Source organism: Bombina bombina, chromosome 2 (assembly GCF_027579735.1).
Source record: "Bombina bombina isolate aBomBom1 chromosome 2, aBomBom1.pri, whole genome shotgun sequence".
Taxonomy (NCBI): Eukaryota; Metazoa; Chordata; class Amphibia; order Anura; family Bombinatoridae; genus Bombina; species Bombina bombina.
The window spans coordinates 860,610,612-860,754,790 of NC_069500.1; the positions used below are offsets into that span (position 1 = coordinate 860,610,612).

The following is a 144,179-nucleotide window of genomic DNA, read 5'->3' on the forward strand; positions in this document are numbered from 1 at the left end:
TGTATAGATACAATCAAATAGTGAGTGAGTGCAAATGGATATAAAAATGCTAGCTACTTAATCCAGTGAGGTTAAGATATAATTAAATAAAATACACAATATGCAATAACATAAAAAATAAAATACACAATATGCAATAACATAAAAAATAAAATATAAAATATAATCCAAAAAAGTATTCAAAAAGTTGATCAACAAATGTTAGTGAAGAACAAAAATAAGTCAATCAAAACAAAAAAATGGAAAAAATGGGTGATGAAAAGCAAGGTGAAAGTGAGGAAATTGATTCCTTCCAATGTTAGTTACTTTAACAGATCCAAATTCCTGAGTGTGGTTGCTGAAGTAGCTGATTGGATCCTAGCACCTGTCAGCTGCTCCTATGGTATCCTAAAAAGTGTCCCTGTAAAAAAAGAAATTCACAACATAGTGTATCCAATATGAGAATGAAGTAAAGATTAAAGTAATGCTTACCAATATGTCAACGCGTTTCTGCCCTCAAAAAAGGGCCTTTCTCAAGACTAGAATATTGGTAATGGCAGCTGGCCTTATATACAGTTTAGAAGTAGCCTATATGGTAGTTTAATTGATTAATTGTATTGTTTGGGCGCCAAATCCCTCCACTTCCTGTGTAACATCTAAAAGATTCCCCCATAAAGTGTAGTATCACTTCCTGTGTAACATCTAAAAGATTCCCCTCCACTTCCTGTGTAACATCTAAAAGATTCCCCCATAAAGTGTAGCATCACTTCCTGTGTAACATCTAAAATATTCCCCTCCACTTCCTGTGTAACATCTAAAAGATTCCCCCATAAAGTGTAGTATCACTTCCTGTGTAACATCTAAAAGATTCCCCTCCACTTCCTGTGTAACATCTAAAAGATTCCCCCATAAAGTGTAGCATCACTTCCTGTGTAACATCTAAAAGATTCCCCCATATGGCAAACCGGAAGTATATAAATTTTCCCGGATTAATTTTATACATATCTAAATATATAGGTCATTCAAAAGGCATGTATATGGCCTTAGATTTATCCAGTTGTTTCTTTCTCGATTGCCGGTATCTTTGTTTTGGCTTACCAGTTTCAAGCCCAATATCGGAGCTACCCGGTAGTGACGTAACCGTTGACGTCACTTCCGGTCCGGCGATATTACATAGACAAGCCGCTAGCAACATTAGCATGCTGTACAATGCTAATATATGCGGCTGTCAGTTACGCCTCCCATCTAGTATATTAAATCCTTAGAGAGCCCTGGGGATAAAGATGTCAGAACAATGCCCACCAATGTGTCAATAAAGGGGATAAGTGTCAAGGCACTATTGGCCCCCAAACGTTATAACGATAGATAAAGGCTATGTAATCACAAACATTGAGATTTACAAAAAACTAACACATATTTTATGTCAGTGGGACAAAGGAAACAATAAAAACAATAAAAACAATAACGGCAAGTATTTTTGGAAATTAAATAACGGTTTTGTTATCTATTTCTCTTAAGTCCAAAGGGGTCAGATAATATTTTCTTTCTATAGCCATATTTTATATATCCATCATTATACTAGTAGATGGATTGAATGATCTCAAATATTATAATATGTGTTAACATATTGTCAAAGTGTGTTTAAGATACACTGGTAGTGGATTAAGTGATCTTAAATATTATAATATGTGTTAACATATTGTTAAAATATTTTGAGATATGTTTGACATTTCATAAAGAGAAGAGAAGTTGTATATACTTTTATGGATCCTTCAATGTCATTGAGCCATGCTCAGATGGTAAGATCTCGCCTATTTATAAGAAATAAAGTTATTTTAATTTATTTTATAAAAGATCAGAATCATAGTGAGAGGAGGAAGAAATTAACCTGTGATGAATTATTTACAGAGGGCAAACTGCTTAGTTATTAAAAAAGTCCTAGAATGTATGGTAACATGGTTCATTAAATAATCTTCTTTTATCTCTCTGTGAGTATATTTATCCCTTGGCCTCTTGTTGGCGCTGTATTCACTTCTTACTACGACCGCTAGGAGTGACCCTAGAACCTTCGTAAAGATCCTTGGTGCCGTGGCTAACCCAAAAGGAAGAGCCACAAACTGGTAATACCTGTCTAGGAAGACGAACCTGAGAAACCGATGATGATCTCTGTGTATCGGAATGTGAAGATAAGCATCCTTTAAGTCCACGGTAGTCATATATTGATCCTCCTGGATCATAGGTAGGATGGTTCGAATAGTCTCCATCTTGAAGGATGGGACCCTGAGAAATTTGTTTAAGATCTTGAGATCTAAGATTGGTCTGAAGGTTCCCTCTTTCTTGGGAACTACAAACAGATTTGAATAGAAGCCTTGCCCCTGTTCCTCCTTTGGAACTGGGTGGATCACTCCCATAACTAGGAGGTCTTGAACACAATGTAAGAATGCCTCTCTATCTGGTTTGCAGATAATTGTGAGAGATGAAATCTCCCCTTTGGAGATGAAGCTTTGAAATCCAGAAGATATCCCTGGGAAACAAACTCCAGAGCCCAGGGATCCTGGACGTCTCTTGCCCAAGCCTGGGCGAAGAGAGAAAGTCTGCCCCCTACTAGATCCGTTTCCGGATCGGGGGCTGATCCTTCATGCTGTCTTAGAGGCAGCAGCAGGTTTTTTGGCCTGCTTTCCCTTGTTCCAAGCCTGGTTAGGTCTCCAAACCGGCTTGGACTGGGCAAAATTTCCCTCTTGTTTTGTATTAGAGGAAGTTGAAGCTGCGCCACTCTTGAAGTTTCGAAAGGAACGAAAATTAGTCTGTCTGGTCCTTAATTTGTTGGACCTATCCTGAGGAAGGGCGTGACCTTTTCCTCCAGTAATATCAGAAATGATCTCCTTCAGTCCGGGCCCGAAAAGGGTCTGCCCCTTGAAGGGAATGTTGAGAAGCTTAGACTTTGAAGTAACGTCAGCTGACCAGGATTTAAGCCATATCGCCCTACGCGACTGAATAGCAAAACCTGAATTTTTAGCCGTTAGCTTGGTTAAATGAACAACGGCGTCAGAAACAAATGAATTGGCTAGCTTAAGAGCTTTAAGCTTGTCAAGGATATCATCCAACGGGGTTTCTACCTGTAGAGCCTCTTCTAGAGACTCAAACCAGAAGGCCGCAGCAGCAGTGACTGGGGCAATGCATGCAAGAGGCTGGAGAATAAAACCTTGTTGAATAAAAATTTTCTTAAGTTAACCCTCTAATTTTTTGTCCATTGGATCTAGAAAAGCACAACTGTCCTCGACAGGGATAGTTGTACGCTTCGCTAGGGTAGAGACTGCTCCCTCCACCTTAGGGACCGTCTGCCACAAGTCCCATGTAGCGACATTTATAGGAAACATCTTTTTAAAAACAGGAGGGGGAGAGAACGGTACACCTAGTCTATCCCATTCCTTAGTAATAATTTCTGAAAACCTCTTAGGGATTGGAAAAACATCAGTGTAAACAGGCACTGCATAGTATTTATCCAACTTACACAATTTCTCTGGGACTACAATGGCGTCACAGTCATCCAGAGTTGCTAAAACCTCCCTAAGCAACACGCGGAGGTGTTCAAGTTTAAATTTAAATGTAGACATATCAGAATCAGGTTGAAGTGTCTTCCCTGAATCAGAAAAATCACCCACAGATAGAAGCTCTCCTGCTTCGGCTTCTGCACATTGTGAGGGTATATCAGACATAGCTACTAAAGCGTCAGACAGCTCTGTATTTGTTCTAGCCCCAGAGCTGTCTCGCTTTTCTTGTAACCCTGGCAGTTTGGACAATACCTCTGTAAGGGTATGATTCATAACTGCCGCCATGTCTTGTAAGGTATACGCAATGGGCGCGCTAGATGTACTTGGCGTCCCTTGAGCGGGAGTTATAGGTTCTGACACGTGGGGAGAGTTAGTCGGCATAACTTCCCCCTTGTCAATTTCCTCTGGTGATAAATTTTTTTAAGCCAGAATATGGTCTTTAAAATTTATAGTAAGATCAGTGCATTTGGTACACATTCTAAGAGGGGGTTCCACAATAATGAACAAGGAGTTTCCTCTATGTCAGACATGTTTAACAGACTAGTAATGAGACCAGCAAGCTTGGAAAACACTTTAATAAATGCGAACAAGCAGAATATAAAAAACAGTACTGGTGAAAAAACATAATTTATGCTTACCTGATAAATTCCTTTCTTCTGTTGTGTGATCAGTCCACGGGTCATCATTACTTCTGGGATATAACTCCTCCCCAACAGGAAATGCAAGAGGATTCACCCAGCAGAGCTGCATATAGCTCCTCCCCTCTACGTCAGTCCCAGTCATTCGACCAAGAATCAACGAGAAAGGAGTAACCAAGGGTGAAGTGGTGACTGGAGTATAATTTAAAAGATATTTACCTGCCTTAAAACAGGGCGGGCCGTGGACTTATCACACAACAGAAGAAAGGAATTTATCAGGTAAGCATAAATTATGTTTTCTTCTGTTATGTGTGATCAGTCCACGGGTCATCATTACTTCTGGGATACCAATACCAAAGCAAAAGTACACGGATGACGGGAGGGATAGGCAGGCTCATTATACAGAAGGAACCACTGCCTGAAGAACCTTTCTCCCAAAAATAGCCTCCGAAGAAGCAAAAGTGTCAAATTTGTAAAATTTGGAAAAAGTATGAAGCGAAGACCAAGTTGCAGCCTTGCAAATCTGTTCAACAGAGGCCTCATTCTTAAAGGCCCAAGTGGAAGCCACAGCTCTAGTGGAGTGAGCTGTAATTCTTTCAGGAGGCTGCTGTCCAGCAGTCTCATAGGCTAAACGTATTATGCTACGAAGCCAAAAAGAGAGAGAGGTAGCAGAAGCTTTTTGACCTCTCCTCTGTCCAGAATAAACGACAAACAGGGAAGAAGTTTGGCGAAAATCCTTAGTTGCCTGCAAGTAGAACTTGAGGGCACGAACTACATCCAGATTGTGTAGAAGACGTTCCTTCTTTGAAGAAGGATTTGGACACAAGGATGGAACAACAATCTCTTGATTGATATTCCTGTTAGTGACTACCTTAGGTAAGAACCCAGGTTTAGTACGCAGAACTACCTTGTCTGAGTGAAAAATCAGATAAGGAGAATCACAATGTAAGGCTGATAACTCAGAGACTCTTCGAGCCGAGGAAATAGCCATTAAAAACAGAACTTTCCAAGATAACAATTTTATATCAATGGAATGAAGGGGTTCAAACGGAACACCCTGTAAAACGTTAAGAACTAAGTTTAAACTCCATGGCGGAGCAACAGCTTTAAACACAGGCTTGATCCTAGCTAAAGCCTGACAAAAAGCCTGGACGTCTGGATTTTCTGACAGACGCCTGTGTAACAAGATGGACAGAGCTGAAATCTGTCCCTTTAATGAACTAGCTGATAAACCCTTTTCTAAACCTTCTTGTAGAAAGGACAATATCCTAGGGATCCTAACCTTACTCCAGGAGTAACGTTTGGATTCGCACCAGTATAGGTATTTACGCCATATTTTATGGTAAATCTTTCTGGTAACAGGCTTCCTAGCCTGTATCAGGGTATCAATAACCGACTCAGAAAAACCACGTTTTGATAAAATCAAGCGTTCAATTTCCAAGCAGTCAGCTTCAGAGAAGTTAGATTTTGATGTCTGAATGGACCCTGTATCAGAAGGTCCTGTCTTAGAGGTAGAGACCAAGGCGGACAGGATGACATGTCCACTAGATCTGAATACCAAGTCCTGCGTGGCCATGCAGGCGCTATTAGAATCACTGATGCTCTCTCCTGTTTGATTTTGGCAATCAATCGAGGAAGCAGCGGGAAGGGTGGAAACACATAAGCCATCCCGAAGTTCCAAGGTGCTGTCAAAGCATCTATCAGAACCGCTCCCGGATCCCTGGATCTGGACCCGTAGCGAGGAAGTTTGGCGTTCTGGCGAGACGCCATGAGATCTATCTCTGGTTTGCCCCAACGTTGAAGTATTTGGGCAAAGACCTCCGGATGAAGTTCCCACTCCCCCGGATGAAAAGTCTGGCGACTCAAGAAATCCGCCTCCCAGTTCTCCACTCCCGGGATGTGGATTGCTGACAGGTGGCAAGAGTGAGACTCTGCCCAGCGAATTATCCTTGATACTTCCATCATTGCTAGGGAGCTTCTTGTCCCTCCCTGATGGTTGATGTAAGCTACAGTCGTGATGTTGTCCGACTGAAACCTGATGAACCCCCGAGTTGTTAATTGGGGCCAAGCCAGAAGGGCATTGAGAACTGCTCTCAATTCCAGAATGTTTATTGGAAGGAGACTCTCCTCCTGATTCCATAGTCCCTGAGCCTTCAGAGAATTCCAGACAGCGCCCCAACCTAGTAGGCTGGCGTCTGTTGTTACAATTGTCCAGTCTGGCCTGCTGAATGGCATCCCCCTGGACAGGTGTGGCCGATAAAGCCACCATAGAAGAGAATTTCTGGTCTCTTGATTCAGATTCAGAGTAGGGGACAAATCTGAGTAATCCCCATTCCACTGACTTAGCATGCACAATTGCAGCGGTCTGAGGTGTAGGCGTGCAAAAGGTACTATGTCCATTGCCGCTACCATTAAGCCGATCACCTCCATGCATTGAGCTACTGACGGGTGTTGAATGGAATGAAGGACACGGCATGCATTTTGAAGCTTTGTTAGCCTGTCTTCTGTCAGGTAAATCTTCATTTCTACAGAATCTATAAGAGTCCCCAAGAATGGAACTCTTGTGAGAGGAAAAAGAGAACTCTTCTTTTCGTTCACTTTCCATCCATGCGACCTTAGAAATGCCAGAACTAGCTCTGTATGAGACTTGGCAGTTTGAAAGTTTGAAGCTTGTATTAGAATGTCGTCTAGGTACGGAGCTACCGAAATCCCTCGCGGTCTTAGTACCGCCAGAAGGGCACCCAGAACCTTTGTGAAGATTCTTGGAGCCGTAGCCAATCCGAATGGAAGAGCTACAAACTGGTAGTGCCTGTCTAAGAAGGCAAACCTTAGATACCGGTGGTGATCTTTGTGGATCGGTATGTGAAGGTAAGCATCTTTTAAATCCACTGTGGTCATGTACTGACCCTTTTGGATCATGGGTAAGATTGTCCGAATAGTTTCCATTTTGAACGATGGAACTCTTAGGAATTTGTTTAGAATCTTTAAATCTAAGATTGGCCTGAAAGTTCCCTCTTTTTTGGGAACCACAAACAGGTTTGAGTAGAACCCTTGTCCTTGTTCCGACCGCGGAACCGGATGGATCACACCCATTAATAACAGATCTTGTACACAGCGTAGAAACGCTTCTTTCTTTATCTGGTTTGTTGACAACCTTGACAGATGAAATCTCCCTCTTGGGGGAGATAATTTGAAGTCTAGAAGGTATCCCTGAGATATGATCTCTAGTGCCCAGGGATCCTGAACATCTCTTGCCCAGGCCTGGGCGAAGAGAGAAAGTCTGCCCCCCACTAGATCCGGTCCCGGATCGGGGGCTTTCGGTTCATGCTGTCTTTGGGGCAGCAGCAGGTTTCCTGGCCTGCTTGCTCTTGTTCCAGGACTGGTTAGGCTTCCAGCCTTGTCTGTAACGAGCAACAGCTCCTTCCTGTTTTGGTGCAGTGGAGGTTGATGCTGCTCCTGTTTTGAAATTCCGAAAGGGACGAAAATTAGACTGTCTAGCCTTAGCTTTGGCTTTGTCTTGAGGTAGGGCGTGGCCCTTACCTCCTGTAATGTCAGCGATAATTTCTTTCAAACCGGGCCCAAATAAAGACTGCCCCTTGAAAGGTATATTAAGTAATTTGGACTTAGAAGTAACATCAGCTGACCAGGATTTTAGCCACAGCGCCCTACGTGCCTGTATGGCGAATCCTGAGTTCTTAGCCGTAAGCTTGGTTAAATGTACTACGGCCTCCGAAATGAATGAATTAGCTAGTTTAAGGACTCTAAGCCTGTCCGTAATGTCGTCTAGCGTAGATGAACTAAGGTTCTCTTCCAGAGACTCAATCCAAAATGCTGCCGCAGCCGTAATCGGCGCGATACATGCAAGGGGTTGCAATATAAAACCTTGTTGAACAAACATTTTCTTAAGGTAACCCTCTAATTTTTTATCCATTGGATCTGAAAAAGCACAGCTATCCTCCACTGGGATAGTGGTACGCTTAGCTAAAGTAGAAACTGCTCCCTCCACCTTAGGGACCGTTTGCCATAAGTCCCGAGTGGTGGCGTCTATTGGAAACATCTTTCTAAATATTGGAGGGGGTGAGAACGGCACACCGGGTCTATCCCACTCCTTAGTAACAATTTCAGTTAGTCTCTTAGGTATAGGAAAAACGTCAGTACTCGCCGGTACCGCAAAGTATTTATCCAACCTACACAGTTTCTCTGGTATTGCAACGGTGTTACAATCATTGAGAGCTGCTAAGACCTCCCCTAGTAATACACGGAGGTTCTCCAATTTAAATTTAAAATTTGAAATATCTGAATCCAATCTGTTTGGATCAGAACCGTCACCCACAGAATGAAGCTCTCCGTCCTCATGCTCTGCAAGCTGTGACGCAGTATCAGACATGGCCCTAGTATTGTCAGCGCACTCTGTTCTCACCCCAGAGTGATCACGCTTGCCTCTTAGTTCTGGTAATTTAGACAAAACTTCAGTCATAACAGTAGCCATATCTTGTAATGTTATCTGTAATGGCCGCCCAGATGTACTAGGCGCCATAATATCACGCACCTCCCGGGCGGGAGATGCAGGTACTGCCGCGTGAGGCGAGTTAGTCGGCATAACTCTCCCCTCGCTGTTTGGTGAAATTTGTTCACATTGTACAGATTGACTTTTATTTAAAGTAGCATCAATACAGTTAGTACATAAATTTCTATTGGGCTCCACCTTGGCATTGGAACAAATGACACAGATATCTTCCTCTGAGTCAGACATGTTTAACACACTAGCAATAAACTTGCAACTTGGTTATAATCTTTTTTAGCAAAAACGTACTGTGCCTCAAAGAGGTACTAAACGATTAAATGACAGTTGAAATAATGAACTGAAAAACAGTTATAGCATCAAACTTTAAAACAACACAACTTTTAGCAAAGGTTTGTTCCCATTAGTAAAATAACAATAATTAAATTTGACATAAAAATTACAGAGCAACGTTTTTATTCACAGTCAATATAAAATTCTCACAGCTCTGCTGAGAGAATCTACCTCCCTCCAAAGAAGTTTGAAGACCCCTGAGATCTGTCAGAGATGAACCGGATCATGCAGGAAATATAAGAGTAACTGACTGGAATTTTTTGATGCGTAGCAAAGAGCGCCAAAAACGGCCCCTCCCCCTCACACACAGCAGTGAAGAGAAACGAAACTGTCACAATTAAAAGCAAACAACTGCCAAGTGGAAAATAATGCCCAATATTTATTCACTCAGTACCTCAGCAATGTAAACGATTCTACATTCCAGCAAAAACGTTTAACATGATAAATACTTATTAAAAGGATTAGTGACTTTTAACAGAGTAGTTCCGGTGAAATACCATCCCCAGAATACTGAAGTGTATACATACATGTCATTATAACGGTATAGCAGGATTTTCTCATCAATTCCATTCAGAAAATAAAAACTGCTACATACCTCAATGCAGATTCATCTGCCCGCTGTCCCCTGATCTGAAGCTTTTACCTCCCTCAGATGGCCGAGAACAGCAATATGATCTTAACTACTCCGGTTAAAATCATAGTAAAAAACTCTGGCAGATTCTTCCTCAAACTCTGCCAGAGAAGTAATAACACGCTCCGGTGCTATTGTAAAATAACAAACTTTTGATTGAAGTCATAAAAACTAAGTATAATCACCATAGTCCTCTCACACATCCTATCTAGTCGTTGGGTGCAAGAGAATGACTGGGACTGACGTAGAGGGGAGGAGCTATATGCAGCTCTGCTGGGTGAATCCTCTTGCATTTCCTGTTGGGGAGGAGTTATATCCCAGAAGTAATGATGACCCGTGGACTGATCACACATAACAGAAGAAAAAGCAGTAAACTCTACGAAATGTTTACAGTGTGTATAATAGACTAAAATAGCATTGCACCCACTTGCAAATGGATGATTAACCCCTCAGGCTCAAAAACGGATCAGAAAAACGATAAAACCGTTATAAACAGTCACAAGCAAACTGCCACAGCTCTTCTGTGGCTCCTACCTGCCCTTAAAACGACTTTTGTAGGAACAAAAACCCTTTACAGAGGTCCTATATGTCAGGGGACTCCTTCAGGGAAGCTGGATGTCTCAGACTGCGAAAAACTACTGCGCAATTAGAGCGTGAAAATAGGCCCCTCCCACCATGCCCTCAAAGTGAAAAGGCCATAAATAACTACTCCTAGGAGAAATCTAATCAGCCATGTGGAAAACTAGGCCCCCAATAAAGATTTATCACCTTCAGTAAAAAACGGTTTTTATATAACATGCAAACGTTTTACATACTAAGTAATAAGAGCAATTAACATGAATATTACCCTTTACTGCAAGCATGATCCCAGTCGTTTGTTAAATCACTGTAATCAGGCTTACCTTAAATATATCAGGCACTGTCAGCATTTTCTAGACCTTATCTCTCTAGAAAAAAATATACTGAACATACCTCAGAGCAGGTAATTCTAGGACAGATCAGTATAAAACTGATATTAATGTACATCTGTTTAGCACTCACATTCCTGTGATTTTATTTTAACGGATGATGACTAATATGAGACTCCTTGGTGGAGTTCTAAGCTAAGATATAAAATTTAACCTTTATTAGGAACAATTAAAATAATTACATACACAAAAGGACAAAACTATTAAAATTAACGTCTGTGGTTGAACTTGGTTTCTTTATAGTGTAAATTCACAATAGGACTAGGAGGGTAACAAGTGATGGGTAAATTCCAGTGATTGAATTGCCTATAGCTGGATAATTCCAAAATGAAACATTTGGTAATATTAGGTTAAAGGTAACTTTTTCTAGAGATATTAGATGATAGTGTAATTTCAAGTGAGTTCTCTAGTTACTCAGATTATAATTCCCTAATATCATGCTTGGGTTAGAATAATATATATAATGTTACGTTCTAGCCCAGTAATTCCAATGTTGGTTAGATATTTCACCTGTGTAAATAGCAACACTTATACTGTGATCTTGCGTTTCCTTAGCTTAGGATGTAAGTACAGTTTGTCAGGTTGACAATAATTTGAATTTTGGCTCTTAAAATAGCTTGGATAAATAAATATTATCTTAATAGCCTTATATGGCAATAAGTTTTGTTAAGGTGTCTAAATCGATAGAACTATCTCTATTTTATACAGAGATTACTGCATTAATAATAGTGATTATTCAGCACTTGGTTGTTTTGGCTCTTAATTTGTGTATGAGTTGGGTATATTATTATTCCCCACTAGATGGCAGTATTGCGATTTGCATGGTTCTATAGTTAAAGGGACAGTCAACCATAGAATTCTTATTGTTTTAAAAGATAGATAATCCCTTTATTACTCATTCCCCAGTTTTGCATAACCAACAGTTATATTAATGTACTTTTTACCTTTGTGATTACCTTGTATCTAGGAACCTTCTTCCAGCCCCCTGATCACATGACTGTGACTGTTTATTATCTATTGTCTTAAATTTAGCATTGTGTTGTGCTAGATCTTAAATAACTTTCTGTGCCTGAACACAGTGTTATCTATATAGCCCACGTGTACTTTCTGTCTCTTTGTGTTGAAAAGAGATTTAAAAAGAATGTGATAAGAGGCAGCCCTCAAAGGCTTAGAAATTAGCATATGAGCTTACCTATGTTTAGTTTAAACTAAGAATACCAAGAGAAAAAAGCAAATTTGATGATTAAAGTAAATTGGAAAGTCAATTAAAATGAAAAGTCCTATCTCAATAATGAAAGTTTAATTTATACTTGACTGTCCCTTTAATGCTTGAAATAACGTTTTGTATTTAATTTTCCAGTCAACGGATCAAAGGTAACAAATATATGTAAATCACTGGGGAAAGTGGCATAAATATCTTTGTGAACTCAAGTTTGTATATAACCAACTTTCTAGCTTTATTAGCATTAACAGTATTGTTAAAATATATTGCCACACTTTTGTATTTTACTGCCGATATTAAGTTGATGTTTTAGAGAGCAAGTCTATACTTGGTTTTTATTGCAAAGGATCACAAGTAATAAAGGATAATATCCATTTGTATCAAACTGTGTTGCAAAATATTTTTGTTATATAATGTTTGGTCAGATTTCTAGGTGGTGTTCTAAGGAATAAGTAGTATGTATCAATTCTTCCTACAATTTAGAGCTTTTGCGCTGTAAGCTCTTCAGTTGTATATTAGATATTATCTTATACTTTTACATGTATTTAGCTGATATCTAATTATACTTAGGTGGATATCTAAATAGAGTACCAGGTGAGACCTAAATATATTTAATGATTTTTTCCCTCAATTAGGGCATATCTTTTTCAATTGCCGGTTACCGCTTTGCATCTTTATCCTCAGTCTGATAGTTTTGTTACCAGCCTATACCTTTAGTAAATAGGTCGCTACTAGTTGACCTCTATAATTATATACCGGCCTATACCTTTAAGAACAGATCGAGTACTCTTACAAGTGGTTAAGTTGTATTTCGTATGGTATTGCTAAGTCTCTAAAGTCATGTACCGGCCTATACCTTTAGTCAATAGGTCACCAGTAGTAGACCTCTATAATTGTATACCGGTCTATACCTTTAAGAACTGACCGGGTACTTATACAAGTTAGTTTGGTTGTATTTCAAAAGGTATTGCTGAGTCTCTAAGGTTGTATACCGGCCTATACCTAAGGTAACTGCTATAAAATAAAGCTGTCACTCCAAACCTTTGTTTAGGTATACCATATGAATCTAAACAGAGGAAGTACCGGCCTATACCAAAACTAGAGGATACTAATTTATATTCAAAAATAACAGTTAGTGGAAACTTGTTCTCACAGATGATTACCGGCCTATACCTTGTGGGCAATATAGACTGTTGGCAATAATATTATATGGGTTATTGAGTTAGCGTAGTGCTATGTTTCATCTTATATTCATATTAACCTGTCTATACCTTGCAAAAGTTACAGCTATAGAACATTACTTGTTACCACTAGTAGAGTGATTGTAAATATTGCAGTTGTGGGGATGGCTTCATGCCTTAATAGTTTTTAAAGTTATATAATGTCCCCCACAGCTCCTATACTCCAAACAACAGACAAGCTAAAATTTACAAAACACCACAATCCCCTAACATGTTTCGCCAGTAACCTGGCTTTGTCAAAGGGTGCGGGCGCGCCTTTGTTTCAAATATTTATTGGCTCATTTCTCCACCTCCTTGCCGGTTTTGAACCAATAAAAGAAGATGAGACCGAACCTCAGTCATTGTGTTACTCACTTAAATTGTAATCTAAACGTTGATTCGTTCTCTTGATGGTATTCATTTTGTTATAAGTGGAATATTTGATTTCATATAGTATATAAAAATAAAAAGTTTTAAATCGAAGTTAGTATAATCATATGTTCATTATATTCCAATTTATTTTAGTTTGCCATACATGGAAATTGGCTTTGAAATTATTTAATTTTTGCCTGCAATAATATATACTGATAAGTCCAGATTTTGATCGATATTATTAGATGTCATGTAAGTTAAGTCTTAGTTTATGCTTTATTGTTATTTAATTCTAAATATTTTCATTCTTAGGACAACTTTAACCTTAAATTATTGTTTTCAAATGGTGATCCAATCTCTTAGATCTAATAGTGGTTATAGAAGGGGTTTTTGATGTAAATTAAATAGGACACCTTGAATTCCACCTCTGCCTTATTTTGCAAAGAGGATTTAACATAGTTAGTATAGATTTTATGTATTGCTTCAGACCGTTTTCTCTTTCTAACAGTTCTCACTGTGTACTCATATCTCATCTGTATAAGGAATTCTTATTTGTGAATGGCTGTGATATGTTGTGATAAAAATTAATTGTGATATCTTATCCTTGTAAGTCATGTTTAGTTATGTATTGACAAATTAATAAAAGGTGAGTTTAAATGAATAAGCTAAGTGTCTTGGTTAAAATTAGTGATTAAAAAATGATATAGATTTCTATCTACATCATGATCTTGTAACATTCAAAACATTAATTAATTTAAAGGTGAAGGTGATGTGAAGGAAGTTTAAGTGTGTCTTTATGACACATAGTGTTTATCGTTGTATCCCAATATTAATTATTGAGTAATAGTGATGCTAATAGTATATTATTATAGCTGAGATGTCCTAAAAGGATAAAGATTAGTTAACTTATTGATGTAAAACTCTTGCACATTACATTTCTTTTATTGAGAAACATATATTGGAATGCAATAAAACCCCTTAAAAAGAAAATTGATCAGTTGAGGATCTAAAGATTTTTGAAGAATTTTATCATGGTTCTATTCTTTGGCTTATACTGTAAGAAAAATTCGGTTATCATTTTATTGGCATTAATCATATTTTTCCACTTCCAAAATTTATATGGAATCTTATTGGCTTGAGTTTTAGATTCAAAAGTGACCACTTAAAGAATTTCATGTGGTTTTTTACTTTGATTGTACTGATTTGCATGAGTATGAACCTTACAGATATGAAAAGTAATTGTTATGTTCATTTAGGCCATGCGGTTGAACTGAAATCAAAAGATAAATCCATCTACTCTCTTTTTGGAGTAGAACAGTCTCCATGTCTCCGCCTCTTATACCTAGGCTTATTTTTTGTATTCCACAACAGATTAGACTTTCAGGTTTGGATTGATGGTACCTGTAGAAATGGTACGCTACTGATGTTATTGATTTCATTTTTGCTAGATCTTTCCCCGCGTTCTTAATATTATGAAGATGTTCTTGTAATCTTGTGCGTAGCTTTCTAGTTGTCATGCCCACATAGATTTTTGGGCAATTGCATTTTAGAGTATAAATGACACCGGTGGTGTTACAATTTATGAAAGATCTAATTGAATGTATTTTTCCAAACCTGTCTGTTATTGTGGTCGTTTTCTTTACATGCTTGCAACTGATGCAAGTACTGCAGGCATAGCATCCTTTGGTTATATTAGTTTTTTTCTTTTTTTTGTCTGGAGAAGTGACTGGAACTTACCATCTCTTGTAAGTTTTGTGTTCTTCTGTAGCTTACTTCTACCTTTTGTCCTATTAGTTCTTTAAGTGTTGGATCTGATTGCAGAATCGGCCAATGTTTTTGAATAATGTTGATTATATCTTTGCTTTGGGAATTGTAGGTTAACACCAGTCGTGTTTTATTATCCGTGTCTCATACTTTAGGCTTCAGTAGTTTCGACCTATTTGTATTTAGTGCTCTTTTTTTAGCTGCTTTGACTGATCTCTTGCTGTATCCTCTTTGATACAGCCTTGTTTCCAATTCTCTGGCTTGTCTTTTGAATAAATCTTCCTCTGAACAGTTTTAGTCCTTAAAAATTCTCCTACTGGGAGGGACTTTATAGTGTTAGGAGAATGGGCACTGGTACTAAATAGAATGGTGTTAGTTGCCGTTTGTTTTCTGAACAAGTCAGTTCCTATTCTTCCAGTTTGAAGATTCTTAGATCAAGAAATGTGATTTCCCTCTGGCTGAGTTCATAGGTAAGCTTGATGTTAAATTGATTCTGATTGAGTTTGGCTAGGAAGGATTCAAGTTCCAATTTGGAACCTTCCCAAATGAACAGAATATCATCTATGTATCTCAGCCAGAGGGGGATTTGTTTCAGATATTTGTCATTGTCACTGGAGAAGACTGATGTTTGATCCCACCATCCTAAAAACAAATTCGCGTAAGTGGGGGCACACGCAGTGCCCATCGCCGTCCCTCTATTTTGTAGGTAAAATTTGTCATCAAATACGAAGAAATTCTTCTTTAGTACAAATTCTAAAAGGTCTAATATAAATTTATTGTGATCTTCGTCCTCCTCCGTTGAAATATCCAGATAGTGTTTAGCAGCTTTGAGGCCTAACTCATGTTTAATGCTAGTATATAATGCCTCTACATCAGCTGTTCCTAGCCAAGTGTTCTTATTTAGTTGGATGTCTTGCAGATGTTGTAACACTTCCATGGTGTCTTTCGTGTAAGATGGCATCTGAGTTAAGAATTCCCTTAGTCTTAGGTCTATATGTATTGGCTCGCTTTCTCAGTCAGATTTTCATTACCTGAAACGATAGGACGTCCCGGTGGGTGTTTACTGTTCTTATGTATTTTTGGTATAAGGTAGAATGTTGCCACTTTAGGATTTTTTACCGTTAAAAATTTCTTTTCTTTTTCAGAGATGGTATTGTGTATTTTTGCCAATGAGATCAGATCATTATATTCTCGATGGAATTGTTGCATGGGATTGCTCCATAATTTTTTGTAACAAGTATTTTTTTAGTTGGTTACTTACTTCTTTGACATACATCTCTATGGGCCATAGGACGATGTTTCCACCATTGTCAGCCTTACGGATGATTGTGTCAGGTAATTCTGCAGGCCATTCCCCCAGCTGAAGTTTTCCCATACTCTTCAGTTATGTGTGAGAACGGCAGGGGACCTTAGTTACAAACCGCTAAGATCATCAAAAACCTCAGGCAGAACTCTTCTTCTAATTTCTGCCTGAGGCAAAAACAGTACAACGCCGGTACCGTTTAACTTTTAATTGAAGATAAACTACACTAAGTCGCCACATACCTCTTGATACTTCCTTTCTTGTCGAGAGCTGCAAGAGAATGACTGGGAGTGGCAGTGAGGGGAGGAGCTATATAGACAGCTCTGCTGTGGGTGTCCTCTTGCAGCTTCCTGTTGGGAAGGAGAATATCCCACAAGTAATGGATGAATCCGTGGACTGGATACACCTTACAAGAGAAATAAAAACAGCCATATTCCGCAGAAAAAAATAATCCACAACCCAAAAAAAAAGGTTTATTTTCACTTTTGAAAGAAAAAAACTTAAATCAAAAGCAGAAGAATCAAACTGAAACAGCTGCCTGAAGAACTTTTCTACCAAAAACTGCTTCCGAAGAAGCAAATACATCAAAATGGTAGAATTTAGTAAATGTATGCAAAGAGGACCAAGTTGCCGCTTTGCAAATCTGATCAACTGAAGCTTCATTCTTAAAAACCCACGAAGTGGAGACTGATCTAGTAGAATGAGCGGTAATTCTCTGAGGTGGGGTTTGACCCGACTCCAAATAAGCTTGATGAATCAAAAGTTTCAACCAAGAAAATAGCAGAAGCTTTCTGACCTTTCCTAGGACCAGAAAATAAAACAAATAGACTGGAAGTCTTCCTGAAATCTTTAGTAGCTTCCACATAATATTTCAAAGCTCTTACCACATCCAAAGAATGTAAGGATCTCTCCAAAGAATTCTTAGGATTAGGACATAAAGAAGGGACAACAATTTCTCTACTAATGTTGTTAGAATTCACAACCTTAGGTAAAAATTGAAAAGAAGTCTGCAAAACTGCCTTATCCTGATGAAAAATCAGAAAAGGAGACTCACAAGAAAGAGCAGATAGCTCAGAAACTCTTCTAGCAGAAGAGATAGCCAAAAGGAACAACACTTTCCAAGAAAGTAGTTTAATGTCCAAAGAATGCATTGGTTCAAATGGAGGAGCCTGTAAAGCCTTCAGAACCAAATTAAGACTCCAAGGAGGAGAAATTGACTTAAAGACAGGCTTAATACGAACTAAAGCCTGTACAAAACAGTGTATATCAGGAAGTATAACAATCTTTCTGTGAAATAAAACAGAAAGAGCAGAGATTTGTCCTTTCAAGGAACTTGCAGACAAAACCTTATCCAAACCATCCTGAATAAACTGCTAAATTCTAGGAATTCTAAAAGAATGCCAGGAGAATTTATTAGAAGAACACCATGAAATGTAAATCTTCCAAACTCTATATTAAATCTTTCTAGAAACAGATTTATGAGCTTGTAACATAGTATTAATCACTGAGTCAGAGAACCCTCTATGACTTAAAACTAAGCGTTCAATTTCCATACCTTCAAATTTAATAATTTGAGATCCTGATGGAAAAACGGACCTTGAGATAGTAGGTCCGGCTGTAACGGAAGTGACCAAGGCGGGCAACTGGACATCCAAACCAGATCCGCATACCAAAACCTGTGTGGCCATGCTGGAGCCACCAGCAACACAAAAGACTGCTCCATGATGATTTTGGAGATCACTCTTGGAAGGAGAACTAGAGGCGGGAAGATGTAAGCAGGTTGATAACACCAAGGAAGTGTCAGCGCATCCACTGCTTCCGCCTGAACATCCCTGGACCTGGACAGGTATCTGGGAAGTTTCTTGTTTAGATGAGAGGCCATGAGATCTATCTCTGGAAGACCCCACATCTGAACAATCTGAGAAAACACATCTGGATGGAGAGACCACTCCCCTGGATGTAAAGTCTGATGGCTGAGATAATCCGCCTCCCAATTGTCTACACCTGGGATATGCACCGCAGAGATTAGACAGGAGCTGGATTCCGCCCAAGCAAGTATCCGAGATACTTCCTTCATAGCTTGGGGACTGTGAGTCTGACCCTGATGATTGACATAAGCCACAGTTGTTATATTGTCTGTCTGAAAACAAATGAACGGTTCTCTCTTTAGCACAGGCCAGAACTGAAGAGCCCTGAAAATTGCACGGAGTTCTAAAATATTTATTGGTAATCTCGCCTCTTGAGATTTCCAAACCCCTTGTGCTATCAGAGATCCCAAAACAGCACCCCAACCTGAAAGACTCGCATCTGTTGAGATCACAGTCTAGGTTGGGTGAACAAAAGAAGCCCATTGAACCAAATGATGGTGATCTATCCACCATGTCAGAGAGTGTCGTACATTGGGATTCAAGGATATTAATTGTGATATCTTTGTATAATCCCTGCACCATTGATTCAGCATACAAAGCTGTAGAGGTCTCATGTGAAAACGAGCAAAGGGGACCGCGTCCGATTCTGCAGTCATGAGACCTAAAACTTCCATGCACATAGCCACTGAAGGGAATGACAGACTGAAGGTGCCGGCATGCTGCAACCAATTTTAAACGTCTCTTGTCTGTTAGAGACGGAGTCATGGACACTGAATCTATCTGGAAGCCTAAAAAGGTGACCCTTGTCTGAGGAATCAAGAAACTTTTTGGTAAATTGATCCTCCAACCATGTTTCCGAAGAAACAACACTAGTTGATTTGTGTGAGATTCTGCAGTATGTAAAGACTGAGCTAGTACCAAGATATCGTCCAAATAAGAAAACACCGCAATACCCTGTTCTCTGATTTACAGATAGTAGGGCACCCAGAACCTTTGAAAAGATTCTTGGAGCTGTTGCTAGGCCAAATGGAAGAGCAACAAATTGATAATGCTTGTCTAGAAAAGAGAATCTCAGAAACTGAAAGTGTTCTGGATGAATCGGAATATGAAGGTATGCATCCTGCAAGTCTATTGTGGACATATAATGTCCTTGCTGAACAAAAGGCAGAATAGTCCTTATAGTCACCATCTTGAAAGTTGGTACTCTTACATAACGATTCAAAATTTTTAGATCCAGAACTGGTCTGAATAAATTTTTTTTTGGGTACAATGAATAGGTTTGAATAAAACCCCAAACCTTGTTCCTGAGGAGGAACTGGCATGATTACCCCTGAAGACTCCAGGTCTGAAACACACTTCAGAAAAGCCTGAGCTTTTACTGGATTTACAGGGATGTGTGAGAGAAAAAATCTTCTCACAGGAGGTCTTATTTTGAATCCTATTCGATACCCTTGAGAGACAATGCTCTGAATCCAATGATTTTGGACAGATTTTATCCAAAAATCCTTGAAAAACCTTAATCTGCCCCCTAACCAGCTGAGCTGGCATGAGGGCCGCACCTTCATGCGGATTTAGGGGCTGACTTTGGTTTCCTAAATGGCTTTGATTTATTCCAATTTGAGGAAGGCTTCCAATTGGAAGCAGATTCCTTGGGGGGAAGGATTGAGTTTTTGTTCCTTATTCTGACGAAAGGAACGAAAACGATTAGAAGCCTTAGATTTACCCTTAGGTTTTTTTATCCTGAGGCAAAAAAAATCCTTTTCCCCAAGTGATAGTTGAAATAATAGAATCCAACTGAGAACCAAATAAATTATTACCTTGGAAAGAAAGAGATAGTAATCTAAATTTAGATGTCATATCAGCATTCCAAGATTTAAGCCACAAAGCTCTTCTAGCTAATAAAGCTAAAGACATTGATCTAACATCAATTTTGATAATATCAAAAATGGCATCACAAATAAAATGATTAGCATATTGCAGTAAGCGAATAATGCTAGATGTCAGAATCCAATTCATGTTGCGCTAAATTTTCCAACCAGAAAGTTGATGCAGCCGCAACATCACCCAAAGAAATAGCAGGTCTGAGAAGATGACCTGAATATAAATAGGCCTTCCTTAGATAAGATTCAAGCTTCCTATCTAAAGGATCCTTAAAGGAAGTGCTATCTTGGATAGGAATAGTGGTACGTTTAGCAAGAGTAGAAATAGCCCCATCAACTTTGGGGATTTTTCCCCCAAAACTCTATAGATTTTGCTGGTAAAGGATACAATCTCTTAAACCTTTAAGAAGGAATAAAGGAAGTACCTGGCTTATTCCATTCCCTAGAAATCATATCAGAAATAGCCTCAGGAATGGGAAAAACACCTGGGGAAACCACAGGAGGTTTAAAAACAGCATTTAAAAGTTTATTAGACTGAACGTCAATAGGACTGGTTACCTCAATATCAAAAGTAATTAACACTTCTTTTAATAAAGAACGCATATACTCTATTTTAAATAAATAAGTAGATTTGTCAGTGTCCATATCTGAGGAAGGATCTATGTTGTTGGTCATTTGAAATTTCATCAGCTAAATGAGAAGTTTTAAAAGACCTTTTACGTGTATTAGAAGGTGGAAATGCAGACAAAGCCTTCATAATAGAATCAGAAACAAATTCTTTAAAATTTACAGGTATATCATGCACATTAGAAGTTGAAGGAACTGCAACTGGCAATGTACTATTACTGATAGAAACACTATCTGCATGTAAAAGTTTATCATGACAACTATTACAAATGACATTCGGTGGAATAATTTCTACAATTTTACAACAAATGCACTTAGCTTTGGTAGAACCGATGTCAGGCAGTAATGTTCCAGCAGAAACTTCAGAGACAGGATCAGATTGGGACATCTTGCTCAATGTAAGAGAAAAAATAACATATAAAGCAAAATTATCTATTTCCTTAAATGACAGCTTCAGGAATGGGAAAAAATGCAAAAGCATAGGCCTCTTGGTAGAGAAGAAAGCAGGAGGCAAACATCAATGGGGTATTGAAATAATGAAAAAAATTTGGCGCCAAGTATGACTCACAACGTAACGTAAACTTTTTGGCGCCAAAAATGACCGGAAATGACACACTTGCGTCACTAATGACGCCGCCGTGTGAAAGGTCTCGGCGTCACGTATGACGCCGGAAATGACGAAGTTGCGTCATAAACGTACTTTTTCGCACCAAAAAAAGTTTGCGCCAAAAAGGACGCAATAAAGTCTAGCATTTGACGCACCCGCGGGCCGAACGCCCGCAATTGCAAAAGTAGTCAAATTGAAAAAAGACTAAACCCCAGGTAAGAAATACATTTCTTAAAGTGTTTATCTTCCCAAATATGAAACTGACAGTCTGCAGAAGGAAATACATGAACCTGACTCATGGCAAATATAAGTACAATACATATATTTAGAACTTTATATAATTTCATAAAGTGCCAAACCATAGCTGAGAGTGTCTTAAGTAATGAAAACATACTTACCAAAAGACACCCATCCACATATAGCATATAGCCAAACCAGTACTAAAACAGTTATTAGTAGAGGTAATGGTAAATTGAGAGTATATCGTCGATCTGAAAAGGGAGGTAGGAGATGAATCTCTACGACCGATAACAGAGAACCTATGAAATCGACCCCCATTAGGGAAATCATCGTATTCAAATAAGTGATACTCCCTTCACGTCCCTCTGACATTCGCTGTACTCTGAGAGGAATCGGGCTTCAACAATGCTGAGAAGCGCATATCAACGTAGAAATCTTAGCACAAACTTACTTCACCACCTCCATAGGAGGCAAAGATTGTAAAAACTGAATTGTGGGTGTGGTGAGGGGTGTATTTATAGGCATTTTGAGGTTTGGGAAACTTTGCCCCTCCTCAGGCAGAGTACATCTAATTAACCAAACAATTAGTGGAACAACACCCAACACGCTGTAGTATGATGTGTCCACAAAGAAAGAGGTGCGCCTCTGTTATGCTACTCTCTAAAATGTGAATTAAAAAATAAATAAAAAATTAGGGGTAATAAATATAAATAAGGGGAACTCAGTGTCCCCAAAACTCCAAAAACAAAAATATGGGTTAATAAAATATATAATATATATATAATATATAGAATCCTATTACAAGATACTAGTTATATAAGGATTATAAGAGATTATATCATATATATATTCACCAAAAATGGAACTTGCTGTGATTCTTATGATTCTTAAGTAATAATCTTTCTCAAATAAAAGTCCAACCAAAGTCCATAGATGTATAAACAAATCAGTGTGGTAATCTTGATATAACAACAAACATCAGATGATCCCCATCGAGTGGCTGCTCTCTCCGTATGATATACACAGATATAACAAGTCCTATAAGACAAAAAAGGCAGAGGCGCTCTTGGTGCAGACAACCCTAAAACAGTGTTATGTAGCACTTGTGTTGATGATAGGAGCGATACTCACAAGTGTAGATGCACAAGCAGTGCAATATCTGATGAGCCGAAGCTTCAGAGCCGCTCGGCTGACTCAAATCTCTCCGGTCCAATATATGGATGCAATGTGGATTCACGGAACTTCCGAAATGGCGATACCTAAAATGCAAGGAAAGAAAGATACGCCCTTGGTGCAGAACAAACTAATACTGTGAGATACAGAAGATAGGAGTAATGGAGTTCTACTCACAAAGGAGATTGCACAACCAGTGCAATATCGGGCAAGCCGAAGCTTCAGAGCCGTTCGGCTGACTCTCAAGGCAGGACAGCTTTCCAAAGATGATCCGTCAACAAAAGATATCAGGCAGGCAGCTGCTAATGACCCCATAAAAGCCGCTATTGTGATATACGGACTTTCTTAGTCAAATTGTGGAGCGGTTCATATACGGACGGTCCCAGTAAGGTATATAGATATATTCAATATGATAATAGGTAAGGTAGATGAAATAAAATCACATTTATTTAAAAACTTTAAAAGATAACTTTGCAACGCGTTTCTCGGCTTAGGTGCCATTTCATCAGGCTACAAGATGAATTAATAAACTGATAACACAATTTATCTGGAGAAAGAAAAAGCCTAGGATAGCCCTTAAACGTATGTTTGCAAGAAAAAAGGGTGTAGGTCTGGCGATACCAGATATTAAATCATATAACATAGCAGCTAATATGAAATATGTTTTGGATTGGTTCTTTGAGAAAGGTCATTTTTCTATTTATAATATTGAAGGAGCCCTGGTTGCTCCCTTTTCGCTTAAAGCCCTCGTACACATACCCCCGAACTTGATTCCAAGAGCAACTAAAAGTCTCTTAGTTATAGACCAACCTATACTGGCTTGGCCCAAATTTCGCACCAAAAACAGAATTTATGTTTACCTGATAAATTTCTTTCTCCAACGGTGTGTCCGGTCCACGGCGTCATCCTTACTTGTGGGATATTCTCTTCCCCAACAGGAAATGGCAAAGAGCCCAGCAAAGCTGGTCACATGATCCCTCCTAGGCTCCGCCTACCCCAGTCATTCGACCGACGTTAAGGAGGAATAATAGCATAGGAGAAACCATATGGTACCGTGGTGACTGTAGTTAAAGAAAATAAATTATCAGACCTGATTAAAAAACCAGGGCGGGCCGTGGACCGGACACACCGTTGGAGAAAGAAATTTATCAGGTAAACATAAATTCTGTTTTCTCCAACATAGGTGTGTCCGGTCCACGGCGTCATCCTTACTTGTGGGAACCAATACCAAAGCTTTAGGACACGGATGAAGGGAGGGAGCAAATCAGGTCACCTAAATGGAAGGCACCACGGCTTGCAAAACCTTTCTCCCAAAAATAGCCTCAGAAGAAGCAAAAGTATCAAACTTGTAAAATTTGGTAAAAGTGTGCAGTGAAGACCAAGTCGCTGCCCTACATATCTGATCAACAGAAGCCTCGTTCTTGAAGGCTCATGTGGAAGCCACAGCCCTAGTGGAATGAGCTGTGATTCTTTCGGGAGGCTGCCGTCCGGCAGTCTCGTAAGCCAATCTGATGATGCTTTTAATCCAAAAAGAGAGAGAGGTAGAAGTTGCTTTTTGACCTCTCCTTTTACCTGAATAAACAACAAACAAGGAAGATGTTTGTCTAAAATCCTTTGTAGCATCTAAATAGAATTTTAGAGCGCGAACAACATCCAAATTGTGCAACAAGCGTTCCTTCTTTGAAACTGGTTTCGGACACAGAGAAGGTACGATAATCTCCTGGTTAATGTTTTTGTTAGAAACAACTTTTGGAAGAAAACCAGGTTTAGTACGTAAAACCACCTTATCTGCATGGAACACCAGATAAGGAGGAGAACACTGCAGAGCAGATAATTCTGAAACTCTTCTAGCAGAAGAAATTGCAACTAAAAACAAAACTTTCCAAGATAATAACTTAATATCAACGGAATGTAAGGGTTCAAACGGAACCCCCTGAAGAACTGAAAGAACTAAATTGAGACTCCAAGGAGGAGTCAAAGGTTTGTAAACAGGCTTGATTCTAACCAGAGCCTGAACAAAGGCTTGAACATCTGGCACAGCTGCCAGTTTTTTGTGAAGTAACACCGACAAGGCAGAAATCTGTCCCTTCAGGGAACTTGCCGATAATCCTTTTTCCAATCCTTCTTGAAGGAAGGATAGAATCCTAGGAATCTTAACCTTGTCCCAAGGGAATCCTTTAGATTCACACCAACAGATATATTTTTTCCAAATTTTGTGGTAAATCTTTCTAGTTACAGGCTTTCTGGCCTGAACAAGAGTATCGATAACAGAATCTGAGAAACCTCGCTTCGATAAAATCAAGCGTTCAATCTCCAAGCAGTCAGCTGGAGTGAAACCAGATTCGGATGTTCGAACGGACCCTGAACAAGAAGGTCTCGTCTCAAAGGTAGCTTCCAAGGTGGAGCCGATGACATATTCACCAGATCTGCATACCAAGTCCTGCGTGGCCACGCAGGAGCTATCAAGATCACCGACGCCCTCTCCTGAATGATCCTGGCTACCAGCCTGGGGATGAGAGGAAACGGCGGGAACACATAAGCTAGTTTGAAGGTCCAAGGTGCTACTAGTGCATCCACTAGAGCCGCCTTGGGATCCCTGGATCTGGACCCGTAGCAAGGAACTTTGAAGTTCTGACGAGAGGCCATCAGATCCATGTCTGGAATGCCCCATAGTTGAGTGACTTGGGCAAAGATTTCCGGATGGAGTTCCCACTCCCCCGGATGCAATGTCTGACGACTCAGAAAATCCGCTTCCCAATTTTCCACTCCCGGGATGTGGATAGCAGACAGGTGGCAGGAGTGAGACTCCGCCCATAGAATAATCTTGGTCACTTCTTCCATCGCTAGGGAACTCCTTGGTCCCCCCTGATGGTTGATGTACGCAACAGTCGTCATGTTGTCTGATTGAAACCGTATGAACTTGGTCCTCGCTAGCTGAGGCCAAGCCTTGAGAGCATTGAATATCGCTCTCAGTTCCAGAATATTTATCGGTAGAAGAGATTCTTCCCGAGACCAAAGACCCTGAGCTTTCAGGGATCCCCAGACCGCGCCCCAGCCCATCAGACTGGCGTCGGTCGTGACAATGACCCACTCTGGTCTGCGGAATGTCATCCCTCGTGACAGGTTGTCCAGGGACAGCCACCAACGGAGTGAGTCTCTGGTCCTCTGATTTACTTGTATCTTTGGAGACAAGTCTGTATAGTCCCCATTCCACTGACTGAGCATGCACAGTTGTAATGGTCTTAGATGAATGCGCGCAAAAGGAACTATGTCCATTGCCGCTACCATCAACCCGATCACTTCCATGCACTGAGCTACGGAAGGAAGAGGAACGGAATGAAGTATTCGACAAGAGTCCAGAAGTTTTGTCTTTCTGGCCTCTGTTAGAAAAATCCTCATTTCTGAGGAGTCTATAATTGTTCCCAAGAAGGGAACCCTTGTTGACGGGGATAGAGAACTCTTTTCCACGTTCACTTTCCAGCCGTGAGATCTGAGAAAGGCCAGGACGATGTCCGTGTGAGCCTTTGCTCGAGGGAGGGACGACGCTTGAATCAGAATGTCGTCCAGGTAAGGTACTACTGCAATGCCCCTTGGTCTTAGCACCGCTAGAAGGGACCCTAGTACCTTTGTGAAAATCCTTGGAGCAGTGGCTAATCCGAAAGGAAGCGCCACGAACTGGTAATGTTTGTCCAGGAATGCAAACCTTAGGAACCGATGATGTTCCTTGTGGATAGGAATATGTAGATACGCATCCTTTAAATCCACCGTGGTCATGAATTGACCTTCCTGGATGGAAGGAAGGATAGTTCGAATGGTTTCCATCTTGAACGATGGGACCTTGAGAAATTTGTTTAAGATCTTGAAATCTAGGATTGGTCTGAACGTTCCCTCTTTTTTGGGAACTATGAACAGATTGGAGTAGAACCCCATCCCTTGTTCTCTCAATGGAACAGGATGAATCACTCCCATTTTTAACAGGTCTTCTACACAATGTAAGAACGCCTGTCTTTTTATGTGGTCTGAAGACAACTGAGACCTGTGGAACCTCCCCCTTGGGGGAAGTCCCTTGAATTCCAGAAGATAACCCTGGGAGACTATTTCTAGCGCCCAAGGATCCAGAACATCTCTTGCCCAAGCCTGAGCGAAGAGAGAGAGTCTGCCCCCCACCAGATCCGGTCCCGGATCGGGGGCCAATATTTCATGCTGTCTTGGTAGCAGTGGCAGGTTTCTTGGCCTGCTTTCCCTTGTTCCAGCCTTGCATTGGTCTCCAAGCTGGCTTGGCCTGAGAAGTATTACCCTCTTGCTTAGAGGACGTAGCACCTTGGGCTGGTCCGTTTTTACGAAAGGGACGAAAATTAGGTCTATTTTTTGCCTTGAAAGGCCGATCCTGAGGAAGGGCATGGCCCTTACCCCCAGTGATATCAGAGATAATCTCTTTCAAGTCAGGACCAAACAGCTTTTTCCCCTTGAAAGGAATGTTTAGTAGCTTGTTCTTGGAAGACGCATCAGCCGACCAAGATTTCAACCAAAGCGCTCTGCGCGCCACAATAGCAAACCCAGAATTCTTAGCCGCTAACTTAGCCAATTGCAAAGAGGCGTCTAGAGTGAAAGAATTAGCCAATTTGAGAGCATTGACTCTGTCCATAATCTCCTCATAAGGAGGAGAGTCACTATCGAGCACCTTAATCAGTTCATCAAACCAGAAATATGCGGCTGTAGTGACAGGGACAATGCATGAAATGGGTTGTAGAAGGTAACCCTGCTGAACAAACATCTTTTTAAGCAAACCTTCTAATTTTTTATCCATAGGATCTTTGAAAGCACAACTATCCTCTATGGGAATAGTGGTGCGTTTGTTTAAAGTAGAAACCGCTCCCTCGACCTTGGGGACTGACTGCCATAAGTCCTTTCTGGGGTCGACCATAGGAAACAATTTTTTAAATATGGGGGGAGGGACGAAAGGAATACCGGGCCTTTCCCATTCTTTATTAACAATGTCCGCCACCCGCTTGGGTATAGGAAAAGCTTCTGGGAGCCCCGGCACCTCTAGGAACTTGTCCATTTTACATAGTTTCTCTGGGATGACCAAATTTTCACAATCATCCAGAGTGGATAATACCTCCTTAAGCAAAATGCGGAGATGTTCCAATTTAAATTTAAAAGTAATCACATCAGATTCAGCCTGCTGAGAAATGTTCCCTAAATCAGTAATTTCTCCCTCAGACAAAACCTCCCTGGCCCCCTCAGATTGGGTTAGGGGCCCTTCAGAGATATTAATATCAGCGTCGTCATGCTCTTCAGTAACTAAAACAGAGCATCCACGCTTACGCTGACAAGGGTTCATTTTGGCTAAAATGTTTTTGACAGAATTATCCATTACAGCCGTTAATTGTTGCATAGTAAGGAGTATTGGCGCGCTAGATGTACTAGGGGCCTCCTGAGTGGGCAAGACTCGTGTAGACGAAGGAGGGAATGATGCGGTACCATGCTTACTCCCCTCACTTGAGGAATCATCTTGGGCATCATTGTCATTATCACATAAATCACATTTATTTAAATGAATAGGAATTCTGGCTTCCCCACATTCAGAACACAGTCTATCTGGTAGTTCAGACATGTTAAACAGGCATAAACTTGATAAGAAAGTACAAAAAACGTTTTGAAATAAAACCGTTACTGTCACTTTAAATTTTAAACTGAACACACTTTATTACTGCAATTGCGAAAAAACATGAAGGAATTGTTCAAAATTCACCAAACTTTCACCACAGTGTCTTAAAGCCTTGAAAATATTGCACACCAATTTTGGAAGCTTTAACCCTTAAAATAACGGAACCGGAGCCGTTTTAAGCTTTAACCCCTTTACAGTCCCTGGTATCTGCTTTGCTGAGACCCAACCAAACCCAAAGGGGAATACGATACCAAATGACGCCTTCAGAAGTCTTTTATAAGTATCAGAGCTCCTCTCACATGCGACTGCATGCCATGCCTCTCAAAAACAAGTGCGCAACACCGGCGCGAAAATGAGACTCTGCCTATGCTTTGGGAAAGCCCCTAAAGAATAAGGTGTCTAAAACAATGCCTGCCGATATTATTATATCAAAATACCCAGAATAAATGATTCCTCAAGGCTAAATAAGTGTTAATATCAATCGATTTAGCCCAAAAAAGGTCTACAGTCTAAATAAGCCCTTGTGAAGCCCTTATTTACAATCGTAATAAACATGGCTTACCGGATCCCATAGGGAAAATGACAGCTTCCAGCATTACATCGTCTTGTTAGAATGTGTCATACCTCAAGCAGCAAAGGACTGCAAACTGTTCCCCCAACTGAAGTTAATTGCTCTCAACAGTCCTGTGTGGAACAGCCATGGATTTTAGTTACGGTTGCTAAAATCATTTTCCTCATACAAACAGAATTCTTCATCTCTTTTCTGTTTCTGAGTAAATAGTACGTACCAGCACTATTTGAAAATAACAAACTCTTGATTGAATAATGAAAAACTACAGTTAAACACTAAAAAACTCTAAGCCATCTCCGTGGAGATGTTGCCTGTACAACGGCAAAGAGAATGACTGGGGTAGGCGGAGCCTAGGAGGGATCATGTGACCAGCTTTGCTGGGCTCTTTGCCATTTCCTGTTGGGGAAGAGAATATCCCACAAGTAAGGATGACGCCGTGGACCGGACACACCTATGTTGGAGAAATAGGGGTCAGCTATAGAGTTTTGTCCTTTTTGACGATCAGAGGAAACCCTGAATTTGAAGAAGGTTATGAATCTGCAAGGTTTGGGGCATGGTCTAATTTAGGGATCAGATACTTTGCTCAACTTATTAATAAGGAAGATAATACAATTAAAACTTGATGAATGTAAATTTAAATTTGGGATTACAAACCATCTTTTTTTTTCCTACTTACAACTTCGGCATTATGCTGAACAATGTTTGAAAAGGATATAGGGTGGGACAATGTGTTACTTAAACAGATATGCGTTTTATTTCAGGCAGGGAAATTTTCTCTCTCACCCACATATCAATCAGTATTAGTGGCACAAGAACAAAGTAATACTAGATACCTGGAATTAAAATGGAGTCAGCTTTGCAAAAGTCAGTTGGAAGTGGAATTAATGAGGAGTTCAGGGGTTAGGGTGGCTAAGGCTATGCAAGGGGAATGTTATAGGGAGCAGCAAGTAAAGATACTGTTTCAAAGTTATATTACACCCCAATCTATTTCACGCTGGGTTAAAGCAGGTACTAAACCTTTATGTAATAAGTGTAAATTTAATGCGGCAGACATGGTCCATCTTTTTTGGGCATGCCCAATAATTCAAAGATTCTGGGGCAAAATTTAATTTTGGGCCACCAAAACTCTGAATCAATATATTCATTTGAATAGTTGGAATGTGTTTTTCCTAATGACCCATGATGAATTAGGTAGCAATTTCCTATTACTTAATACGGCTGTTTTGATTGGTAGGAAATTAATTTTAAGGAATTGGCAGTCCAATAAAGAACCTACATTTTCAGAGTTTAAGAACGGTATGGTGTATCAAATGTTTCTGGAACAAGTTACAATACAGGTAGAAACTGAAAATAATATCAAGTCCTTTTTTACGAAATGGGGGAAATGTATTAAGGCATTCAAGCCCAGCACCCAGAAATGAGCAATTTTACCCTTTAAAAACTCAATTTTTATATTGGAAGCAAATCTAAGGGGAGACTAGCAGGAAGGGGGGAGCAGCGGGGCGGGGGGGAAATTTAATACTTTTTTTTTTGTTTTGTTTGGTTGCTATGTTTTGTTTTATTCTAATTTGCCGTGTCTTGTTTTTGTTTTATATATTAAAAACCCCAACACTGAATACATAATTTTTAAGGGATAGACAGCTAATCTAAAGCAGAAATTGTTAAATACGGTACTAGCAGAGTTTATTTAGTGTCATCTTTTTTCTTTTAAAATGTGTTTATCTGCCTCATTCTTATATTCATTGTACGTTGTGTCATTCTGCCCTGTGTGGCACATTCACATGTATTGCATATAATTATATTGCATATAATTGTACTCACTGTTGGTTATAAAAAAAACCAAAAAAACCCACTTAAAATTTCCAGTCTCTTGTCACAGTCCAAGTGCCTGCACACTACCTAATAACTCCTGAACTCAGGATTGATCGTCTCCATATATGTGTAGTTCAAACAGTTACTTCAGTGCCAACAACTCTTCCCAGAAGATAAAAGATAGCACTTACCTGCTTCTCTAGCTGTCCGGCAGGACGACAGCCCACCCGGCATGAAAGGAAGCCACTCCTCAGAGAGACCTGTGGAGAAAAGAAAGGACAAAGTAAACCTACTCTGGCTTTCTATACAGGGGCAGCAACTTGTCAGAAAAATGCAGTGAGGCCCACCCCACAAGTTCCTAACTGCTTGAAAGCCACCACTGCCCTACTGAAGAGACTAACGTGGAGTATGGATATACCCAATCATGAGAGTAAAGATCAGAGTAAAACCACCCTGGCTTTCAAAATAATAAAATCTTGATTGAAGTGAAAAAATTAAATCTTCTTCAGACACTAAAACTTCACCTTCTCCTTGCACCGAAGGCAAAGAGAATGACTGGGGTTTGAGGGAAGGGGAGTGATACTTAACAGCTTGGCTGTGGTGCTTTTTGCCGCCTCCTGCTGGCCAGGAGTGATATTCCCAACAGTAATTAAGGACACCATGGACTCACCATATTTTAGGAAAGAAACCTCTTAACAATACACAAAGGTGTTTAATCTTAAATCTGATGGAAACTACTTCAGCATCAGATGAAGGATACTGTCCGAATCTGAGATTTCGCCCTCAGAGGCTACCAACGTATTCTCCTCATCAGACTTATGAGGAAGGGCAACCTGAGTAGCAGACAACGGAACAGAAACCTTACTATGTGACACCTCCAGGAGGCTTAGAGGAACTGCAGGGCACTATATGTGACGCCATAGAGGCTTGGGACGTAACAGGAGAAAGCTGTGGTATTACCTGAACAGCATCATCCTGAGAGACATTAGGCTCAGCGAAAAGAACTTTATCTTTACATTGTAATGTCCTAACACAAGAGGAACAAAATTGCAAAGGGGTAACAATTTGGGCCTCTAAACACAATAGACATGAATTCATAATAGCAGATTCCTGCTCTGTGTCAGACATGGCCTCAAACACACAGATAAAATTAAATAATAAATCTGTCACTTTAAGAAAGATGTTTTACTTTAAGACTAATATAAATATCCTCTGATAAGGATCACCTCTACACCTCAAGCTAGCTGAGGTGCTCCTATCTGACCGTCTATGAGAAAATCATAGCTCCAAATACCAAGTTGTTCCACAGCTTGAAGAAAATATCAGGAGACTCTGCAATCGGCTCCGACATGAAGCGCCGCTCCGATCTCTATAGTATAGAGCGGAAGCGCAGATGAGTCACATGACCAGCCGAAAGAAAACTGCGCTATATTCAAAAGCGTGCGTTTCTAAAATAAAAATGCTAGGAAGCATTCTCACTAAGGGAGATTGGCCAGAAAAAACTGTTAGAACCACTAACAATTTACACACCGACGCCAATAAACTGAGCCATCCAAACAATAGATTAATCTTTCTTTTATCCAAGAAAAATTAACCCCTTAGTCTCGGTCACATTAGTGCCTGCGTCCTGCCAAATATAATCCTTAAAGGAAAAATATGTCCCCAAAATTAATTGCAGTTATAATGTTGCTAAGTGCAAGCCTCTATTACCCTAGAAGACAAGATGCACTTACCTGCAATTAGGCTGTCCGGCAGGGAGACAGCTCACAAGGTATGAGAGGACACATACTCCTCACAGAGACCTATAGAAAAAAAGAGAGAACAGAGTAAACCTATTCTGACTTTGTATACTAGGGCAGCAATATGTTAGGAAAACACAGCAAGGCCCACCTTACAAGTTCCTAACTGCTTTAAAGCCACCACTACTCTACTGAAAAACATAATTTATGTAAGAACTTACCTGATAAATTAATTTCTTTCATATTAGCAAGAGTCCATGAGCTAGTGACGTATGGGATATACATTCCTACCAGGAGGGGCAAAGTTTCCCAAACCTCAAAATGCCTACAAATACACCCTTCACCACACCCACAAATCAGTTTAACGAATAGCCAAGAAGTGGGGTGATAAGAAAAAAGTGCGAAAGCATAAAAAATAAGGAATTGGAATAATTGTGCTTTATATAAAAAAATCATAACCACCACAAAAAAGGGCGGGCCTCATGGACTCTTGCTAATATGAAAGAAATGAATTTATCAGGTAAGTTCTTACATAAATTATGTTTTCTTTCATGTAATTAGCAAGAGTCCATGAGATAGTGATGTATGGGATAATGACTACCCAAGATGTGGATCTTTCCACGCAAGAGTCACTAGAGAGGGAGGGATAAAATAAAGACAGCCAATTCCTGCTGAAAATAATCCACACCCAAAATAAAGTTTAATGAAAAACATAAACAGAAGATTCAAACTGAAACCGCTGCCTGAAGTACTTTTCTACCAAAAACTGCTTCAGAAGAAGAAAATACATCAAAATGGTAGAATTTAGTAAAAGTATGCAAAGAGGACCAAGTTGCTGATTTGCAAATCTGATCAACCGAAGCTTCATTCTTAAATGCCCAGGAAGTAGAAACTGACCTAGTAGAATGAGCTGTAATCCTTTGAGGCGGAGTTTTACCCGACTCGACATAGGCATGATGAATTAAAGATTTCAACCAAGATGCCAAAGAAACGGCAGAAGCTTTCTGGCCTTTTCTAGAACCGGAAAATATAACAAATAGACTAGAAGTCTTTCGGAAAGACTTAGTAGCTTCAACATAATATTTCAAAGCTCTAACAACATCCAAAGAATGCAACGATTTCTCCTTAGAATTCTTAGGATTAGGACATAATGAGGGAACCACAATTTCTCTACTAATGTTGTTGGAATTCACAACCTTAGGAAAAAATTCAAAAGAAGTTCGCAACACCGCCTTATCCTGATGAAAAATCAGAAAAGGAGACTCACAAGAAAGAGCAGATAATTCAGAGACTCTTCTGGCAGAAGAGATCGCCAAAAGGAACAAAACTTTCCAAGAAAGTAATTTAATGTCCAATGAATGCATGGGTTCAAAAGGAGGAGCTTGAAGAGCCCCCAGAACCAAATTCAAACTCCAAGGAGGAGAAATTGACTTAATGACAGGTTTTATACGAACCAAAGCTTGTACAAAACAATGAATATCAGGAAGATTAGCAATCTTTCTGTGAAAAAGAACAGAAAGAGCAGAGATTTGTCCTTTCAAAGAACTTGCGGATAAACCTTTATCTAAACCATCCTGAAGAAACTGTAAAATTCTCGGAATTCTAAAAGAATGCCAAGAAAAATGATGAGAAAGACACCAAGAAATATAAGTCTTCCAGACTCTATAATATATCTCTCTAGATACAGATTTACGAGCCTGTAACATAGTATTAATCACAGAGTCAGAGAAACCTCTTTGACCAAGAATCAAGCGTTCAATCTCCATACCTTTAAATTTAAGGATTTGAGATCCTGATGGAAAAAAGGACCTTGCGACAGAAGGTCTGGTCTTAGCGGAAGAGTCCACGGATGGCAAGAGGCCATCCGGACAAGATCCGCATACCAAAACCTGTGAGGCCATGCCGGAGCTACCAGCAGAACAAACGAGCATTCCTTCAGAATCTTGGAGATTACTCTTGGAAGAAGAACTAGAGGCGGAAAGATATAGGCAGGATGATACTTCCAAGGAAGTGATAATGCATCCACTGCTTCCGCCTGAGGATCCCGGGATCTGGACAGATACCTGGGAAGTTTCTTGTTTAGATGAGACGCCATCAGATCTATTTCTGGAAGCTCCCACATTTGAACAATCTGAAGAAATACCTCTGGGTGAAGAGACCATTCGCCCGGATGCAACGTTTGGCGACTGAGATAATCCGCTTCCCAATTGTCTATACCTGGGATATGAACCGCAGAGATTAGACAGGAGCTGGATTCCGCCCAAACCAGAATTCGAGATACTTCTTTCATAGCCAGAGGACTGTGAGTCCCTCCTTGATGATTGATGTATGCCACAGTTGTGACATTGTCTGTCTGAAAACAAATGAACGATTCTCTCTTCAGAAGAGGCCAAGACTGAAGAGCTCTGAAAATTGCACGGAGTTCCAAAATATTGATCGGTAATCTCACCTCCTGAGATTCCCAAACTCCTTGTGCCGTCAGAGATCCCCACACAGCTCCCCAACCTGTAAGACTTGCATCTGTTGAAATTACAGTCCAGGTCGGAAGAACAAAAGAAGCCCCCTGAATTAAACGATGGTGATCTGTCCACCACGTTAGAGAGTGTCGTACAATCGGTTTTAAAGATATTAATTGAGATATCTTTGTGTAATCCCTGCACCATTGATTCAGCATACAGAGCTGAAGAGGTCGCATGTGAAAACGAGCAAAGGGGATCGCGTCCGATGCAGCAGTCATAAGACCTAGAATTTCCATGCATAAGGCTACCGAAGGGAATGATTGTGACTGAAGGTTTCGACAAGCTGAAATCAATTTTAGACGTCTCTTGTCTGTCAAAGACAGAGTCATGGACACTGAATCTATCTGGAAACCCAGAAAGGTTACCCTTGTCTGAGGAGTCAATGAACTTTTTAGTGAATTGATCCTCCAACCATGATCTTGAAGAAACAACACAAGTCGATTCGTATGAGATTCTGCTAAATGTAAAGACTGAGCAAGTACCAAGATATCGTCCAAATAAGGAAATACCACAATACCCTGTTCTCTGATTACAGACAGAAGGGCACCGAGAACCTTTGTAAAAATTCTTGGAGCTGTAGCTAGGCCAAATGGCAGAGCCACAAACTGGTAATGCTTGTCCAGAAAAGAGAATCTCAGGAACTGATAATGATCTGGATGAATCGGAATATGCAGATATGCATCCTGTAAATCTATTGTGGACATATAATGCCCTTGTTGAACAAAAGGCAAGATAGTCCTTACAGTTACCATTTTGAACGTTGGTATCCTTACATAACGATTCAATATTTTTAGATCCAGAACTGGTCTGAAGGAATTCTCCTTCTTTGGTACAATGAAGAGATTCGAATAAAACCCCAGCCCCTGTTCCAGAACTGGAACTGGCATAATTACTCCAGCCAACTCTAGATCTGAAACACATTTCAGAAATGCTTGAGCTTTCACTGCGTTTACTGGGACACGGGAAACAAAAAATCTCTTTGCAGGAGGTCTTATCTTGAAACCAATTCTGTACCCTTCTGAAACAATGTTCTGAATCCAAAGATTGTGAACATATTTGATCCAAATTTTTTTGAAAAAAACGTAACCTGCCCCCTACCAGCTGAGCTGGAATGAGGGCCGCACCTTCATGTGGACTTAGAAGCTGGCTTTGCTTTTCTAGAAGGCTTGGATTTATTCCAGACTGGAGATGGTTTCCAAACTGAAACTGCTCCTGGGGATGAAGGATCAGGCTTTTGTTCTTTGTTGAAACGAAAGGAACGAAAACGATTATTAGCCCTGTTTTTACCCTTAGATTTTTTATCCTGTGGTAAAAAAGTTCCTTTCCCACCAGTAACAGTTGAGATAATAGAATCCAACTGAGAACCAAATAATTTGTTCCCCTGGAAAGAAATGGAAAGTAGAGTCGATTTAGAAGACATATCAGCATTCCAAGTTTTAAGCCATAAAGCTCTTCTAGCTAAAATAGCTAGAGACATAAACCTGACATCAACTCTGATATCAAAAATGGCATCACAGATAAAATTATTAGCATGTTGAAGAAGAATAATAATATTATGAGAATCATGATATGTTACTTGTTGCGCTAAAATTTCCAACCAAAAAGTTGAAGCTGCAGCAACATCAGCCAATGATATAGCAGGTCTAAGAAGATTACCTGAACACAGATAAGCTTTTCTTAGAAAGGATTAAATTTTCCTATCTAAAGGATCCTTAAAGGAAGTACCATCTGACGTAGGAATAGTAGTACGTTTAGCAAGGGTAGAAATAGCCCCATCAACTTTAGGGATTTTGTCCCAAAATTCTAATCTGTCAGACGGCACAGGATATAATTGCTTAAAACGTTTAGAAGGAGTAAATGAATTACCCTAATTATTCCATTCTCTGGAAATTACTTCAGAAATAGCACCAGAAACAGGAAAAACTTCTGGAATAACCACAGGAGATTTAAAGACCTTATCTAAACGTTTACAGTTAGTATCAAGAGGACCAGAATCCTCAATTTCTAAAGCAATTAGTACTTCTTTAAGTAAAGAACGAATAAATTCCATTTTAAATAAATATGAAGATTTATCAGCATCAACCTCTGAGACAGAATCCTCTGAACCAGAAGAGTCATTAGAATCAGAATGATGATGTTCATTTAAAAATTCATCTGTATAAAGAGAAGTTTTAAAAGATTTTTTATGTTTACTAGAAGGAGGAATAACAGACATAGCCTTCTTGATGGATTCAGAAACAAAATCTCTTATGTTATCAGGAACATTCTGAACATTAGATGTTGATGGAACTGCAACAGGTAATGGTACATTACTAAAGGAAATATTATCTGCATTAACAAGTTTGTCATGACAATTAATACAAACAACAGCTGGAGGAATAGCTACCAAAAGTTTACAGCAGATACACTTAGCTTTGGTAGTTCCAGCACCAGACAGCGATTTTCCTGAAGTATCTTCTGACTCAGATGCAACGTGAGACATCTTGCAATATGTAAGAGAAAAAACAACATATAAAGCAAAATTGATCAAATTCCTTAAATGACAGTTTCAGGAATGGGAAAAAATGCCAAGGAACAAGCTTCTAGCAACCAGAAGCAAAGAAAAATGAGACTTAAATAATGTGAGACAAAAGTGACGCCCATATTTTTTTAGCGCCAAATAAGACGCCCACATTATTTGGCGCCTAAATGCTTTTGGCGCCAAAAATGACGCCACATCCGGAACGCCGACATCTTTGGCGCAAAAGAACGTCAAAAATGACGCAACTTCCGGCGACACGTATGACGCCGGAAACAGAAAAGATTTTTTGCGCCAAAAAAGTCCGCGCCAAGAATGACGCAATAAAATGAAGCATTTTCAGCCCCGCGAGCCTAACAGCCCACAGGGAAAAAAGTCAAATTTTTAAGGTAAGAAAAATAATTGATTCAAGTGCATTATCCCAAATATGAAACTGTCTGAAAATAAGGAATGTTGAATATCCTGAGTCAAGGTAAATAAATGTTTGAATACATATATTTAGAACTTTATAAACAAAGTGCCCAACCATAGCTTAGAGTGTCACAGAAAATAAGACTTACTTACCCCAGGACACTCATCTACATGTTTGTAGAAAGCCAAACCAGTACTGAAACGAAAATCAGCAGAGGTAATGGTATTATATATAAGAGTATATCGTCGATCTGAAAAGGGAGGTAAGAGATGAATCTCTACGACCGATAACAGAGAACCTATAAAATAGACCCCGTAGAAGGAGATCACTGCATTCAAATAGGCAATACTCTCCTCACATCCCTCTGACATTCACTGCACGCTGAGAGGAAAACCGGGCTCCAACCTGCTGCGGAGCGCATATCAACGTAGAATCTAGCACAAACTTACTTTCACCACCTCCATAGGAGGCAAAGTTTTGTAAAACTGATTTGTGGGTGTGGTGAGGGGTGTATTTGTAGGCATTTTGAGGTTTGGGAAACTTTGCCCCTCCTGGTAGGAATGTATATCCATACGTCACTAGCTCATGGACTCTTGCTAATTACATGAAAGAAAGATTGACATGGACTACAGCTATACCCAAAATCTTGCTTGTAGCGAAAATAATTCAATTTTCTTCAGACACCAAAACTTCACCTCCTCCATTTAACAGAGGCAAAGAAAATGACTGGGGATTATGGGTAGGGGAGTGACACTTAACAGCTTTGCTGTGGTGCTCTTTGCCTCCTTCTGCTGGCCAGGAGTGATATTCCCACTAGTAATTGATGACGTTGTGGACTCTCCCATATCTTAGGAAAGAAATATACTTACCCATAGACACTCGTCCACTTAGTAGCAGTCAGCCAAACCAGTACTGAAACATATCAGCAGAGGTATTGGGGGTAGAAGGTGATCTGTAAAGGGAGGCAGGAGACGAGTCCCTGCAACTGAATTTACAGAGAGCCCATGAAGGATTTCCCATGAGGCAAAACATAGTATTATGGGGCAGTACTCCATTCACATCCCTCTCAGTGTACTCTGAGTGGAGCTGGGCTTCAATATGCTCTGCAGTGCCTTTCACTGAAGAAATCAAGCACATCATCTTACTTTAACTACCTCCAACGATGGAAAAGTAAATACTAAATGTATGAGTGAGGTGGGAGGGTTTTATAGGATTTTGAGGTTTGGGAAACTTTACTTCACTAAAGATTTAAATTGCACAGCCTTCAATGTTATACTCTCTCTTCTGGAAACTATCCACTGAGGGTAAAAAAAAAAAAAAAAATCTGTGTACACTTATCTCCTTGCCCTCTCCTTGACAAGGCAAAGAACTACTGGGAAGGAAGTGCAAAGGATATTTACAGCTCTTGTAGGGTGTCTTTGCCTCCTCCTGGTGGACAGGCAATGTAATCCCAAGAGTAAGTACTTGTGGACTCTCACTATCATTAGAAAGTTTTAATGTTCATAAATCAATGTGCCTAGCAGTCTAGGGGTTAATACCTGTAGAAACATTCAACAGCAACTACATTTCATCCCTTTTAAATAGGGTTTAGTTTAAGTTTGGACTATTACAGAATCAACATACACATAATCAATGGGCAACTGTATTCAATTTATGTATTTATTTTGCATTAAATATATTTTTTTGTATTATTGTTATAAAAAAAATAAAAAAAGAACTGCTGTTCCTAAGCTTTCCATACAAGTTGTCCCTTTCAGTCAGTATACTTTAATACAGCAGTATCAGTTGTTCCCAAACAGACTTTTCCAGCAAGCTTCAATGTAAATATTCAATACTCCACTCTGAGTGAATGATTAGGGTGGCAGATATTACACTTTATTACATTAGAGAGTTAGACCCTCCAACTGTGTCTATTTGACAGGGGCAGTCCCTAATTTCTGAGCTCTGTCCCCTCTAAGACAGCAATATGTACTGATTTGCAGAATTTCCCTTAGCCCCAGTCCATAATCCACCCTTACATGCTCATGATCCTGTTCACTATCTGCCCGTGACCAAGCTCACCCACAAAATGGAGATGGCCTCACTTAACCAATACTATGGGATTGCCATGGGTTGGTAGGTCTGCCTGCAGCTATAAATTGTCCTGGGTGTTAAGAAACTTTGATAGCCTACTGGCCAGACATGCCCACAACCCATCCACGGACCCCCTGTGACTCCACCCACTTCAATTCCTGCTCACAAAATGATGAGGGGTCCTTTTTATCCTCCAGAATATCAGAAGATACTGTATGTAATATTACTGGTAAAAAAAAAAATCTACCAACATGAGTGAAGAAAGAATTTACCATAACAATTAAATCTTTTATTGACATAAATTAAGTACATAAATGGGATGGACACCAGGCCACTCAATGTTGGCTTCAAAGAGATATGCATTGTCTCAATAAGCAGATGCCTATAAGACAATTATACTCGCACTAAACAGACACACTGACAAACTCAGTAACAAGCCATGGATTACGGTATTTCTAAATGTGTTCAAGGTAACACTTCAGATTCGATTTACTCAAATTTATACACATGCTGAAAAGGAGGGTACCAGAGGAACTGGAAATTCCACCACCTACCTCTTATAGGATAAAGCTCTCCATTCAAAAATCTAGTCCTTTGATTAATAAACTGCAAAATAGTATGTTAGCATACTGATATTTCTATTAAATTTCACTGGAAATAAAAGCAAATTTGCCTTTTGCTTTATTTTTTAAAACACAGTATGTTTATGACAGAAATGGGGATGGTACTATTGAAATTCAAACATGTTCTATGCTCAGAGAGAAATTGCATTAACACAGACATATTTTTGGTTACTTGCAATTTAAAAACTACAGTTTGTAAACATCCAAATTATATAAAATATATATATATACATACACACACACACATACATATATATATATATATATATATATATATATATATATATATATAAATATATAGCAGCATTGAATAAAAAAATCAATATTCAATATAAATGTAAAATAAACAAGGGACTTCCATGTAGATATTTGATTACAAAAATTATAGAAAAGCATCTTGTTATTGCATACATTTTTTTTATACAAAGGTCCTTATGTATAACCTGAGAAAAACAGTCCAAATAGCATATATTTAGAGAAACTTAAAGTGACAGTCTAGTCAAAATTAAACTTTCATGATTCAGATAGGGCATGCAATTTAAACAACTTTCCAATTAACTTATATCATCAAATTTGCTTTGTTCTCTTGCTATTCTTTATTGAACGCTAAACCTAGGTAGGCTCACATGCTAATTTCTAAGCCCTTGAAGGCTGCCTCTTATCTCAGTGCATTTTGACAGTTTTTCACAGCTAGACAACGCTAGTTCATGTCTGCCATATAGATAACATTGTGCTCACTCTAGTGGAGTTATTTACTCCACTGATTTGCTAAAATTCAAGTATGTCAAAATAACCGCAATAAGGGGGCAGTCTACAGAGGCTTAGATACAATGTATTGGCAAGTCAAAAACTGGGGAAGGGAATAGATAATAAAGGGATTACCGTATCTATCTTTATAAGAAAACAAAAAATTCTGGAGCAGACTGTCCTTTTAAGTAATGAATAAAAGAATAGACCATTTATTTTTAAAAAGTAATTTACAAGGAGGGTAAGATCACAAAACCATACACTCCCAGTTAACCTGCTTTAGCATTAGACTAAGGAGCACCTTGGGTGTAAGAACAATAGGATTGACAGTGCAATGTTTTAAAGATTTCTAATTTAATTTTTTACTTTAGTGTCCTTTAACACACTCTCAAAGATTTCATTGCTCGCAATGATGAATATGGCTTCATGTGCAGAATATAGTTGATTTAGTAAAAGTTATCTTTGTGATGGTCCAACATCCACAGTTATTTTTGTGTAGAGAGGAAATTTCTCATTCTTTATCACGTTGTATATGAGTGAGTTTAATCCATCTGAGTTCATGGTTTGCCTTGTGTGCGAAATTAAGTCAAATCTAAAAAAGTTAAAAGAAAACAGATATTTAACTTTTTTTTGCTTTTAATATTTTAAATAACTTTATATACTATTGGATATATATATATATATATATATATATATCAGAAGTTATAAGTTCAAATATTTCATTATTCAGTGTCAAACGTTAATGCTTCATACAGTAATCATTACACATCAGGAAATAACAGACTAGGATGCTCATTTAATAGAAATGTTATTTAAAAAGGTACCTTAAAGTCAAAATTAAACATTAATGATTTTGATAACGCCTGCAATTTATTCTTTTTGAGTGCTAACGACGGCTCTGAGCCGTCGCAAATTCTCCCAGTCAGGTGCTGAAGACGGCTCAGAGCCGTCCCTAGCACTCACCCACCTTGAGGGCAATTTGGGGGCTCCCACCCGATCTAGCCTGTAAAGTGACAGGCATCGGCAGGGCTTCACGTTTGGCGCGGTGATGTCATGTGCAATGACGTGATGATGTCACCGCGCAACTTTATTTAAAGTTGACAATGGACATGTATAGGGAGATGGGGGCATGCTGCTTAGAAGCCTGTATCTCAGGTATCTAAGCAGCTACAGACCTCCAAGACGCACCGTTGGAAAGGTAATCGCCTTTCCAACGGTCCACGGCTTCATTCCTTACTGTTGGGAAATAATGAACCTGGGCACCAGGAGGAGCCAGAAACCCCAGCCAAAGGCTTAAATACTTCTCCCACTTCCCCCAGTCATCCTGCCAAGGGAACAAGGAACAGTAGGAGAACTATCAGGGTATAAAAGGTGCCAGAAGAAAAAACTAAATTTATGCTTACCTGATAAATTTCTTTCTTTTGCGATGTACCGAGTCCAATGATTCATCCTTACTTGTGGATATTATCCTTCCTAACAGGAAGTGGCAAAGAGAGCACCACAGCAGAGCTGTCTATATAGCTCCCCCCTTAACTCCACCCCCCAGTCATTCGACAGAAGGCCAAGGAAGAAAAGAAGAAACTATAAGGTGCAGAGGTGACTGACGTTTTTAATAAAAAATACCATCATTCTTGAATAGACAGGGCGGGCCGTGGACTCGGTACATCGCAAAAGAAAGAAATTTATCAGGTAAGCATAAATTTCGTTTTCTTTTGCATGATGTACCGAGTCCACGGATTCATCCTTACTTGTGGGATACCAATACCGAAGCTTTAGGACACGGATGAAGGGAGGGACAAGACAGAAACCTAAACGGAAGGCACCACTGCTTGCAAAACCTTTCTCCCAAAAAACAATTTATGTAAGAACTTACCTGATAAATTCATTTCTTTCATATTAGCAAGAGTCCATGAGCTAGTGACGTATGGGATATACATTCCTACCAGGAGGGGCAAAGTTTCCCAAACCTCAAAATGCCTATAAATACACCCCTCACCACACCCACAAATCAGTTTAACGAATAGCCAAGAAGTGGGGTGATAAGAAAAAAGTGTGAAAGCATAAAAAATAAGGAATTGGAATAATTGTGCTTTATACAAAAAAATTATAACCACCACAAAAAAGGGTGGGCCTCATGGACTCTGGCTAATATGAAAGAAATGAATTTATCAGGTAAGTTCTTACATAAATTATGTTTTCTTTCATGTAATTAGCAAGAGTCCATGAGCTAGTGACGTATGGGATAATGACTACCCAAGATGTGGATCTTCCACGCAAGAGTCACTAGAGAGGGAGGGATAAAATAAAGACAGCCAATTCCGCTGAAAATAATCCACACCCAAAATAAAGTTTAAATCTTATAATGAAAAAAACTGAAATTATAGGCAGAAGAATCAAACTGAAACAGCTGCCTGAAGTACTTTTCTACCAAAAACTGCTTCAGAAGAAGAAAATACATCAAAATGGTAGAATGGTAAAAGTATGCAAAGAAGACCAAGTTGCTGCTTTGCAAATCTGATCAACAGAAGCTTCATTCCTAAAAGCCCAGGAAGTAGAAACTGACCTAGTAGAATGAGCTGTAATCCTTTGAGGCGGAGTTTTACCCGACTCGACATAAGCATGATGAATTAAAGATTTCAACCAAGATGCCAAAGAAATGGCAGAGGCCTTCTGACCTTTCCTAGAACCGGAAAAGATAACAAAAAGACTAGAAGTCTTTCGGAAATTCTTAGTAGCTGCAACATAATATTTCAAAGCTCTAACTACATCCAAAGAATGCAATGATTTCTCCTTAGAATTCTTAGGATTAGGACATAATGAAGGAACCACAATTTCTCTACTAATGTTGTTAGAATTCACAACCTTAGGTAAAAATTGAAAAGAAGTTCGCAACACCGCCTTATCCTGATGAAAAATCAGAAAAGGAGACTCACAAGAAAGAGCAGATAATTCAGAAACTCTTCTAGCAGAAGAGATGGCCAAAAGAAACAAAACTTTCCAAGAAAGTAATTTAATGTCCAAAGAATGCATAGGTTCAAAAGGAGGAGCTTGAAGAGCCCCCAGAACCAAATTCAAACTCCAAGGAGGAGAAATTTACTTAATGACAGGTTTTATACGAACCAAAGCTTGTACAAAACAACGAATATCAGGAAGATTAGCAATCTTTCTGTGAAAAAGAACAGAAAGAGCAGAGATTTGTCCTTTCAAGGAACTTGCAGACAAACCTTTATCCAAACCATCCTGAAGAAACTGTAAAATTCTCGGAATTCTAAAAGAATGCCAGGAAAAATGATGAGAAAGACACTAAGAAATGTAAGTCTTCCAGACTCTATAATATATCTTCCTAGATACAGATTTACGAGCCTGTAACATAGTATTAATCACAGAGTCAGAGAAACCTCTTTGACTAAGAATCAAGCGTTCAATCTCCATACCTTTAAATTTAAGGATTTGAGATCCTGATGGAAAAAAGGACCTTGCGACAGAAGGTCTGGTCTTAACAGAAGAGTCCACGGTTGGCAAGAGGCCATCCGGACAAGATCCGCATACCAAAACCTGTGCGGCCATGCTGGAGCCACCAGCAGAACAAACGAGCATCCCTTCAGAATCTTGGAGATTACTCTTGGAAGAAGAACTAGAGGCGGAAAGATATAGGCAGGATGATACTTCCAAGGAAGTGACAATGCATCCACTGCTTCCGCTTGAGGATCCCTGGATCTGGACAGATACCTGGGAAGTTTCTTGTTTAGATGAGAAGCCATCAGATCTATTTCTGGAAGTCCCCACATTTGAACAATCTGAAGAAATACCTCTGGGTGAAGAGAACATTCGCCTGGATGTAACGTTTGGCGGCTGAGATAATCCGCTTCCCAATTGTCTATACCTGGGATATGAACCGCAGAAATTAGACAGGAGCTGGATTCCGCCCAAACCAAAATTCGAGATACTTCTTTCATAGCCAGAGGACTGTGAGTCCCTCCTTGATGATTGATATATGCCACAGTTGTGACATTGTCTGTCTGAAAACAAATGAACGATTCTCTCTTTAGAAGAGGCCAAGACTGAAGAGCTCTGAAAATTGCACGGAGTTCCAAAATATTGATTGGTAATCTCACCTCCTGAGATTCCCAAACTCCTTGTGCTGTCAGAGACCCCCAAAGTGCTCCCCAACCTGTCAGACTTGGAAGAACAAAAGAAGCCCCCTGAACTAAACGTTGGTGATCTGTCCACCACGTCAGAGAGTGTCGTACAAATGGTTTTAAAGATATTAATTGATGTATCTTTGTGATATCCCTGCACCACTGGTTCAGCATACAGAGCTGAAGAGGTCGCATGTGAAAACAAGCAAAGGGGATCGCGTCCGATGCAGCAGTCATAAGACCTAGAATTTCCATGCATAAGGCTACCGAAGGGAATGATTGAGACTGAAGGTTTCGACAGGCTGAAACCAATTTTAGACGTCTCTTGTCTGTCAGAGACAGAGTCATGGACACTGAATCTATCTGGAAACCTAAAAAGGTTACCCTTGTCTGAGGAATCAATGAACTTTTTGGCAAATTGATCCTCCAACCATGATCTCGAAGAAACAATACGAGTCGATTCGTATGAGATTCTGCTAAATGTGAAGACTGAGCAAGTACCAAGATATCGTCCAAATAAGGAAATACCACAATACCCTGTTCTCTGATTACAGACAGAAGGGCACCGAGAACCTTTGTAAAAATCCTTGGAGCTGTTGCTAGGTCAAACGGCAGAGCCACAAATTGGTAATGCTTGTCTAGGAAAGAGAATCTCAGAAACTGATAGTGATCTGGATGAATCGGAATATGCAGATATGCATCCTGTAAATCTATTGTGGACATATAATGCCCTTGCTGAACAAAAGGCAGGATAGTCCTTATAGTTACCATTTTGAATGTTGGTATCCTTACATAACGATTCAATATTTTTAGATCCAGAACTGGTCTGAAGGAATTCTCCTCTTTGGTACAATGAAGAGATTTGAATAAAACCCCAGTCCCTGTTCCAGAACTGGAACTGGCATAATTACTCCAGCCAACTCTAGATCTGAAACACATTTCAGAAATGCTTGAGCCTTCGCTGGATTTACTGGGACACGGGAAAGAAAAAATCTCTTTGCAGGAGGCCTTATTTTGAAGCCAATTCTGTACCCTTCTGAAACAATGTTCTGAATCCAAAGATTGTGAATTGAATTGATCCAAATTTCTTTGAAAAAATCGTAATCTGCCCCCTACCAGCTGAGCTGGAATGAGGGCCGCACCTTCATGTGGACTTGGGAGCTGGCTTTGGTTTTCTAAAAGGCTTGGATTTATTCCAGACTGGAGATGGTTTCCAAACTGATACCGCTCCTGTGGATGAAGGATCAGGCTTTTGTTCCTTATTGTGACGAAAGGAACGAAAACGATTATTAGACCTAAATTTACCTTTAGATTTTTTATCCTGTGGTAAAAAAGTTCCTTTCCCTCCAGTAACAGTTGAGATAATAGAATCCAACTGAGAACCAAATAATTTATTACCCTGGAAGGAAAGGGAAAGCAAAGTTGACTTAGAAGACATATCAGCATTCCAAGTTTTAAGCCATAAAGCTCTTCTAGCTAATATAGCTAGAGACATATACCTGACATCAACTCTAATGATATCAAAGATGGCATCACAAATAAAGTTATTAGCATGTTGAAGAAGATTAACAATGCTATGAGAATTATGATCTGTTATTTGTTGCGCTAAAGCCTCTAACCAAAAAGTTGAAGCTGCAGCAACATCCGCTAAAGATATAGCAGGTCTAAGAAGATTACCTGAACATAAGTAAGCTTTTCTTAGAAAGGATTAAATTTTCCTATCTAAAGGATCCTTAAAGGAAGTACTATCTGCCGTAGGAATAGTAGTATGTTTAGCAAGAGTAGAGATAGCCCCATCAACTTTAGGGATTTTGTCCCAAAACTCTAATCTGTCAGCTGGCACAGGATATAATTGCTTAAAACGTTTAGAAGGAGTAAATGAATTACCCAAATTATTCCATTCCTTGGAGATTACTTCAGAAATAGCATCAGGGACAGGAAAAACCTCTGGAATAACTACAGGAGATTTAAAAACCTTATTTAAACGTTTAGATTTAGTATCAAGAGGACCAGAATCCTTTATTTCTAATGCAATTAAAACCTCTTTAAGTAAAGAACGAATAAATTCCATTTTGAATAAATATGAAGATTTATCAGCATCAACCTCTGAGACAGAATCCTCTGAACCAGAGGAACCACTATCAGAATCAGAATGATGATGTTCATTTAAAAATTCATCTGAAAAATGAGAAGTTTTAAAAGACCTTTTACGTTTACTAGAAGGAGGAATAACAGACATAGCCTTCTTAATGGATTTAGACACAAAATCTCTTATGTTAACAGGAACACTAGTATTAGATGTTGATGGAACAGCAACAGGTAATGTAGTATTACTAAAGGAAATATTATCTGCATTAACAAGTTTGTCATGACATTCATTACAAACAACAGCTGGAGGAACAGATACCACAAGTTTACAGCAGATATACTTAACTTTGGTAGATCCAGCACCAGGCAGTGATTTTCCAGTAGTATCTTCTGACTCAGGGTCAATCTGGGACATCTTACAATATGTAATAGAAAAAACAACATATAAAGCAAAATTGATCAAATTCCATAAATGACAGTTTCAGGAATGGGAAAAAATGCCAGTGAACAAGCTTCTAGCAACCAGAAGCAATAAATAATGAGACTTAAATAATGTGGAGACAATAATGACGCCTATATTTTTTAGCGCCAAAAAAGACCGCCCACATTATTTGGCGCCTAAATGCTTTTGGCGCCAAAAATGACGCCACATCCGGAACGCCGACACTTTTGGCGCAAAAAAAACTCAAAAGGATGACGCAACTTCCGGCGACACGTATGACGCCGGAAATAGAAAAATATTTTTGCGCCAAAAAAGTCTGCGCCAAGAATGACGCAATAAAATGAAGCATTTTCAGCCCCCGCGAGCCTAACAGCCCACAGGAAAAAAAGTCAATTTTAAGGTAAGAAAAAAATGATAAATTCATATGCATTATCCCAAATATGAAACTGACTGTCTGAAATAAGGGAACGTTGAACATCCTGAGTCAAGGAAAATAAATGTTTGAATACATATATTTAGAACTTTATATAAAAGTGCCCAACCATAGCTTAGAGTGTCACAGAAAATAAGACTTACTTACCCCAGGACACTCATCTACATGTAGTAGAAAGCCAAACCAGTACTGAAACGAGAATCAGTAGAGGTAATGGTATATATAAGAGTATAATCGTCGATCTGAAAAGGGAGGTAAGAGATGAATCTCTACGACCGATAACAGAGAACCTATGAAATAGACCCCGTAGCAGGAGATCATTGAATTCAAATAGGCAATACTCTCCTCACATCCCTCTGACATTCACTGCACGCTGAGAGGAAAACCGGAGCCCCAACCTGCTGCGGAGCGCATATCAACGTAGAATCTAGCACAAACTTACTTCACCACCTCCATAGGAGGCAAAGTTTGTAAAACTGATTTGTGGGTGTGGTGAGGGGTGTATTTATAGGCATTTTGAGGTTTGGGAAACTTTGCCCCTCCTGGTAGGAATGTATATCCCATACGTCACTAGCTCATGGACTCTTGCTAATTACATGAAAGAAATAGCCTCCGAAGAAGCAAAAGTATCAAATTTGTAAAATTTGGAAAAGGTATGAAGCGAAGACCAAGTCGCAGCCTTACAAATCTGTTCAACAGAAGCATCATTTTTAAAAGCCCATGTGGAAGCTACCGCTCTAGTAGAATGAGCTGTAATCCTTTCAGGAGGCTGCTGTCATCATAACGTATGATGATTTTCAGCCAAAAAGGAAAGAGAAATCGCCGTAGCCTTTTGACCCCTACGCTTTACAGAATAGACAACAAACAAAGAGAATGTTTGACGAAAATCTTTGGTTGCCTGCAAATAAAATTTCAAAGCATGAACCACGTCCAAGTTGTGCAACAGACGTTCCTTCTTACAAGAAGGATTAAGGACACATATAAGGAACAACAATTTCTTGATTGATATTCCTGTTAGTAACAACCTTAGGTAAGAACCCAGGCTTGGTACACAAAAACCACCTTATCAGCATGGAACACCAGATAAGGTGAGTCACATTGTAATGCAGATAGTTCAGAAACTCTTCGAGCTGAAGAGATAGCAACTAGGAACAAAACATTCAAGATAAAAAACATAATTTATGTAAGAACTTACCTGATAAATTCATTTCTTTCATATTAGCAAGAGTCCATGAGCTAGTGACCGTATGGATATACATTCCTACCAGTAGGGGGGCAAAGTTTCCCAAACCTCAAAATGCCTACAAATACAACCCTCACCACATCCACAATTCAGTTTAACGAATAGCCAAGAAGTGGGGTGATAAAGGAGCGAAAGCATCAAAAATAAGAATTGGAATAATTGTGCTTTATACAAAAAAATCATAACCACCCACAAAAAAGGGTGGGCCTCATGGACTCTTGCTAATATGAAAGAAATGAATTTATCAGGTAAGTTCTTACATAAATTATGTTTTCTTCATGTAATTAGCAAGAGTCCATGAGCTAGTGACGTATGGGATAGCAGATACCCAAGATGTGAGACTTCCACGCAAGAGTCACTAGAGAGTGAGGGATAAAATAAAGACAGCCAATTCCGCTGAAAAAGTTCCACAACCCAAATCAAAAAAATTAAATAATAAGCAGAAGAATCAAACTGAAACAGCTGCCTGAAGTACTTTCTACCCAAAAACTGCTTCAGAGAGAAGAGAAAAACATCAAAATGGTAGAATTTAGTAAAAGTATGCAAAGAAGACCAAGTTGCTGCTTTGCAAATCTGATCAACAGAAGCTTCATTCCTAAAAGCCCAGGAAGTAGAAACTGACCTAGTAGAATGAGCTGTAATCCTTTGAGGCGGGGACTTACCCGACTCCACATAAGCATGATGAATCAAAGACTTTAACCAAGATGCCAAGGAAATGGCAAAAGCCTTCTGACCTTTCCTGAACTAGAAAAGATAACAAATAGACTAGAAGTCTTTCTGAAACCTTTAGTAGCTTCAACATAATATTTCAAAGCTCTAACCACATCCAAAGAATGTAAAGATCTTTCCAAGAATTCTTAGGATTAGGACACAACGAAGGAACAACAATTTCTCTACTAATGTTGTTAGAATTCACAACTTTAGGTAAAAATTTAAATGAAGTCCGCAACATCCGCCTTATCCTGATGAAAAATCAGAAAAGGAGATTCACAAGAAGAGAGCAGATAACTCAAAAACTCTTCTAGCAGAAGAGATGGCCAAAAGGGAACAAAACTTTCCAAGAATGTAATTTAATATCCAGAGAATGCATAGGTTCAAACGAGGGAGCCCTGTAAAGCCCTCAGAACCAAATTAAGACTCCAAGGGAGGAGAGATTGACTTAATGACAGGCTTGATACGAACCAAAGCCTGCACAAAACAAATGAATATCAGGAAGTTTAGCAATCTTTCTGTGAAAAAGAACGGAAAGAGCAGAGATTTGTCCTTTCAAAGAACTTGCAGATAAACCCTTATCCAAACCATCCTGAAGTAACTGTAAAATTCTAGGAATTCTAAAAGAATGCCAAGAGAATTTATGAGAAGAACACCAATAAATGTAAGTCTTCCAGACTCTGTAATAAATCTTCTAGATACAGATTTACGAGCCTGCAACATAGTATTAATCACTGAGTCAGAGAAACCTCTATGGACTAAGTAATTAAGCGTTCAAATCTCCATACCTTCAAATTTAATGATTTGAGATCCTGATGGAAAAATGGGCCTTGAGATAGAAGGTCTGGCCTTAACGGAAGTGTCCAAGGTTGGCAACTGGCCATCCGAACAAGATCCGCATACCAAAACCTGTGAGGTCATGCTGGAGCCAACCAGCAGTACCAACGAACGCTCCATTAGGATTTTGGAAATCACTCTTGGAAGAGAACTAGAGGCGGAAAGATATAAGCAGGTTGATAATTCCAAGGAAGCGACAACGAATCCACTGCTTCCGCCTGAGGATCCCTGGATCTGGACAGATACCTGGGAAGTTTCTTGTTTAGATGAGAGGCCATCAGATCTATTTCTGGAAGTCCCCAGATTTGAACAATCTGAAGAAATACCTCTGGGTGAAGAGACCAATCGCCCGGATGCAGCGTCTGGCGACTGAGATAATCCGCTTCCCAATTGTCTATACCTGGGATGTGAACCGCAGAAATTAGACAAGAGCTGGATTCCGCCCATACAAGTATCCGAGATACTTCTTTCATAGCCTGAAGACTGTGAGTCCCTCCTTGATGATTGACATACGCCACGGTTGTGACATTGTCTGTCTGAAAACAAATAAATGATTCTCTCTTCAGAAAAGGCCAGAACTGAAGAGCTCTGAAAATCGCACGGAGTTACAAAATGTGGATTGGTAATCTCGTCTCCTGAGATTCCCAAACCCCCTGCGCTGTCAGAGATCCCCAACCTGAAAGACTCGCATCTGTTGAGATCAAAGTCCAGGTTGGACGAACAAAAGAAGCCCCTTGAATTAAACGATGGTGATCCAACCACCAAGTCAGAGAAGATCGAACATTGGGATTTAAGGATATTAATTGTGATATCTTTGTATAATCCCTGCACCATTGGTTCAGCATACACAGCTGAAGAGGTCTCATGTGAAAACGAGCAAAAGGGATCGCGTCCGATGCAGCAGTCATGAGACCTAGAATTTTCCATGCACAAAGCTACCGAAGGGAATGATTGAGACTGAAGGTTTCGACAAGCTGAAACTAAATTCAGACGTCTCTTTTCTGTTAGAGACAAAGTCATGGACACTGAATCTATTTGGAAACCCAAAAAGGTTACCTTTGTCTGAGGAATCAATGAACTCTTTGGTAAATTGATCCTCCAACCATGTCTTTGAAGAAACAACACAAGTTGATTCGTATGAGATTCTGCAGAATGTAAAGACTGAGCAAGTACCAAGATATCGTTCAAATACGGAAATACCGCAATACCCTGTTCTCTGATTACAGAGAGAAGGGCACCGAGAACCTTTGAAAAGATCCTTGGAGGCTGGTTGCTCAGGCCAAACGGAAGAGCAACAAACTGGTAATGCTTGTCTAGAATAGAGAATCTCAGGAACTGATAGTGATCTGGATGAATTGGAATAGAAGATATGCATCCTGTAAGTCTATTGTAGACATATATGCCCTTTGCTAAACAAAAGGCAGAATAGTCCTTATAGTCACCATTTTGAATGTTGGTATTCTTACATAACAATTCAATATTTTTAGATCCAGAACTGGTCTGAAGGAATTCTCCTTCTTTGGTACAATGAATAGATTTGAGTAAAACCCCAGACCCTGTTCCAAAACTGGAACTGGCATAATTACCCCCAGCTGACTCTAGGTCTGAAACACATTTCAGAAACCGCCTGAGCCTTTACTGGGTTTACTGGGATGCGTGAGAGAAAAAATCTTCTCACAGGCGGCTTTACCTTGAAACCTATTCTGTACCCCTTTGAAACAATGTTCTGAATCCAAAGACTGTGAAATCGAATTGATCCAAACATCTTTGAAAAATCGTAACCTGGCCCCCTACCAGCTGTGCTGGAATGAGGGGCCGCACCTTCATGTGGATTTAGGGGGCTGGGTTTTGACTTCGAAAAGGCTTGGATTTATTCCAGACCTGGAGAAGGTTTCCAAACGGAAACTGTTTCCTTTAGAGGAAGGGTCAGTGCTTTTGTTCCTTATCTGACGAAAGAAACTAAAACGATTAGCAGTCCCTATATTTACCTTTAGATTTTTTGTCCTGAGGCAAAAAGGCTCCTTCCCCCCAGTAACAGTTGAAATTAATGAATCTAACTGAGAACCAAATAATGTATTACCTTGGAAAGAAAGAGAAAGCAATGTTGACTTAGAAGTCATATCTGCATTCCAAGATTTAATGCCATAAAGCCCTTCTAGCTAAAATAGCTAAAGACATATACCTGACATCAACTCTAATGATATCAAAAATGGCATCACAAACAAAGTTTATTAGCATGTTGAAGAAGATTAACAATGCTATAAGCATTATGGTCTGACACTTGTTGCGCTAAAGCCTCCAATCAAAAAGTGGAAGCTGCAGCAACATCAGGCCAAAGAAATAGCAGGCCTAAGAAGATTACCTGAACTAAATAAGCCTTCCTTAGAAAAGATTCAAGCTTCCTATCTAAAGGATCCTTAAAAGAAGTACTATCTGCCGTAGGAATAGTAGTACGTTTTAGCAAGAGTAGAGATAGCCCCATCGACTTTGGGGATTTTTTCCCAAAACTCTAATCTGTCCAGATAGCAAAGGGTACAATTTCCTAAACCTTGGGAGAAGGAGTAAATGAAGTACCCAGACTATTCCATTCCCTAGAGAATTACTTCTGAAAAGAGCATCAGGAACTGGAAAAACTTCTGGAATAACTACATGAGGTTAAAAAACTGAATTTAAACGCTTATTATTTTACTGGTCAAGAGGACTAGACTCCTCCATATCTAATGCAATTACACTTCTTTAAGTAAAGAACGAATAAACTCCATCTTAAATAAATATGAAGATTTATCAGTGTCAATAACTGAGGCAGAATCTTCTGAACCAGAGAGGATCCTCATCAGAAAATAGGATAAGTCAGAATGATGGCGGTCATTTAAAAATTCATCTGAAATATGAGAAGTTTTAAAAGACCTTTTACGTTTACTGGAAGGAGGAATAACAGACAGAGCCTTAGAAACAAATTCTCTTACATTAACAGGAACATCCTGAAGCATTAGATGTTGAAGGAACAACAACAGGGTAATGGATTATTACTAATGGAGACACTATCTTGTGTTAGAAAGTTTTTCATGACAACTAACACAAACTACAGCCGGAGGAACAGGTTTACCAAAAGTTTACAACAAATGCACTGTTAGCTTTGGTAGAACCAGCATCAGGCAGTAGTCTTTCCAGAAGTAGATTCTGATCCAGGGTCAGGTTGTGACATCTTGCAATATGTAATAGAAAAAACAACATATAAAGCAAAATTATAAAAATTCCTTAAATGACAGTTTCAGGAATGGGAAAAAATGCAAAACAAACAAGCCTCTAGCAACCAGAAGCAACAAAAAAATGAGACTGAAATAATGTAAAAAAACTGGCGCCAAGAATGACGCCCACTTTTTTTGGCACCAAGAATGACGCCCACATTATTTGGCGCCAAAAATGAAGCCCACATTTTTGGCGCCAAAAAACGTCTAACACGCATGCGTCAAAAATGAACGCACCACGTGAAAACTTCCGGGCGTCAACAATGGCGCCGTAATGACGAAATTTTGCGTCAAAAAAATTTGCGCCAAAAAATGATGCAGATTAAATTGAAGCATTTTTTGCCCCTGCAAGCCTAACACCCACAAGGAAAAAAGTCAATTGAAAATTTTTTAAAGGTAAGAAAAAATATTTTATTCATATGCATTTTCCCAAAAAATGAAACTGACAGTCTGGAAGAAGGAATACTGATTATCCTGAATCAAGGCAAATATAAGTTTAAGATATATAATTTAGAACTTTACATATTAAGTGCCCAACCAATAGCTTTGAGTGTCATAAATAGAAATAAGATTTTACTTACCCCAAGACACTCATCTACATATAGTGAATAGCCAAACCAGTTACTGAAACGAGAAATCAGTAGAGGTAATGGTAATAAGAGTAATATCGTCGATCTGAAAAGGGAGGTAGGGAGAAGAAATAGATTCCCCTAGAGGAAGACCAGTGGTATTCAAATAGGCAATACTCTCTTCACATCCCTCTGACATTCACTGCACTCTAAGAGGAAAACCGGGCTTCAGCCTGCTGCGAAGCGCATATCAACGTAGAAATCTAGCACAAACTTACTTCAACCACCTCCATTGAGGCAGAGTTTGTAAAACTGAATTGTGGGTGTGGTGAGGGGTGTATTTGTAGGCATTTTGAGGTTTGGGAAAATTTGCCCCTCCTGGTAGGAATGTATTATCCCATAAGTCACTAACTCATGGGACTCTTGCTAATTACGATGAAAGGAAAGCCTTAATATCTATGGAATGCATGGGTTCAAACGGAACCCCCTGGAAGAACTCTAAGAACTAAATTTTGACTCCATGGCGGAGCAATAGGGTTTAAACACAGGCGTAATTCTAACTAAAGCCTGACAAAATGCCCGAACGTCTGGAACATCTGCCAGATGCTTGTGCAACAAAATAGACAGAGCAGATATCTGTCCCTTTAGGGAACTAGCTGATAATCCCTTCTCGCATTCCCTCTTGGAGAAAAGACAAAATCCTAGGAATCCTGATTTTACTCCAGGAGAAGCCTTTGGATTTGCACCAAAAAAAGATATTTTCGCCATAGTCTTATGATAGAATTTTCCTGGTAACATGCTTTCGGACCTGAATCAAGGTATTTATGACTGACTCAGAGAAACCCCGTCGCTTTGATAGAATCAAGCGTTCGATCTCCAAGCAGTCAGTTGCAGAGAAATTAGATTTGGATGCTTGAATGGGACCTTTGAATCCGAAGTCCTGTCTCAATGGCAGAGACCATGTTGGAAGGGGATGACATGTCCACCAGGGTCTGCATACCAAGTCCTGCGTGGCCACGCAGGGCACTATCAAAATCACCAACGCTCTCGTCCTGTTTGTTTCTGCAATTCAGACGTGGAAGGAGAGAGAAAGGGGGTAAACACATAAGCCAGGTTGAACGACCAGGGTACTGCTAGAGCATCTATCAGTACAGCCTGAGGATCCCTTGGCCTAGAGCCATAAGCGAGGAAGTTTGGGGCGTTCTGACGAGACATGCACAGCAGCATCAGATCCCAACTCTGGTGTGCCCCATAGCCGAACCAGCTAGCAAACACCTCCGGATGGAGTTTCCCACTTCCCCGGATAAAAGTCTGACGACGTAGAAAATCTGCCTCCCAGTTCTCTACACCTGGGTATATAGATCGCTGACTAGATGGCAAGAGTATCCTCTGGCCCATTGGATTATCTTTGAGACCTCTATCATCGCTAAGGGAACTCTTTGTTCCACCCTGATGATTGATATAGAGCCACAGGTTGTATGTTGTCCGACCTGAAACCTGATGAATCTGGCCGAAGCCAGCTGAGGCCATAGCCTGGAGAGCATTGAATATCGCTCTTAATTTCAGAATTATTATCGGTAGAGAGCCTCCTCCCGAGTCCACAAACCCTGAGCTTTCAGGGAATTCCAGACTGCACCAGCCCAGCCCAGCAAGACTGTCGTCACTATAGACCCATTCTGGCCTGCGGGAAACACATTCCCTGGGACAGATGATCCTGTGAAAGACCACCAAAGAAGAGAGTCTCTGGTCCTCTTACCAGATTTATCTGAGGAGATAAGATCCGCATAATCCCCATTCCACTGATTTGAGCATGCAAGCGAGCAAACACCGAACTATGGGTCCATTGCCGCTTGACCATTAGTGCCGATTACCTCCATACACTGAGCCACTGACGGCCGAGGAATGGAAATGAAGAGCTCCCGCAGGTGGACAAAAATCTTTGATTTTCCTGACCTCTGTCAGAAATATTTTCATGTCAACCAATTCTATCAGAGTCCCTAGAAATGAAACTCTTGTGAGGGGGGAAAGAGAACTCTTTTTACGTTCAGCTTTCCACCCTTGAGACCTTAGAAAGGCCAACACTAAGTCCGTTGAGACTTGGCTAGTTGGAAGGAGTGACCGCTTGAATTAGAATGTTGTCTAGATAAGGCGCCACTGCTATGCCCTGAGGCTTTAGAACCGCCAGAAGGGACCCTAGCACCTTTGTGAAGATTTGCGACGCCGTGGCCAACCTGAAAGGAAGAGCCACAAACTGATAATGCTTGTCCAGAAAGGCGAACCTGAGGAACTGGTGATGATCTTTTGTGGATAGGAATGTGTAGAATACGCATCCTTTAAGTCCACGGTGGTCATATATTGACCCTCCTGTATCCATTGTAAGATAGTCCGAATGGTCCCCATCTTGAAAGATGGAACTCTTAGGAATTGGTCCTAGGATCTTGAGATCCAGAATTTGTCTGAAGGATCCCTCCTTTTTGGGAAACTATAAACAGATTGGAGTAGAACCCCTGCCCCTGTACTGCTTTTGGAACTGGGCAGAATCACTCCCATGGTAAAAACAAAATTTATGCTTACCTGATAAATTTATTTCTCTTGTGGTGTATCCAGTCCACGGATTCATCCATTACTTGTGGGATATTCTCCTTCCCAACAGGGAGCTGCAAGAGGATCACCCACAGCAGAGCTGTCTATATAGCTCCTCCCCTAACTGCCACCTCCCAGTCATTCGACCGAGAGCACAAGCAAGAAAAAGGAGAAACTATAGGGTGCAGTGGTGACTGTAGTTTTAAAAAAATAAAAGAAACACCTGCCTTAAAAATGACAGGGGGGCGGGCGGGCCGTGAACTGGATACACCACAAGAGAAATAAATTTATCAGGTAAGCATAAATTTTGTTTTCTCTTTGTAAGGTGTATCCAGTCCAGCGGATTCATCCATTACTTGTGGGATACCAATACCAAAGCAATAGGACAACGGATGAAGGGAGGGACAAGGCAGGCGCTTAAACAGAGGGCAACCACTGGCCTGTAAGACCTTTCTCCCAAAAACAGCCGCCGAAGAAGCAAAAGTATCAAATTTGTAGAATTTAGAAAAGGTGTGAAGCGAAGACCAAGTCGCCGCCTTACAAATCTGTTCAACAGAAGCCTCATTTTTAAAAAGCCCATGGTGGAGGATACTGCTCTAGTGGAATGAGCTGTAATTCCTCTCAGGAGGCTGCTGGCCAGCAGTCTCATAAGCTAAGCGGATTATAGCTTCTTAGCCAAAAAGAAAGAGAAGTTGCCGAAGCCTTTTGGCCTCTCCTCTGTCCAGAGTAGACAACAAAACAATGCAGATGTTTGACGAAAATCTCTAGTAGCTTGTAAATAAAACTTTAAAGCACGAACCACGTCAAGATTGTGTAATAGACGTTCCTTCTTTGAAGAAGGATTAGGGACACAGTGACGGAACAACAATCTCCTGATTGATATTCTTATTAGATACTTCCTTAAGTAGAAAACCAGGTTTGGTACGTAACACTACCTTATCTGCATGGAAAACGAGATAAGGGGAATCACATTGTAAAGCAGATAACTCCGAAACTCTTCGAGCCGAGGAGATAGCTATTAAAAACAGAACTTTCCAAGATAAGAGCTTAATATCTATGGAATGCAAAGGTTCAGCGGAACCCCTTGAAGAACCTTAAGAACTAAATTTAAACTCCATGGCGGAGCAACGGGTTTAAACACAGGATTGATTCCAACCAGAACCTGACAAAACGCCTGAACATCTGGAACCTCAGCCAGACGTTTGTGCAAAAGAACAGACAGAGCAGAAATCTGTCCCTTTTAAGGAACTAGCTGACAAACCCTTCTCCAATCCTTCTTGGAGAAAGGATAATATCCTAGGAATCCTGACTTTACTCCATGAGTAACCCTTGGATTCACACCAATGAAGATATTTACAACCATATCTTATGATAGATTTTCTTGGTGACAGGCTTTCGCCTGTATTAAGGTACAATGACCGACTCGGAGAAACCACGCTTTGATAAAATCAAGCGTTCAATCTCCAAGCAGTCAGACGCAGAGAAATTAGATTTTGATGGTTGAAAGGACCCTGAAGTAGAAGGTCCTGTCCTCAGCGGCAGAGTCCATGGTGGAAAGGATGACATGTCCACCAGATCTGCATACCAAGTCCTGCGTGGCCACGCAGGTAGCTATCAAAATCACAGAAGCTCTCTCCTGCTTGATCTTGGCAATCAGACGAGGGAGCAGAGGAAACAGTGGAAACACATAAGCCAGGGTTGAAGGACCAAGGCGCTGCTAGAGCATCTATCAGTGCTGCCTTGGGATCCCTGGACCTGGATCCGTAACAAGGAAGCTTGGCGTTCTGACGAGACGCCATGAGATCCAGTTCTGGTTTGCCCCAAAGTTGAATCAACTGTGCAAATACCTCCGGATGGAGCTCCCACTCCCCGGATGAAAAAGTCTGTCGACTTAGAAAATCCGCCTCCCTGTTCTCTACTCCTGGGATATGGATAGCTGATAGATGGCAAGAGTGAATCTCTGTCCATAGAATTATCTTTGAAACCTCCAACATTGCTAGGGAACTCCTTGTTCCCCCTTGATGGTTGATGTAAGCTACAGTCGTGATGTTGTCCGACTGAAATCTGATGAACCTGACCGTAGCTAGCTGAGGCCAAGCCTGAAGAGCATTGAATATCGCTCTTAGTTCCAGAATGTTTATCGAAGGAGTGCCTCCTCCTGAGTCCACGATCCCCTGAGCCTTCAGGGAGTTCAAGACTGCACCCCAGTCCAGAAGGCTGGCATCTGTTGTTACTATTGTCCAATCTGGCCTGCGGAAGGTCATACCTTTGGACAGATGGACCCGAGTAGCCACCAGAGAAGAGAATCCCTGGTCTCTTGATCCAGATTTAGTAGAGGGGACAAATCTGTGTAATCCCCATTCCACTGACTGAGCATGCAGAGTTGCAGCGGTCTGAGATGTAGGCGGGCAAACGGCACTATGTCCATTGCCGCTACCATTAAGCCGATTACTTCCATACACTGAGCCACTGAAGGGCGAGAAGTAGAATAAAGAACACGGCAGGAATTTAGAAGTTTTGACAACCTGGCCTCTGTCAGGTAAATCTTCATTTCTACAGAATCTATCAGAGTTCATAGGAAGGAAACTCTTGTGAGAGGGGACAGAGAACTCTTTTCTTCGTTCACTTTCCACCCATGAGACCTTAGAAATGCCAGAACAATGTCCATATGGGACATGGCAATTTCAAAATTTGACGCCTGTATCAGAATGTCGTCTAGGTAAGGGGCTACTGCTATACCCCGCGGCCTTAGGACCGCCAGAAGTGACTCCAGAACCTTCGTAAAGATTCTTGGTGCCGTAGCTAACCCAAAGGGAAGAGCTACAAACTGGTAATGCCTGTCTAGGAAGGCGAACCTGAGAAACAGATGATGATCTCTGTGTATCGGAATGTGAAGATAAGCATCCTTTAAGTCCACGGTAGTCATATATTGACCCTCCTGAATCATAGGTAGGATGGTTCGAATAGTCTCCATTTTGAAGGATGGGACCCTGAGAAATTTGTTTAGGATCTTGAGATCTAAGATTGGTCTGAAGGTTCCCTCTTTCTTGGGAACCACAAACAGATTTGAATAGAAGCCTTGCCCCTGTTCCTCCCTTGGAACTGGGTGGATCACTCCCATAACTAGGAGGTCTTGAACACAATGTAAGAATGCCTCTCTTTTTATCTGGTTTGCAGATAATTGTGAGAGGTGAAATCTTCCTTTTGAGGAAGAAGCTTTGAAGTCCAGAAGATACCCCTGGGACACAATTTCCAACACCCAGGGATCCTGGACATCTCTTGCCCAAGCCTGGGCGAAGAGAGAAAGTCTGATCGGTTACCGGATCGGGGGCTGATCTTTCATGCTGTCTTAGAGGCAGCAGCAGGCTTTTTGGCCTGCCTTCCTTTGTTCCAAGCCTGGTTAGGTCTCCAGACCGGCTTGGACTGGGCAAAATTTCCCTCTTGTTTTGTATTAGAGGAAGTTGATGCTGCGCCAGTCTTGAAGTTTCGAAAGGCACGAAAATTAGTCTGTTTGGTCCTTAATTTGTTGGACCTATCCTGAGGAAGGGCGTGACCTTTTCCTCCAGTAATATCAGAAATGATCTCCTTCAGTCCGGGCCCGAATAGGGTCTGCCCCTTGAAGGGAATATTGAGAAGCTTAGACTTTGAAGTAACGTCAGCTGACCAGGATTTAAGCCATAACGCCCTACGCGCTTGAATAGCAAAACCTGAGTTCTTAGCCGTTAGTTTGGTTAAATGAACAACGGCGTCAGAAACAAATGAATTGGCTAGCTTAAGAGCTTTAAGCTTGTCAAGTATATCATCCAATGGGGTTTCTACCTGTAGAGCCTCTTCCAGAGACTCAAACCAGAAGGCCGCAGCAGCAGTGACAGGGGCAATGCATGCAAGAGGCTGGAGAATAAAACCCTGTTGAATAAACATTTTCTTATGGTAACCCTCTAACTTTTTATCCATTGGATCTAGGAAAGCACAAACTGTCCCTCGACGGGGATAGTTGTACGCTTAGCTAGGGTAGAGACTGCTCCCTCCACCTTAGGGACCGTTTGCCATAAGTCCCGTGTAGCGGCATCTATGGGAAACATCTTTTTAAAAACAGGGAGGGGGAGAGAACGGTACACCTGGTCTATCCCATTCCTTAGTAATAATTTCTGAAAACCTCTTAGGTATTGGAAAAACATCAGTGTAAACAGGCACTGCATAGTATTTATCCAATCGACACAATTTCTCTGGGACCATAATGGTGTCACAGTCATTCAGAGCAGCTAAAACCTCCCTGAGCAACACGTGGAGGTGTTCAAGCTTAAATTTAAATGTAGAAATATCAGAATCAGGTTGCATCATCTTCCCTGAGTCAGAAATATCACCCACAGAAAGAAGCTCTCCTTCTTCAGCTTTTGCATATTGTGAGGCAGTATCAGACATAGTTCTTAAAGCGTCAGTACCATAGTACTTCCTCAGCTTCTGCATATTGTGAGGGGATATCAGACATAGCTACTAAAGCGTCAGAGTGCTCTGTATTTTTCCTAGCCCCAGAGCTGTTCTGCTTTCCTTGTAACCCTGGTAGTTTGGACAATACCGCTGTAAGGGTATGATCCATAACTGCCGCCATGTCTTGTAAGGTAAACGCTATGGGCGCGCTAGATGCACTTGGCACCTCTAGAGCGGGCGTCCCTTGAGCGGGAGTCATAGGTTCTGACACGTGGGGAGAGTAAGTCGGCATAACTTCCCCCTTGTCAGTTTCCTCTGGTGAATCTTTTAAAGCCAGAATATGATCTTTATAAACTTATAGAAAGATCAGTGCATTTGGTACACATTCTAAGAGGGGGTTCACAATGGCTTCTAAACATAATGAACAATGAGTTTCCCTCTATGTCAGACATGTTTAAACAGACTAGTAATGAGACCAGCAAGCTTGGAAAACACTTTAATAACTGAAACAAGCAAAAATAAAAACGGTACTGTGCCTTTAAGAGAAAAAAACAATCACAGAAACTGCAAAACAGTGAAGAAAGCAGTAAATTTTACGAAATTTATACAGTGTGTATAATAGACTGAAATAGCATTGCACCCACTTGCAAAGGGATGATTAACCCCTTAGTTTCAAAACCGGATCAAAAAAACGATAAACGTTTTTAAACATTCACAACCAACTGCCACAGCTCTACTGTGGCTCCTACCTGCTCATACAACGATTTTGGAAGGCACAAAAACCCTTTAGAGAGGTCCTATATGTTCAGGGGACTCCTTCAGGGAAGCTGGATGTCTCAAGCTGCAAAAACTACTGCGCAATTTAGGCGCAAAATTAGGCCCCTCCCAACCTGTACTCACAGTGAGAGGGCCTTAAAAAAACTATCCCTAGGCAAAATCTAGTCAGCCATGTGGAAAAACTGAGCCCCAGAATAAAGTTTTATCACCATTTGTAATAAATGTTTATATACATCAAGCAAACGTTATATCTATTCATTAATGAAAATAAATAACAAAAATATTACCCTTTACAGCAAGCATGATACCAGTCGTTATTAAATCACTGTAATCAGGCTTACCTTAAATAAATCAGGTACTGTCAGCATTTTCTAGCTTATCTCTCTAGAAAAATTTAAAACTGCACATACCTCAGAGCAGGTAACCCTGCACGCTATTCCCCCAGCTGAAGTTACTCATCTCTTCAGTTATGTGTGAGAACAGCAGTGGATCTTAGTTACAAACCGCTAAGATCATCAAAAACCTCAGGCAGACTCTTCTTCAACTTTCTGCCTGAGGCTAAAATAGTACAACTCCGGTACCATTTGAAAATAATAAACTTTTGATTGAAGATAAACTACATTAATACACCACATCTCTCTAGCTACTACCCTTGTCGAGAGCTGCAAGAGAATGACTGGGAGGTGGCAGTTAGGGGAGGAGCTATATAGACAGCTCTGCTGTGGGTGATCCTCTTGCAGCTCCCTGTTGGGAAGGAGAATATCCCACAAGTAATGGATGAATCCGTGGACTGGATACACCTTACAAGAGAAAAGGTCTTCTACACAGCGTAAGAACGCCTCTCTTTTTGTCGGGTTTACAGACAATTGAGACAGATGGAACCTCCCCCTTGGAGGAGAATCCTTGAAATCTAGAAAGTATCCCTGGGTTACAATTTCTACTGCCCAGGAATCCTGAACGTCTCTTGCCCAGGCCTGAGCAAAGAGAGAGAGAGTCTGCCCCCTACTAGATCCGGATCGGGGGCTACCCCTTCATGCTGACTTAGTGGCAGCAGCAGGCTTTTTGGCCTGTTTACCCTTGTTCCAAGCCTGATTAGGTCTCCAGGTTGGCTTGGATTGAGCAAAGTTCCCCTCTTGCTTTGCAGCAGCGGAAGAGGTAGAGGGACCACTCTTGAAGTTTCGAAAGGAACGAAAATTATTTAGTTTGGTCCTAGTCTTATTTGACTTATCCTGAGGGAGGGTATGACCCTTCCCTCCAGTAATGTCAGAAATTATCTCTTTCAATGCAGGCCCGAATAGGGTCTTACCTTTGAAAGGGATCGACAAAAGCTTAGATTTAGATGACACATCAGCTGACCAGGACTTAAGCCATAACGCTCTACGCGCTAAAATGGCAAAACCTGAATTCTTAGCTGCTAATTTAGCAAGATAAAAAGCGGCGTCTGTAATAAAAGAATTAGCCAACTTAAGAGCCTTAATTCTGTCCAAAATATCATCTAGTGGGGTCTCCACCTGAAGAGCCTCTTCTAGAGCCTCAAACCAAAAGGCAGCTGCAGTGGTTATAGGAACAATGCACGCTATAGGTTGAAGAAGAAAACCTTGATGAACAAAAATTTTCTTTAGAAGACCCTCTAATTTTTTTATCCATAGGATCAATGAAAGCACAACTGTCTTCAATAGGTATAGTTGTACGCTTAGCCAGGGTAGAAATAGCTCCCTCCACTTTAGGGACCGTTTGCCATGAGTCCTTTATGGTGTCAGAAATGGGAAACATTTTCTTAAAAACAGGAGGGGGAGAGAACGGAATACCTGGTTTATCCCACTCCTTAGTAACAATGTCTGAAATCCTCTTAGGGACCGGAAACACATCAGTGTAAATAGGAACCTCTAAATATTTGTCCATTTTACACAATTTCTCTGGAACTACAATAGGGTCACAATCATCCAGAGTAGCTAAAACCTCCCTGAGCAATAAGCGGAGGTGCTCTAGCTTAAATTTAAATGCCGTCATATCTGAATCTGTCTGAGGGAATGTCTTTCCTGAAACAGAAATCTCTCCCTCAGACATCAAATCCCTCATCCCTACTTCAGAACATTGTGAGGGAATATCGGATACGGCTACTAAAGCGTCAGAAGGCTCAGCATTTGTTCTTAACCCAAAGCTACTGCGCTTCCCTTGCAAACCAGGCAGCTTAGATAAAACCTCTGTGAGGGTAGTATTCATAACTGAAGACATATCTTGCAAGGTGAAAGAATTAGACGCACTAGAAGTACTTGGCGTCGCTTGTGCGGGCGTTACTGGTTGTGACACTTGGGGAGAACTAGATGGCAAAACCCGATTTCCTTCTGTATGAGGATCATCTAATGCCAAATTTTTATAAGTCAAAATATGCTGTTTGCAATTTATAGCGGGAAACATTCTAAGAGGGGGTTCCACAATGGCTTCTAAACAAATTGAACAATGAGTTTCCTCAGTCTCAGACATGTTTAACAGACTAGTAATAAAGCAAGCAAGCTTGGAAAACACTTTATTTAATAAAAAAAAACACAATTTGCAAAAACGGTACTGTGCCTTTAAGAGAAAAAAAGGCATACACAAACTGCAAAACAGGTTAAAATTGCTTAAATTTTTCTGAAATTTAAACAGTGTACCCACTAAGCTTTAGAAGGATTGCACCACAAGTTAATAAGCAATAAACCCCCAAATGAAAAAACAGGATTGAAAAATGTCTAAAACCGGTTAAACACCCCTATAAGCACCTTGCCACAGCTCTGCTGTGGCCCTACCTGCCCTTAGGAAGCGATAACAGAATTTATGCTTACCTGATAAATTACTTTCTCTTACGGTGTATTCAGTCCACGGATTCATCCTTACTTGTGGGATATTCTCAATCCCTACAGGAAGTGGCAAAGACAGCACACAGCAAAGCTGTCCATATAGCTCCCCTCAGGCTCCGCCCCCCCAGTCATTCGACCGACGGTTAGGAGAAAAAGGAGAACCATAGGGTGCAGTGGTGACTGTAGTTATTATAAATTAAATTTGAACCTGACTTATATGTCAGGGCGGGCCGTGGACTGAATACACCGTAAGAGAAAGTAATTTATCAGGTAAGCATAAATTCTGTTTTCTCTTACTTGGTGTATTCAGTCCACGGATTCATCCTTACTTGTGGGATACCAATACCAAAGCAATAGGACACGGATGAAGGGAGGGAACAAGTCAGGTAACCTAAACGGAAGGCACCACTGCTTGCAAAACCTGTCTCCCAAAAATAGCCTCCGAAGAAGCAAAAGTATCGAATTTGGAAAATTTAACAAATGTATGCAGTGAGACCAAGTCGCTGCCTTACAAATCTGTTCAACAGAAGCCTCAATCTTGAAAGCCCATGTGGAAGCCACAGCTCTAGTGGAATGAGCTGTAATTCGTTCAAGAGGCTGCTGTCCCGCAGTCTCATAAGCCAAACGGATGATGCTTTTCAGCCAAAAGGAAAAAGAGGTAGCAGTCGCTTTCTGACCTCTCCTCTTACCAGAATAGACAACAAACAAGGATGATGTTTGTCTGAAATCTTTAGTTGCTTTTAAATAGAATTTTAAAGCACGAACCACGTCAAGATTGTGTAAAAGTTGTTCCTTCTTCGAAACTGGTTTATTACTTATTAGAAACCACTTTTCGAGCAGAAGAAATGGCTACTAAAAACAAAACTTTCCAAGATAAAAACTTAATATCTATGGAATGCAAAGGTTCAAACGGAACCCCTTAAAGAACTGAAAGAACTAAATTTAGACTCCATGGAGGAGCCACAGGCTTGAAACAGGCTTGATTCTGACTAGGGCCTGTGCACAACACCTGAACGTCTGGTACAGCAGCCAGACGCTTATGTAACAGAATAGACAGAGCAGATATCTGTCCCTTTAAGGAACTAGCTGACAGACCCTTCTCCAATCCTTCTTGGAGAAAAGACAATATCCTTGGAATCCTAATCTTACTCCACGAGTAACCCTTGGATTCACACCAACAAAGATATTTCCACCATATCTTATGGTAAATTTTCCTGGTGACAGGCTTTCTGGCCTGTATCAGAGTGTCTATAACTGATTCAGAGAAACCACGCTTAGCTAGAATTAAGCGTTCAATCTCCAAGCAGTCAGTTGCAGAGAAACTAGATTTGGATGCTTGAAAGGACCTTGAATTAGAAGATCCTGTCTCAATGGCAGCTTCCATGGTGGGACCGATGAAATGTCCACTAGGTCTGCATACCAAGTCCTGCGTGGCCACGCAGGCGCTATCAGAATTACCGAAGCCTTCTCCTGTTTGATTCTGGCTACTAGCCGAGGGAGAAGAGGAAACGGTGGAAGACATAAGCTAGACTGAACGACCAAGGCGCTATTAATGCATCCATCAATGCCTCCTTGGGATCCCTGGATCTGGATCCGTAAAGGGGAAGTTTGGTGTTCTGACGGGACGCCATCAGATCCAATTCTGGAATGCCCCATAGCTGAGTCAGCTGAGCAAAAACCTCCGGGTGGAGTTCCCACTCCCCCGGATGGAAAGTCTGACGACTTAGAAAATCTGCCTCCCAGTTGTCTACCCCTGGGATGTGAATTGCAGATAGATGGCAGGAGTGATCCTCCACCCATTTGATGATCTTGTATACTTCCTTCATCGCTAGGGAACTTTTTGTTCCTCCCTGATGATTGATGTACGCTACAGTCGTGATGTTGTCCGACTGAAATCTGATGAATTTGGCCTCCGCTAGTTGAGGCCACACCTGGAGCGCTCTCAACTCCAAAATGTTTATCGGAAGAAGAGATTCTTCCTGAGACCGTAGTCCCTGAGCCTTCAGGGAGTTCCAGACCGCACCCCAGCCTAACAGACTGGCATCGGTCGTGACAATGATCTACTCCGGTCTGCGGAAACTCATTCCCTGAGACAGGTGATCTTGATTCAACCACCAGAGAAGAGAGTCTCTGGTTTTCTGGTCCATTTGTACTTGAGACAAATCTGCGTAATCTCCATTCCACTGTTTGAGCATGTCACAGCTGCAGTGGTCTGAGATGAATTCGGGCAAAAGGGACTACATCTGTTGCCGCAACCATTAAACCAATTACTTCCATGCACTGAGCCACGGAAGGCCGAGGAATGGAATGAAGAACTCGGCAAGTATTCAGCAGTTTTGACTTCCTGACCTCTGTCAGAAAGATTTTCATTTCTACCGAGTCTATTAGTGTTCCCAGGAAAGGAATCCTTGTGAGCGGGGACAGAGAACTCTTTTCTACGTTCACCTTCCACCCGTGAGACCTTAGAAAGGCCAGAACTATGTCCGTATGAGCCTTGGCTCTGTGAAAGGACGACGCATGTATTAATATGTCGTCTAGGTAAGGTGCTACTACAATGCCCCGCGGTCTTAGAACCGCTAGAAGGGACCCTAACACCTTTGTGAAAATTCTGGGAGTGTTGGCCAACCCGAAAGGAAGGGCCACGAAAGGAATGCCGTCATATCTGAATCTGTCTGAGGGAATGTCTTTCCTGAAACAGAAATCTCTCCCTCAGACATCAAATCCCTCATCCCTACTTCAGAACATTGTGAGGGAATATTGGATACGGCTACTAAAGCGTCAGAAGGCTCAGCATTTGTTCTTAACCCAAAGCTACTGCGCTTCCCTTGCAAACCAGGCAGCTTAGATAAAACCTCTGTGAGGGTAGTATTCATAACTGAAGCCATATCTTGCAAGGTGAAAAGAATTAGACGCACTAGAAGTACTTGGCGTCGCTTGTGCGGGCGTTACTGGTTGTGACACTTGGGGAGAACTAGATGGCAAAACCTGATTTCCTTCTGTATGAGAATCATCTAATGCCAAATTTTTATAAGTCAAAATATGGTGTTTGCAATTTATAGTGGGACACATTCTAAGAGGGGGTTCCACAATGGCTTCTAAACAAATTGAACAATGAGTTTCCTCAGTCTCAGACATGTTTAACAGACTAGTAATAAAGCAAGCAAGCTTGGAAAACACTTTATTTAATAAAAAAAAACACAATTTGCAAAAATGGTACTGTGCCTTTAAGAGAAAAAAAAGGCATACACAAACTGCAAAACAGGTTAAAATTGCTTAAATTTTTCTGAAATTTAAACAGTGTACCCACTAAGCTTTAGAAGGATTGCACCCCAAGTTAATAAGCAATAAACCCCCAAATGAAAAAAAACAGAATTTATGCTTACCTGATAAATTACTTTCTCCAACGGTGTGTCCGGTCCACGGCGTCATCCTTACTTGTGGGAATATCTCTTCCCCAACAGGAAATGGCAAAGAGTCCCAGCAAAGCTGTCCATATAGTCCCTCCTAGGCTCCGCCCACCCCAGTCATTCGACCAACGGACAGGAGGAAAAAACAGGAGAAACTATAGGGTGCCGTGGTGACTGTAGTTAGAGAAAATAATTCATCAGACCTGATTAAAAAAACCAGGGCGGGCCGTGGACCGGACACACCGTTGGAGAAAGTAATTTATCAGGTAAGCATAAATTCTGTTTTCTCCAACATTGGTGTGTCCGGTCCACGGCGTCATCCTTACTTGTGGGAACCAATACCAAAGCTTTAGGACACGGATGAAGGGAGGGAGCAAATCAGGTTACCTAAACAGAAGGCACCACGGCTTGCAAAACCTTTCTCCCAAAAATAGCCTCCGAAGAAGCAAAAGTATCAAATTTGTAAAATTTGGTAAAAGTGTGCAGTGAAGACCAAGTCGCTGCCTTACATATCTGATCAACAGAAGCCTCGTTCTTGAAGGCCCATGTGGAAGCCACAGCCCTAGTAGAGTGAGCTGTGATGCGTTCAGGAGGCTGCCGTCCGGCAGTCTCGTAAGCTAACCGGATGATGCTTTACAGCCAAAAGGAAAGAGGTAGCAGTAGCTTTTTGACCTCTCCTCTTGCCAGAATAAACGACAAACAGAGAAGACGTTTGTCTGAAATCCTTTGTTGCTTCTAAATAGAACTTTAAAGCACGAACTACATCTAAATTGTGTAACAAACGTTCCTTCTTTGAAACTGGATTCGGACACAAAGAAGGCACAACTATTTCCTGGTTAATATTCTTGTTGGAAACAACCTTTGGAAGGAAACCAGGCTTAGTACGCAAAACAACCTTATCTGAATGGAACACCAGATAGGGCGGATTACACTGCAAAGCAGATAACTCAGAAACTCTTCTAGCAGAAGAAATAGCAACCAAAAACAGAACTTTCCAAGATAACATCTTGATATCTATGGAATGTAGAGGTTCAAACGGAACCCCTTGAAGAACTGCAAGAACTAAATTCAGACTCCAAGGAGGAGTCAAAGGCCTGTAAACAGGCTTGATCCTGACCAAAGCCTGAACAAAGGCTTGAACATCAGGCACAGCTGCCAATCGTTTGTGTAATAAGACAGATAAAGCAGAAATCTGTCCCTTTAGAGAACTCGCTGATAATCCTTTATCCAAACCTTCTTGTAGAAAGGAAAGGATCTTAGGAATTTTGATCTTATTCCATAAGAATCCCTTGGATTCACACCAGCAGATATATCTTTTCCATATTTTATGGTAAATTTTTCTAGTTACCGGTTTTCTGGCTTGAACTAAAGTATCTATCACAGAATCTGAAAACCCACGCTTTGATAGAATCAAGCGTTCAATTTCCAAGCCGTCAGCTGGAGGGAGACCAGATTTGGATGTTCGAATGGACCCTGTACAAGAAGATCCTGTCTCAAAGGTAGCTTCCATGGTGGAACCGATGACATATTCACCAGGTCTGCATACCAAGTCCTGCGTGGCCACGCAGGAGCTATCAAGATCACCGAGGCCCTCTCCTGCTTGATCCTGTGTACCAGCCTGGGAATGAGAGGAAACGGTGGAAATACATAGGCTAGGTTGAAGGTCCAAGGCGCTACTAGTGCATCCACTATAGTCGCCTTGGGATCCCTGGATCTGGACCCGTAGCAGGGAACCTTGAAGTTCTGACGAGACGCCATCAGATCCATGTCTGGAATGCCCCATAATTGAGTCAACTGGGCAAAGATCTCCGGGTGGAGTTCCCACTCCCCCGGATGGAAAGTCTGACGACTCAGATAATCCGCCTCCCAGTTTTCCACACCTGGGATGTGGATCGCAGATAGGTGGCAGGAGTGATCCTCCGCCCAATTTATTATTTTGGTCACTTCTTTCATCGCCAGGGAACTCCTTGTTCCCCCCTGATGATTGATATAAGCAACAGTCGTCATGTTGTCTGATTGGAATCTTATGAATCTGGCCTTTGCTAGTTGAGGCCAAGCCCTGAGAGCATTGAATATCGCTCTCAGTTCCAGAATGTTTATCGGGAGAAGCGACTTTTCCCGAGACCATAGTCCCTGAGCTTTCAGGGATTCCCAGACCGCGCCCCAGCCCACTAGACTGGCGTCGGTCGTTACGATGACCCACTCTGGTCTGCGGAAGCTCATTCCCTGGGACAGGTGGTCCAGGGTTAGCCACCAACAGAGTGAGTCTCTGGTCTTCTGATCTACTTGGATATTAAGCAATTTTGTCTTGGAAGATACATCCGCTGACCAAGACTTTAGCCAAAGCGCTCTGCGCGCCACAATTGCAAACCCTGAATTTTTCGCTGCTAATCTAGCTAATTGCAAAGCGGCATCTAAAATAAAAGAATTAGCCAACTTGAGTGCGTGAACTCTGTCCATAACCTCCTCATACGGAGTCTCTCTACTGAGCGACTTTTCTAGTTCCTCGAACCAGAACCACACTGCTGTAGTGACAGGAACAATGCACGAAATGGGTTGCAGGAGGTAACCTTGCTGTACAAAAATCTTTTTAAGCAAACCCTCCAATTTTTTATCCATAGGATCTTTGAAAGCACAATTATCTTCGATAGGGATAGTAGTGCGCTTGTTTAGAGTAGAAACTGCCCCCTCGACCTTAGGGACTGTCTGCCATAAGTCCTTTCTGGGGTCGACCATAGGAAATAATTTCTTAAATATAGGAGGGGGGACAAAAGGTATGCCGGGCTTCTCCCACTCCTTATTCACAATGTCTGCCACCCGCTTGGGTATAGGGAAAGCGTCGGGGTGCACCGGAACCTCTAGGAACTTGTCCATCTTGCATAATTTTTCTGGAATGACCAGGTTGTCACAATCATCCAGAGTAGATAACACCTCCTTAAGCAGTGCGCGGAGATGCTCTAATTTAAATTTAAATGTCACAACATCAGGTTCTGCCTGTTGAGAAATTCTATGCAACGGCAAAGAGAATGACTGGGGTGGGCGGAGCCTAGGAGGGACTATATGGACAGCTTTGCTGGGACTCTTTGCCATTTCCTGTTGGGGAAGAGATATTCCCACAAGTAAGGATGACGCCGTGGACCGGACACACCAATGTTGGAGAAAACAGGATTGAAAAATGTCTAAAACCGGTTAAACACCCCTATAAGCACCTTGCCACAGCTCTGCTGTGGCCCTACCTGCCCTTAGGAAGCGATAACAGAATTTATGCTTACCTGATAAATTACTTTCTCTTACGGTGTATTCAGTCCACGGATTCATCCTTACTTGTGGGATATTCTCAATCCCTACAGGAAGTGGCAGAGAGAGCACACAGCAAAGCTGTCCATATAGCTCCCCTCAGGCTCCGCCCCCCCAGTCATTCGACCGACGGTTAGGAGAAAAAGGAGAACCATAGGGTGCAGTGGTGACTGTAGTTATTATAAATTCAATTTGAACCTGACTTAAATGTCAGGGCGGGCCGTGGACTGAATACACCGTAAGAGAAAGTAATTTATCAGGTAAGCATAAATTCTGTTTTCTCTTACTTGGTGTATTCAGTCCACGGATTCATCCTTACTTGTGGGATACCAATACCAAAGCAATAGGACACGGATGAAGGGAGGGAACAAGTCAGGTAACCTAAACGGAAGGCACCACTGCTTGCAAAACCTGTCTCCCAAAAATAGCCTCCGAAGAAGCAAAAGTATTGAATTTGTAAAATTTAACAAATGTATGCAGTGAGACCAAGTCGCTGCCTTACAAATCTGTTCAACAGAAGCCTCAATCTTGAAAGCCCACGTGGAAGCCACAGCTCTAGTGGAATGAGCTGTAATTCGTTCAAGAGGCTGCTGTCCCGCAGTCTCAAAAGTCAAACGGATGATGCTTTTCAGCCAAAAGGAAAAAGAGGTAGCAGTCGCTTTCTGACCTCTCCTCTTGCCAGAATAGACAATAAACAAGGATGATGTTTGTCTGAAATCTTTAGTTGCTTTTAAATAGAATTTTAAAGCACGAACCACGTCAAGATTGTGTAAAAGTCGTTCCTTCTTCGAAACTGGTTTATTACTTATTAGAAACCACTTTTCGAGCAGAAGAAATGGCTACTAAAAACAAAACTTTCCAAGATAAAAACTTAATATCTATGGAATGCAAAGGTTCAAACGGAACCCCTTAAAGAACTGAAAGAACTAAATTTAGACTCCATGGAGGAGCCACAGGCTTGATTCTGACTAGGGCCTGTGCAAAACACCTGAACGTCTGGTACAGCAGCCAGACGCTTATGTAACAGAATAGACAGAGCAGATATCTGTCCCTTTAAGGAACTAGCTGACAGACCCTTCTCCAATCCTTCTTGGAGAAAAGACAATATCCTTGGAATCCTAATCTTACTCCACGAGTAACCCTTGGATTCACACCAACAAAGATATTTCCGCCATATCTTATGGTAAATTTTCCTGGTGACAGGCTTTCTGGCCTGTATCAGAGTGTCTATAACTGATTCAGAGAAACCACGCTTAGCTAGAATTAAGCGTTCAATCTCCAAGCAGTCAGTTGCAGAGAAACTAGATTTGGATGCTTGAAAGGACCTTGAATTAGAAGATCCTGCCTCGATGGCAGCTTCCATGGTGGGACAGATGACATGTCCACTAGGTCTGCATACCAAGTCCTGCGTGGCCACGCAGGCGCTATCAGAATTACCGAAGCCTTCTCCTGTTTGATTCTGGCTACTAGCCGAGGAAGAAGAGGAAACGGTGGAAAGACATAAGCTAGACTGAACGACCAAGGCGCTATTAATGCATCCATCAATGCCGCCTTGGGATCCCTGGATCTGGATCTGTAAAGGGGAAGTTTGGTGTTCTGACGGGATGCCATCAGATCCAATTCTGGAATGCCCCATAGCTGAGTCAGCTGAGCAAAAACCTCCGGGTGGAGTTCCCACTCCCCCGGATGGAAAGTCTGACGACTTAGAAAATCTGCCTCCCAGTTGTCTACCCCTGGGATGTAAATTGCAGATAGATGGCAGGAGTGATCCTCCGCCCATTTGATGATCTTGTATACTTCCTTCATCGCTAGGGAACTTTTTGTTCCTCCCTGATGATTGATGTACACTACAGTCGTGATGTTGTCCGACTGAAATCTGATAAATTTGGCCTCCGCTAGTTGAGGCCACACCTGGAGCGTATTGAATATCGCTCTCAACTCCAAAATGTTTATCGGAAGAAGAGATTCTTCCCGAGACCGTAGTCCCTGAGCCTTCAGGGAGTTCCAGACCGCACCCCAGCCTAACAGACTGGCATCGGTCGTGACAATGATCCACTCCGGTCTGCGGAAACTAATTCCCTGAGACAGGTGATCTTGATTCAACCACCAGAGAAGAGAGTCTCTGGTTTTCTGGTCCATTTGTACTTGAGACAAATCTGCGTAATCTCCATTCCACTGTTTGAGCATGTCACAGCTGCAGTGGTCTGAGATGAATTCGGGCAAAAGGGACTACGTCCGTTGCCGCAACCATTAAACCAATTACTTCCATGCACTGAGCCACGGAAGGCCGAGGAATGGAATGAAGAACTCAGCAAGTATTCAGCAGTTTTGACTTCCTGACCTCTGTCAGAAAGATTTTCATTTCTGCCGAGTCTATTAGTGTTCCCAGGAAAGGAATCCTTGTGAGCGGGGACAGAGAACTCTTTTCTACGTTCACCTTCCACCCGTGAGACCTTAGAAAGGCCAGAACTATGTCCGTATGAGCCTTGGCTCATACGCATGTATTAATATGTCGTCTAGGTAAGGTGCTACTACAATGCCCCGCGGTCTTAGAACCGCTAGAAGGGACCCTAACACCTTTGTGAAAATTCTGGGAGTGTTGGCCAACCCGAAAGGAAGGGCCACGAACTGGAATGTTTGTCCAGAAAGGCGAACCTTAGGAACTGATGGTGATCTTTGTGGATAGGAATATGTAGGTACGCATCCTTTAGATCCACGGTAGTCATATATTGACCTTCCTGGATCATCGGCAAGATTGTCCGAATGGTTTCCATCTTGAAGACGGAACTCTGAGGAATTTGTTTAGAATTTTTAGATCCAGGATTGGCCTGAAAGTTCCCTCCTTTTTGGGAACTACGAACAGGTTTGAGTAAAAGCCCAGTTCTTGTTCTGCAATTGGAACTGGGTGTATCACTCCCATTTTTATTAGATCTTCTACACAGCGTAAGAACGCCTGTTTCTTTGTTTGTTCTGAAGACAAACAAGAAATGTGGAACCTTCCCCTTGGGGGAGAATCCTTGAATTCTAGAAGGTACCCCTGAGCAACTATTTCTAATGCCCAGGGATCTGGAACATCTCTTGCCCAAGCCTGAGCGAAGAGAGAAAGTCTGCCCCCTACTCGATCCGATCCCGGATCAGGGCCTACCCCTTCATGCTATCGTGGTAGCAGGAGCAGGCTTCTTGGACTGTTTACCCTTATTCCAGCCCTGCAGGGGTTTCCAAGTTGCTTTGGGCTGGGAATCGTTATCTTGCTTCGCGGCAGCAGAGGTTGTGGCAGGTCCTCTCCTGAAGTTGCGAAAGGAGCAAAAATTAGCCTTGTTTTTGGCCTTAAACGGCCTATCTTGTGACAGGGCATGGCCCTTGCCCCCAGTGATATCTGAAATAATTTCTTTCAGCTCTGGGCCAAATAGGGTTTTCCCCTTGAAGGGAATATTTAACAGTTTCGTTTTGGACGACACATCAGCCGACCACGATTTGAGCCAAAGCGCTCTTCGCGCCATGGTGGCAAAACCTGAGTTTTTCGCCGCTAGCTTAGCTAATTGGAGAGCGGCATCAGTGATAAAAGAATTAGTCAGCTTTAGAGCATGAATTCTATCCATGACCTCATCATATGAAGTCTCCCTCTGGAGCGACTCCTCCAGGGCCTCGAACCAAAAAGCCGCTGCAGTAGTTATCGGAATAATGCAGGCAATTGCTGAACAAAAATTTTCTTCAGCAAACCTTCCAATTTTTTATCCATAGGATCTTTGAAAGCACAACTGTCCTCTATTGGTATAGTTGTACGCTTAGCAAGTGTTAAAACAGCCCCTCTACCTTGGGGACCGTCTGCCACGCGTCCCGCCTGGGGTCATTTATGGGGAACATTTTCTTAAAGATAGGTGGGGGAACAAAGGGTACACCTGGTCTCTCCCACTCCTTAGTCACAATATCCGCCATCGGAAATGCCTCAGTGTATACAGGGACCTCTAAAAAACCTGTCCATTTTACACATTTTTCAGGGACCGCCATGGGGTCACAATCATCCAGTATAGCTAAAACCTCCTTGAGCAGGACGCGGAGGTGTTCCAGCTTAAATTTAAACGCTAAGGAATCTGACTCTGCCTGCTGAGAAACTTTTCCTGTGTCAGAAATTTCTCCCTCAGACAGACCTTCCCTCACTGCTACTTCTGAGTTTTGTGAGGGTACTACAGATAAATTATCCAAAGCTTCAGATTGCTCATCCTCTGTATTTAAAACTGATCTATCGTGCTTTATTGGAAAAACAGGCAGTTTGGATAAAAATGCTGCAAGGGAATTATCCATTACTGCTGCTAATTGTTGTAAAGTAATAGGGGCCAATGCGCTAGAGGTACTAGGCAACGCTTGCGCGGGCGTAACTGGTGTCGACACATGGGGCGAGGACGGAGGACTATCCTCATTACCTTCCGTCAAAGAATCATCTTGGGCTACATTTTTAAGTGTCATGCATGGTCATTAAAATGTTTAGATACCTTAGCACACTTTAAACACAAATGCAATGGGGGTACCGCCATGGCTTTTAAACACATAGAAGGTCTATCAGTAGGCTCAGACATGTTAGACAGACTTAGATAGCACTTAAATACAGAAAAATAAATTTTTTGAAAAAACGTTACTGTGCCTTTAAATAATAAAAGCACACACTTTTTTTTACCAAATCTCAAAAAAACATCCGATCTTTATGAAATTTACACCATATGATCCTAATGCTTTGAAAAGATTGCACACCAAGTTTCAAGCCAATTAACCCCTTATTGCCCAAACCGGAGCAAATTGAAAAATGGGGCATTCCAGAATTGGCCACCAGTTTAACGCACTACCTTCCTTGGGGATTAGTTGTGGAACAAAAATAAGCCTCCCTGTAGTCCTCCTGCAATCTCTGGACTCTACATGTGAAGCTGCATGAAGCTATCTTGTAAAAGAACTGCGCAACTGAGGCTCGAAAATTAGGCCCTCTCCCTCTTCACTCCGGAGTTATGAGGCCTTCCTAAGCCCAATTAGGTGTCTAAAATTATGCCAGGCGTATAAAACCCCTAAAAAGTGTTCCAAACATGATAAACACTTGTGCAAACATCAGATTATATTAAAAAATAATCGATTTTACCCATAACAGTGTCCACCAGTGATTCAAGCCCTTTTAACTAAGCCATCCTTCTATACTGAGTCTCAGAAAATGGCTTACCTTCCCTTCCCACATGGGGATTTCTATCAGTCTTCTAGCATTACCAAGTCTTGTTAGAAAAAAAATGACTGAGCATACCTTAAGCAGTTAAGCCTGCAAACTGTTCCCCCCAACTGAAGTTCTCCGGTACTCAACAGTCCTGTGTGGGAACAGCAATGGATTTTAGTTACTGGTGCTAAAATCTTTTTCCTCTCAACAGAAATCTTCATCACTTTCTGCCTTAGAGTAAATAGTACAAACCGGCACTATTTTAAAATAAACTCTTGATTGAAGAAATAAAACTACAAATCTAACACCACATACTCTTTACCACCCCCGTGGAGATGCTACTTGTTAGAGCGGCAAAGAGAATGACTGGGGGGGCGGAGCCTGAGGGGAGCTATATGGACAGCTTTGCTGTGTGCTCTCTTTGCCACTTCCTGTAGGGATTGAGAATATCCCACAAGTAAGGATGAATCCGTGGACTGAATACACCAAGTAAGAGAAATGGGGTTTAAAGCTTCAATTAGTCCCTCAGAAGACTATCAGGACCTCAGGAGAAGTTGCTTGCTGCTTGTAAATGCAGGCCCCGCCCACCTCATTCGAGGTTGCTGGGGCCTACACAAAACTAACAAACCCTGCCTGAAAGCCATGTGGGTTATAAACAACCCCAAAGAACCCTCAAGCAAATGTCCCATAAAACAGAAAAACGTTTGTCCCAAATTCACATAACAAACAGAGTGCCACGCAGGCGCTATCAAAATCACTGATGCTCTCTCCTGTTTGATTCTGGAAATCAGATGTGGAAGGAGAGGGAAAGGTGGAAACACATAAGCCAGGTTGAACGACCAGGGTACTGCTAGAGCATCTATCAGTAAAGCCTGAGGATCCCTTGACCTGGAGCCGTAACAAGGAAGTTTGGCGTTCTGACGAGACGCCATCAGATCCAACTTTGGTGTGCCCCATAGCCACACCAGCTGAGCAAACACCTCCGGATGGAGTTCCCATTCCCCCGGATGAAAAGCCTGATGACTTAGAAAATCTGCCTCCCAGTTCTCTACACCTGGGATATAGATCGCTGACAGATGGCAAGAGTGAGCCTCTGCACATTGGATTATCCTTGAGACCTCTATCATCGCTAAGGAACTCCTTGTTCCGCCCTAATGATTGATATAAGCCACAGTCGTGATGTTGTCCGACTGAAACCTGAGGAATCTGGCTGAGGCCATGCCTGGAGAGCATTGAATATCGCTCTTAATTCCAGAATATTTATCGGTAGGAGAGCCTCCTCCCGAGTCCACAAACCCTGAGCTTTCAGGGAATTCCAGACTGCACCCCAGCCCAGAAGACTGTCTGTCGTCACTATAACCCATTCTGGCCTGCGGAAACACATTCCCTGGGACAGATGATCCTGTGACAACCACCAAAGAAGAGAGTCTCTGGTCTCTTCTTTGGTGGAGACCTTTAAGTCCACGGTGGTCATATATTGACCCTCCTGGATCAATGGTAAGATAGTCCGAATGGTCTCCATCTTGAACGATGGAACTCTTAGGAATTGGTTTAGGATCTTGAGATCCAGAATTGGTCTGAAGGTTCCCTCCTTTTTGGGAACTATAAACAGATTGGAGTAGAAACCCTGTCCCTGTTCTGCTTTTGGAACTGGGCAGATCACTCCCATGGTAAAAAGATCTTCTACACAGCGTAAGAACGCCTCTCTTTTTGTCGGGTTTACAGACAATTGAGACAGATGGAACCTCCCCCTTGGAGGGGAATCCTTGAAATCTAGAAGGTATCCCTGGGTTACAATTTCTACTGCCCAGGAATCCTGAACGTCTCTTGCCCAGGCCTGAGCAAAGAGAGAGAGTCTGCCCCCTACTAGATCCGGTCCCGGATCGGGGGCTACAACTTCATGCTGACTTAGTGGCAGCAGCAGGCTTTTTGGCCTGCTTACCCTTGTTCCAAACCTGATTAGGTCTCCAATTTTAAATAAACAAACTGAGTGCCCACATTTTTTTTTAGCCCTTTATGCAAGCTAGTAAAACCTCTATCATGCTAGGATTACTGCTTACCCTTCCCCTAATGGGGATACTGTCAGCCTTTCTGAGTTAACACAGTCTCTGCAGAAAAAATGACTGAACATACCTCATTGCTAAACAGCAAGAACCGTTCCTCACACTGAAGATTTCCTGTACTCCTCAGCTCATGTGGTAACAGCAGTGGACCTTAGTTACAAATGCTAAGATCATCATCCTCCAGGCAGAAATCTTCATCTATGTCCTGCCTGAGAGTAAATAGTACAACACTGGTACCATTTAAAAATAACAAACTCGTGATTGAAGATGAAATAAGAAACAGAATTTATGCTTACCTGATAAATTGCTTTCTCTTGCGGTGTATCCAGTCCACGGATTCATCCTTTACTTGTGGGATATTCTCCTTCCCTACAGGAAGTGGCAAAGAGAGCACACAGCAGAGCTGTCCATATAGCTCCCCCCTCTAGCTCCACCCCCCAGTCATTCGATCAAAGGTTAGGAAGAAAAAGGAGAAACCATAGGGTGCATTTGTGACTGTAGTTAACACAATTTTTTTTTTTACCTGACTTGAAATGCCAGGGCGGGCCGTGGACTGGATACACCCCAACAGAAAACAAATTATCAGGTAAGCAAAAATTCTGTTTTCTCTTGCAAGGTGTATCCAGTCCACGGATTCATCCTTTAATTGTGGGATACCAATACCATAGCTTTAGGACACGGATGAAAGGAGGGAACAAGACAGGTACCTTAAACGGAAGGCACCACTGCTTGCAAAACCTTTCTCCCAAAAATAGCCTCCGAAGAAGCAAAAGTATCGAATTTGTGAAATTTGGAAAAAGTATGCAGTGAAGACCAAGTCGCTGCCTTACAAATCTGTTCAACAGAAGCCTCATTTTTGAAAGCCCATGTGGAAGCCACTGCTCTTGTAGAATGAGCAGTAATTGTTTCAGGAGGCTGCTGGCCAGCAGTCTCATAGGCCAACGGATGATGCTTTTCAGCCAAAAGGAAAGAGAGGTAGCAGTCGTTTTCTGACCTTTCCTCTTACCAGAATAGATAACAAACAAGGAGGATGTGCGTCTGAAATCCTTAGTTGCTTGTAAATAGAACTTTAAAGCACAAACTACATCAAGATTGTGTAACAAACGTTCCTTCTTCGAAGAAGGATTAGGACACAGAGAAGGAACAACTATTTCCTGGTTAATATTCTTGTTAGAAACAACTTTAGGAAGAAAACCAGGCTTGGTACGCAAAACTACCTTATCTGCGTGGAACACCAGGTAAGGTGAATCACACTGTAAGGCAGATAATTCTGAAAACTCTTCGAGCAGAAGAGATAGCTACCAAAAACAAAACTTTCCAAGATAACAACTTAATGTCTATGGAATGTAAAGGTTCAAACGGAACCTATTGAAGAACTGAAAGAACTAGATTTATACAGGTTTATAGAAAGGCTTGATTCTGACTAAAGCCTGAGCAAACGCTTGAACGTCTGGTACCTCTGCCAGACGCTTGTGTAAAAGAATAGACCGAGCAGATATCTGTCCCTTTAAGGAACTAGCTGACAATCCTTTCTCCAATCCTTCTTGGAGGAAAGACAATATCCTGGGAATCCTAATCTTACTCCATGAGTAACCCTTGGATTCACACCAACCCAGATATTTCCGCCATATCTTATGGTAGATTTTCCTGGTGACAGGCTTTCTAGCCTGAATCAGAGTATCTATAACTGACTCAGAGAAACCACGCTTTGACAGAATTAAGCGTTCAATCTCCAAGTAGTCAGACGTAGAGAAACTAGATTTGGATGCTTGAACGGACCCTGTATTAGAAGATCCTGCCTCATTGGCAGTGTCCATGGTGGGACAGATGACATGTCCACTAGGTCTGCATACCAAGTCCTGCGTGGCCACGCAGGCGCTATCAGAATCACCGAAGCCTTCTCCTGCTTGATTCTGGCGACCAGACGAGAGAGAAGGGGAAACGGTGGAAAAACATAAGCCAGATTGAAGGACCAAGGCGCTGCTAGAGCATCTATCAATATCGCCTTGGGGTCCCGGGACCTGGACCCGTAGAGAGGAAGTTTGGTGTTCTGACGGGACGCCATCAGATCCAACTCTGGAGTGCCCCATAACTGAGTCAGCTGGGCAAACACCTCCGGGTGGAGTTCCCACTCCCCCGGGTGAAAAGTCTGACGACTTATGAAATCCGCCTCCCAGTTGTCTACTCCTGGGATGTGAATTGCTGAGAGCTGGCAGGAGTGATCCTCCGACCACATTATAATTTTGGTTACTTCCGTCATCGCTAGGGAACTCTTTGTTCCCCCCTGATGATTGACGTAAGCTACAGTCGTGATGTTGTCCGACTGAAATCTGATGAATTTGGCCGCAGCTAGTTGAGGCCATGCCTGAAGAGCGTTGAATATCGCACTCAGTTCCAGAATGTTTATCGGGAGAAGCTTTTCTTCCAGAGACCATAAGCCCTGAGCTTTCAGGGAGTCCCAGACCGCACCCCAGCCCAACAGACTGGCAAATGATCCACTCTGGTCTGCGGAAACATATTCCCTGAGACAGGTGATCCTGAGACAACCACCAGAGAAGAGAATCTCTGGTCTCCTGGTCCAACTGAATTTGAGGAGACAAATCTGCATAATCCCCATTCCACTGTTTGAGCATGCATAATTGCAGTGGTCTGAGGTGTTTCCGAGCAAAAGGGACTATGTCCATTGCCGCTACCATTAATCCGATTGTCTCCACGCACTGAGCCACCGATGGCCGGGGAATGGAATGAAGAACTCGGCAAGTAGTTAAGAGTTTTAATTTTCTGACCTCCGTCAGAAATATTTTCATTTCTACTGAGTCTATTAGAGTCCCTAGGAAGGGAACCCTTGTGAGAGGGGAAAGGGAACTCTTTTTGATGTTCACCTTCCACCCGTGAGACCTCAGAAATGCCAATACAATCTCCGTGTGAGACTTGGCTCTTTGGAAAGTCGGCGCCTGAATTAAGATGTCGTCTAGATAAGGCGCCACTGCTATGCCCCGCGGTCTTAGAACTGCCAGGAGGGACCCTAGCACCTTTGTGAAAATTCTGGGAGCGGTGGCCAACCCGAAAGGAATAGCCACAAACTGATAATGCTTTTCCAGAAAGGCGAACCTGAGAAACTGGTGATGATCTTTGTGGATAGGAATATGTAGGTACGCATCCTTTAGATCCACGGTAGTCATATATTGACCCTCCTGGATCATAGGTAAGATTGTCCGAATGGTCTCCATCTTGAATGATGGGACTCTGAGGAACTTGTTTAGAATTTTGAGATCCAGGATTGGTCTGAAAGTTCCTTATTTTTTGGGAACCACAAACAGTTTGAGTAAAACCCCAGCCCTTGGTCCGCAATTGGAACTGGGTAGATCACTCCCATTGTATGTAGGTCTTCTACACAGCGTAAGAACGCCTCTTTCTTTGTCATGTCTGAAGACAGACGAGAAATATGGAACCTTCCCCTTGGAGGGGAATCTTTGAATTCTAGAAGATATCCCTGGGATACAATCTCTAAGGCCCAGGGATCGTGTACGTCTCTTGCCCAGGCCTGAGCGAAGAGAGAGAGTCTGCCCCCTACTAGATCCGGTCCCGGATCGGGGGCTACCCATTCATGCTGTCTTGTTGGCAGCTGCAGGCTTTTTGGCCTGTTTAGCCTTATTCCAGCCCTGGTAAGGTTTCCATGTTGCCTTGGGCTGTGAAGCGTTACCCTCTTGCTTTGAAGCCGGAGAGGATGAAGCGGGACCGTTCCTGAAATTACGAAAGGAACGAAAATTAGCTTTGTTCTTTGTCTTAAAGGACTTGTCCTGAGGGAGAGCATGGACTTTTCCCCCGGTGATTTCTGAAATAATCTCTTTCAATTCAGGCCCGAAGAGGGTCTTTCCTTTGAAAGGGATGTTCAAAAGCTTGGATTTAGACGACACATCGGCCGACCAGGACTTTAGCCATAGCGCCTGCGCGCCAAAATGGCGAAACCTGAATTTTTTGCCGCTAACTTAGATATTTGGAAAGCGGCGTCAGTGATAAAAGAATTAGCTAGCTTTAAAGCCTTAATTCTATCCATAATTTCCTCATATGAGGTCTCCGTCTGGAGCGAGTCTTCCAGCGCCTCAAACCAAAAAGCAGCTGCAGTAGTTACAGGAATAATGCAGGCAATAGGTTGGAGAAGAAAACCTTGTTGAAATTTTTTTTTTAAATATTTATTTATTTCCAGCAATATATGACATTATAAATGGACATGAAAAGTAAAAAGATTCATTATTTTCTACACCACACAGGGTCAGGTATTGTTTTGCCACGCAGGGCCATATCAAGAGAAAATAAAATAAAAGTTTTTCATATTTAAACATCTTGCTGGGTTTTTTTTTTTTTAAATTTTCCTACAAAACCCACATGAGAATGCTTCCCGACCTGTTGAGAAAGGAAAGTGTTTGCAAAAAAGGAGAGAGAAATGAAGGAAAGGAGAGAGCACCAGCTCCTATACAAACCACTCACTTTATAATGTAATGAGCATTAAAGGTAATTCCCTTCATCTTATCTCTAGATCTCTACATCTTGTGCTATGCATTATGATCTACTCTTAGCTAATTCTCGTATTCCCTTGTCATTCATTCTCCACCAACCATCCACAAAAAAAAAACAAAAAAAAAAACAAAACAAAAAAAAACACCAATATATAAGACGGTTAAGTTTTTACATAAATTTTTCTTTCATGCAATTGGCAAGAGTCCATGAGCTAGTGACGTATGGGATAATTAATACCCAAGATGTGGAACTCCACACAAGAGTCACTAGAGAGGGAGGGATAAAAATAAAGACAGCCAATTCCGCTGAAAAAAAGAATCCACAACCCAAATCAAAAGTTTTAATCTTTATAATGAAAAAAACTGAAATTATAAGCAGAAGAATCAAACTGAAACAGCTGCCTGAAGAACTTTTCTACCAAAAACTGCTTCTGAAGAAGAGAAAACATCAAAATGGTAGAATTTAGTAAAAGTATGCAAAGAAGACCAAGTTGCTGCTTTGCAAATCTGATCAACAGAAGCTTCATTCTTAAAAGCCCAGGAAGTAGAAACTGACCTAGTAGAATGAGCCGTAATCCTCTGAGGCGGGGATTTACCCGACTCCAAATAAGCATGACGAATCAAAAGCTTTAACCAAGACGCCAAAGAAATGGCAGAAGCCTTCTGACCTTTCCTAGAACCAGAAAAGATAACAAATAGACTAGAAGTCTTTCTGAAATCTTTAGTAGCTTCAACATAATATTTCAAAGCTCTTACCATGTCCAAAGAATGTAAAGATTTTCCAAAGAATTCTTAGGATTAGGACACAACGAAGGGACAACAATTTCTCTACTAATGTTGTTGGAATTCCCAACTTTAGGTTAAAATTTAAATGAAGTCCGCAAAACCGCCTTATCCTGATGAAAAATCAGAAAAGGAGACTCACAAGAAAGAGCAGATAATTCAGAAACTCTTCTAGCAGAAGAGATGGCCAAAAGAAACAATACTTTCCAAGAAAGTAATTTAATGTCCAGAGAATGCATAGGCTCAAACGGAGGAGCCCTCAAAACCAAATTAAGACTCCAAGGAGGAGAAATTGGGTTAATGACAAGCTTGATACGAACCAAAGCCTGAACAAAACAATGAATGTCAGGAAGACTAGCAATTTTTCTGTGAAACAGAACAGAAAGAGCAGAGATTTGTCCTTTCAAGAAACTTGCAGACAAAGCCTTATCCAAACCATCCTGAAGAAACTGTAAAATTCTAGGAATTCTAAAAGAATGCCAAGAGAATTTATGAAAACACCATGAAATGTAAGTCTTCCAAACTCGGTAATAAATCTTTCTAGACACAGATTTGCGAGCCTACAACATAGTATTAATCACTGAGTCAGATAAACCTCTATGACTAAGCACTAAGCGTTCAATCTCCATACCTTCAAATTTAATGATTTGAGATCCTGATGGAAAAATGGACCTTGAGATAGAAGGTCTGGCCTTAACGGAAGTGGCCAAGGTTGGCAACTGGACATCCGAACAAGATCTGCATACCAAAACCTGTGTGGCCATGCTGGAGCCACCAGCAGTACAGCTCCATTATGATTTTGGAAATCACTCTTGGAAGAACTAGAGGCGGAAAGATATAAGCAGGTTGATAACTCCAAGGAAGTGACAACGCATCCACTGCTTCTGCCTGAGGATCCCTGGACCTGGACAGATACCTGGGAAGTTTCCTGTTTAGATGAGAAGCCATCAGATCTATTTCTGGAAGCCCCCACACCTGAACAATCTGAAGAAACACATCTGGGTGAAGAGACCATTCTCCCGGATGTAAAGTCTGGCGACTGAGATAATCCGCTTCCCAATTGTCTAGACCTGGGATATGGACTGCAGAGATTAGACAGGAGCTGGATTCCGCCCATGCAAGTATCCGAGATACTTCTTTCATAGCTTGAGGACTGTGAGTCACACCTTGATGATTGACATACGCCACGGTTGTGACATTGTCTGTCTGAAAAAAAAACCGATTCTCTCTCCAGAAGAGGCCAAAACTGAAGAGCTCTGAGAATCGCACGGAGTCCCAAAATATTGATTGGTAATCTCGCCTCTTGAGATTTCCAAACCCCCTGCGCAGTCAGAGATCCCCAGACAGCTCCCCAACCTGAAAGACTTGCATCTGCTGAAATCACAGTCCAGGTTGGACGAACAAAAGAAGCCCCCTGAACCAAACGATGGTGATCTAACCACCAAGTCAGAGATAGTCGAATATTGGGATTTAAGGATATTAATTGTGATATATTTGTATAATCCCTGCACCATTGGTTCAGCATACAAAGCTGAAGAGGTCTCATGTGAAAACGAGCAAACGGGATCCCGTCCGATGCTGCAGTCATGAGACCTAAAACTTCCATGCACATAGCTACTGAAGGGAATGACTGAGACTGTAGGTTCCGACAAGCTGAAACCAATTTCAGACGTCTTTTGTCTGTTAGAGACAAAGTCATGGATACTGAATCTATTTGGAATCTTAAAAAGGTTACCCTTGCTGAGGAATCAAGGAGCTTTTTGGTAAATTGATCCTCCAACCATGTCTTTGAAGAAACAACACTAGTTTATTCGTGTGAGATTCTGCAGAATGTAAAGACTGAGCAAGTACCAAGATATCGTCCAAATAAGGAAACACAGCAATACCCCGCTCTCTGATTACAGAGAGTAGGGCACCGAGAACCTTTGAAAAGATCCTTGGAACTGTTGCTAGGCCAAAAGGAAGAGCAACAAATTGGTAATGCTTGTCTAGAAAAGAGAATCTCAGGAACTGATAGTGATCTGGATGAATCGGAATATGAAGATAACATAGTAGATGAGGTTGAATAAAGACCGAAGTCCATCGAGTTCAACCTATACAAAATCTAAAATATATACAAAAAGCTCCAGTTAAGCTTAAATAATCCCACTAAAAGGTGACCCATTTAAAACTAGCAATCATATCCATGAATTTTGTTTATAGACAGAAATGTATCCAAATAATTTTTAAATGTATCTAGGGTATTGGCATTCACTACCTCCTTTAGTAATGAGTTCCACAATTTTATTGCTCTTACAGTGAAAAAACGTTTCCGTTGCAGGAGATTAAATCTCCTTTCCTCCAACCTTAAATTGTGACCTCTGGTCACAAACAATTTTCTTGGAATAAACAGAGCTTCTGCCATCTCTGTATATGGGCCTTGAATATATTTATATAAAGTAATCATGTCACCTCTTAAGCGCCTTTTTTCTAAAGAAAACAGACCCAGTTTGGCTAGCCTCTCCTCATAGGTTAAATTCTCCAATCCCCTTATTAGCTTTGTGGCCCTTCTCTGGACTTTTTCTAGCTCTGCAATATCTTTTTTTGCAATCGGTCCCCAGAACTGCACTCCATACTCAAGGTGAGGTCTTACCAGGGCTTTATATAGTGACAGAATTATGCTTTCCTCCCTTGAGTCAATGCCTCTTTTAATACATGCTAGTATCTTATTAGCCTTTAAAGCTGCTGCCCTGCATTGTGCACCCATCTTTAGCTTGTTATCTATTACTACCCCCAGCATCCTGTAAGTCTATTGTGGACATATAATGCCCTTGCTGAAAAAAGGCAGAATAGTCCTTATAGTCACCATTTTGAATGTTGGTATTCTTACATAACGATTCAAAATTTTTAGATCCAGAACTGGTCTGAAAGAATTCTCTTTCTTTGGAACAATGAACAGATTTGAATAAAACCCCAGACCCCGTTCCAGATATGGAACTGGCACAATTACCCCGGATAACTCCAGGTCTGAAACACACTTCAGGAAAGCCTGAACATTTACTAGGTTTACTGGAATGCGTGAGAGAAAGAAACTTCTCACAGGCGGTCTTACCTTAAAACCTATTCTGTACCCTTGAGAAACAATGTTCTGAATCCAATGATTTTGGATTGAATTGATCTAGACATCTTTGAAAAATCATAGTCTGCCCCCTACAAGCTGCGCTGGAATGAGTGTCGCACCTTCATGCGGACTTGGGGGCCGATTTTGATTTTCTAAAAGGCTTGGATTTATTCCAGACTGGAGAAGGATCCAAATTGGAAACCGTTCCTTTAGGGGAAGGGTTAGGTTTCTGTTCCTTATTCTGACGAAAGGAACGAAAACGGTTAGCAGCCCTAAATTTACCCTTAGATTTTTTATCCTGAGGCAAAAAAGCTCCCTTCCCCCCAGTGACAGTTGAAATTATAGAATCCAACTGAGAACCAAATAATTTATTACCTTGGAAAGAGAGAAATAGCAACATTGACTTAGAAGAGATATCCGCATTCCAAGATTTAAGCCATAAAGCTTTTCTAGCTAAAATAGCTAAAGACATATACCTGACATCAATTCTAATGATATAAAAAATGGCATCACAAATTAAATTATTAGCATGTTGAATTAGCTTAACAATGCTATACACATTAGGATCTGGTACTTGTTGCGCTAAAGTTTCCAACCCAAAAGTTGAAGCCGCAGAAACATCAGCCAAAGAAATAGCAGGCCTAAGAAGATGACCTGAACATAAATAAGCCTTCCTTAGATAAGATTCAAGCTTCCTATCTAAAGGATCTTTAAAAGAAGTACTATCTGCCGTAGGAATAGTAGTACGCTTAGCAAGAGTAGAGATAGCCCCATCAACTTTAGGGATCTTTTCCCAAAACTCCAATCTATCAGTCGGCAAAGTTTCTTAAACCTTGAAGAAGGAGTAAATGAAGTACCCAGATTATTCCATTCCCTAGAAATTACATCTGAAATAGCGTCAGGAACTGGAAAAACCTCTGGAATAACTACATGAGGTTTAAAAACCGAATTTAAACGTTTACTGGTTTTAATATCAAGAGGACTAGTCTCCTCCATATCTAATGCAATCAACACACCTCTTTTAATAAAGAACGAATATACTCCATTTTAAATAAATATGAAGTTTTGTCAGTGTCAATATCTGAGGCAGAATCTTCTGAACCAGATAGATCCTCATCAGAGATAGATAAATCAGAATGCTGTCGGTCATTTAAAAATTTATCGAATTAATGAGAAGTTTTAAAAGACCTTTTACGTTTATTAGTAGGTGGTATAACAGACAGGGCCTTCTGAATAGAATTAAAAACAAATTCTCTCACATTAACAGGAATATCCTGAACATTAGATGTTGAAGGAACAATGGAAATATTGTCTGCTTTTGAAAGTTTATCATGACAACTAACACAAACTACAGTCGGAGGAACAGTTACCACAAGTTTACAACAAATGCACTTAGCTTTGGTAGAACCGCCATCAGGCAGCAGCATTCCAGAAGTAGATTCTGAGACAGGGTCAGATTGAGACATCTTGCAATATGTAATAGAAAAAACAACATATAAAGCAAAATTATCAATTTCCTTATATGACAGATTCAGAAATGGGAAAAAATGCAAACAGAATAAGCCTCTGGAAACCAGAAGCAAAGAGAAATAATGACTTAAATAATGTCAAAAATCTGGCGCCAAGTATGACGCCCACAATTGACAAAATATTTTTTGGCGCTAAAAACGTCTGCAACAAACACGAGCGTCATAGATGACGCAACTACGTGAAAACATATATTTAGAACTTTATATGTAAAGTGCAAAACCATAGCTGAGAGTGTGCTATATTTATAGCCTTTGGCTGGGATGTATTTGCCTCCTCCTGGTGGCTAGGTGTTGATATTCCCACCAGTTATGAATGAAGTTGTGGACTCTCCCCTGCCTTGAAAAGAAAAATGCATTCCAATTTACTTTTATCATATTTTTTTTTTTTCTATTGTTGTACTTTGTTTATGAATAATAATAAATAAAATATAAAGTACTGTGCAAAATCCACCATTAGAGTTGTTGTTTTAGCAATGATATAATGATCATATATAATTATTTCTCAGTCTCTTTATTAGAATACAACCACAAAATACAGGATATTTGTATGCAGAATTAAAAAAAACCCAAAAAACAAAAAAAAACAGAAAAAATGTATATATTACCTGATAAATTAATTTCTTTCATGGTGGCTAGAGTCCACGAGCTGTTACGTATGGGATATACATTCCTACCAGGGGGAGGCAATGTTTCCCAAACCTCAAAAGCCTTTAAACCCCCCACCTCACTCATATCTCAGTTTTATGAATAGCCAAATGGTGAGGTGTTTAAAAGGAGTAAAACCCAAAATGAGGAGCAAACCCCCCCCCCCGTAAAAAAAAACAAAAAAACATTTCTGGGGCATTGTGAACTCTCGCCACCATGAAATAAATTAATTTATCAGGTAAGATATAAATTATGTTTTCTTTCATATAGGTGGTGAGAGTCCACTGTTAAGTATAGGATATAATACCAAAAATGTTCACGAGTAACAAGAAAGAGAGGGATAAAGTAAAAATAGCTTTTTTTGCTGTGAAATTGAATCCATAACCAAAAATAATGTCTTTTATAACAAAAACACAATATATAGGCACAATTATCAAACAGATAACTGCCTGAAGGACCTTTCTACCAAAAGCTGCTTCTGACGAGGAAAAAACATAAAAATGGTAAAATTTAGAAAAAAGGTATGCAGACAAGACCAAGTGGCCGTTTTGCAAATTTGATCAACTGAAGCCTCATACTTAAAAGCCCAAGATGAGGCAACCAATCTAGTAGAAACATAATTTCTTTCATGTAATTAGCAAGAGTCCATGAGCTTGTGACGTATGGGATATACATTCCTACCAGGAGGGGCAAAGTTTCCCAAACCTCAAAATGCCTATAAATACACCCCTCACCACACCCACAATTCAGTTTTACAAACTTTGCCTCCCATGGAGGTGGTGAAGTAAGTTTGTGCTAGATTCTACGTTGATATGCGCTTCGCAGCAGGCTGGAACCCGGTTTTCCTCTGAGTGCAGTGAATGTTAGAGGGATGTGAAGAGAGTATTGCCTATTTGAATTTAATGGTCTCCTTCTACGGGATCTATTTCATAGGTTCTCTGTTATCGGTCGTAGAGATTCATCTCTTACCTCCCTTTTTCAGATCGACGATATACTCATATACCATTACCTCTACTGATTCTCGTTTCAGTACTGGTTTGGCTATCTACTTTATGTAGATGAGTGTCTTGGGGTAAGTAATTCTTATTTCTATTTATGACACTCAAAGCTATGGTTGGGCACTTTATATGTAAAGTTCTAAATATATGTGTTTAAACTTATATTTGCCTTGATTCAGGATAATCAGTATTCCTTATTTCAGACAGTCAGTTTCATTATTTGGGATAATGCATATGAGATATTTTTTCTTACCTTAAGAATTTTTTCAATTGACTTTTTTTCCCTGTGGGCTGTTAGGCTCGCGGGGGCTGAAAATGCTTCAATTTATTGCGTAATTTTTGGCGCGAACTTTTTTGGCGCAAAAATGTTGTCATTTCCGGCGCTTTAATTGACGCCGGAAGTTTGCGTATGGTTGCATCATATTTGACGTTCAGACGTTTATTTGCGACAAAATTGTGGGCGTCGTTTTTTCGGCGTCACAGGATGTGGCGTCATTCTTGGCGCCAAAAAATATGGGCGTTGTACTTGGCGCCAATAATGTGGTCGTCATTTTTGGCGCTAAAAAATGTAGGCGTCATTCTTGTCTCCACCTTTTTTTCACATTATTTCAGTCTCATTTTTCATTGCTTCTGGTTGCTAGAGGCTTGTTCATTTGGCATTTTTTCCCATTCCTGAAACTGTCATTTAAGGAATTTGATAATTTTGCTTTATATGTTGTTTTTTCTATTACATATTGCAAGATGTCTCAACATGACCCTGGATCAGAATCTACTTCTGGAAAGACGCTGCCTGATGCTGGTTCTACCAAAGTTAAGTGCATCTGTTGTAAACTTTTGGTAACTGTTCCTCCAGCTGTTTGTGATAACTGTCATGATAAACTTTCTAATGCAGATTGTATTTCCATTAGTAATAATCCATTACCTGTTGTTGTTCCTTCAACATCTAATGTTCAGGATGTCCCTGTTAATGTAAAAGAATTTGTTTCTAAATCTATTAGGACGGCTCTGTCTGTTATTCCTCCTTCCAGTAAGCGTAAAAGGTCTTTTAAAACTTCTCATATTTCAGATGAATTTTTAAATGACCGTCATCATTCTGACTTATCTATTTCTGATGAGGATCTATCTGGCTCAGAAGATTCTGCCTCAGATATTGACACTGATAAATCTTCATATTTATTTAAGATGGAGTTTATTCGTTCTTTACTTAAAGAGGTGTTAATTGCTTTAGATATAGAGGAGTCTAGTCCTCTTGATACTAAATCTACTAAGCGTTTAAATTCGGTTTTCAAACCTCATGTAGTTATTCCTGAAGTTTTTCCAGTTCCTGATGCTATTTCAGAAGTAATTTCTAGGGAATGGAATAGTCTGGGTACTTCATTTACTCCTTCTCAAAGGTTTAAGAAATTGTACCCTGTGCCATCTGATAGATTAGAATTTTGGGATAAAATCCCTTAAGTTGATGGGGCTATTTCTACTCTTGCTAAACGTACTACTATTCCTATGGCGGATAGTACTTCCTTTAAGGATCCTTTAGACAGGAAGCTTGAATCCTTTCTAAGGAGAGCTTATTTATGTTCAGGTAATCTTCTTAGACCTGCTATCTCTTTGGCTGATGTTGCTGCAGCTTCAGCTTTAGCACAACAAGTATCAGACCATAATGCTTATAGCATTGTTAAACTTCTTCAACATGCTAATAACTTTATTTGTGATGCCATTTTTGATATCATTAGAATTGATGTCAGATATATGTCTTTAGCTATTTTAGCTAGAAGAGCTTTATGGCTTAAATCTTGGAATGCAGATATGACTTCTAAGTCAACTTTGCTTTCTCTTTCTTTCCAAGGTAATAAATTATTTGGTTCACAGTTGGATTCTATTATTTCAACTGTTACTGGGGGGAAGGGAACCTTTTTGCCTCAGGACAAAAAATCTAAGGGTAAATACAGGGCTGCTAATCGTTTTCGTTCCTTTCGTCAGAATAAAGAACAGAAACCTGACCCTTCCCCTAAAGGAACGGTTTCCGTTTGGAAACCTTCTCCAGTCTGGAATAAATCCAAGCCTTTTAGAAAGTCAAAACCAGCTCCTAAATCCGCATGAAGGTGCGGCCCTCATACCAGCGCAGCTGGTAGGGGGCAGGTTACGATTTTTCAAAGATGTTTGGATCAATTCGATTCACAGTCTTTGGATTCAGAACATTGTTTCTCAAGGATACAGAATAGGTTTCAAGATAAGACCTCCTGTGAGAAGATTTTTTCTCTCTCGCATTCCAGTAAACCCAGTGAAGGCTCAGGCATTTCTGAAATGTGTTTCAGATCTAGAGTTGGCTGGGGTAATTGTACCAGTTCCAGTTCTGGAACAGGGTCTGGGGTTTTACTCAAATCTATTCATTGTACCAAAGAAGGAGAATTCCTTCAGACCAGTTCTGGATCTAAAAATATTGAATCGTTATGTAAGAATACAAACATTCAAAATGGTGACTATAAGGACTATTCTGCCTTTTGTTCAGCAAGGGAATTATATGTCCACAATAGATTTACAGGATGCATATCTTCATATTCCAATTCATCCAGATCACTATCAGTTTCTGAGATTCTCTTTTCTAGACAAGCATTACCAGTTTGTTGCCCTTCCGTTTGGTCTAGCAACAGCTCCAAGGATCTTTTCAAAGGTTCTCGGTGCCCTTCTCTCTGTAATCAGAGAACAGGGTATTGCGGTATTTCCTTATTTGGACGATATCTTGGTACTTGCTCAGTCTTTACATTCTGCAGAATCTCATACAAATCAACTTGTGTTGTTTCTTCAAAGACATGGTAGGAGGATCAATTTACCAAAGAGTTCCTTGATTCCTCAGACAAAGGTAACCTTTTTGGGCTTTCAAATAGATTCAGTGTCCATGACTTTGTCTCTAACAGAAAAGAGACGTTTGAAGTTGGATTCAGCTTGTCGAAACCTTCAGTCTCAGTCATTCCCTTCAGTAGCTTTTTGCATGGAAATTCTAGGTCTCATGACTGCTGCATCGGACGCGATCCCCTTTGCTCGTTTTCACATGAGACCTCTTCAGCTTTGTATGCTGAACCAGTGGTGCAGGGATTATACAAGGATTTCACAAATAATATCCTTAAATCCCAATGTTCGGTCTTCTCTGACTTGGTGGTTGGATCACCATCGTTTAATTCAAGGGGCCTCTTTTGTTCACCCAACCTGGACTGTGATCTCAACAGATGTGAGTCTTTCAGGTTGGGGACCTGTATGGGGATCTCTGACAGCGCAGGGGGTTTGGGAATCTCAGGAGGCGAGATTACCAATCAACATTTTGGAACTCCGTGCGATTTTCAGAGCTCTTCAGTTCTGGCCTCTTCTGAAGAGAGAATTGTTTATTTGTTTTCAGACGGACAATGTCACAACCGTGGCGTATGTCAATCATCAAGGTGGGACTCACAGTCCTCAAGCTATGAAAGAAGTATCTCGGATACTTGTATGGGCGGAATCCAGCTCCTGTCTAATTTCTGCGGTTCACATCCCAGGTGTAGACAATTGGGAAGAGGATTATCTCAGTCGCCAGACGTTACATCCGGGCGAATGGTCTCTTCACCCAGAGGTTTTTCTTCAGATTGTTCAAATCTGGGGACTTCCAGAAATAGATCTGATGGCCTCTCATCTAAACAAGAAACTTCCCAGGTATCTGTCCAGATCCAGGGAACCTCAGGCGGAAGCAGTGGACGCGTTGTCGCTTCCTTGGAATTATCATCCTGCCTATGTCTTTCCGCCTCTAGTTCTTCTTCCAAGAGTGATTTCCAAAATCCAGCATGGCCTCACAGGTTTTGGTATACGGATCTCATTCGGATGGCCAGTTGCCAACCTTGGACACTTCCGTTAAGACCAGACCTTCTATCTCAAGGCCCGTTTTTTCATCAGGATCTCAAATCATTAAATTTGAAGGTATGGAAATTGAACGCTTGATTCTTAGTCATAGAGGTTTCTCTGACTCAGTAATTAATACTATGTTACAGGCTCGTAAATCTGTGTCTAGAAAGATTTATTATCGAGTCTGGAAGACTTACATTTCTTGGTGTTCTTCTCATAAGTTCTCCTGGCATTCTTTTAGAATTCCTAGAATTTTACAGTTTCTTCAGGATGGTTTGGATAAAGGTTTATCTGCAAGTTCTTTGAAAGGACAAATTTCTGCTCTTTCTGTTCTTTTTCACAGAAAAATTGCTAATCTTCCTGATATTCATTGTTTTGTACAGGCTTTGGTTCGTATCAAGCCTGTCATTAAGTAAATCTCTCCTCCTTGGAGTCTTAATTTGGTTCTGAGGGCTTTACAGGCTCCTCCTTTTGAACCTATGCATTCTCTGGATATTAAATTACTTTCTTGGAAAGTTTTGTTCCTTTTGGCCATCTCTTCTGCTAGAAGGGTTTCTGAGTTATCTGCTCTTTCTTGTGAATCTCCTTTTCGTTTTTTTCATCAGGATAAGGCGGTGTTGCGGACTTCATTTCAATTTTTACCTAAGGTTGTGAATTCTAACAACATTAGTAGAGAGATTGTTGTCCCTTCATTGTGTCCTAATCCTAAGAATTCAAAGGAGAGATCTTTACATTCTTTGGATGTAGAAAGAGCTTTGAAATATTATGTTGAAGCTACTAAAGATTTTAGAAAGACTTCTAGTCTATTTGTTATCTTTTCTGGTTCCAGGAAAGGTCAGAAAGCTTCTGCCATTTCTTTGGCGTCTTGGTTAAAGTCTTTGATTCATCATGCTTATGTGGAGTCGGGTAAGTCCCCGCCTCAAAGGATTACAGCTCATTCAACTAGGTTAGTTTCTACTTCCTGGGCTTTTAGGAATGAAGCTTCTGTTGATCAGATTTGCAAAGCAGCAACTTGGTGGTCTTTGCATACTTTTACTAAATTCTACCATTTTGATGTTTTCTCTTCTTCTGAAGCAGTTTTTGGTAGAAAAGTACTTCAGGCAGCTGTTTCAGTTTGATTCTTCTGCTTATGATTTCAGTTTTTTTCATTATTAAGATTAAAACTTATGATTTGGGTTGTGGATTATTTTTTCAGCGGAATTGGCTGTCTTTATTTTATCCCTCCCTCTCTAGTGACTCTTGCGTGGAAGTTCCACATCTTGGGTATCTGCTATCCCATACGTCACCAGCTCATGGACTCTTGCTAATTACATGAAAGAAAACATAATTTATGCAAGAACTTACCTGATAAATTCATTTCTTTCATATTAGCAAGAGTCCATGAGACCCACCCTTTTTGTGGTGGTTATGATTTTTTTGTATAAAGCACAATTATTCCAATTCCTTATTTTTGATGCTTTCGCTCCTTTCTTATCACCCCACTTCTTGGCTATTCGTTAAACTGAATTGTGGGTGTGGTGAGGGGTGTATTTATAGGCATTTTGAGGTTTGGGAAACTTTGCCCCTCCTGGTAGGAATGTATACCCCATACGTCACAAGCTCATGGACTCTTGCTAATATGAAAGAAATGAATTTATCAGGTAAGTTCTTACATAAATTATGTTTTATGCTTACCTGATAAATTTATTTCTCTTGTGGTGTATCCAGTCCACGGATCATCCATTACTTGTGGGATATTCTCATTCCCAACAGGAAGTTGCAAGAGGACACCCACAGCAGAGCTGTCTATATAGCTCCTCCCCTCACTACCATATCCAGTCATTCGACCGAAAACAAGCAGAGAAAGGAGAAACCATAGGGTGCAGTGGTGACTGTAGTTTAAAATGAAAAAATACCTGCCTTATGACAGGGCGGGCCGTGGACTGGATACACCACAAGAGAAATAAATTTATAAGGTAAGCATAAATTATGTTTTCTCTTGTAAGGTGTATCCAGTCCACGGATCATCCATTACTTGTGGGATACCAATACCAAAGCTAAACGGATGAAGGGAGGGAGAAGGCAGGTACTTAAACGGAAGGTACCACTGCCTGTAAAACCTCTCTCCCAAAAATAGCCTCTGAAGAAGCAAAAGTATCAAATTTGTAGAATTTTGAAAAAGTATGAAGCGAAGACCAAGTCGCCGCCTTGCAAATCTTTTCAACAGAAGCCTCATTTTTAAAGGCCCATGTGGAAGCCACAGCTCTAGTAGAATGAGCTGTAATCCTTTCTGGAGGCTGCAGGCCAGCAGTCTCATAGGCTAAGCGGATTATGCTTCTTAGCCAAAAGAAAGAGAGGTTGCCGAAGCCTTTTGACCTCTCCTCTGTCCAAAGTAGACAACAAACAAAGCAGATGTTTGACGAAAATCTTTAGTAGCTTGTAAGTAAAACTTTAAAGCACGAACCACGTCCAGATTGTGTAATAGACACTCCTCCTTTGAAGAAGGATTAGGACAAAAAGACGGAACAACAATCTCTTAATTGATATTCTTATTAGATACCACCTTAGGTAAAAACCCAGGTTTGGTACGCAGAACTACCTTATCTGCATGGAAGATCAGATAAGGAGAATCACATTGTAAGGCAGATAACTCGGAAACTCTACGAGCCGAGGAAATAGCTACCAAAAAAAGACCTTTCCAAGATAAAAGTTTGATATCTATGGAATGAAGAGGTTCAAACGGAACCCCCTGAAGAACTTTAAGAACCAAATTTAAGCTCCAAGGTGGAGCAACAGGTTTAAACACAGGCTTGATTCTAACTAAAGCCTGACAAAATGCCTGAACGTCTGGGGCATCCGCCAGACGCTTGTGCAAAAGAATAGATAGCGCAGAAATCTGTCCCTTTAAGGAACTAGCTGACAATACTTTCTCCAATCCTTCTTGGAGAAAAGATAATATGCTGGGAATCCTGACCTTACTCCACGAGTAGCCCTTAGATTCACACCAATAAAGATATTTAGGCCATATTTTATGATAGATTTTCCTGGTGACAGGCTTCCGTGCCTGAATCAAGGTATCAATGACTGACTCGGAGAAACCACGCTTTGATAAAATCAAGCGTTCAATCTCCAGGCAGTCAGCCTCAGAGAAATTAGATTTGGATGGTTGAAAGGACCTTGAAGTAGAAGGTCCTGTCTCAGCGGCAGAGTCCATGGTGGAAAGGATGACATGTCCACCAGATCTGCATACCAAGTCCTGCGTGGCCACGCAGGCGCTATCAAGATCACTGATGCTCTCTCCTGCTTGACTTTGGCAATCAGACGAGGGAGCAGAGGAAATGGTGGAAACACATAAGCCAGGTTGAAGGACCAAGGTGCTGCTAGAGCATCTATCAGCGTTGCCTTGGGGTCCCTGGATTCGTAACAAGGAAGCTTGGCGTTCTGGCGAGATGCCATGAGATCCAGTTCTGGTTCGCCCCAACGAAGAACCAATTGTGCAAACACCTCCGGATGGAGTTCCCACTCCCCTGGATGAAAAGTCTCACGACTTAGAAAATCCGCCTCCCAGTTCTCTACACCTGGGATATGGATAGCTGATAGGTGGCAAGAGTGAATCTCTGCCCAGCGAATTATCTTTGAGACTTCTAACATCGCTAGGGAACTCCTTGTTCCCCCTTGATGGTTGATGTAAACCACAGTCGTGATGTTGTCCGACTGAAATCTGATGAACCTCATCGTCGCTAGATGAGGCCAAGCCTGAAGAGCATTGAATATCGCTCTTAGTTCCAGAATGTTTATTGGAAGGAGTGACTCCTCCTGAGTCCACGATCCCTGAGCCTTCAGGGAGTTCCAGACTGCAACCCAACCTAGAAGGCTGGCATCTGTCGTTACAATTGTCCAATCTGGCCTGCGAAAGGACTCCGTCAGGTAAATTTTCATTTCTACAGAATCTATCAGAGTCCCTAGTCCCTCACGGTATTAGACACACACCCCTTCTTGAATATTTATAGAGTAGTCACATTGCACCGATTCAGGTGGAACCGATCAGAGCGTTCTTATTGGTCCAATGAAACACACCCTCCTTTAGTTGTCCACTATCAACTATTAAATAGCGACAGACTTTATATTTATAGTCTTATTTTACATCTTTAAAGTTCACTCACAAATATCATCAGATTAGCAAAATTATCACAAATACGTAAGACACATATATATTTTTGAGTAATACTAATAATTTTCTTATACCAGTATTATTTTATACTTCATAACGTCTATTTTTGATGCACTTCACTTTAGCTTTTATATCACTATAGTAATTGCTGATTATACTAAATTTGGGATTGTTTTTTATGTATATTGTATTTTATTTCTTTGTAACATTTTGTCAGCAACTAATGTGGACAATTTATGCAGCACCTGTGTAAACGAGATTCAGCTGCTACATATTTAGTGTGCATAGGTATATATGTAGGAGACTCCATTGTATTCAGTATCATTTGCCTGAAGAAAAAGCGCGGTGAGCGCTTAGAAACGCGTAGCATTGTACAACAGGTTTATTGGTATATCTGTGTACTTCTTTTATCTTTTTTTAATTAAACATTTTTATTATATACATCGATACTGGAGTCTTCTTCTACTGTTCTGACGTTTTCCAATTGTATCCGGAGTTCATCTATAACTGCAGCAGCACTACCTGGGTTTTTATGTGCACTAGGTCACTATAATATACCTAGTACGCTCCATCTGCACTACAGTGTGCAATATTATCTGTGAGTATCCCTTTGTCAGCACAAGCCGATATCCATTATATGTACTCAATTGATTTGCACTAGGGGTCGCCCTCTTGTTTTTCTCATAACTTACAGATCACAGACACACATTCTGTTTTGGGAGGAGCAGACATAGTCCGGTGCACAGTTTGCTGGGACACTGAAGTTCCCAGACCGTTCTCCTAGGCATTATCTCTGCCTTTTAACATTGTGAGTATGTTTGCATTTTTTCTACTCCACTTTTGAATTATTGGCTACACTAGGAGGCGCCCTTCCTTTCTGCTTTGTAGAGTCTCTAGGAAGGAAACTCTTGTGAGGGGGGATAGAGAACTCTTTTTCTCATTCACCTTCCACCCATGCGACCTCAGAAATGCCAACACTATGTCCGTATGAGACTTGGCAATTTGGAAGTTTGACGCCTGAATCAGGATGTCGTCTAAATAAGGGGCCACTGCTATGCCCCGTGGCCTTAGGACCGCCATGTATTAACCCTCCTGGATCATAGGTAGGATGGTACGAATAGTCTACATCTTGAATGATGGAACTCTGAGGAATTTGTTTAAGATCTTTAGATGCAAAATTGGTCTGAAGGTTCCCTCTTTTTTGGGAACCACAAACAGATTTGAGTAAAATCCCTGTCCCTGTTCCTCCTTTGGGACTGGATGGATCACTCCCATAACTAGAAGGTCTTGTACACAGTGTAAGAATGCCTCTCTTTTTATCTGGTTTGCAGATAATTGTGAAAGGTGAAATCTCCCTTTTGGGGGGGAAGCCTTGAAGTCCAGAAGATATCCCTGGGATATAATTTCCAACGCCATGGGATCCTGGACATCTCTTGCCCACGCCTGGGCGAAGAGCGAAAGTCTGCCCCCTACTAGATCCGTTACCGGATAGGGGGCCGTTCCTTCATGCTATCTTAGAGGCAGTAGCAGGCTTTTTGGCCTGCTTACCCTTGTTCCAGGTCTGGTTAGGTCTCCAGATCGTCTTGGACTGAGCAAAAGTTCCCTCTTGTTTTGCATTAGAGGAAGTTGATGCTGTACTTGCCTTGAAGTTTCGAAAGGCACGAAAATTAGACTGTTTGGCCCTTGGTTTGGACCTATCCTGAGGAAGGGCATGACCCTTTCCTCCAGTGATATCAGCAATAATCTCCTTCAAACCAGGCCCGAATAGGGTCTGCCCCTTGAAGGGAATGTTAAGCAGCTTCGATTTTGAAGTAACGTCAGCTGACCATGATTTAAACCATAGCGCTCTGCGCGCCTGGATAGCAAAACCAGAATTCTTAGCCGTTAGTTTAGTCAAATGAACAATGGCATCAGAAACAATAGAATTGGCTAGCTTAAGTGCTCTAAGCTTGTCAAGTATTTCATCCAATGGAGTTTCTACCTGTAAAGCCTCTTCCAGAGACTCAAACCAGAACGCCGCAGCAGCAGTGACAGGCGCAATGCATGCAAGGGGCTGTAGGATAAAACCTTGTTGAATAAACATTTTCTTAAGGTAACCCTCTAACCTTTTATCCATTGGATCTAAGAAAGCACAACTGTCCTCGACAGGGATAGTAGTATGCTTTGCTAGAGTAGAAACTGCTCCCTTCACCTTAGGAACTGTCTGCCATAAGTCCCGTGTGGTAGCGTCTATTAGAAACATTTTTCTAAAAACAGGAGGGGGAGAGAACGGCACACCTGGTCTATCCCATTCCTTAGTAATAATTTCTGTAAACCTTTTAGGTATTGGAAAAACATCAGTACACACCAGCACTGCATAGTATTTATCCAGTCTACACAATTTCTCTGGCACTGCAATTGTATCACAGTCATTCAGAGCAGCTAAAACCTCCCTGAGTAACACGCAGAGGTGTTCAAGCTTAAATTTAAATGTAGAAATATCAGAATCAGGTTGCATCATCTTCCCTGAGTCAGAAATATCACCCACAGAAAGAAGCTCTCCTTCTTCAGCTTCTGCATATTGTGAGGCAGTATCAGACATAGTTCTTAAAGCGTCAGTATGCTCTGTATTTCGTCTAACTCCAGAGCTATCTTGCTTTCCTCTAAATACAGGTAGTCTGGCTAATACCGCTGACAGTGTATTATCCATGACTGCCGCCATGTCTTGTAAAGTAAACGCTATGGGCGCCCTGGATGTACTTGGCGCCATTTGAGCGTGAGTCCCTTGAGCGGGAGTCAAAGGATCTGACACGTGGGGAGAGTTAGTCGGCATAACTTCCCCCTCGACAGACCTTACAAGAGAAATAAGCTGTAATTCTCTAAGGTGGAGGCAGACCCGCCTCCAAATAAGCTTTGTGAATCGCAAGTTTCAACCAAGAGGCTGAAGAAATAGCAGAGGCAAAAGAACAGACAGACTAGAAGTCTATCTGAAATCCTTAGTACCATCAACATAATATTTCAAAGCTCTAACATCCAACGAATGCAAGGATTTTTCAGTAGCATTTTTAGGATTAGGACACGAGGAGGGAACGATAATTAATATTGTGAGAGTTAACAACTTTAGGTTGATAATTCAGAAACTATTTTAGCAGAAGAGATAGCTAAAAGAAACAGTACTTTCCAAGAAAGTAGTTTAATGTCCAATTTATCCATTGGCTCAAAAGGAGGAGTCTGTAAAACGTTTAATACTAGGTTAAGACTCCAATGAGAAGAAAACATAATTTATGTAAGAACTTACCTGATAAATTAATTTCTTTCAAGATGGCGAGAGTTCACAAGCTGTTATATATGGGATATACATACCTAACAGGAGGCGGCAAAGTTTCCCAAACCTCAAAAGCCTATAAAATACCCCACCCACCTCACACATACCTCAGTTAAATGTCTAGCCAAGTGGTGAGGTGTTTAAGGAGTAAAAGCAAAAAAAAAAAAAAAAAAAAAAAAAGGAGGAGCAGGAAGAGAGATTTATTACAAAAAATTACAACCCAAAAATGGGTGGGCCTCATGGACGCTTGCCACCATGAAAGAGATGAATTTATCAGGTAAGTTCTTAAATAAATTATGTTTTATTTCATATAGGTGGCGAGAGTCCACGAGCTGTTACGTATGGGATATAATACCCAAGATATGGACGTCCATGAGTAACAAAAAAAAAGGGAGGGATAAAATAACAGATCTTTCGCTGAGAAATTAAATCCAAAAAATTAAAGACTTTTCTGACAAAAAGTATAGGCACCATTATCAAACTGAGACGACTGCCTGAAGGACATTTCTACCAAAAGCTGCTTCTGATGAAGCATAAACATTAAAATGGTAAAATTTTGTAAAGGTATGCAGAGAAGACCAAGTGGCCGCTTTGCAAATTTGATCAACTGAAGCCTCATTCTTGAAAGCAAGATGTGGCAAACGATCTAGTACAATGAGCTGTAATTCTCTGAGGTGGAGACTGACCTGCCTTGTGAATCAAAAGTTTTAAACTAGAGGCTAAAGAAATAACTGGAGCCTTCTGACCTTTCCTAGAACCAAAAACAAAATAAAAAGAACAGACTAGAAGTCTGTCTGAAATCAAAAGTAGCATCAACATAATATTTCAATGCTCTAACATCATCCAAAGAATGCAAGGTTGTTTCAGAATATTTTTTTTAGATTAGGACACAAGGAGGGAACAATAATTTCCCTATTAATGTTATTCGAATTAACAACCTTGGGTAAATGAAGTCCGCAAAACAGCTTTATCTTGATGGAAAAATCAGACAAGGAGACTCGCAAGAGAGCAGACAATTCAGAAACTCTTTTAGCAGAAGAGATAGCCAAAAGAAACAAACACTTTCCATGAAAGTAGTTTAATGTCCAAAGAATGCATAGGCTCAAAAGGAGGAGCCTGCAAAATATTTAACACCAGATTTAGACTCCAGGGGGAGAAATTGGTGTTATAACAGGTTTAACTCAAATTAAAGCCTGAACAAAACAATGAATATCTGGAAAATGAGCAATTTTTCTGTGGAACATGACAAAGAGCAGAGATTTGTCCTTTCAAAGTACTGGCAGACAAACCTTTATCCAAACCATCCTGAAGAAACGGAAGAATCCTAGGAATTCTAAAATAATGCCAGGAATAATTATAAGTAGAACACCATGAAATATAAGTTTTCCAAACTTTGTGATAGATCTTTCTTGAAACAGGCTTGCGGGCCTGATGATGTTAATAGCTGAATCAGAGAAACCTCTGTGACTGAGAACTAAGTGTTTAATTTCCATGCCATTAAGTTTATAGACCTTAGATCTGGATGGAAGAATGGACCTTGAGACAGCAGATCTGTGAGGCCATGCAGGAGCTATCAGAATTACAGAGGACTGCTCCCTCTTGATTTAGGAAATCACTCTGGGAAGCAGAGGGGAGGAAATAAGTAAGCAGGCTGGTGAGACCAAGGCACTGCTAGAGCACCCAACAGCTCCGCCTGAGAATCCCTGGACCTTGCAAGGTTGGGAAGTTTCTTGTTCAAATGAGAGGCCATCAGATCTATTTCCGGAAGACCCCACATTTGAACAATCCCAAAAAACATCTGGGTGAAGAGACTACTTCCCCGGATATAGGGACTGACAACTGAAATAATCTGCCTCCCAGTTGTCTACACCTGGGATGGGAATCAGAGTAATGAGACAGGAATAGGATTCTGCACAAGAAAGCATTCTAGATACTTCTATCATTGCTAAGGAGCTTTGAGTTCCCCCTTGATGATTATCAAATGCCACTGTTGTGATATTGTCTGTCTGAAAACGTAGATAAGGCTCGTTCTTCAATAGAGGCCAAGCCTGAAGAGCCCTGAAAAGAGCACGGAGTTCCAAAATATTGATTGGTAACCACGCCACCCGATGATTCCAAACTCCTTGTGCAGTCAGAGACCCCCATATTGCTCCCCAGCCTGTAAGACTTGGATATGTGGTGATCAGAAACCAGGTAGGACGGGCAAAGTAACCCCCTGAAGAATAAAGTGGTGGTTTAACCACCAAGTCAGAGAAAGTTGTATCTTGGGATCTAATAGTATCAGTTGTGATAGAGTGTAGTCATTGCACCATTTCATATGAAAACGAGCAAAGGGGATCGCGTCCAACGCTGCAATCATGAGACCTAGAACTTCTATACACATAGCCATTGAAGAGAATGATAGAGACTGAAGGTTTAGACAAGCTGAAACCTATTTCATTCATCTCTTCTGTCAGGGAAAGCGTCATGGATACTGAATCTATTTGGAAACCCAAAAAAGACCTTTGTCTGAGGAATCAAGAAACTTTTTGGTAAATTGATCCTCCATTGATCCAAATTGATGTCCGTTGTGCCTCACTTGTAATCTCGCCTTATTTGTTTTATTGATTTTAGTGTATTTAGTCTATATTTTTTATATTATTTGAAAACCACCGGTGGTAATTTTGTATATGTCCTGTTATTATTAAATTTGATCATTATTATAAAATTGTATCGTGATTTAGGGGTCTGTCTGATACTTCGCCTTCCAGCGCAGGAAAAAGGTTTTTAACATAGTAGTGCACTTGGCCAATGTTGAGCTAACACTATCCACCGTAGGGACGCTGTTACAAACCTCTGCATGGTTAGCCAAACAAATGCTCAACCTTTCTCTTCCCTGATACCAGTCTAGCGTTGAGGGCAGCAGACAGACCCACTTCTATACGGGCTGTAAGGTCATCAGGTAGACGAGTCACTCCAGCCGGAGCTGAGCTGCTCTCTTCCCAACATTCTGGGGCAAAATAAGTCACATGCAAGGACTGTTGGGCAGGGATATCCACATCAGCCGAGGTCTGAGAAGCCATAGTAGAGAAGCCATAGTAGGGCCTGCTAGTATGGGCTCATTTGTGATCTGACCACTTGGGCCTCCTGAGAGAAACATCAGGACATATATTAGGCAACACTTACAGAGCAGTGCTGGAGGGTTCACAGTGGCTAATTTGCAAAGCATGCATTTATAATTATCAATGGAAGTCACAGAGGAAGATTCCTCTAGACTCTCTAGTAACATAGTCGTCCATTATGATAGACAATCGGGGAGATTGACAGCTCCTGCCCGCGCGTGATTGGCTGTGCGTGGGCATGGGACGGGATTGCACGCGAGCGTCAAATAGTGCTCATGTGCAATGCTGAATTCCGCCTGGGGAGTTCAGCCTGCGAGATGCGAGCTGCGGCGGAAAGGGGCGCATATGTGGGCCCCTGTCGGCCTCAGCTTTATAAAACGCCCCAATATATTCAAGATACACAGCGGGGTATTTAGGATCCAAGCACCAAATAGCTGTCCCCTTATAAGTCCTGTTTAGGGCGTCTTACACACTCTGGGCCGGCCAAGCCACGTTGCTACTGCTCTACCACAAGCCTACTGCGCAGTGCAGCTGAAGCAGAAAGTTTGTATTACACCCTGTGACAGAGAATATGAGATGTTATCCTGTCCTGCATGTTAACGTGCCAAGGCGCAGCCCCCTCAGCAAGAGGGGTAGGAATGTTTACAGATCACGCATTATAGAGCAGAACAAGACCTATACCACCTCTTTATTAGACAAAATACCATGAAACAAGCGAAAATGTACCTATCATGTCTATATTTTAGTGTAAAACACACCGCTTTATCAGACAGGGGATTTAGATTAGACTGGAGAAAAGCATGGCAAACCCAGCATCGACCAGTATGAAATATACCAATACACTGTTGATATTTATATGGATATATTATCCCCGGTTCACTGAGCCAATCCATGTTAAACTTTATCTTTACTTAACAGAGCACCTCCATGTTACGTGGCAAAGAACTACTGAAGGGTAGGGGAAGCATAGCCTTGTTTGGGGTGCCTTTCCCTCCTCCTGGCCAGGAATAGTATTTCCTATAGTTTATGAATGTTCTCGTGGACTCTCACTGCCAATTGAAGGAAAATCTTAATTACAATTCTGGCAGATCATAACAGCAGGTGTGAAAAAGGAAAAAAAAAGGGGAAACCACATCTCCTTATATTATACCTCCTCAACTTCTCTCTCCCCTTATGAAACCCAAAAAATTTCTTTCAGGATTTAGAAAGCGCATGCAATTTTAAACAATTTTCCAATGTACTTCTATTATCAAATTTGCTTCATTCTCTTGATATCCTTTGCTGAAAAACATATCTAAATAGGCTCAGTAGCTTCCGATTGGTGGCTGCACATAGATGCCATGTGTGATTAGCTCATTGCTATTTCTTCAACAAAGGATATCTGAAGAATGAAGAAAATTAAACAAAAAAAGTAAAAAAGGAATGTTTAAAAACATAAATTATGCTTACCTGATAATTTCATTTCCATCTGTGGGAGGAGAGTCCACTGCTTCATTCATTACTTGTGGGAATTAAGAACCTGGCCACCAGGAGGAGGCAAAGACACCCCAGCCAAAGGCTTAAATACCTCCCCACTCCCCTCATCCCCCAGTCATTCTGCCAAGGGAACAAGGAACAGTAGGAGAAATATCAGGGTATAAATGGTGCCAGAAGAATAAAACTAAATTTAGGTCCGTCCACCGGAGAAACGGGCGGGAGCAGTGGACTCTCCTCCCACAGATGGAAATAAAATCATCAGGTAAGCATAATTTATGTTTTCCATCTTAATGGGAGGCGAGTCCACTGCTTCATTCATTACGTATGGGAACAAATACCGAAGCTCTAGAGGACACTGAATGAAAAAAATGGGAGGGCAAAAGGAGGCGGACCGTATACCCTTTCTCCCAAAAGCTGCTTCCACCGAAGCAAAAACATCAAATTTGTAAAATTTTGCAAAAGTATGTAAAGAAGACCAAGTGGCCGCCTTACAAATCTGCTCCATAGAGGCCTCATTCTTAAAGGCCCAAGAAGAGGCCACAGCTCTAGTTGAGTGAGCCGTAATCCTCTGAGGAGGCTTATGTCCCACCGTCTCATAGGCCAGACGGATCATGCTCCTCAATTAAAAAGACAGTGAAGTAGAAGAGGCCCTCTGCCCCTTGCGCTTCCCTGAATACACAACTAATAAAGACAAAGTCTGTTGACTCCTTCGTGGCCTGAAGATAAAACTTCAGAGCCTGAACTACATCCAAATTATGAAGCAACCTTTCCTTTGACGAAATAGCGTAAGAACACAAGGAAGGAACTACTATTTCCTGATTGATGTTACGATTCAACACCACCTTGGGAAGAAACCCCAATCCAGTGTGAAGAACAGCCTTATCAGTGTGAAAAACCAGGTAAGGAGGCCAACATTGCAAGGCCGCCAACTCAGACTCTGCAAGCAATTGCAATAGCCAATAGGAATAGAACCATCCAGGAAAGTATTTTAATGTCAAGAGAATGCATAGGCTCAAACGGAGTCCTCTGCAAAAATCTTAAGAACCAAGTTTAAGCTCCAAGGAGGAGCAGAATTTCTAAAGAAAGGTCTGATCCTAAGCAGAGCCTGAACAAAAGGACTGAACTTCAGGAAGCTCCGCTAGTTTCTTGTGTAATAGTACCGATTAAGCCGAAATCTGTCCCTTTAAGGAATTGGCGGCAAGGCCCTTATCCAGACTGTCCTGGAAAAAGGCCAGAATCCTGGATACCCTAACCTTATGCCATGGATATCCACATTCCTCACACCAGGACAAGTAGGTCCTCCACACTTTATGATAGATGCGATGAGTGACCGGCTTCCTGGCCTGAATGAAAGTATCAATCACTCTCTCCAAAAATTGTCTCTTGGCTAAGACTAGGCGTTCAATCGCCACGCAGTCAGCCTCAGAGAATCAAGATTTTGTTGTGGAAAGGGACCCTGAGCCAGCAGATCTCTGCAATAGGGTAACTTCCATGGAGGAGACGCTGACATCCCCACCAGTTCCGCAAACCAGGCCTCCGCGGCCACGATGGAGCAATCAGAATAGCCAAAGCTTGCTCCTGCTTGATGCGGGCCACTACTCGAGGAAGAAGAGGCAATGGTGGAAAAAAGTAAAGTAGGTTGAACTCCCAGGGCACCGCTAAGGCATCTACCAGCTTCGCCTGGGGATTCCTGGACCTCGACCCGTATCTGGGAAGCTTGAAATTGAGTCTGGACACCATGAGGTCCATCTCCAGCGTCCCCCATCTGTTGCAGATCTCCGCGAACACCTTGGGATGGAGAGACCATTGCCCTGGATGAAAGGATTGTCTGCTGAGAAAATCCGCTTCCCAGTTGTCTCCACACCCGGAATGTGGATCGCTGAGAGCGAATTGTGGATCTCTGCCCATTCCAGGATCTGAGATACCTCCCTCATAGCCTGATGGTTTATGTAAGCCACCGATGTGATGATGTCCGACTGGAATCTAATGAATCGGGACGCCCCCAGGGGGGGCCAAGCATTCAGAGCGTTAAAAATTATTCATATTCCAGAATATATCGGTAGGCTCGATTCCTCTCTAGATATAACAAGTCCTATAAGACAAAAAAGGCAGAGGCGCTCTTGGTGCAGACAACCCTAAAACAGTGTTATGTAGCACTTGTGTTGATGATAGGAGTGATGCTCACAAGTGTAGATGCACAAGCAGTGCAATATCTGATGAGCCGAAGCTTCAGAGCCGCTCGGCTGACTCAAAACTCTCCGGTCCAATGTATAGATGCAATGTGGATTCACGGAACTTCCGAAATGGCAATACCTAAAATGCAAGGAAAGAAAAATACGCCCTTGGTGCAGAACAAACTAATACTGTGAGATACAGAAGATAGGAGTAATGGAGTTCTACTCACAAAGGAGATTGCACAACCAGTGCAATATCGGGCAAGCCGAAGCTTCAGAGCTGCTAATGCACCCCATAAAAGCCGCTATTGTGATATACGGACTTTCTTAGTCAAATTGTGGAGCGGTTCATATACGGACGGTCCCAGTAAGGTATATAGATATATTCAATATGATAATAGGCAAGGTAGATGAAATAAAATCACATTTATTTAAAAACTTTAAAAGATAACTTTGCAACGCGTTTCTCGTCTTAGGTGCTGTTTCATCAGGCTACAAGATGAAACGGAACTTCCGAAATGGCAATACCTAAAATGCAAGGAAAGAAAGGAATGACATCTATGCTGGATACCATGAGTCCAATCACCTCCATACACCTGATCACAGATGATGTCCTTGAGGAGGTCTGAAGGGCAAGACAGTGGGACGAAATCTTGCAACGTCTCTGATCTGTCAAGAATATCTTCATGGCTGAAGAATCTATTATCGTATCCACAATTTGACTAAGAAAGTCCGTATATCACAATAGCGGCTTTTATGGGGTGCATTAGCAGCTGCCTGCCTGATATCTTTTGTTGACGGATCATCTTTGGAAAGCTGTTCTGCCTTGAGAGTCAGCCGAACGGCTCTGAAGCTTCGGCTTGCCCGATATTGCACTGGTTGTGCAATCTCCTTTGTGAGTAGAACTCCATTACTCCTATCTTCTGTATCTCACATTATTAGTTTGTTCTGCACCAAGGGCGTATTTTTCTTTCCTTTCATTTTAGGTATTGCCATTTCGGAAGTTCCGTGAATCCACATTGCATCCATATATTGGACCGGAGAGTTTTGAGTCAGCCGAGTGGCTCTGAAGCTTCGGCTCATCAGATATTGCACTGCTTGTGCATCTACACTTGTGAGTATCGCTCCTATCATCAACACAAGTGCTACATAACACTGTTTTAGGGTTGTCTGCACCAAGAGCGCCTCTGCCTTTTTTGTCTTATTGGACTTGTTATATCTGTATATATCATACGGAGAGAGCAGCCACTCGATGGGGATCATCTGATGTTCGTTGTTATATCAAGATCACCACACTGATTTGTTTATACATCTATGGACTTTGGTTGGACTTTTATTTGAGAAAGATTATTACTTAAGAATCATAAGAATCACAGCAAGTTCCATTTTTGGTGAATATATATATGATATGATTTCTTATAATCCTTATATAACTAGTATCTTGTAATAGGATTCTATATATTATATATATATATAGTATATATTTTATTAACCCATATTTTTGTTTTTGGAGTTTTGGGGACACTGAGTTCCCCTTATTTATATTTATTACCCCTAATTTTTTATTTATTTTTTAATTCACATTTTAGAGAGTAGCATAACAGAGGCGCACCTCTTTCTTTGTGGACACATCATACTACAGCGTGTTGGGTGTTGTTCCACTAATTGTTTGGTCGATTCCTCTCTAGACCATCTGCCCTGTGCCTTTCTGGCACCCCAAACAGCTTCCTATCTTGATAGACTTGCGTCCGTGGTCACAATCTCCAAGGATGGTCTCAAGAAGGATGTCCCCTGGGACACCTGTCACGGACGGATCCACCAAGAGAGGGACTCCCTCGTTCGGTTGTCCAGAGATATCTGTTGGGATAGATCTGAGTGATCGCCGTTCCATTGTCTCAACATGCACAACTGAAGAGGTCTGAGATGGAACCTGGCGTACGGAATGACATCTATGCTGGATACCATGAGTCCAATCACCTCCATACACCTGATCACAGATGATGTCCTTGAGGAGGTCTGAAGGGCAAGACAGTGGGACGAAATCTTGCAACGTCTCTGATCTGTCAAGAATATCTTCATGGCTGAAGAATCTATTATCGTACCCAGGAATTCCACCCTATTGCTTGGGACCAGGGAACTCTTCTCTTCGTTTATCTTCCATCCGTGGGATCGAAGGAGGAGAGCCCTCGAGTGATCCTCCGCAAGACTGCAGGACGCAGCCTGGACGAGGATATCGTCCAGATAAGGAGCCACTGCAATACCTCTGGCTCTCGCTACAGCGAGCAGTGCTCCCAGAACCTTTCGTAAAGACTCTTGGGGCAGTCGCCAGACCAAATGGTAGGGCCACAAACTGGAAGTGTTGGTCCAGAAATGCAAATCTTAGGAACCTGAAGTGATCCGAATGGATTGGTATGTGAAGGTAAGCATCCTTCAAATCTATTGTCGTCATGAATTGCCCCTCTTGAACTAGGGGCAAAATCAACCCGATCGTCTCCATTTTGAACAATGGAACTGACAGAAACTTGTTTGGGCACTTTAGGTCCAGAATTGAACAAAACATGCCCTCCTTCTTTGGGACCATGAAAAGGTTTGAATAATACCCCAGACCTCTTTCTGCTAGAGGAACTGGGACGATTACTCAGAGAGAGTAGAGATCCCTCACACACCCTAGGAATGTGACTCTCAATTCTGGATTTGATGATATGTTTGACAGGAGGAACCTGCCTCTGGGCAGATGAGTCTTGAACCCTATCATGTAACCCTGGGCTACGACCTCCAGAACCCAAGGGTCCTGAACGTCTCTCATCCAGGCCTCCGCAAAACGAGATAGTCTGCCCCCTACGCGATCCAGAGACGGATCGGGGGCTGCCCCTTCATGCTGATTTTGTCTCGGCGGGCTTCTTGCTCTGCTTGGATTTATTCCTAGAGTTAGCAGGCTTCCAAGATCCCTTGGACTGCTCTGACTTTGTGGCAGGCTGCTGGCGCTGAGACTTGTCCGCACGAAAGGGACGAAAAGTGGACCCCTTAGGCTTATTCTTATCCTGTGGCAGGAAAGCACACTTGCCACCCGTGACCGTGGATATAATAGAATCCAGGCCCAGACTGAAAAGAACCTTCCTTATGAACGGGAGGAAAAGTAATCTAGACTTGGAAAGTCATGTCAGCAGACCACGACTTTAACCACAGAGCCCTACGGGCTAATACAGAAAAACCTGATGTCTTAGCATTCAGGCAAATAATATGCATATTTGCATCACAGAGGAATGAGCTACCCTTAAGGCCTTAATTCGTTCCTGTATCTCCTCGAGGGTAGTCTCCACCTCGACAATAGCTGAGAGAGCGTCACACCAATAGGTAGCAGCAAAAGCCACAGCAGTGACTGCCGCTGCCGGTTGAAAAATGAACCCTGTGAGTTGGAACATCTTCCATCTATCCATAGGCTCCTTGAACGAAGAACTATCCTCGAGCGGAATAGTCGCTCTCTTAGCGAGCATGGAGATAGCACCATCCACCTTAGGAATGGCCCCCGGAACAGCTTTTTAAAAGAGGTAGAAGGAGAAAAGGACGAACTAAGCTTCTCCCACTCATTCTTAATATTAGCCATTTTAATGGGGACCGGGAAAGTCTGTGGCACCACCCTGTCCTCATAAATCTTTTCTAGCTTAGGGATCGAAGGTTCCTCCGGAAGTTTTGGTTCAGGAACCTCCAGCGTAGCAAGCACCTTTTTCAGCAGAAAGCGCAAATGCTCCATCTTAAATTTAAAATCTGGTTCCTCCGCAGATGGAGGTCTAGAGGTCGCCAATTCTGACCCAGAAAGAACATCCTCCGAAGAGTCGGAGTAGTCCTCATCAGCTGATAATCTGTCAGAGACATCCAGCAGAGTATATGACCCCTGGGACGGAAAGCTATATTTCACATTTCACTTGCACTTAGCAGGGCGTGGTAAGGCATTGAAGGCCACAGAAACCGCCGTTTGTAACTGATCAGTGAAATTTGGCGGCCAAAGGGCCCCTCCCACGGGAGGATAAGTAGTGCCCTGGGGAGCTGCATGCGAAATCGGACATGAGTGTAGGAAACGCACCTCACGGGATGGAGAACCCTCTGAGGTGGACAGCTCAGTTGTACTAAATATCTTATTCTTTTTAGATATAGCAATTTTATCGAAGCATGTGGAACAGAGTTGAGCAGGCGAATCAACCGGAACCTCCTCACAATAGACACAGTTAATAGGTTTAAGTACCCTCTAACAGAGTCCTCCATAGCTTATGCTTTTATTGCAGACTAGATAGAATTTAAATAGCACCTTTATATCCCAATGGCTGGGGCACTCACCGCCTCCTATGACCCGGACCACAGAGAAACAGCTTTGTCTCTTCCAACCGCCGGTCAAGAAAGAGGAAGTTAAAGATGCCACACCCGGTCACATGGGGTGCCATGCAGGACCGTCCCTGCACTAGAGAAAAAAACGCACCAAAAGGTCTGCATCAATCTCTCGTTAAGAAACTGACTGTTCACACACTGACAGAGCCTCATTTCATGCATGACGCAGCATAAAAACACAATAAACAATATTATGCATAAACCCCCCCCCCCCCCCACTGATCAATAACCCCCTTTCCGAGGGTATTACCCTTGATTCTATACAGATAAAGGAGACACACTGTGACCCTGTCTTACGTTATCATATATGTATAAATGAAACAATCTTACCAGAATCTACGCCGTGGAACAGGAACACGCCCATTCAAGTGTGACAGGGTAGTAGCATCGCTCCTGACATGGACTCTCCATGCATCTCCGGACTCTAACATTCATCCATGCTCTCACTGAGCGGCTGACAGGACTACTTAAAACTCCAGTCCCATTTCGAAGAGTACTACCCTCCATAAGAGACTTCTTTGAATCTTCCAACACTTCTCTGCCAACCTCCTGTGATCAAAGGCAAAGAATGACTAGGGGATGAGGGGAGTGGGGGAGGTATTTAAGCCTTTGGCTGGGGTGTCTTTGCCTCCTCCTGGTGGCCAGGTTCTTAATTCCCACAAGTAATGAATGAAGCAGTGGACTCTGTTTTTGAAGATTGACATTTCACTCCACATTTTATATGCAGCACACCAGGTTAGGAATCAAGGCCAATGATAGTAAATTCCTTCTATGCACAAGACATTTGTAATTGTTATAGAATAACATATCAGCCAAGTCAATGTTTTTTTTATTTTTTTTAAATTGCATCCTTTTTACATCATTTTTTCAGTACCCACACTACACCCACCATTTGCCTTATTTAATGGAGCAACATGGGCTTTAGTCTACAGACAACAAGGCCACTGTCATAAGGTTAGTATACAATTTATTGTTTTGCAGTTACCATACGATAAATCCATTTTGGGACAGATATGTATCAGAGTTAACCTAGAGAAGTCAACAGGTTGCATTTAAAGTTCTGAGAATTAGAAATTGCTCAACTTTCTGAGCTAAATTACATTTAAAGGGGCAAAACAAATAATCAAAATATAGTGCAAAGTTGTTTCATTATATATAACTAATCATTTTTTATAAAAAAAAATCAAGATGTTTACTGTCTCTAACAAAACCTCCAAATTATCACCACCTGTTAGTGGTGATAATCAGAGGCTGCTAATACAATTCTCCTTGTTGGCAGACAGAAACACACACACACACACAGAGTGAATCTTCAGTTTTTTTCCAGATAGGGGAAAATGTTCTTTAATCAAATGTTTACTATGAAAATTAGTGCTCAGAAGAGAAATAATTTATTGTCTATGTGAGTTTTTTTCTTTGTACAAAAACCTTTGTAAATAACTTTTTAAACTTCTGTTTGGGGTAGCTGGAAGAGGTACTTTTACCACAGTATGTATGTATGTATGTGTGTATATGTATGTGTGTGTGTGTGTGTGTATATATATATATATATATATATATATATATATATATATATATATATATATATATATATATATATATATATATATATATATACATACAAACACATATACATACATACACACATTCATTCTCTCAAATATTGATTTAAAAAGCTTTCCATATCCATACCTTTTGGGATTGGGATCATTTTTAGGGTCTCGGTCATGTCGAATCATACGGCATTTTCCAATGATAGCATTAGGACGGGAGAGTGACATTCCCCTTGACACTATTCTGCATAAAAAAGAAATAAAATTTACTACTAAGAAGCAATAAAATTTACTACTAAAAACAGTAAAAGGTAAAAAAACATAATTTATGTAAGAACTTACCTGATAAATTCATTTCTTTCATATTAGCAAGAGTCCATGAGCTAGTGACGTATGGGATATACATTCCTACCAGGAGGGGCAAAGTTTCCCAAACCTCAAAATGCCTACAAATACACCCCTCACCACACCCACAAATCAGTTTAACGAATAGCCAAGAAGTGGGGTGATAAGAAAAAAGTGCGAAAGCATAAAAAATAAGGAATTGGAATAATTGTGCTTTATACAAAAAAATCATAACCACCACAAAAAAAGGGTGGGCCTCATGGACTCTTGCTAATATGAAAGAAATGAATTTATCAGGTAAGTTCTTACATAAATTATGTTTTCTTTCATGTAATTAGCAAGAGTCCATGAGCTAGTGACGTATGGGATAATAAATACCCAAGATGTGGAACTTCCACGCAAGAGTCACTAGAGAGGGAGGGATAAAATAAAGACAGCCAATTCCGCTGAAAAAATAATCCACAACCCAAAATAAAGTTTTAATCTTATAATGAAAAAAACCCTGAAATTATAAGCAGAAGAATCAAACTGAAACCGCTGCCTGAAGTACTTTTCTACCAAACACTGCTTCAGAAGAAGAAAAAACATCAAAATGGTAGAATTTAGTAAAAGTATGCAAAGAAGACCAAGTGGCTGCTTTGCAAATCTGATCAACCGAAGCTTCATTCCTAAACGCCCAGGAAGTAGAAACTGACCTAGTAGAATGAGCTGTAATCCTTTGAGGCGGAGTTTTACCCGACTCGACATAAGCATGATGAATCAAAGATTTTAACCAAGATGCCAAAGAAATGGCAGAGGCCTTCTGACCTTTCCTGGAACCGGAAAAGATAACAAATAGACTAGAAGTCTTTTGGAAACCTTTAGTAGCTTCAACATAATATTTCAAAGCTCTAACTACATCCAAAGAATGCAACAATTTTCCTTAGAATTCTTAGGATTAGGACATAATGAAGGAACCACAATTTCTCTACTAATGTTGTTAGAATTCACAACTTTAGGTAAAAATTTAAATGAAGGTTGCAACACCGCCTTATCCTGATGAAAAATCAGAAAAGGAGATTCACAAGAAAGAGCAGATAACTCTGAAACTCTTCTAGCAGAAGAGATGGCCAAAAGGAACAGGACTTTCCAACAAAGTAATTTAATGTCCAGAGAATGCATAGGTTCAAAAGGAGGAGCTTGTAAAGCCCCCAGAACCAAATTCAAACTCCAAGGAGGAGAGATTGGCTTAATGACAGGTTTGATACGAACCAAAGCCTGAACAAAACAAAGAATATCAGGAAGATTAGCAATCTTTCTGTGAAACAACACAGAAAGAGCAGAAATTTGTCCTTTCAAAGAACTTGCAGACAAACCTTTATCCAGACCATCCTGAAGAAATTGTAAAATTCTAGGAATTCTAAAAGAATGCCAGGAAAAATGATGAGAAGAGCACCAAGAGATGCAAGTCTTCCAGATTCGATAATATATCTTCCTAGATACAGTTTTACGAGCCTGTAACATAGTATTAATTACGGAGTTAGAGAAACCTCTATGACTGAGAATCAAGCGTTCAATCTCCATACCTTCAAATTTAAGGATTTGAGATCCTGATGGAAAAAAGGACCTTGCGATAGAAGGTCTGGTCTTAATGGAAGAGTCCATGGTTGACAAGTAGCCATCTGAACAAGATCCGCATACCAAAACCTGTGAGGCCATGCTGGAGCCACCAGCAGAACAAACGCTCCTTTAGAATCTTGGAAATCACTCTTGGAAGAAGAACTAGAGGCGGAAAGATATAGGCAGGATGATACTTCCAAGGAAGAGACAATGCATCCACTGCTTCCGCCTGAGGATCCCTGGATCTGGACAGATACCTGGGAAGCTTCTTGTTTAGATGAGAAGCCATCAGATCTATTTCTGGAAGTCCCCAGAATTGAACAATCTGAAGAAATACTTCTGGGTGAAGAGACCATTCGCCCGGATGTAATGTTTGGCGACTGAGATAATCCGCTTCCCAATTGTCTATACCTGGGATGTGAACCGCAGAAATTAGACAGGAGCTGGATTCCGCCCATACAAGTATTCAAGATACTTCTTTCATAGCCAGAGGACTGTGAGTCCCTCCTTGATGATTGACATATGCCACGGTTGTGACATTGTCCGTCTGAAAACAAATGAACGACTCTCTCTTTAGAAGAGGCCACGACTGAAGAGCTCTGAAAATCGCACGGAGTTCCAAAATGTTGATTGGTAATCTCGCCTCCTGAGATTCCCAAACCCCCTGTGCTGTCAGAGACCCCCATACAGCTCCCCAACCTGTCAGACTTGCATCTGTTGAGATCACAGTCCAGGTTGGAGGAAAAAAAGAAGCCCCCTGAACTAAACGATGGTGGTCTGTCCACCACGTCAGAGAGTGTCGTACATTCGGTTTTAAAGATATTAATTGTGATATCTTTGTATAATCCCTGCACCACTGGTTCAGCATACAGAGCTGAAGAGGTCGCATGTGAAAACGAGCAAAGGGGATCGCGTCCGATGCAGCAGTCATAAGACCTAGAATTTCCATGCATAAGGCTACCGAAGGGAATGATTGAGACTGAAGGTTTCGACAAGCTGAAACCAATTTCAGACGTCTCTTGTCCGTTAACGACAGAGTCATGGATACTGAATCTATCTTGAAACCTAAAAAGGTTACCCTTGTCTGAGGAATCAACAAACTCTTGGTAAATTGATCCTCCAACCATGTTCTTGAAGAAAAGATACAAGTCGATTCGTATGAGATTCTGCTAAATGTGAAGACTGAGCAAGTACCAAGATATCGTCCAAATAAGGAAATACCACAATACCCTGTTCCCTGATTACAGATAGTAGGGCACCGAGAACCTTTGAAAAAATCCTTGGAGCTGTTGCTAGGCCAAACGGCAGAGCCACAAACTGGTAATGCTTGTCTAGAAAAGAGAATCTCAGAAACTGAAAGTGATCTGGATGAATCGGAATATGCAGATATGCATCCTGTAAATCTATTGTGGACATATAATGCCCTTGCTGAACAAAAGGCAGAATAGTCCTTATAGTTACCATTTTGAATGTTGGTATTCTTACATAACGATTCAATATCTTTAAATCCAGTACTGGTCTGAAGGAATTCTCCTTCTTTGGTACAATGAATAGATTTGAGTAGAACCCCAGACCTTGTTCCAGAACTGGAACAGGCACAATTACTCCAGCCAACTCTAGATCTGAAACACATTTCAGAAACGCTTGAGCCTTCACTGGATTTATTGGAACGCGAGAAAGAAAAAATCTTCTTGCAGGAGGCCTTATCTTGAAACCTATTCTGTACCCTTGAGAAACAATGTTCTGAATCCAAAGACTGTGAATCGAATTGATCCAAATTTCTTTGAAAAATCGTTATCTGCCCCCTACCAGCTGCGCTGGAATGAGGGCCGCACCTTCATGTGGACTTGGGAGCTGACTTTGGCTTTCTAAAAGGCTTGGATTTATTCCAGACTGGAGATGGTTTCCAAACTGATACCGTTCCTGTTGGGGAAGGATCAGGCTTTTGTTCCTTATTGTGACGAAAGGAACGAAAACGATTAGCAGCCCTATATTTACCTTTGGATTTTTTATCCTGTGGTAAAAAAGTTCCTTTCCCCCCAGTAACAGTTGAAATAATAGAATCCAACTGTGAACCAAACAATTTATTACCTTGGAAAGAAAGGGAAAGCAAAGTTGACTTAGAAGACATATCAGCATTCCAAGTTTTAAGCCATAAAGCTCTTCTAGCTAAAATAGCTAAAGACATACCTGACATCAACCCTAATGATGTCAAAGATGGCATCACAAATAAAGTTATTAGCATGTTGAAGAAGATTAACAATGCTATGAGTATTATGATCTGTTACTTGTTGTGCTAAAGCCTCCAACCAGAAAGTTGAAGCTGCAGCAACATCCGCCAAAGATATAGCAGGCCTAAGAAGATTACCTGAAAATAAATAAGCTTTTCTTAGAAAGGATTCAATTTTCCTATCTAAAGGATCCTTAAAGGAAGTACTATCTGCCGTAGGAATAGTAGTACGTTTAGCAAGAGTAGAGATAGCCCCATCAACCTTAGGGATTTTGTCCCAAAACTCTAATCTGTCAGATGGCACAGGATATAATTTCTTAAACCTTTTAGAAGGAGTAAATGAATTACCCAGATTATTCCATTCCCTGGAAATTACTTCAGAAATAGCATCAGGGACGGGAAAAACCTCCGGAATAACTACAGGAGGTTTAAAAACCGTATTTAAACGTTTAGATTTAGTATCAAGAGGACCAGAATCCTCTATTTCTAATGCAATTAAGACTTCTTTAAGTAAAGAACGAATAAATTCCATTTTAAATAAATATGAAGATTTATCAGTGTCAATCTCTGAAACAGAATCCTCTGAACCAGACAAATCATCATCAGAAACAGAATCAGAAAGATGTTGTTCATTTAAAAATTCATCTGGAAAATGAGAAGTTTTAAAAGACCTTTTACGTTTACTGGAAGGAGGAATAACAGACATAGCTTCCTAATAGATTTAGAAACAAAATCTCTTATATTAACAGGAACACCCTGAGTATTAGATGTTGACTGAACAGCAACAGGTAATGGAACATTACTAAAAGAAATATTATCTGCATTAGCAAGTTTATCATGACATTCATCACAAACAACAGCCGGAGGGACAGTTACCACAAGTTTACAGCAAATACACTTAACCTTGGTAGATCCAGCATCAGGCAGCGATTTTCCAGAAGTAGCTTCTGATTCAGGGTCAATCTGAGACATCTTGCAATATGTAATAGAAAAACAACATATAAAGCAAAATTTATCAAATTCCTTAAATGACAGTTTCAGGAATGGGAAAAAATGCCAAAGAACAAGCTTCTAGCAACCAGAAGCAAATAAACAACTAGACTTAAATAATGTGGAGACAATAATGACGCCCATATTTTTTAGCGCCAAAAAAGACGCCCACATTATTTGGCGCCAAAAATGACGCCACATCCGGTGACGCCAACATTTTTGGCGCGAAAAAACGTCAAAAACATGACGCAACTTCCGGCGACAAGTATGACGCCGGAAATGACAAAGAAAATTTTTGCGCCAAAAAAGTCTGCGCCAAGAATGACGCAATAAAATGAACCATTTTCAGCCCCCGCGAGCCTAACAGCCCACAGGGAAAAAAGTCAATTTTTAAGGTATTTTTTTTTTAATTCATATGCATTATCCCAATAATGAAACTGACTGTCTGAAAAAAGGAATATTGAAAATCCTGAATCAAGGCAAATAAATGTTTAAACACATATATTTAGAACTTTATATAAAAGTGCCCAACCATAGCTTAGAGTGTCACAAAAAATAAGGCTTACTTACCCCAGGACACTCATCTACATGTAGTAGAAAGCCAAACCAGTACTGAAACGAGAATCAGTAGAGGTAATGGTACATAAGAGTATATCGTCGATCTGAAAAGGGAGGTAAGAGATGAATCTCTACGACCGATAACAGAGAACCTATGAAATAGATCCCGTAGAAGGGACCATTGAATTCAAATAGGCAATACTCTCTTCACATCCCTCTGACATTCACTGCACACTGAGAGGAAAACCGGGCTCCAGCCTGCTGCGAAGCGCATATCAACGTAGAATCTAGCACAAACTTACTTCACCACCTCCACGGGAGGCAAAGTTTGTAAAACTGATTTGTGGGTGTGGTGAGGGGTGTATTTGTAGGCATTTTGAGGTTTGGGAAACTTTGCCCCTCCTGGTAGGAATGTATATCCCATACGTCACTAGCTCATGGACTCTTGCTAATTACATGAAAGAAATAGATTTATACTAGGGAATAATAAATCTTTTTATATTTTAGGTAACAATATATTTTAGATTATTATATACTGTTTCATAGCCACATGGAGTTAGAAGAAACTCATTGCAGTCTTTTGTCTCCATCACATAACATTTTTCTCCTTTCTAGGGCAACAGTATATGAACATCAATACAATTATTTTGAGTTAAAAGGGACAAAAAAATGAATATTCCAATTAATGACTTGTGGATTGATGTGTCACTATTTGAAAAATGAAAACGTTTATTTATTGTATACAGAAACTTTCCTTCCTTACAAAAGTATGGCCATAGCACCTCTTTTCCTGTAATAAATGGTTTACTACACATGAAATATATTCTCAAAGGTTTTAATAGCGTAAATATTTTATTTAATTGACATGCCTTCATATGCCAGGAAGGAAACAAAACCACATATGTTAATGGTCAGTTGGTCTTAAAATCCTGTGATAATTCAAATCTAAAAGGTAAATAGTCAGCTTTCAGATGGCAAGAGTGGAACTTTGGGAACGATTATGAGAGGACCAGGATTTTTGGATACATTTTGCCGCCGCCCACCCCATATTACATACCATCCCATTGCTAGTTAAAGGAATATAAAAACAAATTTTTTTTTAGAGCATGACATTTTAAGCAACTTTTTAATTAAAGGGACAGTCAACACCAGAATTGTTGTTGTTTTAAAAGATAGATAATACCTTAATTACCCATTCCCCAATTTTGCATATCCAACAGTTATAATAATACACGTTTTACCTCTGAAATTACCTTGTATCTAAGCCTCTGCAGACTTGCATTTGAGCCAATCCGTGCTCACTCCTCGGTTATTTCATGTGCATGTGCTCAATGTTATCTATATGAAACATGAACTAATGCCTTCTAGTGGTGAAAAACTGTCAAAATGCATTTAGATTAGAGGCGGCCTTCAAGGTCTAAGAAATTCGCATATGAAACTCCCTGGTTTACCTTTCAACTAAGAATACCAAGAGAACAAAGCAAATTTGGTGATAAAAGTAAATTGGAAAGTTGTTTAAAATGATATGCCCTATTTGAATCATGAAAGTTTTTTTGGACTTGACTGTCCCTTTAACTCCTATTGTCAATTTTTCTTCATTCTCTTGGTATCTGTATTTAAAAAGCAGGAATGTAAAAGCTTAGGAGCTGGACCATTTTTGGTTCAGCACCTGGGTAGCACTAGCTGATTGGTGGCTAAATTCAAATCAGACAGTAGTAGTGCTGCATAGCAAATCAGACAACGGCAGTGCTGCATAGCAAATCAGACAACGGCAGTGCTGCATAGCAAATCAGACAACGGCAGTGCTGCATAGCAAATCAGACAACGGCAGTGCTGCATAGCAAATCAGACAACGGTAGTGCTGCATAGCAAATCAGACAGTGGCAGTGCTGCATAGCAAATCAGACGGTGGCAGTGCTGCATAGCAAATCAGACGGTGGCAGTGCTGCATAGCAAATCAGACGGTGGTTGTGCTGCATAGCAAATCAGACGGTGGTTGTGCTGCATAGCAAATCAGACGGTGGTTGTGCTGCATAGCAAGTCAGATAGTGGTTGTGCTGCATAGCAAGTCAGACAATGGTTATGCTGCATAGCAAGTCAGACAGTGGTAGCGCTGCATAGCAAGTAAGACAGTGGTAGCGCTGCATAGCAAATCAGACAGTGGTTGTGCTGCATAGCAAGGCAGACAGTGGTTGTGCTGCATAGCAAGGCAGACAGTGGTTGTGCTGCATAGCAAGGCAGACAGTGGTTGTGCTGCATAGCAAATCAGACGGTGGTTGTGCTGCATAGCAAGTCAGATAGTGGTTGTGCTGCATAGCAAGTCAGACAATGGTTATGCTGCATAGCAAGTCAGACAGTGGTAGCGCTGCATAGCAAGTAAGAAAGTGGTAGCGCTGCATAGCAAATCAGACAGTGGTTGTGCTGCATAGCAAATCAGACAGTGGTTGTGCTGCATAGCAAGGCAGACAGTGGTTGTGCTGCATAGCAAGGCAGACAGTGGTTGTGCTGCATAGCAAGGCAGACAGTGGTTGTGCTGCATAGCAAGGCAGACAGTGGTTGTGCTGCATAGCAAGGCAGACAGTGGTTGTGCTGCATAGCAAGGCAGACAGTGGTTGTGCTGCATAGCAAGGCAGACAGTGGTTGTGCTGCATAGCAAGGCAGACAGTGGTTGTGCTGCATAGCAAGGCAGACAGTGGTTGTGCTGCATAGCAAGGCAGACAGTGGTTGTGCTGCATAGCAAGGCAGACAGTGGATATGCTGCATAACAAATCAGACAGTGGTTGTGCTGCATAAAAAATCAGATAGTGGTTGTGCTGTATAGCAAGTCAGATAGTGGTTGTGCTACATAGCAAGTCAGACAGTGGTTGTGCTGCATAGCAAGTCAGACAGTGGTTGTGCTGCATGAGTTCAGACTCAGAGACTGGTTAAAAGTGAGTGACACTGACATCAAATAATTCACATCACCAATCTCTTCTCACCCCCAGTGAGTGATCCACGGTCCAGCCACCAGTCTCACTGCCGGCCGCCATTGGCCCTGCCCTGGCTGTGTCACAGACAGTCCAGAGACTCACAGTTGCTGCTTGTTACCTCTACCTTACAAATTGACTGTTGTCAATGTCACCACCCACAAGCACAGAGTCACCGACCATGCATATTTTCTGCCGTGCCCTCAGAGAGACTCCCGCCACGTCACCATTCCTCCTAAGTTCTTACCTACCTCACTCTCTCTGTACTTAACTCATCTGCTGTGTGTGCGGTCTCGCCATCTCCGTTTCGCTGGGTGGGCATCATCACTCTCCAGTCTCCTCTCCCACCTAACATGGCATGGCTGATTTTCACAGTGGTGTAAAGGACATATGAGTCTCAATCACGCAATGGAGCCAGGAATACCGCATTCCCTCTCAGTCCAGGCAGCGCAGCTGCGCAAGTGAGCTCCGCCTCCACTGTCACCACATCATGCGCGCCCACATACATTCCCATAGGCTCTTGTTGATTTAGCCTCCCAACGTCATCCTAGGTCAGGTCTGTAGCCTTTAGGAGACTAGGAGGAAGCTTCAGGGCGAGTGGTAGATGATAAACCCCGGCAGTCGGCACCGCTCTCGGCGCCCCCCTGCTGGAGGTACCCTAAGGCAGCTGCCTATGCTGCCTTACACAAGCGCTGGCCCTGTTTGGAACAGAGTTACAAAGAGATGAGTCCTGGGGCAGTCCCTAAAGATCAGAGACACACAACCAGGAAGCCTAGGCTATTAGAGAGTGAGACCCCAAACAGATAATAAAAATGTATTCTTACCTAATAATTTATTTTCTTTCTTGGTAGTGAGAGTCCACAAAATCCTATTCTTACAAATGGGAATACATCACATAGCCATCAGGAGGAGGCAAAGACACGCCAACAAAAGCATTCAACTATCCGTCTTATTTCCCCTTCCTCCCTGTAGTTCATATTTGAGGATATGGAAAAGTAAGAGAGATACAAGGGGTAAGAAGTGCAAATTAGAACTGATGCCTATCGCAATAAAAAATGTAAGAATACATTTTCTTTTCTTTTTCTTTCTAATATTAGTGACAGTCCACAAAATCCTATTCTTATAAAATGGAAATCTTTACCCCAGCTGTGGAGTCTACCATAAAGAAGGGCGGGATTTATAGGCAAGGCAGTTACCTAAACCCTAAACACGTATCGCCTTAAGAACCTTTCTGTCAAAGGAAAACTCTATGGAGTCAAAAGAACATCAAACTGGTAAAATTGTGAGAACGTATGCAAGAAAAAAAGGTAGCAGCTGACCGATCCGTGCTACCAAAACCCTATTATTGGAGACCCAAAATGTAGATACTGAACGTGTGGAATGGACTGTGATACGTGCCGGAGGCTGAAGACCTGCTTCCATGTAAGCCCTCCGATAAGATTCCTCCACCAAGACGACAAGGAAGATCAGTAGCTTTCTAACTCTTGAGCTAACCAGAGAAAACAGAAAACAAGCTTGTAACCTACGAAAATCCTAAGTAGCATGAAGGAAAATTTAATGCCCTACTACATCTAAAATATGCAATAGCCTCACCATAGAGGAACAAGGATAGGACATAAAGATGGCACCACGATCTACCGATTTATGTAATCAGGCGAAACTACTTTGGGCAGGAAACCTGGTTTGGTCTTCAAAACCGCCTTATCTAAAAGAGGGTGAATAAAAAAAGGCCCATGTCAGAGCACAAGCTCTGCTTCTTGATAAGGAGGAAAACTGGAGAGCCGATGCTCTGAAAATCCATGGTCAGAAGATATTGCCAACAAGAAAACACCTTCCAGGAAAATAACTTAATGTCTGATTCCAACCAGAGCCTGAACAAAGGATTGAAAATCGAACAACCATGCCAAAGTTTTAAGCAACAAAACAGATAGTGCCGAAATCTGGCCCATATTAGAACAGACAAGAGACCCATATCAAGTCCCTCCCGAAGGAACAGAAGAATATGCGGAATTCTTAGCTTGTGCCAAGACAAAACACACTCAGCACACCAAGACGCATAAACCTTCCATACCTTAGATAAATACTCTTGGTGACAGGTTTACACGCCTGGACAGGAGAGTCAAACACAGACTCAGAAAATCTTCTCTGAGCCAGAGGAGCCGTTCAAACTTCATGCAGACAGCCTCAGAGAGTCTGTTTTCGAAAAGAACAGACCTTGAGCTAGAAGGTCCAGCCACAGAAAGCCACCCCGGAGGAGTAGACAATATTCGTATGAGAACTGATATTAAATTCTGTGTTGACATGCACAGGAAAATTGCAGACACCCTCTCCTGAAAAATCTTATGAGAGGGTGAACTAAAAGGCCCATGTTAGAGCACAAGCTCTGCTTCTTGACGTGCCTGGAGTTGAAACTGGAACCTTCAGTCTCTGGACGTTTGGCTTATACCCTGAGCCACTGGAGAGCTCTTCCGGATATCCCCATAGAGAAGCAATCTGGTTAGAAGCTCAGCACTGGCTGCTGGATTTAAACCAACAACTATTGAGTTGCAAGCCGCAAAGCTAACCGCTAGGCTACATTGGGCTACTCTGAAAATATTCTTTATGAGAGACCATTCACCGGAGTTAAGAGTCTGCCGACTTTGAAAGTCTGCTTCGCAGTTCTCCGCCCCTGACATGGCAATTGCTGAAATTAGACATTGTTGACCTTCTGACAGTTCAGAATGAGAATCACCTTTAATGCCAAAGAAATGCGAGTCCCCCCTTGGAGGATGACATACGCCACCACAGTGACGTTGTGTGACTGAGATTGAATAGAACGGGTGGAACTCGGTTGAGGCCACACTAGAAGAGCCTTGAAGATGGTTCTGAGTTCCAGATATTTATAGGTAAAGACGTCTCTAGATAGGACCACGCTCCCAGAAGACCCAAACTGCTCCACAGTCTAAGAGACTAGTAAACGTAGATATTTCCTAGGACGGATGAAAAAAGCTCCTGTCCCACATTACAAGCTCTGACGCCAGCCACCAAAAAAATAAATAATTCAAATTTGTACTTACCTGATAAATTTAAAAAAGAAAACCTTTAACTTATGGGAATTACTCTACCTGGACACCAAGAAGAGGCAAAAACACCCCAAACAAGACTATAAATATCCCTCCCACTTCCCCTACTCTCCAGTAGTTCAGCCAAGGAAAAGTGAAGAGAGATACAAGGGGTACAGAGGTGCAAAAAAAAAAAAAAAAAAAAAACTGCCGCCACTACACATTTAGTATCTGGTCGGGGTCGTGGGCTCTCACTGCTAAGAAAAATTCATTTATCAGGTAAGCATACATTTTATTTTCCTTCTATTAGAAGGGAGAGTCCACAAAAACATTCCTAACCAATGGGAAACTCATACCCAAGCTGTGAATTTCCGAAATGTTTGGGACTGAAAGGTAGGGAAAGCAGTCCTATTTACGAGGTACCACCACTTGTAGAACCCTCCTCCCAAAAGCTGCCTCTGCAAAAGCAAAAACATAAAATTTATAGAACTTTGTGAAAGTGTGCAATGAAGACCAGGTTGCAGGCTTACAGATTGGTTCGAAGGGGGGTCTTGACCTGCTTCCTGATATGCCATGCAAATTAGACTTCTCAACTAAAAGGAAATGGTTAAAGCTGAGGCCTTCTGCCCCTTGTGCTTACCAGTATAGAGGACAAATAAGGAAGAAGATTGACAAAATTCCTTAGTAGAGTGAAGTTATAACTTAAATTTTCTGACCACATCCAAATTATGTAACAATCTCTACTTGGAAGAAGACGGATTAGGACAAAGGGAAGGAACCACAATCTCCTGGTTGATGTTGCAAATATTCACTACCTTAGGTAGAAAGCCAAGTTGAGTCCTCAACACAGCCTTATTATGATAGACCACCAGATATGGAGGATAACACATCAAAGCTGAAATCTCTGATACTGCGAACAGAGGAAATAGCCAAAACAAAAAACCACCTTCCAAGTGAGTAATTTAATATCAACAGTATGCAAAGGCTCAAACGGAGCCCTATGAAGAACCCTGAGAACTAAATTTAGGCTCCAAGGGGGAGCAACAGGTTTGAAAACAGGTTTAATTCTAACCAGATCCTCCTGGTGAAACTAAAGTATTTGCAGAGTCTTAATTCTACACCAAGAGAAACCTCACTGGTCACACTAGTGAAGAGAAGTCCTCCAGATCTTGTGGTAGATATGTCTGGTGACAGGCTTGCAAGCCTGAATAAGAGTATTAATCACATTGCAGATGGAAGCAGCACAAACCGGTAGTGTTTGTTTAGGAAGGTGAACCAAAAAAAGCTGTGGTACTCCCTGTGTATTGGAATGTGTAGATACGCATCCTTCAGGTCTATTCTGGACATGAACTGTCCCTCCTGAACAAGAGGATGGAAAGATCTTATTGTTTCCATAATGAAGGTGGAAACTCTTACAAACCTTTTGAGCCCTTATAGGTCCAATATAGGACACAACGTGCCCTCCCTCCTTGGGTACCACAAAGAGATTTGTGTAAAATGATTGTCCCCTCTCTGATGGGGAGACAGGAACCACCACTTCCATGGCTGAGAGGTCCTCAACACAACAAAGTAGTGCAACCCCCTTAATTAGATTTCCAGATACCCTTGATATTAGGAAGTGGTCCCTTGGGGGACAGGAATGAAAGCTTATTGTGTAACACTGGCAAATAAATATCCAGCACCCAAGAGTCCTGGACAGACTGACACCATTCCTTCTGGAACAGAGAAAGTCTGCCCACCATGCGACCTGATCCCAAGGTCAGGGGCGATCCCATCATGTTGATTTATCTTGGGAAGCTTGTTCTTATTCCACCCCTGGGTGGGCTTCCAGGTAGGCCTGGGAGACTCAGTTTTACTCACTTCTGCATCCCACCAGATGACACTTGGGTTTAGACTTCTTGTCAGCCAGTAGGAAAGCTCCCTTGCCACCTGTGACTACGATAGAGTCCAGACCAGGACCAAACAGGGACTTACCCTTTAACCACAGCAACAGCAGTCTAGATTTAGACACGTTATCTGCTGACCAGGATTTTCGTGGACTCTCACTGCCAATAGAAGGAAAGGAGTCCCTGGTGACAGGGTCCAGATCTAGCACATGAACCAGATCTGAATGATCTCTATTCCATTGTTTTAGTATGCACAACAGTAGAGGTAGTAAATGAAAGTGAACAAAAGGCATAGGCAGAGCTCCACTATCCACTATCGAAGGATAGAGGGAAGATTGCAAACACAGACATCTCGGCTGGGGTTGGTCCTGCATGGATCTGTAAGGAAAATGCTCATAAACATAAAATCTATGATCACTCCCAGTAAACCTACTCTTGTCTGAAAACCAAGAGAACTCATTTCCAGATTAACTCCCAACCATGACTCTGAAGGCACCAGAGCAACCTCTCTGCGAGAGGCCACTAACTGAAAGGATGGCGCTAGAACCACTGCTAATAGAGATCTAAACACCTTTGTGAAACCATAGCAAGACCAAAGGAAGCATATTTGTAACACATTAGTGAAAATAATTGCACGGTGAAGGACATGTAGCCATAGCCGGAAAGTTTACCACTGAGCCAGTGGAACACCCGTAAATTTAAAGAAGATACTGGTGATCTCTTCAGGTAATGTGAGTGATTGCTGATCAGAGTATCTTTGCTGTATTTAAACCTGTGTCTCCTGGTCCCTGGTTCAGTATGCTACCTATTGAGCTAATCAGAATACTATATCAATAAAAGTATTCTAGGGCACAGCAATAGATAACAGAAGTAGTGAATATAGAACATGACTTAGGAGAATGGCACCAATACAGGTATAGTATTGCACAGCAACAAAAAGCAGTAGTGCAGGATATGTCAATACTAACGATACACACACAAATAAAATAAACTATTGCACGGAAATAATAACAGTAATACCCGCAATGGAAAATACTATAGTAGTCACTCACACGTTAAGTAGACTATTGCATAGCAATAAATAGCTGTAGTACCTCAGTATGAAGTATAAAAAATACTAAACATTCACACAAGTAGATTATATATTATATGGTATAAATAACAGGATACAAGAAAAGAAAAAACAAAATTTATGCTTACCTGATAAATTTCTTTCTTTTGCGATGTACTGAGTCCACGGATTCATCCTAACTTGTGGGATATTGTCCTTCTTGACAGGAAGTAGCAAAGAGAGCACCACAGCACGGCTGTCTATATAGCTCCCCCCTTAACTCCACCCCCCAGTCATTCGACCGAAGGCCAAGGAAGAAAAGGAGAAACTATAAGGTGCAGAGGTGACTGAAGTTTAAATAAAAAAATATTATCTGTCTTGAATAGACAGGGTGGGCCGTGGACTCGGTACATCGCAAAAGAAAGAAATTTATCAGGTAAGCATAAATTTTGTTTTCTTTTGCATGATGTACCGAGTCCACGGATTCATCCTAACTTGTGGGATACCAATACCAAAGCTTTAGGACACGGATGAAGGGAGGGACAAGACAGGAACCTAAACGGAAGGCACCACTGCTTGCAAAACCTTTCTCCCAAAAATAGCCTCTGAAGAAGCAAAAGTATCAAATTTATAAAATTTTTAAAAGATATCAAGAGACGACCAAGTCGCAGCCTTACAAATCTGTTCAACAGAAGCATCATTTTTAAAAGCCCATGTGGAAGCTACCGCTCTAGTAGAATGAGCTGTAATCCTTTCAGGAGGCTGCTGTCCAGCAGTCTCATAAGCCAAACGGATGATGCTTTTCAGCCAAAAGGAAAGAGAAGTCGCAGTAGCCTTTTGACCCCTACGCTTTCCAGAATAGACAACAAACAAAGAAGATGTTTGACGAAAATCTTTGGTTGCCTGCAAATAAAATTTCAAAGCCCGAACCACGTCCAAGTTGTGCAACAGACGTTCCTTCTTACAAGAAGGATTAGGACACAGAGAAGGAACAACAATTTCTTGATTGATATTCCTGTTAGTAACAACCTTAAGTAGGAACCCAGGCTTGGTACGCAAAACCACCTTATCAGCATGGAACACAAGATAAGGAGAGTCAAATTGTAATGCAGATAGTAAAGAAACTCTTCAAGCTGAAGAGATAGCAACTAGGAACAAAACTTTCCAAGATAAAAACATAATTTATGCTTACCTGATAAATTTATTTCTCTTGTAGTGTATCCAGTCCACAGATCATCCATTACTTGTGGGATATTCTCCTTCCCAACAGGAAGTTGCAAGAGGATCACCCACAGCAGAGCTGCTATATAGCTCCTCACCTAACTGCCATATCCAGTCATTCGACCGAAACAAGCCGAGAAAGGAGAAACCATAGGGTGCAGTGGTGACTGAAATTTGATTAAAATTTAGACCTGCCTTAAAAGGACAGGGCGGGCCGTGGACTGGATACACTACAAGAGAAATAAATTTATCAGGTAAGCATAAATTATGTTTTCTCTTGTTAAGTGTATCCAGTCCACGGATCATCCATTACTTGTGGGATACCAATACCAAAGCTTAAGTACACGGATGATGGGAGGGACAAGGCAGGAACTTAAATGGAAGGAACCACTGCCTGTAGAACCTTTCTCCCAAAAACAGCCTCCGAAGAAGCAAAAGTATCAAATTTATAGAATTTTGAAAAGGTATGAAGCGAAGACCAAGTCGCAGCCTTGCAAATCTGTTCAACAGAGGCCTCATTTTTAAAGGCCCCGGTGGAAGCCACAGCTCTAGTCGAATGAGCTGTAATTCTTTCAGGGGTTGCTGTCCAGCAGTCTCATATGCTAAACGGATTATACTCCGAAGCCAAAAAGAAAGAGAGGTTGCCGAGGCCTTTTGACCTCTCCTCTGTCCAGAGTAAATAACAAACAGGTGAGATGTTTGGCGAAAATCTTTAGTAGCCTGCAAGTAAAACTTCAATGCACGGACTACGTCTAGATTATGCAAAAGACGTTCCTTCTTTGAAGAAGGATTAGGGCATAATGATGGAACAACTATCTCTTGATTGATATTCTTGTTAGAAACCACCTTAGGTAAAAACCCAGGTTTTGTACGCAGAACTACTTTATCTGAATGAAAGATCAGATAAGGAGAATCACAATGTAAGGCAGATAACTCTGAGACTCTTCGAGCCGAGGAAATAGCCATCAGAAAAAGAACTTTCCATGATAGAAGTTTGATATCAATAGAATGAAGGGGCTCAAACGGAAACCCTTGAAGAACTTTAAGAACCAAGTTTAAGCTCCATGGGGGAGCAACAGGTTTAAACACAGGCTTAATTCTAACTAAAGCCTGACAAAATGCCTGAACGTCTGGAACTTCTGCCAGACGATTGTGTAAAAGAATAGACAGAACAGAAATCTGTCCCTTTAAAGAACTAGCTGACAGTCCTTTGTCCAAAACCTCTTGGAGGAAGGACAATATCCTAGGAATCCTAACCCTACTCCATGAGTAATTCTTGTATTCACACCAATGAAGATATTTACGCCAAATCTTGTGGTAAATTTTCCTGGTGACAGGCTTTCGTGCCTGTATTAAGGTATCAATTACTGACTCAGAGAAGCCACGCTTTGATAGGATCAAGCGTTCAATCTCCATGCAGTCAGTCTCAGAGAAAGTAGATTCGGATGATTGAAAAGACCTTGTATTAGAAGGTCTTGTCTCAGAGGCAGAGTCCATGGTGGAAAGGATGACATGTCCACTAGGTCTGCATACCTGGTCCTGCGTGGCCACGCAGGCGCTATCAATATCACTGATGCTCTTTCCTGTTTGATTTTGGCAATCAGACGAGGGAGCAGAGGAAACGGTGGAAACACAAAGGCCAGGTTGAAGAACCAAGGCGCTGCTAGAGCATCTATCAGTGCCGTTTCTGGGTCCCTGGACCTGGATCCGTAACAAGGAAGCTTGGCGTTCTGGCGAGACGCCATGAGATCCAGTTCTGGTTTGCCCCAACGGAGAACCAATTGAGCAAACACCTCCGGATGGAGTTCCCACTCCCCCGGATGAAAAGTCTGACGACTTAGAAAATCCGCCTCCCAGTTCTCTACCCCTGGGATATGGATCGCTGATAGGTGGCAAGAGTGAGTCTCTGCCCAGCGAATTATCTTGGAGACTTCTGACATCGCTAGGGAACTCCTGGTCCCCCCTTGATGGATGATGTAAGCCACAGTCATGATGTTGTCCGACTGAAATCTGATGAACCTCAGTGTTGCTAACTGAGGCCAAGCTAGAAGAGCATTGAATATTGCTCTTAACTCCAGAATATTTATTGGGAGGAGTTTCTCCTCCTGAGTCCATGAACCCTGAGCCTTCAGGGAGTTCCAGACTGCACCCCAACCTAGAAGGCTGGCGTCTGTTACAATGGTCCAATCTGGCCTGCGAAAGGTCATACCTTTGGACAGATGGACCGAAGATAACCACCAGAGAAGAGAATCTCTGGTTTCCTGATCCAGATTTAGTAGAGGGGACAAATCTGTGTAATCCCCATTCCACTGACTGAGCATGCATAATTGCAGCGGTCTGAGATGCAGGCGCGCAAATGGCACTATGTCCATCGCCGCTACCATTAAGCCGATTACTTCCATGCACTGAGCCACCATGGTGCGCGGAATGGAGTGAAGAACACGGCAAGCATTTAGAAGTTTTGATAACCTGGACTCCGTCAGGTAAATTTTCATTTCTATAGAATCTATCAGAGTCCCTAGGAAGGAAACCCTTGTGAGAGGAGATAGAGAACTCTTTTCTTCGTTCACTTTCCACCCATGCGACCTCAGAAATGCCAGAACTATCTCTGTATGAGACTTAGCAATTTGAAAGCTTGACGCCTGTATCAGGATGTCGTCTAGGTAAGGAGCCACCGCTATGCCTCGCGGTCTTAGAACCGCCAGAAGTGAGCCCAGAACCTTTGTAAAAATTCTTGGGGCTGTAGCCAACCCAAATGGAAGAGCTACAAACTACAAAGGTAATGCCTGTCTAGAAAGGCAAACCTCAGGAACCGATGATGATTCTTGTGGATCGGAATGTGAAGGTAGGCATCCTTTAAGTCCACTGTGGTCATGTACTGACCCTCTTGGATCATGGGTAAAATGGTTCGAATAGTTTCCATCTTGAATGATGGAACTCTGAGGAATTTGTTTAGGATCTTTAGATCCAAAATTGGTCTGAAGGTTCCCTCTTTTTTGGGAACCACAAACAGATTTGAATAAAACCCCTGTCCTTGTTCCGTCCACGGAACTGGATGGATCACTCCCATTACAAGGAGGTCTTGCACGCAGCTTAGGAATGCCTCTTTCTTTATCTGGTTTGCAGATAATCTTGAAAGGTGAAATCTCCCTTGTGGGGGAGAAGCTTTGAAGTCCAGAAGATATCCCTGAGATATGATCTCCAACGCCCAGGGATCCTGAACATCTCTTGCCCACCCCTGGGCGAAGAGAGAGAGTCTGCCCCCTACTAGATCCGTTGTCGGATAGGGGGCCGCTCCTTCATGCTGTCTTGGAGGCAGCAGCAGGCTTTCTGGCCTGCTTGCCCTTGTTCCAGGACTGGGTAGGTTTCCAGGCCTGCTTAGATTGAGGAAAAGTTCCCTCTTATTTTTAAGTAGAGGGAGCTGATCCTGCACCTGCCTTGAAATTTCGAAAGGCACGAAAATTAGACTGTTTGGCCCTTGATTTGGCCCTGTCCTGAGGAAGGGTATGACCCTTACCTCCAGTAATGTTAGCAATAATTTCTTTCAAACCAGGCCCGAATAAGGTCTGCCCCTTGAAAGGAATGTTAAGTAATTTAGACTTTGAAGTCACATCAGCTGACCAGGATTTAAGCCATAGCGCCCTACGCGCCTGGATGGCGAATCCGGAATTCTTAGCCGTTAGTTTAGTCAAATGAACAATGGCATCAGAAACAAATGAGTTAGCTAGCTTAAGTGTTCTAAGCTTGTCAATAATTTCAGTCAATGGAGCTGTATGGATGGCCTCTTCCAGGGCCTCAAACCAGAATGCAGCCGCAGCAGTGACAGGCGCAATGCATGCAAGGGGCTGTAAAATAAAACCTTGTTGAATAAACATTTTCTTAAGGTAACCCTCTAATTTTTTATCCATTGGATCTGAAAAAGCACAACTGTCCTCAACCGGGATAGTGGTACGCTTTGCTAAAGTAGAAACTGCTCCCTCCACCTTAGGGACTGTCTGCCATAAGTCCCGTGTAGTGGCATCTATTGGAAACATTTTTTTAAATATAGGAGGTGGGGAAAAGGGCACACCGGGTCTATCCCACTCCTTACTAATAATTTCTGTAAGCCTTTTAGGTATTGGAAAAACATCAGTACTCACCGGCACTGCATAGTATTTATCCAGCCTACACAATTTCTCTGGCACTGCAATTGTGTCACAGTCATTCAGAGCAGCTAATACCTCCCCAAGTAACACACAGAGGTTCTCAAGCTTAAATTTAAAATTAGAAATCTCTGAATCAGGTCTCCCCGATTCAGAGACGTCACCCACAGACTGAAGCTCTCCGTCCTCAGGTTCTGCATATTGTGACGCAGTATCAGACATGGCTCTTACAGCATCTACGCGCTCTGTATCCCGTCTAAACCCAGAGCTATCGCGCTTGCCTCTCAATTCAGGCAATCTGGCTAATACCTGTGACAGGGTATTATTCATGATTGCAGCCATGTCCTGCAAAGTAATCGCTATGGGCATCCCTGATGTACTTGGCGCCATATTAGCGTGTGTCCCTCGAGCGGGAGGCGAAGGGTCCGACACGTGGGGAGAGTTAGTCGGCATAACTTCCCCCTCGACAGACCCCTCTGGTGACAATTCTTTTATAGATAAAGACTGATCTTTACTGTTTAAGGTGAAATCAATACATTTAGTACACATTCTCCTATGGGGTTCCACCATGGCTTTTAAACATAATGAACAAGTAGTTTCCTCTGTGTCAGACATGTTTGTACAGACTAGCAATGAGACTAGCAAGCTTGGAAAACACTTTAAACAAAGTTAACAAGCAATATAAAAAAACGTTACTGTGCCTTTAAGAGGAACAAATTTTGGCAAAATTTGAAATAACAGTGAAAAAAGGCAGTTACACTAACGAAGTTTTTACAGTGTATGTAACAAGTTAGCAGAGCATTGCACCCACTTGCAAATGGATGATTAACCCCTTAATACAAAAAACAGATTAACAAAACGAAAAATATGTTTTTTTAACAGTCATAACAACTGCCACAGCTCCTACTTTTGAAGCCTTTTGAGCCCATCAGAGATGTCCTATAGCATGCAGGGGACTGCTGAGGGAAGCTGAATGTCACAGTTTGTAATTTTAACTGCACCAACTGTAACTTTTATACTATAACAGTGGAAAGCCTCAGGAAACTGTTTCTAGGCAAAAATAAAGCCAGCCATGTGGAAAAAACTAGGCCCCAATAAGTTTTATCACCAAAGCATATATAAAAATGATTAAACATGCCAGCAAACGTTTTATATTACACTTTTATAAGAGTATGTATCTCTGTTAATAAGCCTGATACCAGTCGCTATTAAATCACTGCATTTAGGCTTAACTTACATTAATCCGGTATCAGCAGCATTTTTCTAGCAAGTTCCATCCCTAGAAATATGTTTACTGCACATACCTTATTGCAGGAAAACCTGCACGCCATTCCCTCTCTGAAGTTACCTCACTCCTCAGAATATGTGAGAACGGCAATAGATCTTAGTTACTTCTGCTAAGATCATAGAAATCACAGGCAGATTCTTCTTCTAATGCTGCCTTTGATAAAACAGTACACTCCGGTACCATTTAAAAATAACTTTTGATTGAAGTTAAGAAACTAACTATAATACACCACTCTCCTCTTACTACGTCCATCTTTGTTGAGGGTTGCAAGAGAATGACTGGATATGGCAGTTAGGGGAGGAGCTATATAGCAGCTCTGCTGTGGGTGATCCTCTTGCAACTTCCTGTTGGGAAGGAGAATATCCCACAAGTAATGGATGATCCGTGGACTGGATACACTTAACAAGAGAAAGCTTAATATCTATGGAAAGCATGGGTTCAAACGGAACCCCCTGAAGAACTCTAAGAACTAAATTTAGAAAAGAAGAGAAAAAAAAACAGTTTTACTGAGAAACGCGACGCATTGTTTCTCTGCTTTTCCAAGCTTTTATTGGCACAAATATGAGTTGTGTATTTTATAACTTTTTAAATAAATTTGTTTTTAACTTTACCAACTCTGTGTGTCGTGTATAGCTTGGTGCTACGCTACTATCAGGGCAAGAATCCCTGACCCCAGTATCCTGCTCTTATACCCTGCTGGTATATTCATTGGGTCTGATTCTGCATTCTGGAGTTATCCTTGATCAGCTAGCTGGACTGCTGCAGAAATCCAGCCTGTCTCTATAGGCATAACTGATTGCCTTTGATACAAGTGAGTACCCTGTGTTCGTCTCTTGTCACCATCCACCATTGATCTGCACCATTGGCGCCTCTATCTATTGTTCTTTTCTAACAGATTGCCTTCCATTGGATGTTGTTAGAGAGCTGCCTCTGTGACACCTTGAACATCAAACTATGTTATCCTGATTCTGGAGAATTTACAGCCAGCTGATATTATCTGGACTTTATCCTGACGCTGATTTAATTTGGTGGTAAAATTCCACACTTTTGCGCTTGGAGATATTTATAATTCACATAATTTGTTGTTTTGTGCACTTTTCTTCCTTTTATTTATACATCTATGTATATTAACATTTTTTCATATTTGATCATTTGCCCTATATAGCGCCTCCTACAGGATATCAGGGAACGTGTGCATATTCTGTTACCTTGATTACCTTTATATTGCTTGTAAGAACTAAATTTAGATTCCATGGCAGAGCGATAGGTTTAAACACAGGCTTAATTCTAACTAAAGCCTGACAAAAAGCCCGAACGTCTGGAACATCTGCCAGACCCTTGTTCAACAAAATAGACAGAGCAGATATCTGCCCCTTTAGGGAACTAGCTGATAATCCTTTCTCCAATCCCTCTTGGAGAAAAGACAACATTCTAGGAATCCTGATTTTACTCCAGGAGAAGCCTTTGGATTTGCACCAAAAAAGATATTTACGCCATATCTTCTGATAAATTTTCCTGGTAACAGGCTTTCAAGCCTGAATCAAGGTATTTATGACTGACTCAGAGAAACCCCGCTTTGATAGAATCAAGCGTTCAATCTCCAAGCAGTCAGTTGCAGAGAAATTAGATTTGGATGCTTGAATGGACCTTGAATCAGAAGGTCCTGTCTCAATGGCAGAGACCGTGGTGGAAGGGATGACATGTCCACCAGGTCTGCATACCAAGTCCTGCGTGGCCACGCAGGCGCTATCAAAATCACTGATGCTCTCTCCTGTTTGATTCTGGCAATCAGACGTGGAAGGAGAGGAAATGGTGGAAACACATAAGCCAGGTTGAACGACCAGGGTACTGCTAGAGCGTCTAGGAGTACAGTCTGAGGATCCCTTGACCTGGAGCCGTAACAAGGAAGTTTGGCGTTCTGACGAGATGCCATCAGATCCAACTCTGGTGTGCCCCATAGCCGAACCAGCTGAGCAAACACCTTCGGATGGAGTTCCCACTCCCCCGGATGAAAAGTCTGACGACTTAGAAAATCTGCCTCCAAGTTCTCTACACCTGGGATATAGATCGCTGACAGATGGCAAGAGTGAGCCTCTGCCCATTGGATTATCCTTAAGACCTCTATCATCGCTAAGGAACTCTTTGTTCCGCCCTGATGATTGATATAAGCCACAGTCGTGATGTTGTCCGACTGAAACCTGATGAATCTGGCCGAAGCCAGCTGAGGCCATGCCTGGAGAGCATTGAATATCGCTCTTAATTCCAGAATATTTATCGGTAGGAGAGCCTCCTCCCGAGTCCACAAACCCTGAGCTTTCAGGGAATTCCAGACTGCACCCCAGCCCAGAAGACTGTCTGTCATCACTATAACCCATTCTGGCCTGCGGAAACACATTCCCTAGGACAGATGATCCTGTGACAACTACCAAAGAAGAGAGTCTCTGGTCTCTTGATCCAGATTTATCTGAGGAGATAATTCCACATAATCCCCATTCCACTGATTGAGCATGCATAGTTGCAGTGGTCTGAGATGCATGCGAGCAAACGGAACTATGTCCATTGCTGCTACCATTAGTCCGATTACCTCCATACACCGAGCCACTGACGGCCGAGGAATGGAATGAAGAGCTCGGCAGGTGGACAAAATCTTTGATTTCCTGACCTCCGTCAGAAATATTTTCATGTCCACCGAGTCTATCAGAGTCCCTAGAAATGAAACTCTTGTGAGGGGGGAAAGAGAACTCTTTTTTACGTTCACTTTCCACCCGTGAGACCTTAGAAAGTCTGTGTGAGACTTGGCTAGTTGGAAGGACGACGCTTGAATTAGAATGTCGTCTAGATAAGGCACCACTGCTATGCCCCGTGGCCTTAGAACCGCCAGAAGGGACCCTAGCACCTTCGTGAAGATTTGCGGTGCCGTGGCCAACCCGAAAAGCCACAAACTGATAATGCTTGTCCAGAAAGGCGAACCTGAGGAACTGCTGATGATCTTTGTGGATAGGAATGTGCAGATACGCATCCTTTAAGTCCACGGTGGTCATATATTGACCCTCCTGGATCAATGGTAAGATAGTCCGAATGGTCTCCATCTTGAAAGATGGAACTCTTAGGAATTGGTTTAGGATCTTGAGATCCAGAACTGGTTTGAAGGTTCCCTCCTTTTTGGAAACTATAAACAGATTGGAGTAGAACCCCTGCCCCTGTTCTGCTTTTGGAACTGGGCAGATCACTACCATGGTAAAAAGGTAGAGAGAAAGGTAAAGAACGCCTCTTTTTTTTGTCGGGTTTACAGACAATTGAGAAAGATGGAACCTCCCCGTTGGAGGGGAATCCTTGAAATCTAGAAGGTATCCCTGGGTTACAATTTCTACTGCCCAGGAATCCTGAACGTCTCTTGCCCAGGCCTGAGCAAAGTGAGAGAGTCTGCCCCCTACTAGATCCGGTCCCGGATTGGGGGCTACCCCTTCATGCTGACTTAGTGGCAGCAGCAGGCTTTTTGGCCTGTTTACCCTTGTTCCAAGCCTGATTAGGTCTCCAGGTTGGCTTGGATTGAGCAAAGTTCCCCTCTTGCTTTGCAGCAGGGGAAGAGGTAGAGGGACCACTCTTGAAGTTTCAAAAGGAACGAAAATTATTTTGTTTGGTCCTTGTCTTATTTGACTTATCCTGAGGGAGGGTATGACCCTTTCCTCCAGTAATGTCTGAAATGATCTCTTTCAATGCAGGCCTGAATAGGGTCTTACCTTTGAAAGGGATGGAAAAAAGCTTAGATTTAGATGACACATCAGCCTGAATTCTTAGCCGCTAATTTAGCAAGATGAAAAGCGGCGTCAGTAATAAAAGAATTAGCCAACTTAAGAGCCTTAATTCTGTCCAAAATATCATCTTCTAGAGCCTCAAACCAAAAGGCAGCTGCAGTGGTTACAGGAACAATGCATGCTATAGGTTGAAGAAGAAAACCTTGATGAACAAAAATTTTCTTTAGGAGACCCTCTAATTTTTTATCCATAGGATCAATGAAAGCACAACTGTCTTCAATAGGTATAGTTGTACGCTTAGCCAGGGTAGAAATAGCTCCCTCCACCTTAGGGACCGTCTGCCACGAGTCCTTTATGGTGTCAGAAATGGGAAACATTTTCTTAAAACAGGAGGGGGAGAGAACGGAATACCTGGTTTATCCCACTCCTTAGAAACAATGTCCGAAATCCTCTTAGGGACCGGAAACACATCAGTGTAAACAGGAACCTCTAAATATTTGTCCATCATATTTGCCCGTCATATCTGAATCTGTCTGAGAGAACATCTTTCCTGAATCAGAAATCTCTCCCTCAGACAGCAAATCCCTCATCCCTACTTCAGAACATTGTGAGGGAATATCGGATACGGCTAGTAAAGCATCAGAAGGCTCAGCATTTGTTCTTAACCCAGAGCTACTGCGCTTCCCTTGCAACCCAGGAAGCTTAGATAAAACCTCTGTGAGGGTAGTATTCATAACTGAGGCCATATCTTGCAAGGTGAAAGAATTAGACACACTAGAAGTGCTTGGCGTCGCTTGTGCGGGCGTTACTGGTTGTGACACTTGGGGAGAACTAGATGGCAAAACCGGATTTCCTTCTGTCTGAGAATCATCTAATGCCAAACTTTTATAAGTCAAAATATGCTGTTTGCAATTTATAGACATATCAGTACAAGTGGGACACATTCTAAGAGGGGGTTCCACAATGGCTTCTAAACAAATTGAACAATGAGTTTCCTCAGTGTCAGACATGTTTAACAGACTAGTAATAAAGCAAGCAAGTAAGCTTGGAAAACACTTTATTTAATAAAAAAAACAGAATTTATGCTTACCTGATAAATTCCTTTCTTCTGTAGTGTGATCAGTCCACGGGTCATCATTACTTCTGGGATATTACTCCTCCCCAACAGGAAGTGCAAGAGGATTCACCCAGCAGAGCTGCATATAGCTCCTCCCCTCTACGTCACTCCCAGTCATTCGACCAAGGACCAACGAGAAAGGAAAAGCCAAGGGTGAAGTGGTGACTGGAGTATAAATTAAAAAATATTTACCTGCCTTAAAAACAGGGCGGGCCGTGGACTGATCACACTACAGAAGAAAGGAATTTATCAGGTAAGCATAAATTATGTTTTCTTCTGTTAAGTGTGATCAGTCCACGGGTCATCATTACTTCTGGGATACCAATACCAAAGCAAAAGTACACGGATGACGGGAGGGATAGGCAGGCTCTTTATACAGAAGGAACCACTGCCTGAAGAACCTTTCTCCCAAAAATAGCCTCCGATGAAGCAAAAGTGTCAAATTTGTAAAATTTGGAAAAAGTATGAAGCGAAGACCAAGTTGCAGCCTTGCAAATCTGTTCAACAGAGGCCTCATTCTTGAAGGCCCAAGTGGAAGCCACAGCTCTAGTAGAATGAGCTGTAATTCTTTCAGGAGGCTGCTGTCCAGCAGTCTCATAAGCTAAACGAATTATGCTACGAAGCCAAAAAGAAAGAGAGGTAGCGGAAGCTTTTTGACCTCTCCTCTGCCCAGAGTAAATGACAAACAGAGAAGACGTTTGTCGAAAATTCCTTAGTTGCCTGTAAGTAAAATTTTAGAGCACGGACTACATCCAGGTTGTGCAGTAGACGTTCCTTCTTTGAAGAAGGATTTGGGCATAAAGAAGGAACAACAATCTCTTGATTGATATTCCTGTTAGTAACTACCTTAGGTAAGAACCCAGGTTTAGTACGCAGGACTACCTTATCCGAATGAAAAATCAAATAAGGAGAATCACAATGTAAGGCTGATAATTCAGAGACTCTTCGAGCCGAGGAAATAGCCATTAAAAATAGAACTTTCCAAGATAACAACTTTATATCAATGGAATGAAGGGGTTCAAACGGAACGCCCTGTAAAACATTAAGAACAAGGTTTAAACTCCATGGTGGAGCAACAGTTTTGAACACAGGCTTAATTCTGGCCAAAGCCTGACAAAAAGCCTGGACGTCAGGAACTTCTGACAGACGTTTGTGTAACAGAATGGACAGAGCTGAGATCTGTCCCTTTAATGAACTAGCAGATAAACCCTTTTCTAAACCTTCTTGTAGAAAAGACAATATCCTAGGAATCCTAACCTTACTCCAAGAGTAACCTTTGGATTCACACCAATATAGGTATTTACGCCATATCTTATGGTAAATCTTTCTGGTAACAGGTTTCCTAGCCTGTATTAATGTATCAATAACTGACTCAGAAAATCCACGTCTTGATAAAATCAAGCGTTCAATTTCCAAGCAGTCAGCTTCAGAGAAGTTAGATTTTGATGTTTGAAGGGACCCTGTATCAGAAGGTCCTGTTTCAGAGGTAGAGACCAAGGTGGACAGGATGACATGTCCACCAGGTCTGCATACCAAGTCCTGCGTGGCCACGCAGGTGCTATTAGAATCACTGATGCTCTCTCGTTTGATTCTGGCAATCAATCGAGGAAGCAACGGGAAGGGTGGAAACACGTAAGCCATCCTGAAGTCCCAAGGTGCTGTCAGAGCATCTATCAGGACTGCTCCTGGATCCCTGGATCTGGACCCATAACGAGGAAGCTTGGCGTTCTGTCGAGACGCCATGAGATCTATCTCTGGTTTGCCCCAACGTCGAAGTATTTGGGCAAAGACCTCCGGATGAAGTTCCCACTCCCCCGGATGAAAAGTCTGACGACTTAAGAAATCCGCCTCCCAGTTCTCCACTCCCGGGATGTGGATTGCTGACAGGTGGCAAGAGTGAGACTCTGCCCAGCAAATTATCTTTGATACTTCCATCATAGCTAGGGAGCTTCTTGTCCCTCCCTGATGGTTGATGTAAGCTACAGTCGTGATGTTGTCCGACTGAAACCTGATGAACCCCCGAGTTGTCAACTGGGGCCAAGCCAGGAGGGCATTGAGAACTGCTCTCAATTCCAGAATGTTTATTGGCAGGAGACTCTCCTCCTGACTCCATTGTCCCTGAGCCTTCAGAGAATTCCAGACGGCACCCCAACCTAGAAGGCTGGCGTCTGTTGTTACAATTGTCCAGTCTGGTCTGCTGAATGGCATCCCCCTGGACAGATGTGGCCGAGAAAGCCACCATAGAAGAGAATTTCTGGTCTCTTGATCCAGATTCAGAGAAGGGGATAAGTCTGAGTAATCCCCATTGCACTGACTTAGCATGCACAGTTGCAGTGGTCTGAGGTGTAAGCGTGCAAAGGGTACTATGTCCATTGCCGCTACCATTAAGCCGATTACCTCCATGCATTGAGCCACTGACGGGTGTTGAATGGAATGAAGGGTGCGGCAAGCACTTTGAAGTCTTGTTAGCCTGTCCTCTGTCAGGTAAATCTTCATTTCTACAGAATCTATAAGAGTCCCCAGGAAGGGAACTCTTGTGAGTG

General features: G+C 41.5%; 1 long non-coding RNA gene across 1 annotated transcript; it reads right to left on the reverse strand.

Moving 5' to 3' along the window:
* Nucleotides 1-40,480: 40,480 nt before the first annotated feature.
* LOC128649751 (uncharacterized) lies at nt 40,481-115,824 on the reverse strand. Its single transcript, XR_008400691.1, has 2 exons — nt 115,587-115,824; nt 40,481-42,175 (listed from the first exon to the last, which is right to left on the reverse strand). It is a non-coding gene; the product is annotated as an uncharacterized LOC128649751 (long non-coding RNA).
* Nucleotides 115,825-144,179: the final 28,355 nt, after the last annotated feature.